The sequence below is a fragment of the Gopherus evgoodei genome, chromosome 6 (genome assembly GCF_007399415.2).
Source record: "Gopherus evgoodei ecotype Sinaloan lineage chromosome 6, rGopEvg1_v1.p, whole genome shotgun sequence".
Lineage (NCBI taxonomy): Eukaryota > Metazoa > Chordata > Testudines > Testudinidae > Gopherus > Gopherus evgoodei.
Window position 1 is genome coordinate 63,370,064 of NC_044327.1, and position 144,179 is coordinate 63,514,242.

Consider the following 144,179-nt stretch of genomic DNA (forward strand, 5'->3'; position numbering starts at 1 on the left):
CGCATGTGCTCCAGAAGAAGGGCAGTCAGATACCATGATACTCAGCCTAGTATGAAAGCCTGGATGGACAAGCAAATCAGCCTTGTGTTGTTCTGTATAAAAGATGTTTATGCTTCAGTTATTGGACTGGGATGAGCTCTCACTCAAGTACATAATTGTACAGGACTTCCCCTAATGGTTTCCACAAACTCTCTCAGACTTTTCTGGAATTAAATAATATTTTAATTCACAGCTTTTCTCCCCCACACAGAATATTCCTAGGAGGCTTTTTTTCCTAGGTTGCAAACTACTTCATGGGTTTGGCTTTGTGGATTGCAACACTGTGTTAGGGCCACTAAACTCACATGAGCACCACCAGCTGGGAGTGTTTGCCCCTGCACTCTCTCTGTGTTGCGGTGCCCCCGTCAGCAGCTAAACTTGTCAGGGGGGTCTTCAGGGGCTCAGCCCTCTGGCCAAGCCATGCATAGTCTATATCCCTGAACACACACACACACACACACACACACACACACACACAAACCCTTTCCGAGGTGAAAAGTCCAACAGGGCCTGTGACAGGGCCTCAGTAATGTCTTTAGGCACTGTCTCTGGGCTCAGTCTTCAGTCCCTTCTGGGCTAGTTTTCCATCTGTCCCTGCCCTTTTATAGAGCAGTGCCCCCAGGGCCTGCTCCATGGAGAAGGAGTCCTGCCACACACCTGGGCCTCTAAACACTACTTGTCCCCTTCTCAGGGCTTAGGCCACTCTGCCATGCGGAGGACCCAGGCTCACCCATTACTCAAAGTCCTGACCCAAGCACTCTATAAAGAGCAGCCACTAGTGCTTTGTGTAATAGTTGCTGCTGCTATTCCTCAGGCCACTTCCCATGCAGCCCCTCAGCTTCACCTTTACCTCAGGGTGGAAGATCTCATTTGAGCTCCAGCAGCCAACAAAGAACCTTTCTTGCCCCTCTGGTCCCAGACAGCAACTGCTCTGTCCATGTACTGCAGTTTCTGCACCTAGCTAGGAACAGCATCCTTGCTTCTCTGGCTCCAGCCAACAACTGAGCTGCTCTGTCCAGCAGCTCCTTTTATGAGAGCCTGATGGGCTCTGATTGGCTGTTCCCACCCACCCGCCAGCAGCCTCTCTAGGGAGCCTGGAAGACCCACCTCTACTGCTCCCTTTCCTGGGGCAGGGTGTGAAAGGGGCCACAAGACCTCTAATAGGGCCTCTGGGACTGGTACACCCCATCACAAAAACATTTTTCAATCTGGGTCACTACAACCGCATAGTTCATCCATCTTCTTTTCTCTACCTTTTCTTCTCTCATTTCTCAGTGGGTGCATTCTTTGCTCTTAAGGAATCTCAATCTGTGCCATAGATTTCTCTCCTTGATTTTACATACTGCTCTCCTTCCTGAACCGACACTGAAGAAGGAAAATATAATCAATGTGAGGTTGCTAATACTTGGTCATTAAGTAAATGCACTAAAAATATGAAACCTGATTTTTAGTGTGTTGAGCACCTGCAATCCCATGGATTTCAAATGACATTCTGGGTGTTTGTCACCTTTGAAAATCCAGTTCTTTGTGTTTGAGGACTTACAGCATGATCCTGCTCCTACTGACTTTAATGGAGCAAGATCCAGCCCTTGGTGCTTAGTATCATGTTGAACAGTATCATGTTACGTTGTGAGAATTCCTATTGAAATCATGAGCCAAATGTGTCTCTGATTTAACTTAACTGACTTCATTGGAATGTCACCAGGATGAATTTGGGCTATTATTCCAAATACAAGGAATACATACATCTCCAGATATCACCCATCAAAGTATTACAAAATGCTTGACAATGGGTCAGTCATAAGTTAAAAAGAAAAATGTCTTGAGATAATATTTGAAGAAGGAAGATGACTCTACAGCTTAGTATCTGGAAGGAGAGTGTTCCAGGTAACTGACAGGTCTAACATTGGTCCTTTCAGAAGAAAGAGGCCAGTACACCTGTGACTGGTCAGCTGACCTCCAATTAGGCCTAAAATGGCATCTGGGCCCTAGAAGGAAGGAGACTGGGGGAATCTAAGAGATTAAAAGTCAGTCAGAAAAAGGAGAAGGAGAGAACTGCCAGGGAGTGAGAGAGCAACACTTGAGAACACCCAGAGACAGGAGACTGCAGAAAGTCCCTGAAGGGAGCCATAGGTCGTTCCCAGGGGGAGGATTAAGGCAGGAGAGCAGCAAGAGGGATTTTTCTGGCTGACTTCCCCTAGCCAGAAAGCCAAAGAAGAGGGCTGCAGGCAGGGGAGCAGTGGAGGAGCTCACCCACTGTTGTCTCTTCGCTGGAGCCAGAGGGCTGGAGAAGGCTGACGGCCAGTGAGTGTGAAAAATGCCCCCCGATTAGGATGAGCTCCCACCAGAGAAACTGTGAGAGTTCCCACTTGGAAGAGCAGGGTCACACTCCAAGTGGAAGAGCTGGGATGGCTCTAAGACTGGAGTGAACCTAAGATCATCCCCATACTGAGTGTGAGACATGGTCTAGATCTGTGACTTGTATTGTGTACTGTTTGGACTATGTTTTTGTCAGAAACTGGCCCCAAGGAGGGTATTATTGAGTGAAGAGAAAATGTCCAAGTGTCCTTGGTGTGATTGAGAGGGGAAACTGAGGCAGATGTGTCTATTCTACCAGAGCCTGCCACTGTAGGGCACTCCGGGCAGGGTGCTCTATATTACAATAACATTATGCAAGTCTATGGGGAGTTCTGAAAATAAGACAGTTTTGAATTTGATAGAAGTGAACAGGAAACCAGTAAAGGTGACAAAGAATTAGGGTATTATGCGCTTATTCCAAGAAGAAGGAACATGGACTACCTGTATGAGTCTAGACCTCCTGATGTTTAGACAGGGAATTTAGGAAGACAATAAAAGAAGGAACTGCAGTAGGCAAGGCAGGAAATAATTAAAGTTCTGAAACAGAAAAGTCAAGGATATGGATGAATTCTGGCAATATTGAGGTAGGCAAACTTGTATATAGGAGATGGGAGAAGAAAGGGTCATTGCTAAATCTGGATTTCCTTTAAGACCTCTTGAACTGAGACCCAACTTAAGGAAAGTAATAGAGTGTCACATGGCACACAAAGGATGTTTTATCCAGGAGGAGGATCTCAGTCTTTGAAGCACTGAGTAGGAGGAAATTAAAAATAACCAGGATATATCCTTCATGTGGATAGTGTATGTGTTTACATAAGGATCATGCATCGTAGTTCATCTATATAAATATGTGAATATTTTCTCTTGAGAATGCATTCCTTCTCTGTCTCCTCCACAGCTGCTTCATAGGATCCATGCTGTTTATTCACTCACAGGGAAAAGGTTTCCCGGCCCAGAATAACAGATTACAAATCAGTTGTTGTGTGTTCTATCTAAACAATTCAACTAAGTCTATATAAAGCAGGACGTTCAAAAGAATTACAAGTTGAATTTTTGGTATGGGCACTCTTTCATTTCTTAATTTCATTCCACCACTCTGTGAAATTGGGACATTTCCAAAACCTATGATAAAATATTAGGCATGACCAAGACTGACCTGTGCAGGGGAAAAGTATTTTATTGTAATATTAGCCATAACTGAAATAATGAGGAGGTGGGATGCAGAAGGGTTTTGTCACTGTGATGTCCCGTCCTTTTGTGTGTTCAGGGATCTTTGTGCTCTCCTCTCCCACCTCCCTATTGCAAAACCTCACTTTTATATTAGTTTCAGTTCTGCAGCCAGAACAACCTTTCTTCACATATCAGGTCTTCTAAATCTTTTATCGTTTTAGTTGCTCTCCTCTGGACACTCCAATTTGTCTTAAAGCACGGTGCCCCAAACTGGACACAATACTCCAGCTGAAGCCTCATCAGGACCGAGTACAGCAGAACAATTACTGCTTCTCTCTTACATAACATTCTTGTTAATTCATCCCAGAATATTAGCCTCTTTTTTTGCCACTTCATCACATTGACTCACATTCGATCCACTACTGTCCCCAGATGCTTTTCAGCAGTAGTACTACTTAGCCAGCTATTTCCTAGTCTGTATTTGTGCATTTGATTTCTCCTTCCCTAGTACTTTGCATTTATCTTCATTAATTTCATTTTGATTTCAGACCAGTTCTCCAGTTTATCAAGGGCATTTTAAATTCTAATTCTGTCCTCCAAAATGCTTGCCGCTTCTCCCGGCTTGTTGTCATCCACTCCATCATCCAGGTCATTAATGAAAATATTGAATGGTACTGGCTCCAGGATAGACTCCTAGAAGACACCACTACATACATCCTCCCAGTCTGAAAGTGAACCAATGATAACTACTCTCTGAGTTGCAAAACTTGTTACAGAAAGAAACCATCTAAATACTGGAAATAGATTTAGTCCATTGTTCTTTTGACTGTTATGAGCAAACTCCATTTTCCAGTTTGCTCTCTTATTTTCAAGATTTGTTTACTTTGGTAGCAAATGAACTGTAATAAATGTCCTAGCACGGATACAATATTTGAAGGCATCAGCCTAGCCTAAGCATATGATGTAATATTTGATACGAAAACAGGAGTCTCTCCAAATCTATTAACATGATAAAAGATCTCAAAGGCAGGTAATTGTCATTACCTCCATTATATGAACAGGTTAATGGACTTTCCCACAGTCACATGGTAAATCAATAAAATATGCAAGGACAGAACCCAGATCTCAGGACTCCCACTTCGGTGCACTACATCGAAGTCCGGTATCTGCTTAAACTCATTAGGAAATATCTCCATTACAATTACAGCTGGGTGGAAACCAGTTAGGATATAGAAATGCCCTACTTATAACACAGATTGGTTTTGCCTGTGTAATAAGAATGGTAAAGCAATGGTATTATTTACCTTATGGATTGTACACAGATGGTCCTGAATTATGCCAAATGTTTTAAATCAGTTGAAACTAGGACACGGCCAACAAACATTTTCATTTGTACCCTGCTCAGGCTCAGAAGTAAGATATCTGTAAGAGATATCATCCTGTCAGGTGACACATAAAGACTAGACAGCTATAGTCATGCTGCATCACACAGAGGATTTTTTTAAAGGGAAAATGGAACTAACTGGTTGTAGCTGTATTCAGTGCTACGTGTTCTGGATAAACTATTACCATAATTTTGTCTTCCACTAAGAAAGCCACACAGCACAACATCCTTAAGATTCTGTCTGCAGACTTAAATCTATTTGTCATATCATATATATTGATGCAAACCACTTGTAAATTAAGAAGTCTGTCCAATTTAAATTACACTAACTGGCTGGGTTTTACTGGCCATTTAAAGCATTTTCTAAAATGTGCTCACTTTATCCAACATTTTGAAAGTGGTATCCTGGTAAAGGCAAATAAAGGGAGCCTTGTATCTCTGCTCACCAGGAACAAGTCCAATATCAAAACATAACTTTCTTCAAAACACCACGGCCACAGAGCCCCATGGCAGTGCTGGGTGTCTAGCCACGTAACTATGGAACCATTTTTGTGTAGTAGTTGACACATATGGGCCATCCATGCATTCTGAAACCCAGCATTCCAAGACAGTCTGCTGGAGCAGTCACAGAACAAATTCCCTCCCTTTTTCTACTGCAAGAGTAGTAGATGAAGTTCTGTAAATACTTCTTTACTGGATTGGATAATTGGTTGATAGTCTTAAAAACAATATAAAGTTTCCATACATTTTCCTCCTGTGTTCGGATAACCGGGGACCCTTCCCAAACTGCCACATCTAGTGAAAAACGCACCTCATAAAACAGTGGGTATGGATTATCTTCTTGCCCTGCTAAATGCCCCACTTCTGACAGGAATTATAAAACTGCTGGTTCGGGGCAGGAAGAAGGCCATTTCAATCAAAGGCTGTGATGTCTGTAAGTTCTTTTTAGAAAGAGCTCAGAAAGACAAGCTGATGCCGCTCAGCAAGTAATAGTCTGCTCAAAGTTCACTCTGGTCAAAAGATCCTTCTCACCAGAAACTTGTGAAAAGCACTATCCATGTTGAAAACGGAAGCCACAGAAGTGAGGTGGAGCCTGTTTGAGAAAGCAGATTTAATTCCTAGCATTTTCCTACTCCTAAGAAAGGCTGTGGCCTGAGGACTTTTCCAGAATTCTACAAATTTAACAGATTCTAAAGGGAAAAATCAAATTCCACATGGTTCTTCTGGGGAGCATAAATCACTGCTCTCAACCTTCAGGGCTAGGTTGCTAAAGGCACAGACTTTCATGCCAGGAAATTACCAGTACCTGTACAAAGTACTACCCTTCAGGTTGGCAACAGCTCACAGGCTATCCCCCCAAGTGTGAGCCGAATGGACACTGCTACCTAAAATCTTTGATTAGCTGTGCAGATACACCTGCAGTGGAGCATGCATAGGGACACTACTCAAAGGAAAAAACACTAACAGATGGTTGGGAATCATTAATGGGCAACAAGGGATGGATCACTTGATGATTGCCTGTTCTGTTCATTCTCTCTGGGGCACCTGACATTGGCCACTGTCGGAGGACAGGATAGTGGGCTAGATGAACTATTGATCTGACCCAGTCTGGCTTTTTTAAGGTCTTAGGAAAGCATAGTTTTCAGAGGTTAATTCATTTTGCTTTCAAATAATTCATGCACTGATAGAAACAAATAAAGAAGTGCATGTTCTATAAATGATTAAGCATATTAAGGGTTTTGTTTGTTTGCAGAAATCAGCTATAAACTGAACTGGGATGGAAGCCTGCTCTTGGGTTAGATTTCTTTGATAAAGTTATCTGCTACAGAAAATAGGATGGCAGGAAAAGCAAACTTTTCTTCATTGGAAAGCTTAGGAAGCTTGATCACAGAAAAAATTGAAGTTAATCAGTCGCAGAATCCTCTTTTTACATCACTGCAGCGCATGAACATGACTTCTTTGGGAGGCCTAATCATTACTTTCTTAGTGGCTTTGGTACTAGTGACAATAATTTTTTTCCTCACATTTACAGATGTATATATTAGTCATCTGAAGATATTGGCATTTTATTTATAAATGGTCATCCAAGTTAAAAAAAAAACTGCTCACATACTAGCACTGACAGGAGAAAGCTATCATGTATTAACAGATTTAGACTAGTTTAGACTTTTAATTTTGTATCCAAGATCAAGCTACTTCTTACACTTTTAAACAGGAGGAGAATATTTAACTTTTAATGTAACAATGTGACAAATGTCATTAGCTAAAGTGTGTAACAGAAAGGTACAAACCCTGAAAGGCAATTGAATATACAAAGATATCCAAATATGGAAAGATTCAAAGGAAAACAGAGTGAAATTATAGCAATTATAATATGATGCTAAAACTATATACTCATTGCAAAATAAAGCACTCCAAATTTGGAAAATGCCCAAATTAAGGTAGCCCATTCAATCTTAATTCAGCCCCCTTACAAGAACAAAGGGCCAAGTTTAGGCTTGAAATTAGAAGATTTCTAACCCTCAGAGGAGTGAAGTTCTGGAACAGCCTTCCCAGGGGAGCAGTGGTGGCAAAAAGCCTAACTGGTTTCAAGATGGAGTTTGATACGTTGATGAAGGGAATGTTATAATGAGATTGCCTTCAATGGCATGTGGTACCTCTGCGACTGCTAGTAGCTAATATCGCCAATGGCCGGAGACAGGACACTAGACTGAGAAGGCTCCGAGTTACTATAGTGAATTCTTTCCTAGGTGTCTGGCCAGTGGGTCTCACCAACATCCTCAGGGTCTAACTGGAAGGAATTTTCCACCAGGTCAGATTGGCAGAAACCCTGGGGATTTTTTGCCTTCTTCTGCAGCATGGGTCGGGTCACTTGCTGGTTTGAACTAGTGTAAATAGTGGATTCTCTAACTTGAAGTCTTTAAACTATGATTTGAGGATTTCAGTAACTCAGCCAGAGATTATGGGCCTATTCCAGGAATGGAGGAGTGAGATTCTGTGGCCTGCAATGTAGATCAGTGGTTCTCCACCAGGGATACATGTACCCCTGGGAGTACGCAGAGGCCTTCCAGGAGGTATATCAACTCATCTAGATATTTGCCTAATTTTACAACAGGCTACATATAAAGCATTACCGAAGTTAATACAAACTAAAATTTCATACAGTAACTTGTTTATACTGCTCTATATACTATATTATATTGTAACATAACATGCATATATGAACTATTAGACATTTGTTTTGTCATTTACTGATGTGTGCAAGCACGTTAATGAGGTATAGTTGTCATAGTGTGTATGCGGTTGTGATGTAAAAATGGATAGATTTTTTTAAAACGCGGAGCTGGAAGCAGTGATAATGGTGACACTGAAAACGGTAAGTAGTTGAAATGACTGGGGAAAAAAACACTGTCAGTTCTGTGAGGAATATATTACTTTTTTGAGTCACATCCACAAATAGCAATCCACCTCAAGATTTTTGTTTCCTTTGCAGAGAAACTATCAAATAATAGTATGAAGCCGTAGCGTTTGCAACGACATTTGAAGCCAAAACATCTTGTGCATGTGGGTAAGCTAGTAGAATTTTTTCAAATAAATCCTTCCGAGTTCCAGAATGCCAGCTTAAAATGGAAAAAAGCTTTACTATTTCTACAAAAGCACCTGAAGCTTCGTAAGCTGTCTCCTTTCTTATAGCAAAATCAAAGAAGCCGTACACAACTGTAGAAGATCTGATTCTGTCTGCTGCTGTGGTGCTTGCAGAAAACACACTTGATAAAAAAACAACCGATATTCTCCAGAAAGTACCCTTATCTAATGACATTGTGTTTCAGAACTGAAAAAAATGGCTGAGGATATTCTCTTTCAACTTGCAGAGAATCCCAATGGCAAAAACATGTGTCCTTCAGCTTGAGGAGTCCACAGAGATTAGTGGAGAAGCTCATCTGATTTCACGGTATCAAATGTAAGCAACCACTGATGTCAACAAGCACATACTGTTTTGCAAAAGTATAAAGGCAAACTCAACCAGAGGGGCCATTTTAAAACTAATTGACTTTTTTTTTTTCTGAACACCATTTGAGTTGGATTTTATGCAAATTCGTCTGCATTGACAGGGCTGCTGCAATGACTCGGAGAGTGAATGGACTTGTAGCTAGGATCAGGAAAGAAAATCCTTCCTTGCAGTGGGTGCACTGGATCATACCCTCTAGGCACTTGCTTCAAAAAACGAGTTCTGAGCACCATGAAGTTTTAGATTAGTCCATTAAAATGGTCGTCTTTATCAAGTCCAGGTGACTCAATGCTTGTCTGTTTCACATTCTTTGTGAAGAGATGGGATCAGAACATCAACAACTGTTGCTTCACATAAAGGTTTGCTGGCTTTCAAATGGGAAAGTACTTGACAGACTGTTTGAATTACACACAGAAGTTCATGTTTCTTCCTGATCATTCATTTCCCTCTTGCCTCTGTGTTTAACAATACTGTGTGGTTAGCTTAACTGGCCTCTCTCGTGGATATATTTAGATGAATGATCTAAATTTGTCTATACAAGGCTGTGGCACTAACATTCTAAATCGCTTTGACAAAGTGAATGTTTTTATCATGAAAACTGAATTCTGGGAGTCTACAAATGTGAAGACAAAGACTTTACCTGTTTTCCACTACTTTATGCCTGTCACTGCTGTCTGCACAGGAGAAACTGAGCAAAGCAAAATTAAAGAAATAATAGATGACCATTTAGCCCACTTGCCATCTTATTTCAAGTCATATTTCCCCAACATTCAACATAACTCAGCTCAGCTGGGTCAGAAACTCATTTATTTTGTCAGATGTTAGCAGCAGTAATCTCTCTGTCAGTCAGCAAGAAAATCTTCTTGAGCTGTCCTCAGACTGGTGTGCAAATGAAGAGGCGGCGAGACCCTCAAAAGTTTGGGGACCACTGGCTTACACAGTGGTCAGCAGGAGACATGAGTAGGGCCCTACCAGTTTCATGGTATGGTTTTTTTTAATTAGTCAATTTCATTTTTTCAGATCTTTACATCTGATATTTCAAGGTGTTGTAACTATGGCGATCCCAACACAAGAGTCAGTCAGGGGGCGGGGAGGAAGAAGGTCACAAGGCTATCGCAGGGGGACATATAGGGGTCGTGGGCTTGCTACTCTTACTTCTGCCCTGCTGCTGACAGGGGCTCTGCCTTCAGAGCTGGGCAGCCAGAGAGGGAGGCTGCTGACTGGGCACCCAGATCTAAAGCCAGAGCTATCGCCAGCAGCAGCAGTTTTACCATCTATTCTTCCCTAACCTCATCCTTAGAAATGGCTAAATCATTTTTGTTGAAATGTTCCAAAAAAATTCACACTGAACTAGAGATTTGAGGGAGGACACAGCACTGGGCAAGAGAAACTCAACTCTGCAAGCGTAAAGGCAAGGAGCATCCTCAGTAGTTACTACCATTGCAGGGACTGTCAAATGAAGATATCAGACTGCTTTCTACAGTTTGAATCTGGCCATTCTCTCCCTTGTGCTGACTGGTCTGCCCCCCTGATCAGTCTGTTCACCTCGGCCTCATGCCATGTGCTCCGCCTCCATTCTTCCCTCCCTTTTCAACACTGCCCTTATCTCCTTATGCTCTCCCTTCTGTTCCTTGCTGTCAGCTTTGCTAACCCACTCCCCTAACAAGACCCCACTGCAGAGGTCTTTTTTTTTTAAAAAAATTAAATTGTGCCAATAAAACACTATTTTCAAATCATCGCTCTGTTCAATCCATTTTCCCAACCCCATGTCTGTCTTATCTATTAAGACTTTAAGCTCTTTCGGCATGGACTGTGTTACTCTATTTGTACACTGCCTAGTGCAGGGGTTCTCAAACTGGGGGTCTGGACCCCTCAGGGGGTTGCAAGGTTATTATTGAGGGGCGGGTGTCACAAGCTATCAGCCTCCATCTCAAACCCCGCTTTGCCTCCAGCATTTATAATGCTGTTAAATATATTAAAAAGTGTTTTAAATTTACAAGGGGGAGGGTCATACTCAGAGCCTTGCTATGTGAAAGGGGTCACCAGTACAAAAGTTTGAGAACCACTGGCCTAGACAACATGGCCCTGCTCTCAGCTGGTCCTTAGGCACTTCCATAATACAATAAATAAAAATAAAAACATGGAATGTTGTCACCTCAATTGCTTAAATTCTGGCAATGTTAGAAGCAACTTAAAATAGAAACTTATAATGAAGAGCGTTAGGCAGCGTTAATTATGGGCATTGCTACTAACTTTGCCTATAATGTGGAGCAGAAACCTGTGTAGATGCAAGCACAGACAGTAATAATTTAGCAACGGAATATGATATGTACCATTACTGAAACACTCCCTGAATTATTTCTTATGTTCACAAAGGACAATAGAAGACATAAGCCAGAAGTGCCTGTGGTTCAATAGGAAAGGGTCAGTGAATATATATGCAAAAAAATAATTCAGTGACTCAGATGTACTATTGCTAGGATCCTTGATCCAGCATCCACCCCAGGTGGCCCGGCCAGACTGTCTCCAGCTGAATTAGGCTCAGCAACCCCCACATGCACCGAGGACATGAAGATACAAGTGTCTCCAAGATGGTGGAACCCTAGCCCTGAACTCATCCCTATCATAGGAAACCTAAAGCATTGGGTTGTACGCCACCTCCTCCACAAGCCCCCCAATGCCATTGCACACAAGAATGGCCCCCTTCCCGGTATCCGTCTGAATCCCTGGAAACAAAGGCTAGATTTTGGCCCTGAAACATAGCTCCTTTAAAAAAGCAGATTTGGTCAAGTTAACGTAAAGGAAATATAAAGATATTATTATGATGTTAGGGACAGAACAAACAATCAGTAAATATTCTCACTGGCCCTATGCTAAAAAATATACTGAACAAAACAAATGCAACACTTTAGTTATTGTCAGCAGAACCCTAAACCTTTGGCCCAATGCTTACCAGTAATAAGACAAAATATGTGGAATGCCTGTGACAGTGCACCTTCTCACAGTGGATATTTCCCCCATTCTTTGCAGTTTTCCCTTATATGCTTTATTCTAGACGCAGTCTTTCCAGTGCAACACAGAGCAGTACGTTTATTTCTGTGATCCATTAAGGAAGGCATCAGTGGACCCAGCCCAAAATCAAAGAGGCAGATTATTAGCTGATGTAAATTGACATAGTTCTAATGGCAACTCCCTTCTTCCATTGGAATACAACAATTTACACCCTCTGATAATCTGCCCCATAATTTGTTTTGGCTTTTTTTTTTTTCTGGCTACCCTATCACTTTGCAAATTCAACAGCATACCAATTTCCTGCCCATTACCACCCACAGGCCTTTAAAACATTACTGCTTTCCAAGGATCTCAAGCCAATTGAATATCTGTTTCAGATTATTATATCCCAGTTATATAAACTTGCATTTTTGTAGCTGAATCTCATTGTGTTATCTCCTAGTCATGTTTCTAACTTACTTTGTTTTATATCTGTCTACATATCTAATTCAACCCTTCTCTCCCCACATTTAACCTGCAAATTTAATTAACATGCTATTTTTCTGCTTCCAAACTATTAAAGTTGTTATATTTACAGCTCTTTGGAATTTCTTGGCAGAAGCATGCACACTACACTAGAAACATTGCATCTGGTCTTGGCAGACAATGATTCAGAATTAAATATGAAATTTCACAGATATGTACTTTTGATAGCAAATATGGACATCACACCATGCTCTTCAAGAGGTGAGTGAATAAAAGCTATTTGCAGGTAGACCTGAATTCAACTCAGACTGTGAACATATCACTATAACAGTTTAAGTACTATCATTTGTTACAATTTCCACAACTACTCTGTTTTCAAACAAGGGAGCTGTTGAATTGCTGATACACTTTATATTTTAACTCATGGAAATCAAACTAATATTTGAAACCTTGGTCCTTTCAAAAATTTAACATGAGGCTAGCTCATCAGTTCTTGAATCTAACAAACCAGTCTTTGGGTTAGGTATTTTTCCTTCCCCCACTTTCCTTAAACATTTTATCCCAGCTGCCAGGTCTTTTTAACCAGCTTCCTTCTCACCACACCATACCCTTCCATGCCAGCATGATATTCCCTTTTGGCTGCCCAGTTTACCTCTAGTTCTCCATGTTTCTCCCTTAAAGAGCAACCCCGTCCTAGACCCTTTGTTTCCAGCTGCCCACTAGTCCTATAACCTTCTTCTCTTCCCCTCTCACACGACTAAGACCCTCCCGGAAGCACAACCCACTATGCCACCATCCTTTATTATTCAGCACACGCAGGTCAACAGGAAAAGATTTTCAGAATTTAGAACACACACATACCACTTTTGAAAACATCTTTTTGTAACAGAAGTCTATACATATCTACCCATTTTTAATAGAGGCAAATTTCTTCTTCAAAACAATCTTGAATAATCTGTGTGAAGTTAGTTCATAGTTCCAGAACACTCACACAATATTTTAGTATAATTCTTGCAACATCTGGACATCAAAATAATACATTAATGCTAACGCAGTTTTTATACACATACTTTGCTCAACAGATAGGAAGCAAGTGATTTGAGTAGATTTCAGACAAAAACGTGTTTAGAAGTCCAGTTAATTATGACTTTATTTAAACAAAAACAAAAGACAGTTTAACGTTTTCATGCAACATACACACTTGGATCTTAATAATCATGACAAACAGCAGAAGTAGTTAAGGAATGCTGCACTAATCATAGGCCTTAGTGGATATACAAAAAGACTCAACATTATAGGTTATATAAAGTAAAGAATATCTTAAATACTTTTCCAAAATACTGCAGCAGCCAAGACAGTGTTATGCCTTACAAGGGCATAGGAATGTAATTTAGAAGTCACACAGGAACTACCCATTTCCTTTAAAATCATTGCGCAAGACAAAAGCAACATTCAACTTCACATACTGATTTTACACAGAATTTCTATGCAGTACCTTTTTATCCAAATAGCAAAAGTTAGAAATATCTTTGTTTGATAAACTTCAATTACATTTTTCCTTGATTTTACCTGTAGTAGCCATTTTATTTAAAAGAGGGCAGGTTTGGCACTTTTATACTGATGTCACCAATATTAATATTTCTTGGGATCTCTGGAAGATTCATATTCTTTACAGCTGACACAGCCCGGGCTGGGGCTCCTGCTAAACCAGCCTGTATACAGAAGTAAAGAAAAAAATACAACACAGGTGAAGCCTACAAGTGGTATAGACAGACAGCACTAACATTTAAATTGTTCCCATAGTTACAAGATTAGGAAGACCAGATGGTAGTTTGGGTTGGAATGAAATGGCTTATTTGGAAATACTAAACCAGAAGGAGAAAACAGTTCACATGAAGTCTAAAATATTACAGAAACATTCTGTGTCAATTTGATGAAAAGTATATGGGAGTAGGGAAGGACCAGAAGAAACCAAGCTAAGTAATATGTAGGTTGTAAAACCACCACACTGAGATATAGCTGAAGCTAACATACAGTCTTTAACTTGTACTGATCCTAAAGCCACTTACATGATACATAATCTCAAATCATTCATTCGAGACACCTGCAATTCCTAAGAATACTGGGACATTAACAGTCACAGCTTAATTTTATTGGCTTGCTTCAAGTCAAACATTACACAATTTTATTTTTTGTTAATTTCCTCTGCTCTAATCTTTAAACAGTTAAAACCACTCTTTAATATATCTGTAAAATAAAAACATGTTACAACTGATTTTATCCTAGTACTGCCATTTAGACAAAGTTGCTGCCATGCCTATGTACCAGGGGCTAGATCCCTAGCTGGTGTAAACTGACATAGTTCTGCAAACTTCTATGCAGCTACGCCAATTTACAGCGAACTAATGATCTAATCCCAAGTCTGTATGAGGTGTAAAACACCCATACAACTCTATTTTAAATATGTTTGTACCGTAGCTGTTTTTTTAATGATTTATTCTAGTATCTCTTTTTAAAAGTAATGACTTGAAGAATATATAATTTAGCATCAAAGGCACATATTTTTAGAACTGCATCACCACCAACAAAAATGTGTACATTCCTGTTCTACAACTGCACACAATCACAGTAATTACATGCATGCAATTCTGAAAAGCTGGGCTTAACATTTTCAATGGAATGCAAAACAAAGCATGAATCATTTGATTTTCTTCTGCCCACTTACTAAAGAAGCTGATTTTTTCCCCTTTAATGTTTAAGGGGAGAGGGGAGGAAATGCTCATGAGTTAAGTCTTTCTATGCCAAGCATTATTACCATGTAGATATTTTGCATGGCCAAATGACAAATTGTATCCCCTGAAAACAAGGATTTGTAGTAGAAATACTGACTAAATTTCCAACTCAGAGCTCTATGGGATACAGAGAACCTCTCCCCGTTATTAGTTTCTAAACACAGATGTTCCTAATTAAAAGCATAAATAATCACTTAAAAATAGAAACTAGAATCCAATCACCATTTTATTTACTAGTGTACAGAAAAGCTAAAACTTATTTTAAACACTGACACTTTTCCCCTTAATAAAACAACTCATTGCACATGTATGGTCAGATGTAGAATATGAAAACAAGACTTACTGTCTTGCTGAAACATATGTAGAATTACTTGTGTTAGTATTTCAGGTTTACAACACAAGAAAGAGACCCAAAAGCAGATAGACAAACTGCTGTCTGCACTCACTGATATTACTGTTTTTAAAAAGTCTGCAAAATGATTTTAAAAAGCAAAAGGTATTTGTAAAGATAGAAATTTAAATTTAATATTCTCTAAATTAAGAACATTAAAAATCTGTCTGCTGAGGCTTAACATACTGCTTAATACTTTAGCAATTTTTTTAAATTAAAGTTTACGCAAGCAAGTCTCAAAACTAATGATCTTAGACAGCAATATTCCTCTATAATATTTATACTTGGGGGACTTAAGTAATGCAACTAATATAAACAAATGGCAAGAAAAAATGTAAATGCTATTCCAATAAACAAAAGATTAAGCCTTCAGAGATGGAAAGTATCTAAGGTTTTATTATAAACTGGGTAAGGACCCTGAATTCTGAGTAAGCAACATGGCAAAAAAGAATGGTGGTCTTCTGGAGACATCTGACTCATACTTGCTCATAATGGCATTTTCTGTAATTAATTACTGCTCAAAATACAGTATCTACATATAATGTATAATGTTTTTAAAAGAAAGTTTGTAGTATTTACAGTAACTGGGCTAAGGTGCATGTGACCTCTGTGGCATCAGCTTGCAGTGAACAAAACCCACACAGACATGCAACAATTCATTAGATATCGCTAAGCAATATCCAGATTTAAAGATGGACTACAAAGTGGAACAGTATTTTTTTCTTTCTACTGCTCTTTTATAAGGACTAAAGCTGATCTAAGATTTTCCCCAGCCCTATACAATTTTGTTTTTATACAAAAGAGCCAGAAAAACATAAGATTAAATCCTCACTACTTCTCTGGACTTTTTATGCCCCATGGAAGAGTTAGTGCAGTGCAAATGGGCTCTTGAAGTTTCAGATCCAGCCAGAGGAGAAGCAGGGCTGAGGCAGACAGCTGTGAGTCTTTCTTCTGAGGACCCCTCACAAACACTGGCATAAGAGGCATTCCAGGGTTGAGAAGGGCATATCAGGGGTGGCACTGCAACACTAGAGATTCTAGGCAGTGCTGCAGCACACAAGCAGCCAGGCCATGCTGCTGTAACTTAAACAGTGCCCTACCCCCACCATGGCTGTCTGGAGAGCATGAAGTACCCCAGAACTGGGAAAGCTTGAAGCCTCTTCATGGGCTGAGATACAGTACAGAACTTCACCCAAAAAGAATATCAGAAGTACTGGATCCTGACTTCCCTCTTGTAGCTGGAAAACTGTCACCATCATCTCAACTCCATGAGAAAGGAAGTCAGGACCTGGTATTACTAATATAAAAACTCACAAGTAGAATTTAAAAAAAAACTTGAGGCTCACTGTATACATCATAAAAAAAAGAGCACTGCCAAGCACAGCACTACTTTTTTTGTGGTTCACCTTTAAAAAAACATAATGCAATAATATAATGCAACAAGAAATTGATTTTAAAACCTCCTTTTGGATTTGAGTCTTGAAACATCTGTATTAATACACAAATAACTGTTCAGAAAGTTTTACAAGATCCAAATAAATAAATAAATAAATGTAAATTTCCTCCTCTAACTTGATTTCTCTCTCTTTAAATACAATGTTTAATCACAGGAGAAAAATCCTTTGAGCAACTCCAAGAATAGGACAATGTAAACTGTTTTCCATACAGAAGATGTAAACACTGTTAAAGCAGCAACAAAAGCAATGAATTATACAATTTAAAACTTAAACAATGAGAGACCAGCAAAGTACTATAAATAATGCACGTGGTCCACATAGACAGACATGGGTGGCAATTTAAAACACAGATGTCTTTCTAGGTGACTAGGATGGAGATCCCGTACCCTAATTTAATGCAGATTAGGGTTCGGGCAAAAATTTACCCTAATTTAATGAAAGATAATTTTTCTTTGTTGAATGGACAAATAAAAACTTGAACATAACTGGTCATTATTTTTACCTACCTGTAGCTATCCTCTTTATACAGACTTATAGTCCCTGACTCCCACCCCAAGAAAAAGGAGACACAATTGAGAATTATTTAAAATACCATGACTGACACCCAAAAAATAAAATAATAAAAATAAAAACAAATAAAAACACAGTTTTAACTAAACTTCATCTCTGATAATTTTGGTTTAAAATCAAAGAATATCCTTGATAGAAGGACTATGGCATTTCAGATTCACTTGCAGGCAGAAAAGGGGCAAACAGTTTCCAGAGTGAAAGATAAGGATTCATCTTCATATACTGAAGAGTAGACATTCTCAAGCCACCATACCCTTTTCTCCTAAAGTCCTCCCCTTTATTAAATGGTTTTGTGATTTGACATATGTAGCATTTACATACTGCAATGCCCTTTTAGCACAACCATTCTCACAATTTTATAAGCACAAGACAAAGTCATACAGTACTTCTACGACGCACTGAACAGATTTTTAGATAAAGAGGTCTAAAAAATATCTGACTAAAGGTATTACAGTAACAAAAAAAGTAATACACAGTAAAAGTAGTTTGTTTGTATTAAGTTATATACTGAATGCATCAGCAGACTTATCAACGTTTAGTACGTCGAATAGTAAACTGGTGATCAATTCTGCTATTTTTCTGTAATTCCTGCTGCCAAGAGTAAATTTAATTTATAAAAGAAAAGAGGAAACACAAGAAATACTTCAAATTCAATTTGCACGTACCTGATGAGAAAGTAGTTACTGTAATATTGCACAGTATAGCTTTCAACTACTTTTATTATTCAATACTTTAGCAGAAAAGTTAGGGTGGCGAAGGAAAAATCATAACACTTAAAAAAACTAAGTGGCAAGCCTTGATCATGCAGTGAATTATGAAGGTTCACAGCAAGCAAAATGATCTAAGCAAGTGAAAATGAAATTTCTCAAGCATGTTCATGAAGTTTTAGAAGTACGGTATGAACTTGCATATAGAGCTGTTATTACAATGAACCAAACACCATATTTTCCCCCTAGCTGCTTTGTATTCTCCATTTCACTGTTAAAAAATGTTGTACACTAATCCTGAAACACCTGATATGTTAATGCTTTATTCACAGCCACTGCAAAATGTTTGTAAACCTGATCACATACTTAAAGGCTTGTGGCTTCAACATGAATTATCAACGCCACATAAGAAACTTTAAATAATATGACTGTTTTGCTTAAGATCAAAGCTAGCACATTCCGTTCAGTAGTACAAATAGAAAATGTTCTTCTGTTTATCAAATGAGAAATTTCAATTCACTTAAATACTAAATATGTTAGGTATAATTTGAGGTCATTATTTTGTTAATATGGTAGTTATGTCACAATATTCTTTCCTGATAATCCTGGGATAATGTGTTACATGAAGATAACCCTAGAAATGTTGATTATATTTACATTTTTAAAAAAAGATCTCAAGTATACTGGAACAGATTACTGGTGCTTTTGCAAGTTTAGGTAATATTCATGTATGCTTCTTACAAGACAAATGGATAAATATTTAGGCTGCCCTCTCAACAGCTCCACAAGAAGCTAGCTGTTAGTAAAAAGCAGGTACACAACTATGCAGCTTACTTGAAAATGAATTACTGAAAGCTGAAACCCTGCTAGAGAAACTGGTCTCTTCAACATGTATTGGAATGTACTTGGATATCTCTGCTGCTGGTGTTTTATACCAACTCCTCCTCCCAGAAGAAGTATGATTTCAAAGCAGCAAGGTTATGAATAGGATGAAAGGATGCAGTACAGAATATAAAGGAATGATCATGTTCTCTGCTCATGAGGTTAGATAAATGAACAGAATTAGAGAAAAAACAAAATGAAGTCTGAAGGTATATCAAAATGAGGCCAAACAGATAGAAGACTTAGACATACTCTTGGAAATTTCAAGCACTTGAATCACAAAGATAGTAATGGATGGGAATGATTTTTGGTTTGATTGTTTTTTTCTTTAAATTGCCAGACCCAAAAATAAAAAACAGAATGTTTGAATGCAACAGAAAAAAAAAGTAGCAATATGCCAAAAACTATTGAAAAATTAGCTCCTCTTTCTTACATAGTGAAATACGTCTTATTTTCAGTGACTTGAGGAGGCAGAAGTGAGGGTGGTTATTTGTTTGATTACTTCCTTCATATAATACAAGAAGTTTCAAATCAAGTAAAACATGTTCTTACCATATAAAATATTTTTACACTAAACCTTTAAAATGAAGAATAGTAAAACCTGACTTCAAATAAGCTATACTTGTTAAATCTGCTTTTTAAAATAGGAAGATATACTACTTGTATAGTCTATCCTTTATCCAATAAAAAGAGTCTCTTAAAAGAGAATAGCAAAATTATTTACAAACCAGTGGATTTCAAATTTCAGTTACAAAAGAAAAAAAGTAAGTGGAGCTGATCTTTTTTGAAGAATATTTCATTTCAAAGGTAGTCTACAACTAATGCACACTGACATTCAAATTACCGTGTTGTACTTAATGTTTCAAATAACCAGGATCAAAGGGGCAGTCAGCACATTCTGAACTGAAAATGTACACTTCCTTGTACATTTCAAAGTTCTTTTGTTCATATCTGTCTTGGATCACTGGCTGTTGCTCCATAAGACTCCCCGTGAAAATTCCAGGGTGTCTCCTGAAGAAGGAGCAAATGATCCACAACTACAATGGACATCAGCACTTGCAAAAGGAAAAAATATATACATTTGAAGTTAATTATGTGCCAACTGTCCTTTGACCCTGTTTGCTAGTGACATTCAGCACAATAACGTTAACCTTAAAAAGCCAATAACATCGGTAGGTCATCTTTACATTTCACCTCTACAATTTTAAAGTCTATGGATTATTCAGTATTTATTTGGGATCAAACTATTAAAACAAATATGCTTTGTTGTTTATCTACAACTTGTTCTAAAATTTCACTCCAATACAAGACCATAAGGGTTCTGATTTTTAGTTTGGAAGCTGCACCATTAGAGCTAACACTATGTTAAGGCTCTCATGGGCAGGATGTTCCTGACCACACACTTAGAGTTTAAGTTTTTCAACCATGTGACACTGCACTAGTAATGTCAGCTATTTGTGTGCTCAACTGTTATTCAGATTAATATTTTTTAATTTCAAAAATATCCATAATTTTTCTTATTTAAATGCTGACATAAAAAAACTGCAAAGTTAAATTCTACAATGTAGGAAGAAAAAACATTAAAATAAAGAACATATGAAGTAAATGACAAGCTAGTAAAATACACTATGGCCAATAAAAGATGAGGGAACTACAAGAAGAAACTAGCACAAAAAATAGGCTACAAGGACTGGCATGGGTATATTAACACACAATTTTTGAGTCTGGCCTAAATAATTTATTGCCTTTGACATCATTTTGCTTTCCCTTTTTGTTAAAAATACATTTTTTCTCAAAGTCAGCAATACCTGTGTCTACCTGTCCTGTCTGGGAGACTGAAAGATAAAGGTCTGTAAGAGAGAAGAATGGAAAGAGCTAGAAAAGATCAGGAGGTTTGGAAAAATGAGGTCTGACTTAAAAGTAAGACTAAATCCACACCCAGCTGAACACACCAAATAGAACACAAGTAGCCCAGTTTTAACTGTGGACCTCATAGCATCCCAATGATCTTCTCCCAAGCTTCCCTCCCTTAATCCCAAATCACAGTAATGTTTTTGATTCAGACAGATTGACCAAGAATCCATTCAGGGACCAACAATGCTGCTCCTTAGTCACATGTGTCAGTGATGAGGCACATGGGACACACTTCCCCTCCCTCCAGAAAGGGGCATATTGCCTCAGTATCATACTCATATTCTCATAGTCCAGGTGACAAAAGAGTAGAGCCAGAAATCAAACCTGGAACTCCATCACAACAACGCCATGAGCTACTATTCTGCCAAGGGCCCTGGCTAAGTAGCCTTTGGTTTGACAAAGGAATTTGTTATTCACATTTGTGAATGCAATAAACACATGTTTAATTCTTCATGATAAATTTCAACTGAAGTCCAATTAAAAAAATTGGAGCAGCTTAACTGTTCAAATGTTTATGGCATACAACAGTAAGGCAAACAAAGTCTACATATAATCATCTTGCATTTTGGTCTATTGAAACTGAATCCAAAATATATCACACCTATCCACCCACTTTATATTAAAATTTTAAGTGAAATGTAGGTAATATCCAAAGATGTAGGCTAAATATATTTAGTGAAATTTGCCATTTTAGCTGCAAAAGGAAAAGCAGCTTATTCTTCATACAATTACTTTCTGTATCCAAGCATTTCTAATAGACGGGAACCATACTAAAGTCAAGAGCTGTAAAGTGTTTGGAAGCTTTGGTAATCTTATGCGTATGAAGTACAGATCCTATTGAAAACAGCCTCTGGAGAGCTCTTGTTCATTTATTTCTAATATTATTTCAATCACAGTTATCAAAATGACAAGATCCACTGATTTCTAAAAATCTGCTACAAAAGAACTTCAATATATCATGTGGATACATATTTCAATTCAAGGTTTGTATCTTGTCAGTTCACCTTTGGGAAAAATGAGCTGAGACACAATAACTTTAGTCAAAAAGGACAAAGGAGAAGAAATAGTGATCTGGGAATTAATGAAGATTAGGTATACATGTAACAAATGACTAATGAATTAACTGAGTAAACATTCACCATGGACTCTAGAGTATCATAATATTACATTAACTGTCAGAGCTGAAAAAGGAACATTAACTATACTCAAAATCTGCATTAACGAAGAGCAGATTGAGAAGCTATCCACTCCATCCCAGTCACCAAGTATTTCAATTTACTACTACTATAAATTTACTTTCTATAATTCAGTGCTCTATACAACAGGCAAAATTGCTATGTGGCTGATATATGGACCCAAACTTCCTATAAGCCAAATTAATTACTTGTTTGTATTTTTCTATCAATTAGTTTTGTATTTCAGGCATCAGATTAAGAAAAAAGTAGTTAACTTGCAGATGAGGTAGTGGGAAACAATAATAAATAGGGCTCACTGTACTCAATTGACAGATTTGAGGTGAGTAATCAAAAGACTGTTCTCTAGCTGATTTAGCAACAGAATTGACAAATTAGTAAATCTATACCTTAACTAGTGTTTTTAGGCAGAGCTTAAAGAAGTTCTTCATACACCATTGCATAGTAATCTTAAGAAATTATGCCTCTTAAACCTTAGGTTACTGTCTTGCTGTACCCATCATAGAAAAATATGTAAACAAGTTACTCAGATAGATCTTACCTTATTTTATAAGGGGAAAAAAAAAAACGTACCTCCAAGATCAATACTTTGTCAGAAAGTTAAACAGGCATTTTGGGCATCTTATTAAATATTATAAATGTGTTCAGTCTGGGCATATACTGGCATAAACAGTACCACAGCGTCAAGTTGTGTGTTTATCAGTCAGTGCTGTGCTGCTTCCTGAAGTGACTAAGAAGTGGTGCAAAATGGAAAATCACAGTCAGACGGCTGCTATGCCAGATTATGAATTAGGAGTAACAGTATAAATGGCTGAACATAACAGTTTCAGAGCTCATTTCTCACTTAATTTGGTAGATGTAATAAAAATATTTGTTTAAATGGAAACTATTAAATTTGCAGTGTTTTCCCAATTTGAACAGCAGCAATGAGCTTCCAGAAAATGATAATTGGTCAGATGCAGGATTATCGCCTCCCAAACACGGATCAGCCAAGGAGGTTTAGCTAACAAATTGCTGGTTTACTGGTTTACACTGCAAGTGACACAATATAAAAAGATCATAACATTTGATGTCACAGTTATATTACTTCTAGCATTCTCCGCACTGCAAATTAAATTCAGCAGTACTAAACTAAGCCAATTAGATCTCAGGTTCTGCAGAATCCAACACTTGGCACTGAATTTATTTAAACTAGTTATATCCTGTCAGTGAACTGGTGATATCCATAAAGTATAAATTTGAGCACATCTGTCTACTCAAATTTATCTGGCCATTATACTACATTCTGTATGTACTTCTATTTGAAGGTACACTGAAGACCAAATCTTAGGGTTTTTCTGCATGAACAGTTACGACTGTGGCAAACTGAACAGTAGAATCTACCCTGCACTTGCCTACTGCAGTCTCACTGAGCAAGTGCAGCCTGCTGACATGCCTGAACAGTTCATTCATTACTGCCCTTTAATCTATATCAGGGGTCGGCAACCTTTCAGCAGTGGTGTGCTGAGTCTTCGTGTATACACTCTAATTTAAGGTTTCGCATATCAGTAATACATTTTAACATTTTTTAGAAGGTCTCTCTATAAATCTATAATGTATAACCAAACTACTGTTACATGTAAAGTAAACAAGCTTTTCAAAATGTTTCAGAAGCTTTATTTAAAATTAAATTAAAATGCAGATCTTCTCAGTTTAGTGTGATCCTTGCCCTTGCTTTTCCTTGCTGAGTTTTCCAGTGTTTGGCACATATTTGGATACTTTAAGCTGCACACAGGCTTCTGAGTGATCACTTGTTAACCGGCTGGAATCCCAGATCAGCAGCTGAGGTGAGTGGAGCTGGCGGCTGGTAGGTCTGAGCAGGGCTGGAGGCTTGGACACTGTCTGGCAGGGGGCCTGCGCTGGAACTCCAACCAGAAGCAAGGTGAGTGGGGCTGTGGCAGGGACCCCGGCTGGCAAGAGGCCAGCAGCCAGAACCCCAAAGTGACGGTGGGCTGAGCGGCTCAGCCCGCCCTAGCTCTGGGGTTTCAGCCACCAGCTCCTGCCAGTTGGGGTGTCAGCCCGCTGCCGACCTGGGGTTCCTTCACCCAGGCTAGCAGCAGTCGCTGCGTGGGACTGGCGGTGGGACCCCAGCTGGCAGAAGCCAGCGGCAGAAACCCCAGAGTGTTGGCGGGCTGAGCGGTTCCGCACGCAGAGTGTGCCATCAAAAAAAATCAGTTCACGTGCCACCTTTGGCACGCATGCCATAGGTTGCCAAACCCGATCTATATTCCTCTTTGAAATGGGACTAGCTCAAAGTGCTCTAACAAACTCTGCGCATCAGCAGGATGCACACAAATAGTGAGACTATGGCGGGGTGGTATGGAGTAGCTTCAGATCCCAGGTTCTGCAGTCTAATTGTTCATGTAGACAAGCTCTTGTCACTGCAAGTAATGGCAGAACTCCCATCTGTTAAATGGGACCAGGATTGGGCTTTAAATGCATAATCACCCTCCCACTCACACCCCAGTTTATCATTTTGTGTTGCAGTATTACTATGATACCAAATATTACCATTTATTTAACACTTTACAAACTTGTTAGGAGACAAGTATATATTTTTTTCCCTTAAATTCTACAGCCAGTATTGGCTTCCATCATGAAGGAAAAAAAACCACCAAGAGGCCAAGGGCTTGAGAGAAAGAAATTTAAAGGACTATCAATGCACACTGATACCAATTGCAGATGTGGCTTTGTTTGATAAAAGTAACAAAAGAATAATTAGCTACTATTCCATGCAATTATCACAAAAGATGAAATGTATCACATACTAAATGTGCATTGTAAATTCTTAGCACTATAAGCAAGCAGCTGTATATAGGATGGTACTGAAGGATAAACAGCAAAGGTTGCATATCATGCTGATATTATGATCATGCTTTAAGTTAAAGCTCATTATAGAGTCTCTCAGCCTTACCTCAGATTTCTCCAGTTTATTTTGTGCATCAATTTGAGTGACAATTTCATTCATGTTGGTCTCCAAAACCATTCCACCCATGACCATTTCAGACAGAATATTATGGACCTAAGAAAGATCACAAAAGATGATGTATTTTAAATCAGCAAAACACTGTCTGAGTGTCAAGGTTCAAACTACACTACTTACAGAAAATATATATTTCTGGGTAATTTCTAACCAGCCTTTTAAGAATTTTAGGGTCCAGAAAAAGTTGACATGAGTCCAAAGTCCACACAGCAAGCTTGTCAGCACTGCCTGTTCAATGATTACCACTGGAATAAGTGGGAACACTACTCTCCATTCCCTTTTTAGTCTTTTCTGCAGAGACTGCCAACAAGGGTGCCAATTAATACCAGGTACACTAATATTTTTTAAGATGAGAGCATTTATGGGATTAAAAACATTGCTCAGAAACATTCATAAGAGCAATTAGCACCTTGGACAGAAAGTTCTTTGGTATGAAATAAAAAATAAATCAGTTTAAGCCAAAAAAACCAGATAAATTTCATTCCATAACAAACCAGGCAGGATTAAGGGAAGTAGACTTGAGCTAGACAAGGAAGTTAATATCTGTTATTGGATCAACTTCTCTTTGTGAGAAAGACAAGATATAGAGCCACACAGAGCTCTTCTTCAGGTCTGGGAAACAAAAGAGAAAAATGCAAGGGTGGAACAGATTGTTTAGCATAAGTAGTTAGCACATACTGTAAAGGACCATTCAAGGTGAAGTGGCCCTTTAACATCTCTGCAGTCATAAAACAAAAAGAGGGGGGGTTAGTGGGTTACAGATTATTGCAGTAAATCATAATGCCAGCGTCTCTGTTCAATACATGATTTTTAGAGTCTAGCAAAATAATGAATTTAAACCCCCAGGCTTGACTTTTGATAGTGTTGTGCACACTTCCTTTGAAGATGAGGACTGATAGGTCAGACAGAGTGAGCGCTTTGTGAAAAGTGTCTGCACACAGGTGATAAGTTCTTTTTTATCTGTTATTTTCCTGTGTGAGTTTGCTCAAGCACGCAGTGATTGTCTGGTTTCACCCACATAATTGTTATTGGGGCATTCAATGGACTGGATGAGGCATATCATATGCTGTCATAAACACATGTAGGATCAGTAGAAGGTGTGTTGTGTGTCTGTGGATGGGGGGTGCCGATCATCGTAGCAGTGGAGATATGTCTGCAGGTTTTGTATCTGTTGTTCTGACAGGACCTGAAGCCACTTTGAATTGATGTGTCCCAGTCTGTGGGGAGCTTGCTTTTGATGATTGTGGAGAGGCCAGGGGGCTGTCTCAAGGTCAGAAGTGGGAGTTCAGGAAAGGCCTCCCTCAGGATGGGGTACCCATTGAGTAAGGGTTATAACTGTTAGATGATACCCAGCATGGGCTTCAGTGTGGGGTGGTAGGCGACAAGCAGGGGCATGTGGTCAGAGGGGGTCTTATCTCTGTATTGAAGCAGACTCCCTCAGGGCATTTGGGTGGTCCATTCCATGACATGATCCATGTTTTTGGTGGAGTGTCCCCGTCAGGCAAAGGAAGCCCTAAATGTGCCAAAATATACATCCTGGGGCACATCTCCTTGGAGCACAGTCTGTGGCATCACAGATTTCTTGGTGTGGCCACTGCATCCATGAAGGTAGGCATTGTGTTCTGTGGGATTTTTTGTATATGGTTGTCTACAGGGCTCTACTGCTGAAGTCAACTGTGGTGTCCAGGAAGTTGATGCTAGTGTGGGAGAGTTCCAGAGAGAGTTTAATGGATGAATGGTGGTTGTTGAAGTTGTGGCAGAAATTTATGAGGGAGTTTACATATCAGTGATGTATTTCACGTATATCATTGGTTTCATGGTGCATTGGTGCAGAATCTCTTCTTCAAGGAGGTCCATGAAGAGGTTGGCATATTGGGGAACCATCCTAGTACCTATGGCTGTTCCCATGGTTTGAAAAGACGGTTACTCACCTTTGTAACTGTTGTTCTTCGAGATGTGTTGCTCACATCCATTCGAGTTAGGTGTGCGCGCCGCGCGTGCACGTTCGTCGGAAACTTTTTTACCCTAGCAACTCCAGTGGGCCGGTAGGTCGCCCCCTAGAGTGGCGCCGCCATGGCACCTGATATATACCCCTGCCGGCCCACCCGCTTCTCAGTTCCTTCTTGCCGGCTACTCCGACAGTGGGGAAGGAGGGCGGGTGTGGAATGGATGTGAGCAACACATCTCGAAGAACAACAGGGCGGCATACCAGTCTCCAGGATCCAGGGATGGGATAATGGTCCCCAGGGATACCATGCGGAACTTCAACTTCACTAGATATTTGTTGAGCTCTCGCAGGTCGAGGATAGGCCTGAGGCCTCCCTTGGCCTTGGGGATCAGAAAGTAGCGGGAATAAAACCCCGTGCCCTTCTCGTTCTCCGGAACCGCCTCTATAGCTCCTTTGTTGAGGAGCGTCTGTACCTCCTGGCGGAGGAATTGCTCGTGAGAGGGGTCCCTGAAGAGGGACGAGGATGGGGGGCGGGAGGGAGGAAATGATACAAACTGCAGACGGTATCCCGTCTGCACCGTGCGTAAGACCCAGTGGTCGGATGTTATCCGGGACCACGCCTGGAGGAAAAACGAAAGGCGGTTGGAAAACGGGGGGGAAGGATCCATGGGGGATACTGGTATTACGCCCTCGGGCGCACCTTCAAAACAAAGGTTTGGGTCCAGGTGGGGCTTTAGAGGAGCTTTGGTTTTGCCCCCGTTGATTGCCCGACGGCCTGCGCCTGCCATTTCTGCTGCGGCGCCAATTAAGGTCCTGCCGCTGGCGGAACTGGGGGTATGGCTGACGCTGCTGCTGTTGCTGCGGTCGGAAGGGTATGCGTTGCGTCCCAGGCGTGTGCATACCAAGGGAGCGCATAATGACCCGACTGTCCTTAAGACTTTTCAGCCTGAGGTCTGTCTTCTCCAAGAACAGGCCCTGGCCTTCGAACGGTAGGTCCTGGATGGTGTATTGGAGCTCCGGTGGAAGGCCAGAAACCTGAAGCCAGGAGATGCGGCGCATCGTCACCCCCGAGGCGAGGGTACGGGCAGCCGAGTCTGCAGCGTCCAAGGAGGCCTGCAACGAGGTTCGTGCAACCTTCTTGCCCTCGTCAAGAATCGCCGCAAATTCTTGACGCGCCTCTTGTGGCAGCAGCTCTTTGAACTTATCCGCTGCCACCCAAGAGTTAAATGCGTAGCGGCTAAGAAGGGCTTGCTGATTGGAAACCCTGAGCTGAAGGGCCCCAGCCGAATAAACCTTGCGGCCGAGGAGGTCCATATGCCTTGCCTCCTTGGATTTGGGGGCTGGGACTTCCTGTCCGTGATGCTCCCTCTCGTTCACCGACTGTACCACCAGGGAACATGGTGTCGGGTGAATATGGAGGTACTCATAGCCCTTGGAGGGGGCCATGTACTTCCTTTCGACGCCCCGTGCAGTAGGGAGGATGGAGGCCGGCGATTGCCAGATCGTATTGGCGTTGGCCTGGATTGTCCGAATGAAGGGTAGGGCGACCCTGGTGGGAGCATCGGAGGAGAGGATGCTGACGACGGAGTCCTAGATCTCAGAGGCCTCCTCAGCTTGCAGGCTCAGATTCTGTGCTATGCGCCTGAGGAGGTCCTGATGTGCCCTGAGATCTAGCGGAGGAGGGCTATTAGAGGAAGTGCCAGCCACCGCCTCATCGGGAGAAGACGATGAGGAGACCCCTGGCAAGAGAGTGTCCAGCGGGGGGGTCCGCCGCAGCCCTCGCCTCTGGCTCAGGAGGGAGATCAGGGTCCTGTTGCTTTGACCCGTCCTCCCCGTCCGGGGAGGGAGGGGGGCGAGACAACGACGCCTCCGGTGCCCTGTGCTCTGCCGTTGCAGGCCTAGGAGGAAGCTGTTGGGGGCCCTGGGCTTGATGGTACGCCCAGGGTGTCCAGAACCCCCACTGCTGCGGACCCTGATCCTGTTGCAGAGGGTCTTGAAAAAGGGCCGCTTGTCTGTCAGTGCCCAGCGCGTATACACTGTCCGCCTGCGATGACACCGACGGCTGTCTGGAAGGCCATGGAGGGGCCGACCGCGGCTGGTAAGAGTCTCCGCGTCCTGGCGCCGAAGATGTTCTCGGTGCCGTGGACCGGTACCGGGAGTCATACCGGTGCCGGGATCGGGACCGGGATCTGTCTTGGACTCAGTGCCGGGATCGGGACCGGTACCGGCCGCTGCCTCGGTGCCGGGATCTGGACCGGGACCTGCCACCGACGCGGTGTCGGGAGGTCGACCGGGACCGGGACCTGCCACCAGCTCGGTGCTGGGAGGTCGACCGGTGCGCTGATCAACGGCGGGACTGGCTCCTAGAGTCCCGGTGCCGGTATCGGCGGCTGGAACCAGACCGTGACCGTCTGGAGGCCGATCGGTGCCGCGAGTACGACCGGTACCGCCGAGGGGAGCGGTGCCGGGACTGCGAGCGGCGGCGGGATCTTGAGCAACCATGGTGTCGGGACCTCGACAGCGAGCGTGAGTCCCGAGACGGCGCTGTCATCATAGATTTGCCCCTGGACGCTACCCGCACCGGAGGTACCGGGGGTGGAGGCTGAGTTGACTCAGTCAGGGCAATGAGGTCCCGTGCGGAGGCGAAGGTCTCTGGCGTCGATGGGACCAATAGCTCAACCCCAGATCTTATGGGGGAGCTCGGCGGGACCGGACTCGACGGACCCTCCGGGCCCAGAGTCGACGGTGCCGGTAGCGCCGCGGCAGATGTCGGTGACGGGCGCTCCACTCGAGTCTGCCTGGATGGAGTTGCAGACTTCGAGGGTCTTGCTTCTGCACCCGGTGCCGGGGAAGGTCGGTGCCGGGGAGTCTTTCCGGTGCCGGCGCGATCCGGTGCAGGTGTCGAGATGACGGCCTGCGAAGCTGCCGGGTCGAGTGCCGCTTCCATGAGGAGAGTCCTAAGTCTCTGGTCTCTCTCCTTCTTTGTTCTAGGCTTAAAAGCCTTGCAAATGCGGCACTTGTCCGACCTGTGCGATTCCCCCAGGCACTTCAGACACGCGGCGTGAGGGTCGCTGGTCGGCATCGGCTTCTTACAGGCCGCACATTGCTTGAAGCCCGGCGAACCAGGCATGAGCCCGGTGCCGGGTGCCGGGAAGGGCTACGGCCCAAACCGGCTAACAAATATCTACAATATTATTTACACTATTAACTATATAACTAACTACACTTAACTACTAACTATCAACCGTAGAACAAGGAGAGCTAGGGACGTGGAGGACAGCTATGCCGCGCTCCACAGTTCCAACGACCGACACGGCGGTAAGAAGGAACTGAGGAGCGGGTGGGCCGGCAGGGGTATATATGAGGTGCCATGGCGGCGCCACTCTAGGGGGCGACCTGCCGGCCCACTGGAGTTGCTAGAGTAAAAAAGTTTCCAACGAACGTGCACGCACGGCGCACACACCTAACTGGAATGGATGTGAGCAATCACTCGAAGAAGAAAAAAAAGTTGTTATATGTTGTATATAAAATTGTAATGAGTGAGGATGAAATGGATGAGTTTGGCAATGTATTTGGGGGTAGGTATGAGGATTGTCTTGTAAATATTTGAGGCAGAAAGCTATGCCATCATTGTGTATAGGTAAATGACATCCATGGTGGCAAAGATGGTGTTCTTACCATGGTTAATATTGCTGAGTTTGTGGAGGAAGTCAGTTGTATCCTGGAGAAATCTGGCCCTTTGTGGGGTGAGTGGTTTGAGGTCACTTTCTATGAGCCCTGATGTTCCATTAGTGCCTTAGCCAGATATGATGGATTTATCCCGGTTCCCTTGTTTGGGTGTCTTGGGAAGCATGTAGATCTCTTGAATGGGTTTGTGGGGAATGAGTTTGTACACTCTCTTCTGGTGTTGTCTGGGGAAGGTTATGATGATATCCTTAATCTCCTGGGTAAACTGTGGTGTGGGTTTCTTTGAGTTCTTTATCATAGGTTGTGCTGAAGAGAAGTCAGCTGGTCTTGTTAATATAGTTATCACAGTTGAGGTCTACAATGGCATCCCCTTTGTCTGATCATTATCTGGTGGTTAGATTTCAGGGACTGTATGGCTGTCCTCTTGGCAGTGGAGAGATTATGGTGGACCTGATGTTTGTTAAGGATTTTACAGTCAATTTTCTTCCTGAAGCATCCTTTTCTCTCTAATATCCTGGGACCGAAACAGCTACAACTACACCTGCAGACTTTAGATGTTCAGACTAATCCTAGAACATATCTGACTAAGATTGTTCTTGCCTTCTTAACCCCCCAAAATAGATTACTGGATTTAAGGTAACTTTTCTTCTTGAGAGACTGCCAAACCATTACTTTGCCACAAGAGTTGGTTTGCGTGATAATTAAATGGAAAACTGATCAAACTTCTTTAGAAATGAAAACTTATGGAAATAAATCAAAATGAAGTTCAGTGCCATTGCTGTATTCTGTTCACCTTTAAATCCATCTTATGGCATTTGTTTCCTGAAGTAATTCATTTATGTGAAACACGTAGTTAAGAGAACACTGTCTACTGCAGATGCTTTAACAACTTCTAGATCAAAAGTTACATTTCCCAACGTGACATCCTCCAAAAGGACTTATACAGAAAATTAATCTTTTGTGGTCTGCAATTGCTACAATGCTACATTTAATAATAATTTAATTTTTTAAAAAAATTATACGTATTTACAGTTAACATTGCTAATTCCCAAGAGTCTGAATTTTCAGATTGTCCCAGGTATTATAAATCAAATAATTTTGTGCCTCTCCAGTAAGCATTTTCAATTAAACAAATTGCTTTTTAAGGTACTGTTTGAAACACAGTTTAACTGGGTAACACACACCATCTAAGTAGTGTGGCCTACTCTCTTCATCAACTTATGGCAAAGATATTCTAACTACCTCTAAGTTCTTGTGAAAATTTGATTACATTCTCAGAAGTGGATAAGTAATATAACAGATGTAGGTTCAGTGAACTTGAACCATAAAAACTGTAACTACATGGGATGTTTAAAAAACGAGGGAAGACTCAGTGGGGGGAAAAACCTGACCTATTCATTGCTTTTCTTTGCAGCAATTTAGACAATTCACATGGTGAACACATTCCAGAATATGTATTTAAAACATTTACCATACATGTAGCTGCAACGATGTAGGAGGCAGTTTAAAAAAGAGTAAAATTGCCCACAAAATCATCTTGATAGTTCAAAAATAAAAGCAATTTTGAAGATGAAACTGTTGACAAAAAACATTTAAATCTCTGAGCCCTAAATTGTGGAATCTGCCCACTATTACTACATCAACAATTCTTTGAGTTATCCACATTCCTTCAGATGTATTCTGTGCTTATGTCTTTGTTTCAGGAAAAATACTTTCCATATGCGAACTAATCTTGGCCATATATTTAGTAATGTGCAGTATTTCAACCCCATAATAATTGTAGGACAATCAACATTGGATAACATTTGCAGAGAGTTAAAGAGTGTGATCTGAAAGCAATCTGGCACATCAAAGTATGCTTCTTTCATCATTTTGGCTATTTGTAACATTTCCCAGTTATGGTGACAGATCAAAGAAAGAAACAAATAGAGACAAAGTATCATGAGATAGCAAAGTGTGAGGAGCTTATGTACTGATCTAAGAAGAACCACCATAATTCCAGTTTTTTTTGCTACAACTTTGAAGGGATATTCTAAAGAACAGTATTGAAAAAGTTGCTACTCTGACAGTTTGTTAGTCTATTTCAATTGAAACATGGTAAATACAGTCAGAGAAGAATGAACAGCTCTCTTCCTTCACATGTGCTTCTGTTGCAGGGTTTTAAGAGTCAGACTATCAAATATTAAGGGGAATGATTAAAAAAATCCTCATTCCCCTGGAAAGGATGCGTGCATTGTACATATGCCTTATAACACAGGCAGCAGAATCAACCTGGAAAGAGTAAACTAAGGATGGAGCAAAAGAGTTGTTACTCCTCCAATATTGGCTTGTACCTAGGTTAATTCAACACCTTCCAAATTTAGAATTAAAAAGGGGGGAGGAATTATTTTGGCTTTAATATATTATTTAGATCATTCAAACTAATTAAAGCAGAAGGAAGAAATAGAACAGCTCCCCCTAAAGTAGTTTTATTCATTTAGACAAGGAAATCGCTTATTGCACTATATAAAGGCACAATTTCAGTAAGAGAAGCACATGACTAAAAAGGCTTATACCAGAAAATTAGATGTTTAACATTTTGCTGAAAATTTGCAAAAACTGATTTCTCTCTCTCTCTCACACACACGAAAATGGGACTCCTTTTCCCCCTTCCTTCTCCCCCAACATAATATGTCACTTTACTAAATAGGATCAATTGGGAATGAAAATTAATCTTTTTCAAGAACTCAATTTCATTCAGATGGAAAGGGTTTTTTGAATCAAGACACTGTTGGCCATTGCTCAAAAAGTGAAAATTTCTCAGTCACAAAAGTAGCTCTGAACAATGTTTTTGCACCAAAAAATAAGTGGTGGTCATTTTCATAAAGGCAAATAACATTATGGGGAAATCGTAGCATATTCATTACTAACGAAGGCCTCACTCAAAAAAATGCTACAGTTCCTAGAGCTATGGCTAAGACGACTGAGGAGGTACAGTGTGAGAATCAAGGAGAGCAATGTTGGATTTGGTTAGCCTTGGAGAAGGAGACAGCACATGATGACTGTGTTTTTATCTCAACAGTAGGCAGACCCCCTGCAGTATGTAAACTTCAATCATGCCTCATTAAACCAAGAAACGAAGGTTCTTCTGCCGAGTCGCGATCATAAAATATCTTGCAGACAAGCTTAAATTCCTTTCTCACCCTATCTCAAATCAGATATGCCAATTGTGGGAGGAAAGAGCTGTCCAAACAGGGATGTAGAAGGTCCTTAATTTTAAAAATATGTACAATAATTGGACGATAAAAGTTTAAAAACTGTAAGTTCTTCCAATTATAGCCGGAATAAACTAAAACATAGTTTATGCAAAAAAGCTATATTTTTACATTGTTTAATCAACATTTAACAAGCAAAAGTAGTTTATATATCAGATTTTTATGAAAGTCCATGAGACTTGATCACTACTTTTCTGGTTTCCATATGTATGTACACACAATATGGTGGGTGTAAATGGTAATCTGGTTCCTTTCTCTCAATGTGTAAGGAGTAAAACTATCAGACCAATCTTATACAATGAAGAAATAAATGATGGAGTATTTCTTTCATTCTTCACCCAGGAGCTTATGTTACCACTTTCCATTGCCACTTGTAGATTTGCATTATTGTATTTTCTCTTTACAAATATTACTGTCCCCATCTTGCCTGCCATATATCAGAGTCTGTTATTTTAAAAATCAAACTAAAAAAAAAGAACTCAGTCAGCACTAGTGTAAATGCCATATACAAATCCAGCTTTGGGAAAATATTTCCACTTTGCTCTGGCAGAATTCTTCTTTCAACCTAGCTACTATCTCTCGGAAAGGTGGATTAATTACATCATCAATGGAAAAACCCCTTCGTTGATGTAGGAAGGATCTATACTACAGTGGCAAAGCTGCAGCACTTGTAGTGTAGACATAGCCTAAGATTCATAAATTATGAATGGCTGAATAGACTTTATGTACATCTAGACAGCTCTGGATCCCATGTTACAGTTTAAAATGAGTCTCAAACTCATACACTGTAAGGTCAGAAAGGAGCACCTAATCATCTAATCTAACCACCTGGCACATTGTAGGCCACAGAACCTCATCCACCCAACTCCTATAATAGACCCTCACTTCTGGCTGAGTTACTGAAGTCTTCAAATCATGGGTTAAAGGCTTCAAGTTACAGAGAATTCACCATCTACACTAGTTTAAACCTGCAAGTGACCCATGCCTCATGCTGCAGAAGGTGGCGAAAAGACCCCAGGGTCTCTGCCAAAAATTCTTTCCCGACCCCAAATATGGCAATCAGTTAGATCCTGAGAACATGGGTAAGATCCACTAGCCAGACCTGGGAAAGAATTCTCTGTAGTGACTCAGAGCCCTCCCCATCTAGTGTTCCATCTCCAGCCATTGGGGATTTTGCTAATGGCAGTCTCGATGGGCCACATGCCATTGTAGGCAGTCCCATTGTACCATCCCCTCCATATGTTCATTAAGCTCAGTCTTGAAGTCAGTTAGGTTTTTTGCTCCCACTGCTCCTCTTAGAAGGCTGTTCCAGAACTTCACTCATCTGATGGTTAGAAACCTTCACCTAAATTTATTGATGGCCATTTATATCCATTTGTTCGTGTCTCCATATTGGTGCTTACCTTAAATAACTCCTCTCCCTCCCTGGTATTTATTACTCTGATCTATTTATAGAAAACAATCGTATCTCCCCATAGCCTTCTTTTTGTTAGGCTAAACAAGTCAAGTTCCTCAAGCCTGCTCTTATAAGGGAGGTTTTCCATTCCTCGAATAATTCTAGTAGCCCTTCTCTGTACCCTGTATCAGTTGGAATTCATCTTTCTTAAATACGGGAGACTAGAATTGCACCCACTATTCCAGATGAGATCACAGCATTGTATTGTATAATAGAAGTAATACTTCCATGTCTCCACTGGAAATACCTCGCCTGATGCATCCTAGGACTGCATTAGCCTTTTTCACAGCCACATCACACTGGTGGCTCATAGTCATCCTGTAATCAACCAGTACACACAGGACTTCCTTCTCCTCTGTTGCTTCCAACTGATAAGTCTCCAGCTGACAGCAAAAATTCTTGTTGTTAGTCCCTGAATGCATGACCTTGCACTTTGCACTGTGTGACAGACCTAGGCCAGTGGGGTACAGGAGTCTGGTAGAGGGCAAATATACTGGTCACTGGGTGAGTAGTTTTCTGTTCCCTGAGTGACCAGAGCAGGATCTGCACTAGAGTAGTCAGGAACTTGCTAGAACCAATTAAGGCAGACAGGCTGATTAGAACACCTGCAGCCAATCAAGGCAGGCTAATCAGGGCACCTGGGTTTTAAAAGGAGCTCCTCCAGTCAGATGGAGAGGAGCAAGATGAGAGAAAGTGTGTGTGAGGAGCTGGGAGCAAGACACAGAAGGAGCTGAGACTGAGAGGGTGTGCTGCTGGAGGACTAAGGAGTACGAGCGTTATCAGACACCAGGAGGAAGGTCCTGTGGTGAGGATAAAGAAGGTGTTTGGAGGAGGCCTTGGGGAAGTAGCCCAGGGAGGAGTAGCTGTCATATAGCTGTTACAAGAGGCACTATAGACAGCTGCAAATCCATAGGGCCCTGGGCTGGAACCTGAAGTAGAGGGCGGGCCTGGGTTCCCCCCAAACCTCCCAACTCCTGATCAGACACAGGAGGAGTTGATCCAGACTGTGGGGGAGATCACTGAGGTGAGCAAATCTGCCAATAAGCGCAGGACCCACCAAGCTAGAGGAGGAACTCTGTCACAACTGTTAAATTTCATCTCATCTCTATTCCTCCAGTTTACAAGGTCATCCAGATCTTATTCTATGATATTCTGGTCCTCCTCTGTATTGGCAATACTGCCTAACTCTGTATCATCTTCAAAAGTTATTAGCACATTCCCACTTTTTGTGCCAATGTCAGTAATAAAAATGTTAAATAAGATTGGTTCCAACACCGATCCCTGAGGAACTCCACTATTAACCCCCCTCCAGCCTGACAGTTCACCTTTCAGTATTACCACTGTAGTCTGCCCTTTAACACATTCTTCATTCACCTTTCAATTCTTATATTAATCCCTATCTTCTCCAATTTAACTAATAATTTCCCATGTGGAAATGTATGAAATGCCATGCAGAAATCAAGGTAGATTATATCTACTGCATTTCCTTCGTCTAAAAAAATCAGTTATAGTCTCAAAAGGAAGATATCAGGTTGGTCTAGTATGATCTGCCTTTTTGTAAAAGCATGTTGTCATTTTATTCCAATTACCATTAACCTCTGTCTTTAAATACTTTCTCTTTCAAAATTTGTTCCAAGGCCTTGCATACAAACTAACAGGCCTGTAGTTTCCTGGATCACTTTCCCCCCCCCTTTCTTAAAAATAGGAACTATACTAGCAATTCTCCAGTGATAGTCAATCTGTTTACAGATTTGTTAAAAATCCTTGCTATTGGACTTGTAATTTCATGTGCCAGTTCCTTTAATATGTCTTTATGGATCAGCTACAAACACACTAAAAAAAACCAAAAACTAAGAGTAGCTCAAATGAGACTATCATATTCCCGGTAACCTTGTTCATTGCAAATGATCACAATACAATCAAAGAAATTCAAAGATTAATGCTAGTATTTTCAAACCTGCAGACCTTAAATTAGGCTACTTAGTAGAAGTGACCTGATTTTTCACCTTTGGGGAGGGCAAGCGAAATCAGTCAACTTTTGCTTAACTATGGAATTAAGGGCCTAATTTTAGGCTGCAGGTTTGAAAATATTGGCCTAAGCCACTAGTGGATTCTGTCTAGATTGAGTTACTTTATTTGATGAAAAAACTGTTTTGTCATAAAGAGAAACCCACAAGGTTATAATAAAATATTTGTCTAGCACTTTTTGCAATCTCAATATTATCAGCATAAGCAAAAAATTTAATTTTAGGAGCCAAACCAACTTCTCTTTTGGGGATGGGGAAAGCACAATTAATTTATTACTGTGAAACTGTAATGAACTTTTCAGCAGTATGGTATCAGTTCAAACACCAATACAGATCTACTGAAATTTTCAGTGATCAGTGTCAACGGGTAAGCATTCTTCCTTTAAGAAGGATGCAGTCAGCTTGCAATCGTCTACTGAGCTTCAAAACATGAGTACACTTGCCCTTCTTCCACTTTCCGGTTTTTGATGCATCACTAATCACCTTTCCCTTTAATGTTTTTCTTGCTCTGTTGAGATGTGAAAAACTCTCACAAAGAGGGGGAAATGACTGCACACAAAGAGCAGATACATGCACAAAGTAAACACAATGAAAAAACTGAGAGGAATAACTATTTTCCTCCAATCTCTCTCAACTACAGTCATTTTAGATGTTACTTGTAGTCAGAAGCAGTGTCCTTGTACATGAGAGATTGCATTAGTAACCACATGTCCCTATACCAGACCAATAAGTCAATTATACCATCTAGGTGGGAGTTCTCACAAAACCTCCTATTTATACACGAAAAAAAGATGTTAATGTCTATTTGGGGTTCAGTAAAGAATCCATTCCACCCCCAGGTATGCTAACTCCATTTCTGAGTGATCTGTTCATAATAAAATACGTGAAAGGCAATTGCTGGATTTGGAATGCTAAAATCCAAAGCTAATGTCAATGCTGAGTAACATAACCTGGACTAAAATATTTCTTGGAACCATCAGCTTCCCTCATCAGAAGAGCAGTATTCTGGTGTCTCTGATTTTGCATTTATATATACAGTTACATTGCAGGCACCTCCTAAGTAAATGTACTAATGAATTTCATTTTTCATTCTTAAAGACATGTTCCAGCACACTTTTTGCACTTTAAAAATAACTTGGTAGAAACTGACAAGATTTCACCACCAACAAGGATAGGATTGTTATCCACTCTGTCAGATTCAGGACCAAATGTTTCTTGTCAAGAAAAATGTTTGGTTCAACTGATATTATAGTAGCTCACCACAGTACCTTGTCTACATGGAAAATTAAATCCAGTTCACAGACATTTTCAAAACATTTGTCTAGTGTTTCCACGAATACCTGTGGAAGAAAAAACAAAGCAAAAGGTCAAGGTTTAAGAGCAACTCAATCATTTCATTATTTATGAACTTCAAATGTGGCACATATAAGAAAATAGAGATCATGTAGATTTTACAAGGCCTAGTGTATCTGAAAAACATGTGTGATCAACACTGCTATTGGGATCCTGTAATGCTGGTAGGCCCCAGGAAAAAGAGTATGTGAAGTAAAACAGCTTTTAATACAGCTCTGCAATGTGGCCAAGGAATTACACACATACAAAAGTTAAAGAATATTCACACATTGAAAGAACACTCCAAGAACATCTATTCTGCAATTTTATGCAGTTGTGATCTGAACCATTTCTTCTAATTTTACTGGGATGCCAACTATCTAGTAAAAATGAATTTCAGCTGTTTATTTTTACCAATTATTTGTACTCCAGTAGCCCCTGAGGGCCACAGCCTGCTTCCACTTCTCTCCTCACAGAATCGTGCCATTTTCTTCCAAGAGAAAATTGCTAAAATGTGACATGACCCTCCCACTTCTCTTGCCTTCTCTTCCCCTCCTACAACTCTCTCCTCCTTCTTCCGTCACAGAGGCAGAAGTTTCTCATTTAATTTCCTGCTCCATCCCCTCCATTTGCCCCAGGGAGTGAGACCACATCTCATCATTTCAACTCCTCCCTTATTCTGCTCCTTAACCTCTTATGCTCCTCTGGTTCTTCCTCCCACCCCCATAATACAAGCATGACTTAGACTCTCCCCTCCTAAATAAAACCTACCCTTGACCCCCACCTGCTTCTTCAACTACTGCTCATTTTCCTTCTCCCTTTCACCTCTAAGGGTACGTCCACACTACCCGTCGGATCGGCGAGCAGCGATCGATCTATCGGGCATCGATTTATTGCATCTCATCTAGACGTGATAAATCGATCCCTGAAGGCACTCCCTGTCGACTCTGGAACTCTACTAGGGTGAGAGGCGGAAGCAGAGTCGACGGGGGAGCTGCAGCCATTGATCCCACGCCGTGAGGATGGGAGGTAAGTCGATCTAAAATATATTGACTTCAGCTATGCTATTCTCGTAGCTGAAGTTGCGCATCTTAGATCGATTCCCTCCCCCAGTGTAGACCAGGCCTAAGAGCACGAAACAAGCTGTCTACAACTATTGTCTGAAGTGCCTCTTCTCCAAATCCATCACAGACTGGTTTCAGCCTCAGCACTCCACTGAAATCACTCTTGCCAAATTCTCTAATGACTATGTCCTAATCTAAGCTAAGAACTTGTTCTCCATCCTCATCTGTGAGGGTTCCACAAGGCTCTGTCCTAGCTCCCCTTCTCTTCTCTCTTTGCATCTTATCTCTGGGTAAGTTCTTCTGCAAACACAAATTCAATTACCACATCTCTGCTGAGGACTCGTAGACCCACCTCTCTGCTCAAGACCTGTCTCCTTCTGTCCAAACTAAAAGCTCAGCTGGTCTCTCTGACATCTCTTTGTGGATGTCTAGCTGCCAGCTCAAGCTCAACACAGCTAAAGTGAATCTTAATCTTCCACCATACCTTTCCAGTTACCTTCTTCCTTAATCACTAAACACCACCATCATCCTGACAGTCACTTAGGCCCATAACCTGGGTGTCATCTTCAAAGTGAACCTCTCTTTATGTCTAAGTCTTGCAGATTCTTTCTGCATAACATCTTAAGATACAGACTTTCCTCTCCATCCACACAAATAAAATTCTCATCCAGGCTCTCATCATACCATGTTGCAATTACTGCAAGATCCTTTTGTCTGGCCTTGACAAATGTAATCTTGCCCCACTCATATCCATTCAATATGCTGCTGAATGGATCATTTTCCTAGCTTATTGATTTGACCAAGCTGCACCTCTCTTTACATCCATTCACTGGTTCCCTCCTCTTTATCGCATCAAGCATATGTTGCTTGTATTAACTTTCAAAGCCCTTCACAGTCTATCGTCTCTCATTCACTACTGAGCTGATGACACTCGTATCCAACTGGCCCATGCAAGCCTCAACTGAAATTTCTGAGGCTATGTCTTCACTACCCGCCGTATTGGCAGGTAGCAATTGATTGCTCGGGATGGCTATATCGCGTCTCATCTAGACGCGATATATCAATTCCCGAACACGCTTATATCGATTCCGGAACTCCACCAATCCCAATGGAGTTGCGGAGTTGACATGGGGAGCGGCGGACATCGATTCCGCGCCGTGAGGATGGTGAGTAATTCAATCTTAGATACTTCGACTTCAGCTACGTTATTCACGTAGATGAAGTTGCATATCTGAGATCGATTTGCCCCCGTAGTGTAGACCAGCCCTGAAGTTTTCAAACAAACATTGTGCTTTCTCCTATGCTGTTCCTCATGCTTGGGAAGTGCTTCCCATAAACATCTACAAGGCTGCCTGATTACCCATCTTTGCTTTGATGCCTATAAAAACGGTTAAGCCGCAAATGTGCTGAGACCACTCTCTATCATGCTGACCAACACTGTCTCATTGCTTCCATCTGTATATCTTGTTGCCTCTGTCTTAAACAGATATATACCCTGTATACCTGTTCCCTCCGTATACCATCTGCTGCCTCTGTCTTAAACTTAGAATGCATGCTCCATGGGCCAGGGATGCCTTTTTGTTGTGTATGTGTTTTGCACCTAGCAGAGTGAGGTTGTGGCTCATGACTAGGACTACAATAAATAAAACAATCTGCACATACAAAAAAAAATTAAAATTCAGGCATGTGACTTTAATGCTATCTATCTATATATATATATATATAAAGCCAAATTAGTTATTAACTGTTTGCTTTACATACAATACACAAGGTTTCATTTTTTATCATTGCAAGTCCTCCTCATTATTTGCAAAGGCCTGTTAATACTGTGCAAGGTTATTAACCATTTGCTTTACATACAATGCACAAGGTTTCATTTTTTATCACTGCAAGTCCTCCTTGTTATTTGCTAAGGACTGTTAATTACTGTGCAAGCCAGACATGCCTTTCTGATTTGGGATAGGAGATCACACCACATAAAATTTCAATTTTGAGCTTATTTGAGCCCAGCCCAATAAGGCAGTCTTCCGTGTCCATAACCAATTTTCCTACTCAACCAGAAAGCGGGTGGGTGGGTGTGTGTGTGTGGGGGGGGGTTTCATAAGTTCCAACCCTACCCCAATTGAAATCGATGGGAAATTTACCACTTCAACACAAATACTAAAGGCATGCATGAGATTTTCAAAAAGGTCTTTTACTCATAATATGTAACTATTAATTTCCATTTTAAAATCAAAACCAATTCTCTCTCTAGTGGACTTACAGAAGTATCATTATTTAATATCAGCACTGAATTTAAGCAAAAAATACTGGAACTAACTCCACAAAGAGGAGTTGAAGACCACGCTCCCCATGCACTGAGTGGGGAGTTAGGCACCTAAGAAAGGGATTCATAAAAGCCAAAAACTGAGCAGGGAGCTGCCTAAGCTAGCCAGTAGAAAATGGGGAACCAGGGCAGGGCTTAGGCCCCTCTCCTCAAAGGCAGTTAGGCTCCTAACTCCAGCTCAGAGAACCTCTCAACCATGAAACCTCCTGGTACAGTCAGGGGGTGAGGGATTGAATGACTCTGTAGCCAAGTGGTTAGGGCACGCCCCTAGGGCATGCAGAGTCAGGTTCAAGTACCTGCTCAGATAAATTATTATTTATGTAAGTGGAACAGCTTCAACAGGAGAGACAGAGATATACCATACTATATCCAATAGCCTGGTGAATAGGGCACTCACTTGGGATGTAAAAGTCCAGGGTTCAAGTCCCTTGCTCTAAATCAGGCAGAGTAGAGATTCAAACCACATCCCAAGTGAGTAGGGTGACCAACAGCAAATGTGAAAAATCAGGATGGGGGAGGGGGTAACAGGAGCCTATATAAGAAAAAAGACCCAACAATCGAGACATCTGGTCACCTAAAAGTGAACGGTTTCAGAGTAGCAGCCATGTTAGTCTGTATCCACAAAAAGAACAGGAGTACTTGTGGCACCTTAGAGATTAACAGATTTATTCGAGCATAAGCTTTCGTGGGCTACACCCCACTTCTTCGGATGCATAGAATGGAAATGAATGCTCTAACCACTATGTTACTGGGTATAATCGATGCACATGCAACTTCCAATTACCTAGTTCCCAGCTGTCTTTTATGCAGGGCCTGATCCAGTAAGCATGCTCAGAATAGGTCCCCCCGGTAAGACAGGTAGGGGAAGGCCTTGTCTGAGAATTCCATTAGGGCTTAGGCATGAGCTAGGATGCTAAGTAGCTCACGGCATTAGGACTGTGTATGCCCACCAGCGGAAACTGAGATGCCTAATGATTTTAGGCAACTACAGGGTTAGATGGTAGTGAGCAGGGGTTGAAGATCTCAGTGGTGCCTAAATGTTGGATTTAGGTGCCTATGCCTCTTGGTGGATCTAGACCTGTGTTCTTTCTTAAATGGATTCAATACAAGAGTTACTATGACAATTAACCCTTACAAAAAAAATCTTACATTTAATTAAATAGTAACCCCAACAAGGTGCCTCTTTTCTTCATGCTTAGAAAGTACTAATTTTCTTCATATAGTTAACTGTTAAGACACAAAATGTCTTCTAGAACAGGGCAAGTTTACAAATGATTAGCTCATATGTTCAACTATTTAACAATGTTTATAATGTGGCTCAGAGAAGCCAACTGACTGCCCAGGGGAAATTCTCTTAACTTCTGTGTGCCTCAAGGGGGTTGTATATATAAAGGGTAGTTTTGTCTAGCATTTAGCCACAAGGAGAAAATAAAAAAGAAGTGTATCCTCTATCTAGAAGAACAGTTAGCCTGGTGTTGTTTATGTTTAAAAGTTGGGAGTGAGGAAAAGCAGTTTTCCATAGCACAGACAACAAGATATTTCTAAAATTCTGACATTAAGACACTCATGTAGTGCCTTGAAAAATGTTCCTTTATACAAAATGACATTTGAAAATAAGGCACAAGAAGACAAGTGTCTTCAGTAGCAATTTTTATATTCACAGACAGAGGAATAGGAAAGGAGCAACAGAACAGTATTTCACTCTTAAATTATCCCAACAACTAGGATCTCTCCTCACAACAGCCTTAAATCCATAACTTCAGTGGCTACTCTTAAAAAAAAAGATTTAATTAATGCAAATATCAAGGTAGCTTAATTAGTTATGTAAGACAATACAGAAAAGTTTTGGAAGATAACCACTGAAGCACAAAAACCTCTGTCTACACAGCATGATCATTAAGCATTAAATACACTGGTAAATTAAGAGAAAACTATTACTTTTGCAGAGCCCCATAGCTGGAATTGTCACAAGATAAAGATTTCTATTAATAAATATTTGAAATGTTTCAGTCTTCTACTGGTGACAGCTGGGATTATGTGTGACACTGGTAGGGCAGAAACCCAGAATCAGACTGTAAACAGGTTTATAATCTTATGTCATACTGGTTTTAAAAAGTATTACTCTAGTATACAAGTTATAATAAGAGAGGTTAATTAAAATTAAATTTTATTTTAAAGTCTCAGAATAACTGCATCAGTGGATAAAGTAAGAGCCAACATGCTTACAACACAAAATTTATTTTAGAGTCCAACATGTGCACCGAGAGAGAAGCGCACAGATCTCAAACAAGGCAGTAATTGCTTCAGATGTAGTAGCACTTATGGGTCATAAGAACCTGGGGCTTCTTTCGCCTTAAAAGAAAAACTAGTTCAAATGCACTATAGGGATACCACTGCAGCTGAAACTAACTACAGGATATTAAATTAATCATGAAACTGACAGGAATTGCTGGCTATCAGGGCCGGCTTTAGGCCGATTCCCCCAATTCGGGCCCCGCGCCCTAAAGAAGAGCACCTACCTTAGGCGCCTTTTTAATTTTTACTCAGCTGGCAGCGCTCCGGGTCTTTGGCGGCACTTCAGCGGCGGATCCTTTGCTCACCCCATGTCTTCGGCGGCGGGTCCTTCAGTGCCGCAGAAGCCCCGGAGCACCACCAGGTGAGTCATCCCTGCCAGGGCCCTGTCGAAACTATCTGAATCAGGCCCCACACTTTCTAAAGCCAGCCCTGTTGGCTACCTACTGACTTTCACAAAGCAACTTCATAAAAAAAAGGTTGAGCAACAATGCAGAAACAATGTGAGTCACAGAACTGAGAATTAAAAATGAACTCTGGAGTCAAATAAATCTCAGGCCAAGACTTGGTGACTAGAAATATAGAAATAGTGTGTTTTCCATAACTACTTATGATTCAAAGTGAATTTCTAGCGCCCCCTTCTGCTTACTTTTAGAATTACATGAACTATTACAAAGCAACAAAGAGTCCCGTGGCACCTTATAGACTAACGGAAGTATTGGAGTATAAGCTTATGTGGGTGAATACCCACTTCGTCAGACGCGTGTGGTGGAAATTTCTAGAGACAGGTATAAATATGCAGGCAAGGATCAGTCTAGAGTTAACGAGGTTAGTTCAATTAGGGAGGATGAGACCCTCTTCTAGCAGTTGAGGTATGAACACCAAGGGAGGAGAAACTGCTTTTGTAGTTGGCTAGCCATTCACAGTCTTTGTTTAATCCTGAGCTGATGGTGTCAAATTTGCAAATGAACAGAAGTTCAGCAGTTCCCTGGACACACAATAGCAGATTTAAAGGTAGCCATCCTGCAGCAAAAAAACTTCAGGACCAGACTCCAAAGAGAAACTATAAGGTGCCATAGGACTCTGCCACTTTTTACAGATACAGACGAACACGGCTACCCCTCTGATACATGAACTATTACAATAAAGCTGTATTTTATTTTTTGTTTTAAATTTTACTCAAATATTAATAAAACTAAATACATACAATACTAAATATAGCATAAGCAATCAAAACATCAGCTTGTTCTTAGTGTTCAGGTAAGACAAATTAAGAGTCCATTGTCGCATCACGGCCCACTGTGCTCAGCAACATACCAACACAGTCCTTGCCCTGAAGAGCTTCCATTCTACACAGACAAAAAGTCAGAGAAAAAGGACACAATACACAAGCAGAAGACTGGGAACTGAGGGACAGAACGACTAAATGACTTGCCCAAGATCACAGGAAGTCCATGGCAGAGAAGGGAATTGAACCCAGATCTCTGAAGTCCAGTGTTTTAGCCACAAGACCATCCTTTCTCCTCTTGCATTAAATACTCACATTCTATTACAGTATTAACAGCTGAAAAAAACAGATAACTAATCAAATGAACCTAAAACACAGATACTATAAAACGATAAATTTATAAAAGAAATATTATGGAATGTCTACTTCAGAGCTAGAAAATCCTGTTTGTATTTGGTGTCAATAGACCTACTTTAGGTTTTCTTAACTCAGGTTTTGGTGTGTCATCAGATCTAGAGAGCACTAGCAAACCTCAAGAGAGATGAAGCCAGTCTGCCTGTGAAAGTGTTTTCATTGCAGTCCAAGCTGTAATGTCATCATTCAAACAGTTGGCTCAAGGTGATCTCTGATAGATGCATGGGACAATCATCCACACATTTAATACCTAGATGGTTTGACATTAGTAGTTACAGCAATAAATACATGCAGCACCACCACACATGGGGCTGACTTTGAATGAAACTTGGAAGCTCTAATAGTGCTTAGTATAACAATCTATCTTCCGAGTGGAGCTGGTCAGCATGAGCACATTACACTTAGGGTAACCAGATGTCCCGATTTTATAGGGACAGTCCCGAATTGGGGGGCCTTTTTTAAATAGGCACCTACTACCCCCCCACCCCCTGTCCCGATTATTCACACTTGCCCTCTGGTCACCCTAATTACACTTGTTCTACATAAACTACATTGACTTCCCCTCTGCTTCTGGGTGCAATCTGAAGTATCTGTTTTACTCTGTAAAACATTATATGGTTTAGGAGCTAGATGCTTTAGGGACCATATCATTCCCTGTGAACTATTAAAAACTACTCAAGTCAGCTGAGATGCTTTTGCTGACAGTCTTTTTGATCACAAGCTGCTTGGAACAGGGTCCATCTCTTCTTATGTTTGTGCCAGATGCTGCACAACAGGACTTGGGTACTGACATCTGTGCACCACTGCACCTGAAGTGCTACAAAAGTTAATAAATTCTTTTGAGAATTTCCAGTCACCAATACATAAGGAGGGAGGGGGAGAGGGAGGTGTCAGACTGTGGAAATCACTCCCTCTGGTGGCCAGCCAAAGCACAAATTTGTTAGTTTTCAGGCAAATCTGTCAAATGGACCTTAAGTACAGTTTTTTTTACGTTTTCAATTTCATCAACCAGAAGAAAGTTTTTTTGATTTCTGCCCAACTCTAACCTAAACTAAAAGGGCTGACCTCATACTAGAGCCGGTCAGGAATTTTTCAACTTAGGCATTTTCTAATGAAAATGTTATTTGCTGAAATCAGATCTGCTGCAGGATAGAGCTGGTTCTGATGAACATCCTGTGACAAAAAAAAGGTTTGAAAATTCTGAAATTGCTGACATGTCCCCTGAATTTCAGTTCAAAATTTAAGTTAATTTACAGTAAAGGAAAAAAAAATGTAAAGGAAAAAGGTAAGTGAAATGTTTTGAAGTTATCAAATGTTTCAACTGACACAATCTGAATTTTTCCCTGGATTTCTGGTTTGTGAAAATTTGAGACAGAATTTTTGTCCTAAATTGGGACAGGAAAATTTTCTGAAATTTCAAAAGTTCTTCCAGAACAGGAAAATCATTTCCCACTCAGCTCTACCTTGTATTTCACATGCCTGTTTGAATTAACATTAGGCTTTTTGGACCCCAGACTTGTTAAAAATTACAGTAATCTGTTGTCCCAAGACCTCAAAGTTTAGTGCCTCTAAAGATTGCAATACTTGCATGTTATTTACCTCGCTTTGCGTGGGTGCATCTATGGTCATAACAATTTGAGGTTAAGAAATTAAGAAATCCCTCTTTCAGACCAAACTGCATTATGCCTCCCATGAAACTGCTGATTGCACAAATGCATCTTGCAAAGCTCTGTACAGCTTTTAACCGCTGAGATCTCAACATTCTTTTTGGGTACTTCATGGGGAAGTGAGTCTTAGAAGTCATGAGTATATATAAGGGGTTGACATAACCTTATTCCCAGATTTGGACCTTAGCGTCCAAAATATGGGGGTTAGCATGAAAGCCTCCAAGCTTAGTTACCAGCTTGGACCTGGTACTTGCTGCCACCACCCAAAAAATTAGAGTGTTTTGGGACACTCTGGTCCCCCTGAAAAACCTTCCCTGGGGACCCCAAGACCCAAATCCCTTGAGTCTCACAACAAAGGGAAATAATCCTGTTTCCCTTCCCCCCTCCAGGTGCTCCTGGAGAGATACACAGACACAAGCTCTGTGAAACTACACAGGGTGATTCCCCCTCTCCGTTCCCAATCCTGGAACAAAAGTACTTTCCTATTCCCCAGAGGGAATGCAAAATCAGGCTAGCCAATTCAACACACACAGACCTCCCCTGATTTCTTCCTCCCACCAATTCCCTGGTGAGTACAGACTCAATTTCCCTGAAGTAAAGAAAAACTCCAACAGGTCTTAAAAGAAAGCTTTATATAAAAAGAAAGAAAAATACATACAAATGTGCTCTCTGTATTTAGATGATACAACACAGGGTCAATTGCTTAAAAGAATATTGAATAAACAGCCTTATTCAAAAAGAATACAAATCAAAGCACTCCAGCACTTATATTCATGCAAATACCAAAGAAAAGAAACCATAGAACTTACTATCTGATCTCTTTGTCCTTACACTTAGAAACAGAAGACTAGAAAATAGAACTACTTTTCCAAAGCTCAGAGGAAACAGGCAGACAGACAAAAGACTCAGACACACACTTCCCTCCACCCAAAGTTGAAAAAATCCGGTTTCCTGATTGGTTTTCTGGTCAGGTGTTTCAGGTGAAAGAGACATTAACCCTTAGCTATCTGTTTATGACACGCCCCCCAAATTGCAGACAGTGGGGAAGCTCACTGGCGGCAATTTCCTTCTAGAACTTGAAAATAAACAGATTAATACAACACATGCACCTTTACATATACTACTAAGTATATAACTAACAGACTTTTACATTTTAAGAACCCTTTTTAACTACTGGATTCTGGGAAACTCTCACGGGAGAGTGCATCAGCAACTTTGTTAGAAGCTCCTGTGATGTGTTGAATTTCAAAATCAAAATCTTGGAGAGCTAAACTCCAACGAAGAAGTTTCTTGTTGTTCCCCTTGGCAGTATGAAGCCACTTTAGTGCAGCATGGTCAGTTTGTAGTTGGAACCGCCGTCCCCAAACATATGGGCGTAGCTTTTCCAGGGCGTACACAATGGCATAGCATTCCTTTTCACTGACTGACCAGTGACTTTCCCTCTCAGACAGTTTCTTGCTGAGAAACACGACAGGATGGAAGTTGTGATCTGTTGCTTCCTGCATGAGCACTGCTCCTATACCACGCTCAGATGCATCTGTGGTTACTAGGAATGGTTTGTCAAAATCCGGGGCCCTGAGTACAGGGTCAGACATGAGCGTTGCCTTAAGCTGGGTAAAGGCTTTTTGACACTCATTAGTCCACTTAACGGCATTTGGCTGGGTCTTTTTGGTTAGGTCGGTCAATGGGGCAGCGATTTGGCTGTAGTGTGGTACAAATCGCCTGTAGTATCCGGCCAAGCCTAAGAAGGATTGGACCTGTTTCTTTGACCTTGGGACAGGCCACTTTTGGATAGCATCCACCTTGGCCTGTAGGGGGTTTATGGTTCCTCGACCCACCTGGTGCCCCAGGTAAGTCACTTTGTTTTGGCCTATTTGACACTTTTTGGCCTTAACAGTTAGTCCTGCCTGCCTGATGCGCTCAAAGACCTTTTCCAGGTGGAGTAGGTGTTCGGGCCAGGAGTCTGAAAAAATGGCCACATCATCGAGGTAGGCAACTGCAAATTCTCCCAGTCCAGCTAGTAGACCGTCTACCAGCCTCTGGAAGGTGGCGGGTGCATTTCGAAGGCCGAAAGGAAGGACATTGAATTCATACACCCCCGTATGGGTGACGAATGCTGACCTCTCCTTGGCAGGTTCATCTAGCGGTACTTGCCAGTACCCCTTGGTTAAGTCTATGGTAGAGATGAACTGGGCACGTCCCAACTTTTCCAATAGCTCATCAGTACGTGGCATTGGATAGTTGTCCGGACGAGTTACAGCATTTAGCTTACGGTAGTCCACGCAGAAGCGTATTTCCCCATCTGGTTTGGGTACCAGAACCACTGGAGATGCCCATGCACTGGTAGATGGGCGGATTATACCCATCTGTAGCATGTTCTGGATCTCCCGTTCTATAGCAGCTTGGGCATGAGGAGACACCCGGTAGGGTGGGGTTCTGATTGGGTGAGCATTACCTGTATCAATGGAGTGGTATGCCCGTTCAGTCCGTCCTGGGGTGGCTGAGAACAATGGGGCGAAGCTAGTGCACAGCTCCTTGATTTGTTGCCGCTGCAGACGTTCCAGGGTGGTTGAGAGGTTCACCTCTTCCACGCCACCGTCTTTTTTTCCGTCGTAGTAGACACCGTCAGGCCACTCAGCATCATCTCCCTGGACTGTAAACTGACAAACCTGTAAGTCTCTGGAATAGAAAGGCTTGAGAGAATTAACATGGTACACTTTAGGCTTTAGTGAGGAATTGGGAAATGCTATGAGGTAGTTTACAGCTCCCAGGCGCTCTTGGACCGTGAATGGCCCTTCCCATGATGCTTCCATCTTATGGGCCTGTTGCGCCTTCAAGACCATAACCTGGTCTCCTACCTTGAAGGAACGTTCTCTGGCATGTCTGTCATACCAGGCCTTTTGCTCTTCTTGAGCATCCTTTAGGTTCTCTCTAGCGAGGGCTAAAGAGTGTCGGAGGGTGCTTTGTAGGTTGCTTACAAAGTCCAGAATGTTAGTTCCTGGAGAAGGCGTAAACCCCTCCCATTGCTGCTTCACCAACTGTAATGGCCCCTTAACCTCGTGACCATACACAAGTTCAAATGGTGAAAACCCTAAACTGGGATGTGGTACAGCCCTGTAGGCAAACAGCAACTGCTGCAACACTAGGTCCCAATTATTGGAGAATTCGTTGATGAATTTTCTTATCATGGCCCCCAAAGTTCCATTGAACCTTTCCACCCGGCCATTGGTTTGATGGTGGTACGGGGTGGCAACCAAGTGATTCACCCCATGAGTTTCCCACAGTTTTTCCATGGTCCCTGCCAGGAAATTAGACCCTGAATCTGTAAGGATGTCGGAGGGCCAACCTACCCTGGCAAAGATGTCTGTTAGGGCCAGGCACACAGTGTTAGCCCTGGTGTTGCCTAGAGCTACTGCTTCTGGCCATCGGGTAGCAAAGTCCACTAAAGTCAGTACGTACTGTTTTCCTCTGGGCGTCTTTTTTGGAAAAGGGCCCAGAATATCCACAGCTACTCGCTGAAATGGGACCTCAATTATGGGGAGTGGCTGGAGAGGGGCCTTGACCTGGTCTTGAGGCTTACCCACTCTTTGGCATACCTCACAAGACCGGACATACTTGGCAACATCCTTGCCCATCCCCTCCCAGTGGAAGGACTTCCCCAACCGGTCCTTGGTTCGGTTCACCCCAGCATGTCCACTGGGATGATCATGGGCTAAGCTTAAGAGCTTCCCCCGGTACTTAGTTGGAACCACCAACTGTTTTTGCGGCTGCCATTCCTCCCGGTGTCCACCAGAAAGAATTTCCTTGTATAAAAGTCCTTGGTCTATAACAAACCGGGATCGATTAGAAGAGCTGAGAGGCGGTGGGGTGCTCCGTGCCGCCGCCCACGCTTTCTGAAGGCTGTCATCTGCTTCCTGCTCAGCCTGGAACTGTTCCCTTGAGGCTGGGGTCACCAGTTCTTCCTCAGACTGTGGACTTGGGCTTGGTCCCTCTGGAAGCGATGTAGGTGATGGGGTTGTTTCCGTTGCTGGTGAACCGCTCTCCGCTGGTGCACCTGAGGGTATTTCAGGCTCTGGCTGAGCCTTTTGGGTATGGCTGTCGTGTGCTTCTGCCAGTTCTGGCTCGCTGGCGCCCTCTGGCGTTGAGTTTGAAGATGTGGTTGCACTTGCTGGTGCTGGTTGCTGTTCCAGTTCCGGGCCTGGGACTGGAGATGCTGTGGCTGTTTCAGTGGTAGGCATGGAATCCGGGTCCACTACCTCTGTCTGGGTCTCTGGTAACACAGACGGGGCCTCTGTGGACGGCTCAGGAACAGGAATGGGTCTGGAAGCTTGCCTGGTTTGGCTACGGGTAACCATTCCCACTCTCTTGGCCCGCCTCACCTGGTTGGCCAAGTCTTCCCCCAGTAGCATGGGGATAGGATAATTGTCATAGACTGCAAAAGTCCACATTCCTGACCAGCCTTTGTACTGGACAGGCAGTTGAGCTGTAGGCAAGTCTACAGCTTGTGACATGAAGGGGTAAATTGTAACTTTGGCCTTTGGGTTGATGAATTTGGGGTCAACGAAGGATTGGTGGATAGCTGACACTTGTGCCCCCGTGTCTCTCCACGCAGTAACCTTCTTTCCGCCCACTCTCAAATTTTCCCTTCGCTCCAAGGGTATTTGAGAGGCATCTGGGCCTGGGGATCTTTGGGGTGATGGTGGTGTAATGAATTGCACTCGCATGGTGTTCTTGGGACAGTTGGCCTTGATATGTCCCAGTTCATTACACTTAAAGCATCTTCCATCTGATGGGTCACTGGGCCGAGGTGAGTTACTGGAGACTGGTGAGGTTGAAGAGTAGGGTATCTGTGGCTTTACTTGGGTGGTATGTAGGTTCTTTGGCTGTCCTCGGTTGTAGGGTTTATGGTCTGTGTGCCCCCTGGGGTAATCGTTCCCCTTGACAGTAGCTTTTTTGCTTTCTGCCAGTTCCATCCATTTGGCTCCAATCTCCCCCGCCTCAGCGATAGTTTTGGGATTTCTATCTTGTATGTACCGTGTGATGTCTTCAGGAACACCATCCAAGAACTGCTCCATTTGTATGAGGAGGTTCACTTCTTCCAAGGTTTGAATGTTGTTTCCTGTTAACCAGGCCTCATAGTTTTTTGCAATGTAGTAGGCGTGTTTGGGAAATGACACCTCTGGTTTCCACTTTTGGGTTCTGAAGCGCCGACGGGCATGATCTGGGGTTATCCCCATCCGGTATCTGGCCTTGGTTTGAAAAAGTTTATAGTCATTCATTTGCGGCTTGGGCATTTCAGCTGCCACCTCTGCTAAAGGTCCACTGAGGTGTGGCCTTAATTCTACCATGTACTGGTCTTTGGGGATGCTGTACCCAAGACAGGCTCTTTCAAAATTTTCCAGGAAGGCCTCCTCCCTGGGGACCCCAAGACCCAAATCCCTTGAGTCTCACAACAAAGGGAAATAATCCTGTTTCCCTTCCCCCCTCCAGGTGCTCCTGGAGAGATACACAGACACAAGCTCTGTGAAACTACACAGGGTGATTCCCCCTCTCCGTTCCCAATCCTGGAACAAAAGTACTTTCCTATTCCCCAGAGGGAATGCAAAATCAGGCTAGCCAATTCAACACACACAGACCTCCCCTGATTTCTTCCTCCCACCAATTCCCTGGTGAGTACAGACTCAATTTCCCTGAAGTAAAGAAAAACTCCAACAGGTCTTAAAAGAAAGCTTTATATAAAAAGAAAGAAAAATACATACAAATGTGCTCTCTGTATTTAGATGATACAACACAGGGTCAATTGCTTAAAAGAATATTGAATAAACAGCCTTATTCAAAAAGAATACAAATCAAAGCACTCCAGCACTTATATTCATGCAAATACCAAAGAAAAGAAACCATAGAACTTACTATCTGATCTCTTTGTCCTTACACTTAGAAACAGAAGACTAGAAAATAGAACTACTTTTCCAAAGCTCAGAGGAAACAGGCAGACAGACAAAAGACTCAGACACACACTTCCCTCCACCCAAAGTTGAAAAAATCCGGTTTCCTGATTGGTTTTCTGGTCAGGTGTTTCAGGTGAAAGAGACATTAACCCTTAGCTATCTGTTTATGACAGGGGTAAAATTTTCAGAAGTGCTAAGCTCACTGAAAGTCAAAAGGACTTGGCACCCAAGTTAGTTAGATTCTTTTGAAAGCCTGATGTGACTCTCCCTCACACTACCATGGCTTACTGTTTGCCATGGTAAGTTTATTTTACTTACTGTGGCTATAATATCGTAAACTCTACCGAGAGAAAAAAACTGAATCAAGGCCTTCATTTCCTCTTGTAACACTTGAAGGGAGATTTAAGAATAACTCACATTTAACCCTGTAGACTTTACATGACCAGTTATAATGATGCTAACAAACAGAACTCTCCCTTTTCTAGTTAATCACAAACACTGAAACAAAGCCTTTAAACCATTTGAATAGAGCCTTAAAAATGACTGTATACAAGAAATGTAAAACTCATAACATTAAAATGTCTACAGTATTAAGGTGAAAGGTTTCACTGGTATGTCCTGACATGAGAATCCTTTGAGGCAGAGACTAGAACCTGGAGAAACATGTACAGTATATCCTCTGAGTGAAAGTCAAAGATTAATAACCATGAAACACTCTGATCTGCTAAAGGTGACCTACAAAGCATTTATAAATATATTGTTTCCTTCACACAGTCCTAATTTATTTATGTTTCTAAGCATTAGAGCTTCCACAGGGAAGATGTCAGATTGTACTGGGAGATGAAATGGTGTTCACAAAAAAACCTCTATCACAAGAAGTAATTAAACCTATGAAGAAGTTTGAGAACAAAGATTTAATATTGATATTTTTATGATGGTTGCAGACCTACCTAAAGGTTTTAATATGCATAAAGCCATTGTCCTAAAGATACAAAAAGGAAACACAGGGTAGACAATGCCATTGGATAGTGGAATTATTGGGAGGTTGCTGAACATCATCGCTGTACATATTAGAGCTCAGCAAGAAAGAAATCAGTTGGAATTGCATAAGTGGCCCTGCAAAATGCAAGGGATCAGACCACATAACTCAAGTGGTCTTTTCTGATCATACTGTTTCTAATTAGGAATGAAGATGTATGTTTTGTAGATAAAGTGAATATGCAGAAATACATGAGAAGTTACATTAAATATTAATGCGCTGTTCTTCTCACTTTGTAAATATTTTACCACATTTGAGTAAGAAGATATGCTACAAAACAAAGCAATTCTACTCTATAGAGCAAACAGCTATGAAAAGATGATTCATTGTATATGATATCCAATAGCTTGCACAGTTCAGACACTACAAAATGCCTAAGTGAGCAAAGTGGAAACAAAAATCCAGGAAAACAGCCAGTTGAACTGAATGAATCTGTTACCAAAACTAGAACTCAATTCTCTGCAAAACTGCAACAAAATATGGCAGTTCATAATTTAGGCTCATTACCTGTCAAATGAACTGTTTTCTTACCTAAACATTAATTTGGGAAAAAAAGAAAAGAACTTTCTCTAGTAATGGTAGGAAACTGTACAACGTTTAACACAAGTATGCTGTACTTTATTTTCAAGCAATTCAGAAAAAGGTAAGCCTGAAAGTAGAAACACCAAGTATCTTTAAAAATATGGAATTTCCTTTATAAACAACACTTACTTGTATTAGGTCTAAAATGCCAAGTTCACTTTCTGAAGAATCCACACAGAAGACAAAGTACAATGTGGCATAGTGTCGGTAGATTAGTTTGTTATCAGATCCACCTATTAGTCTAAATGAAGAGAGAAGCCAGGTCAGTGTCAAGACAAGATGAGCAAAAACTCATTAACAGCAAATTATAAACTTTTCAGGATACCGTTTAAATTTAAATTATATCATGAAATAAGTATATGCTGAAAATATTTCAGCCACTAACAGTATAATAGAGAACCTCATAATTTAATGTAAAAGTGCTTTTGAAAAAAAACAAGCCAAACCAATATGACGCCTTAAGTCTGAATTGTAATTACTGTTAGTAAATATCCTCACAGACAGTAGTAAGCACATCCATATATGCACATACGCATCAGAACTATGGCAAACTGGAAGTGTGTCCTTATTGATCTAAGATGTGTGCAAGTTTCATTCCGTGACATTCTAGCAAGCACTGTGCAGAGAGTAAGGAATATTACTTAGAAGGGGGTCACATGCTTCAAGCATCTTTCCCAGTCCCACTCAGGGGAGCGATTGAGAGGAGTTGAAAAAATTGAAGTATGCATGCATTGAAGTTAGTGATTAGTACACATGGATTGCACTGCTATTCACTTAAATCAAAAGTATGGTCTTAGTGATAAACTGAATTAATACAACAGTTGTGCTACAGAATATTTGGCATTACAGAAAATATGAGTGCACTGTACCCAAATGGTTGTATTACAATATTATAAGAGATACAGAAATTTAAATTCCTTATACTTCTCCTTAATCATCAAGTTAGTGAACTACAAAAGGAAGAGTAATCTTAAGTGAATCAACAGTGATATGCTTCAGCCCATCCTCTGTAGCCTCTCCCGGAGAGAAACTTTTAACTGTAGATATCACAAGGCATGTATCTCTCTTCTTTAGGTGGCTAAAAATTCTATCTTAAGCAACAACATGGCTGAAGTATAAAATGAAAACATTTTGTGGCACACAGATATACAGGTATTAAGCTGATGATTCTACACATTGGGGAAAAAGCCATTAAAAACCACTCCTAAACTAGATTTACAGAAGAAATCACCAGAGTCTAATGGATCACAAATCTGCACAAAGCAATGATCCCTCTAATTTTCTATTCTTTATCTGTAAATTAAAACTATTATAGAATCTTTAGAACACCTGCACTTTCCACATAGCTTCACATTAATGCTTGAAAATACAAGTCCCCTGCTCTCAAATATCTAAACAAAAAATGTACAGAGTTTTCGTGATTTGCAAGCAAACTAAAACAAAAACAAATGCAAAGTAAAGGTTGATACTGTGTCCTTAAATTTATGACAATTAACTAGATATTGCAGTGAATGTGAAGTTGTTTCACTCTTATTGCTAGAACGCCCAAAATGTGCAAATTGCTCTGTAGAGATACAGGAAGACAATCCCTGCTGTGAAGAGCTATATCAAAAGGGGACTTGAGGAAGGGAAACAAAAGTTGAGCTTGTGCCACTCACCTCCAGGCTTTTGCCCTTTTTCTTTTTTTTTTTGGGGGGGGGGGGCAGGGGAAGAGGGCGCTTCTTTATGATATATAAAAAAACTGCCTGAAAGGGTGGGCTTTTACTCTGTGGGGGGGTTTTAAACATTAGAAATTCAGGTCTTGTCCAGCCTGGAAGACTATGCTAACTGAAGAACTACTGCAATGATACTTCCAAAAGTGAAGAGAGCAAAAGTGGAATAATTAAGAGGAGAAAGGATTGTTAGTCAAAATGTTACGCCTTATCTTGACTAGGAAAACAGCTCATGGTTGGTATCACGGCAGCTACCACAACTTTGACCATGATCGTGCTCCAAGTATAAACACAGCTTTTAAAATGTTAACTGGCTTTAGTCAACCCTAGGCTCTCCCCATAGAGGAATTCAGCCAGTTAACTTGTGTTAAGTGTCAAAAGTGGTTTACAAAGAGACCAAAATCATGACAGCTAAAACAATGTCAATCATGACCTCTTTTCCCAAAAATTGTGTTTTTGTTAATACCTATGTAATTTCAATTACTAAAATTTTGAATGAACTGGTCTTTTATTTCAGCACATCTGTTAACGTGTGAGAACTCACAACAAACATGCTTTAAGATCACCAGGGGTAAAAAAACCTGACATTTTTACCTTGAAAAAATTGTATCTTAAAAATCCAAACACCATTTCAGTGCTGACACCACTTGTCATCAAAAATATCTGCCTCCCTATCAGCCACCTCAATACACCAGAGGAAAACACTCCACAGTTTTAACCAAAGGTCAAAAATATGCTTTAAACACCAGGCTCAGAGGGCACAATTAAATTAGGAAAAACTGCCATATTTTGAAACACATTAGCTAAACACATACTGTAAAACAAGAATTTGTACCTAGTGTAGACAGGGCAAGTCATGTTTAAAAACCTGCTAGATGGGGGAAGCCTAGGGTTGACCATGGCCAGCAAATGCAACTTGCTGTCTACACTGTGCAAAAGACTCACTTTTAAAAATGTGTTTGCTAACACAGTTTTTAAAACAATCATTTTTCTTAGCCCAGACTTGCTCTACAGCACTGTTTTTCAAATCGTGGGTCACGACCCAATACTGGGTCACAGCATGTCAGGTACTGGATCACCTTGCTCTGGTCAGCACTGCAGACCGGGACATTAAAAGCCCCGTTGGCGGTGCTGCCCAGCTAAGGTAGGCTAGTGCCTACCTCTTCCGACACCACGCTGTATCCCAGAAGTGACTAGCAGCAGGTCCGGCTTCTAGGCAGGTGGGCCACGAGGCTCCGCACGCTGTCCCTACCCTGAGCACTATTCCCAATGGGAACTGGGGGGAAAGCGGTGCTTGTGGGCAAGAGCTGCACAAAACCACTTGAGCGCCTCCATCTAGGAGCTGGACCTACTGCTGGTCCCTTCCGGGGTGCAGCGCGGTCCACGGTGCCAGGACTGGCAGGAAGCCTGCCTTAGCACCCCAGCTGCGCCGCTGATCGGGAGCAGCCAGAGGCAAGTCTGTGCCCCAATCCCCAGCCCCGAGCCCCCCCAGACTTGAAGCCCTTCCTGCACCCCCAAACCCCTCATCCCCAGCCTCAACTCAGAGCCTGCAATCCCAGCCCAGAGCCCTGACCCACTCCTGCATCCCAACCCTCTGCCCCAGCCCTCAGGGGCCCCCAACCTAGAACCCCTTCTTGCACTCCAAACCCCTCATCCCCAACCCCCCCGAGCCTGCACCCCTAGCCCAGAGCCCTGACCCCCTCTCGCACCCCAACCCCCTCATCCCTGGCCACAGCCCAACCCCATACCCCAGCCCAGAGCCCCCTCCCACACCCTGAACCCTTCATTCCTGGATTCAACCCGCAGCCCTCAACCCCGCACCCCAACCCTCTGCTCCAGCCCTGAGCCCCTCCCACACCCCTCATCCCCAGCTCCATTGTGTCACGGGCATCAACAGTTTTCATCAGTTGGGTCCCCAGGAAAAAAAGTTTGAAAACCATTGCTCTACAGAACAGCAAACTTGGACTCTGCCAGAAAGCCACTGGAATCTTTAGGCCAGGAACCCTCTACCAAGGGCACACAGCATTCAAATATTAGGCGCTCAGGCCTAAGCACCCAGCAGAAGAGCTGCCACTGATTTCAAGTTTCGCAATGGTGTAGTGCAGGGGTGGCAAATCTGTGGCTCCGGAGCCACATGCGGCTCCTTGTACAGGCATCGACTCCAGGGCTGGAGCTACAGGCGCTAACTTTCCAATGCGCTCACTGCTCAATCCCTGGCTCTGCCACTGGTCCTGCCCCCACTCCACCCCTTCCTGCTCTCTTCCCTGAGCCTGCCGTGCCCTCACTCCCTCCCCCCAACCCCCCTGGCAGAGCCTCCTGCATGCCACAAAACAGCTGATCAGGAGGTGTGGGGAGGGAGGGAGAGGCGCTGATTGGTGGGGCTGCCGGTGCGTGGGAGGCACTGGGGGTGGAGGGGGCTGCTGACATATTACTGTGGCTCTTTGGCAATGCACATTGGTAAATTCTGACTCCTTCTCAGGCTCAGGTTAGCCACCTCGGTGTAGTGAAACAGTCTCTTAGGTTGACATCAAGGCTTTAGCCGGGCTTTGGGAATATAGTTAGGTGCCATCTAGGCTTCTATATATTTTTTTCTGTATTGTCTCTGGATCAGGGACAGGTGTGTTGCAACCATATCCCCTAATTCAGTTACAGCTGTACAATAGACAGGGCCCTAGAAGAAATATTTTGTTAAAGCTGGAGAACATTTTATAACAGAAGATAGTTATAGCTACTTAACTGTAACAGAGTATTTAGTACCAATATACAATGGAGACGGGTGTATGGCTTGTCTTATGGGTGCATTAGAAATATTTAGACAGAAATTTAACTAAATTACTGCTTTAAAACATGGTACTCTTGAAGCTTTTTGTGGCATCCTTTGCCGTTCATGAATACTAGAAATTTCTGTTAAATTTTAATACTTACAAGCCCCCTTCTAGGAAATTACAAACATTTTCATCACGTTTGGATACCAAATGGAAAGTTTCTCTGATAATTTGTTGCTGTGTATCTTCACTCTGTGAAAAAATATATATATATTTTACTATCAGACTAAAGTAGATTACTTAACAGTAATTTATATTTATAGCTTTTATAGTTTGCCTCTCTTTACTAACAGCACTACCAAGACAATCAGCTTTGTTGCCTTCTAATCAGGCACCACAAGTCCATACCATTCAGGATACGATCCAACACTCTCACAGATCTTGGGAGACAGGCCCCAAATCTGAAGCAAATACTCACCAGCAACCACACACCATACAACAAAAACACTAACTCAGGAACCTATCCTTGCAACAAAGCCCGTTGCCAACTCTGTCCACGTATCTATTCAGGACCTAATCACATCAGCCACACTATCAGAGGCTCGGTCACCTGCACATCTACGAATGTGATATATGCCATCATGTGCCAGCTATGTCCCTCTGCCATGTATATTGGCCAAACCAGACAATCTCTATGTAAAAGACTAAATGGACACAAATCAAACTAAATGGACACAAATGGACACAAATCAAGAATTATAACATTCAAACACCAGTCAGAGAACGCTTCAGTCTCCCTGGTCACTTGATTACAAATCTAAAGTTGCAATATTATAACAAAAAAACTTCAAAAACAGACTCCAACGAGAGAGTGCTGAATTGGAATTAATTTGCAAAACGGACACCATTAAATTAGGCTTGAATAAAGACTGGGAGTGAATGGGTCATTACACAAAGTAAAAGTATTTCCCCATGATAAAGAACCTGTTGTTCGACTGAACTGTGGGGTTTTGGCCTAATTCCAGTGACAGGTGTTGCTGTACTGATGCAAAACACTAGTGTAGACAAGGAAAGCTGGTTTTGCACAGTGCAGCTCACCCCAATTTCAAGCACAGGGTGAACTGCATTGGTGCACAGTGTGGCTACATTCTGAGCCAAAATTAAATAATATATTGTGAACATACTGTTAGGTAAACTAAAATAAACAAAAAAAGACTTATCACAGTGCCTAGGCTAGGGCATACTAAACAAGTTGTAGATATGTAGAAGGAAACTGTAAACAAAGCAGTGATCACACACACTCATTTATTCAAAGTAACAGTAACTACAGTACAACCTGAGTTATGAACACCAGAGATATGAACTGACCAGTCAACCACACACCTCATTTGGAACTGGAAATACACAATCAGGCAGCAGCAGAGACCAAAAAAATGCAAATACAGTACATTAGTGTTAAATGTAAACTACTTAAAAAATAGTGAAAGTAGCATTTTTCTTCTGCATACTAAAGTTTCAAAACTGTATTAAGTTGATGTTCAGTTGTAAACTTTTGAAAGAACAACCACAACATTTTGTTCAGAGTTATGAACAACCTCCATTCCCAACATGTTCGTAACTCTGAGATTCTACTGTACATTCTACTGTCACTAAACTATGGATCAAAGTAATCAGTGTTTTACAGTTGCTGCAAGATTATTGGAATTGTGAAGCTTTTAAATGCTCCCACAATTTTACTGCTCCTCAGGCAAAATAATCTTACGTAACAGGACGGGACAGCAACAAGTCCATGTCAGGTGAGGGCAACCCCACTGTCCTTCAGTTCTTTGGACAAATGCAGCTCACAAAAAGGCGGGCAACCACAAAGCCATCCCACTTTTCCCAGCACTGCTGCAGTTGTAGCAGGTCTACAAAACAGCAAGGAGACATATACACACGCATACACACACACACACAAATCAGTGATGAAATAAATCTTAGGATAGGAAAGAGAAAATAGAAGTGAACTGCTTCATTTTAGGAAGAGTTTCCTATATTCAAGTCACTTTCTGCTACCAATCCAAGTAACAATCACCATAAGATTGACAGATAAAAGAAAATAACAAAATCTCTTCCCTAAAATTTCTGAAATCTCCCATTTGAAATTGGGAAGAGGAAAAGGAAGATTCACACACACACAAAATGAAGTTAAAGTCTTACAGACATAGCCAGCCTGAAACTCTTCACAAACGTGTTAATTTTGAAATGGTAAATCAAGATAATCAGTTTGCTGAATGATAGATGCTAAGAAGAGGGAGTGGGTTTCTTGACCCATGTTATAGATTCTCCAGCTTCTCTGTCCCTGGGTAGGGGACAAATTTCTCTCACTCAGAGAGTGGTTTTCTGCCAGCAATGTACTCATTTATTAAACACCGGCAGTGCAACCCAATGAGCGATAGTCATCATTACTGCAAAGGTATGTCCTTGATAAAAACATAGTTTTAACTTATGAAGTTATATAATTCTGAACAATGCAACCTTTGTGTATTTGACTGACTAGCTATAGATGTCAAAAGTGAATTTTTTTCAATTGGTACTACTTTTAATATCTGTATTTATGTAATTTTGCTAAAGACAAGAATGTTCTTGTGTATTTCTCTACATCCAGTGGTAACTCCACAGTTAGGAAATACAGCACACAGCTTAAAAGATTATCCTTTAGTTTTATCCTGGGATAGCTTTTTTGTTTTGTTAATTCCCCGATCAAGCCTGTGGTAGTAATTCCTAACTCCAAGCACATATTTACACAGAATTTTGCACAAATTTTAGCTAGTAAGAAATTCACTTTCTCACAGATTAAAAAAATATTATGTGCATCTGCTGCTGTTCATTTATTTTTTTCCCTTTGTATGAGAAACATCACTTTTCTAATACTATAGGAGTTTACAGAAAAAAAATTTGCTGACTGACCTCTACCAAAGGCCTTAAGCCTTTTCTCACCTTCTCAATACTAGCATCTCTGTCACTAAGGAGACACACAATGCTGTACAAGAGATAAAGAAAGGAGCGTAAAAGAACTCTCCAAAGCATATTGTCAGAATTCTACATTTCTTCAGCTTTAAAATAAGTTTAAAATCAATTTTGTTTTGAAATTGAACTGTTTATGACAGAAGTAGTGCATGAATGATTTTTGGTCGGGATGGGAAAGAGAGGAGAGCTTGAAAGCTTCTGTTTTTTCTTGTAAAGTCATCTCTCCAAAAAACCCACTTAGTTTAGAATAATTATTTAACAGTACTGGACATAAGCTGGTCAGTATTATTTCATATACAGGCTGGTGCAATATTTTGGAATGGTGTGCAAAAAAGGAACAGCAGATGGCTGAGCTCTGTGTCTTTATAAATTTGGCCAGCTGTGAATCAACTAGGTTATAAGAGGTTAAAAAAGTACTTTGGGAAACGTAATTGATTTGAATATATTTTCTTGTATTTCAAAGAAGAACATAATGTCTCCACATCGCATCTCTAATTTTAAGACAGTATGGCATATCAGAAGAAAACAGTATAAACCACATTAACACCCATCATGATATTTAAATTAATTTTAATTTTTAAAAAGAATTATGATTCAAACACCTTAAACAGACAAAACTATTTTAAATGAGTATTTAAGACCATTGCTTTAATTTCTGAAATACTAGAAACCCATAGTTTCAATAAAAACCTTAACATGAAACCTATTATCAGTGTCCATCCTCTGTCTGTCCAAGATCCTCTTACCTAAGTTCCTGCTAAGTCCTCTTTCTCCGCCGCAGCCCCAGGGCAGTCTGCACCCCAAACTCCTCATCCCCAGGCTCCACCCCAGAGCCCACACCCTCAGCCAGAGCCCTCACCACTCCCCACCCCTGAGCTCCCTCCTACACTCCAAACCCCTCAGTCCTACCCCCACCACACATAATCTCCATATTAGTGCACACTACAAAATGCATTCAGCACATGGATGGAGGGTGACCAGATGTCCCGATTTTATAGGGACAGTCCCGATTTTTGGGTCTTTTTCTTATATAGGTTCCTATTACCCCCACCACATCCCAATTTTTCACATTTGCTGTCTGGTCAGCCTACATGGATGTAAAAAATTAGAAGGAACATTGCCTTTTACCCCAAATTATAAGAGATCCTAAATTACCAAATTTGGATATGAATTAGACCCCACCCCCCGAAAAAAATTGAAAGGTGGTCGGAATTGGGTATTCAGCTCAGGTCCAGGTTTGCATCCAATCAATGTCCTGGAAAATCATCCCAGTTTATCACATATTCAGTATCAATCAGTGTTGCTGGGAGCCTCAGTATTGGTCACAAATGACTTCGGCTAATTTACACTGCCATAATCAATTACTGTATTGTAGATACAGTTCTAAGCTCTGGACTACACTATGGGTATGTCAGCTAGGGCTGTGATTTGTATCATTATACTGATACTATTTTAAGCCCACTATGGATGCAGGTATAACAGTACAAAGGTGCCTAAAACTGGTATAATTTATTTCTCTTCCGAATATAGAATAAATCATACCTGTATCAGCACTTTTATACCGATTTAACTGCATCTACACTGGGGGTTACTGCTTTAATTATACGTGTACAGTCTAAGCAATAAGACTTCCTAGTGCAGACAAGCCCAGATCAGGGATGGGCTACCAACCCCAAAGAGACTCAGAGCACATCAATGCCTGCTGACACGAAGACTCTCCAACATCCAACCACCTACCAGTGAGAAGTCGCCACCCAGCCTGCATCAGCCACCCTGCACAAGAGCCGCCTGGACCCATAGCTCAGGCCGACAGGTGCTGGGAAGGGGGCAGAGTGACAAGGGATCACCTCTGAGCTGCGCTCCCACAGGCCTGCGGGCTAATAACTGCACCGTCCCCCAGAGCGGGGGCTACACCCTGACGGGGAAGGCAGCCCAAGGCACAGACCCACTGCCCTTCCCCACTCCTTGCTACTGCCCCCATCCCCACCCCGCCTCTCAACAGCCTCCTGAGGCCCAAGCCTGGCCGCACTCCTAGGGCGGGACCAGCTCAGAGAGAGACCCCCTTGGCCCTAGCCCCTGGGCCCCGCCCGCCCGCGCGCCCCGTACATAGCGCTGGTAGAACTTGGAGAGCCGGGGTTTGCCGTGGTTGTTGAAGATGAGGATCGCTTTGATCATGGTGAAGCGGCGGGAGGAGGCCGCTCCGGCCGGCCGGGTCACTGCGAGCTCTGCCCCTCCCCCTTCACACTAGCAGCAGCTCCCCCACTATTCGTCCCCAGAGCGGAAACAGAACGGTTCCCGCTACTCACGTGACACCGAGTCACCTGACAAGGTAGTGCGGCTCATCGCGTTTGTCAACATCCGCCAGGACTAGTGCCCTGCTGTCACGTGCTCTCAAAGGCCGCTGCCAGGAGTTAATATGGTTCACGTCACGTCCGCCCTTACTTGCCTGTAAGCAGTATGGCGGAAGTGGAGGAGCAGCTACCTCTCTCTCCTCAGGATGGTGGCCGAGGCGAGTGTGGAGAAGAGCCCTCAGATGGAGGAGCTGCGGTGGGGGTTGCCGAGGCGGTTCCCCCTTCAGCCGGCTCCCCGGTGACCGAGGAACCTGCTGAGGACACCAAGAAGAAAAGTAATAGAAAAAGGAATTATTGCCCTGGGGGCGGGGCGAGGACGGTCGATCGCTCTGATTGCCAGGCGCATTGGCCAATCGGAGGAAAGAGTGAGCTGCCTTCCTCTGCTAGCTTAACCAATTAGGAAAAGGCAGAGGATATCGGGTTGGGGGGAATGCTCCACGCGTTGGTATCTCCCGGCCGCGGGTGGGACGGCAGGACTGCGGCCAATAGCTTGTCCCGGCACGAAGGAGTGGGCGGGGCTGGGTCTGTAGCTGCTGAGCTGTGTGTGAGGCGGGCGGCTTATGCCTGGGGGCGGGGCTCCTGCCTCTGCCGCAGGTGCGCGGCGCCTCTTTTCCTTCACTCCCCCGCACCGCACCCTGCCTCTGCTCTCGCCCTAGTTGACGTCCTGCTGAAGGCTGTGGGGGACACGCCGATCATGAAGACCAAGAAGTGGAGCGTGGAGCGGACCCGCACCATCCAGGGGCTCGTTGACTTCATCAAAAAGTTCCTCAAGCTGGTGGCCTCGGAGCAGCTGGTACGTGACCTGACTTGTTTATTCCCAAGCCGGGGAAGGATGCGGTGGGTACTGGGGCTGCTTGGTGTCACGTAGACGTGCCGGGGTGAAAAAGGGGATAGCAGTGAGGTGATGAAGTGCGGGACGTGTGGAGCTGGCAAGGCTGCAATCAGCGATGGTATCATGTTGCCTGCTTCTTAATTGTGTAAGTTGCTTTGTATGATGATGAGGTAACTCTCCACAGGGAACCTGAGAACAAAAAGAGCTGCTTGTACTTGCTGACTATGGAGCCTGTACTGGCATAGCTATGATAGCATCACCCCAAAGGATAGACAGCCTGCGCTAGAGAAGGGTTTTTTCCATCAGTGTAGGAACGCCAGCTCCAAAAACAAAGTTAGCTACCTTACCAGAAGCATTTTTCCATTGACATAGCTGTGTCTACATTGGGGTGAGGTTAGCCTATCTATGCTAAGCACAAACTCTGCTGTCTAACAGGAAGTGAAATACACATATAATAAAACATAAGGAAAACACACTTCATTGTAGTGCATAAAGGAAAAATATCTAAAAAGCCTTATATTAAATAAAAGCTATTGCATTTCCTTATGCATTTGTATAGTGCCTAGCACACTGAGGTCCCAGGGCTCCTAGGCACTATGGCAGGGGTTGGCAACCTTTCAGAAGTGGTGTGCTGAGTCTTCATTTATTCACTCTAATATAAGGTTTCGCGTTCCAGTAATACATTTTAATGTTTTTAGAAGGTCTCTTTCTCTACGTCTATAATATATAACTAAACTATTGCTATCTGTAAAATAAATAAGATTTTTAAAATGTTTAAGGAGCTTCATTTAAAATGAAATTAAAATGCAGAGCCCTCCGGACCAGTGGCCAGGACCCAGGCAGTGTAAGTGCCTCGTGAAAATCAGTTCGCATGCCGCCTTCGGCACGTGTGCCATAGGTTACCACCTTCTACACTATGGTAATATAAATGATAAATAATAATATAGATAGATACATCTATGGTCTTACCATCAGGCTCAGACACTCTTGTTTCCCTGGAGGCCAGTTCCTGGTTTTCTTTTAATATACTTAGGGCTGGTCTACACAGGGGGAATTGACATAAGATACGCAACTTCAGCTATGAGAATAGGTTGACTTACTGCAGTGTCATAAAAATCATAGAATATCAGAGTTGGAAGGGACCCCAGGAGGTCATCAAGTCCAACCCCCTGCTCAAAGGACCAATCCCCAGACACATTTTTACCCCAGTTCCCTAAATGGCCCCCTCAAGGGTTGAGCTCACAACTCTGGGTTTAGCAGGCCAATGCTCAAACCACTGAGCTATCCCTCCCCTGCTTCACCACTATGGCACACAGTAGTCTTCTCAGAGAGGTGGAGTACTGAAGTCGACTGGAGAGCACTTTGCTGTCAATTTAACAGGCTTTCAGTAGAGAAGGAAGCAGGGGGCAAAGGGGCAGCTGCCCCAGGGCCTGGCAATTTAAAAGGGCCCAGGGCTCCTGGCCGCTGCCAGCCTGGCAGTGGCCAAAAGCCCTGGATCCTTTAGATCACTGCAAGAGCCCCGACGTGCGCAGGGTGGGCAGCACAGAAGGGCTGGCTGGAGGAGGCTTACCCCCCTCCACCACCTGCTACCCGAGGCCCTGAAAGTACCAGTAAGACTTGTATGTTCCTTTCACCTCTAGATAAAAGTTTCCATGGGTATGTTTGATGCAAGAAATTTTGCAGTAGACAGGAGGTCTTGGTGTTGGATATTCAAAGCAAAAGAGCGAGGACCAGACCATTGGCTTGATGGCAGTGTACGAGACAAGTGCTTGATTGCAGGTCCTAATTCGAATGGTGTAGCATGCTCAGACCTGGGGAAGTGAGGATGACTCACATTGTTCCAGCAAAGACCCCATTGGCCAGTTAAAGAACAGAATTGCTAGGTTCCATGCAGTACCTCTCTCCCTAAATGATAGTGGCTCTGTGCAGAACTCTGAAGGTGTAAAGAGAGGTAAATACTGTGAACGGAAGGTAACCTTCACTCCATCCCTGACAGGGGCATAGGGTCGAAGAAGTGCTCCTTGTAGATAGGAAGATAACTCACCAGGCAGATTTTTTCATCTTCTGTTTTCTTCCCTCACAGTTTATATATGTGAATCAGTCCTTCGCTCCTTCTCCAGACCAGGAAGTCGGGACACTCTATGAGGTGACTTTAGTTTTGAGTGTTGTTCTTTCTTAATATTTATTTAGTAGAAACTGTCTGTACCCTTGGCTGCCTTTTTAAATCTGCTATATGTCTGCCATGCCCAAAGTGGTGACATCATGAATTTGGATAACATTGCATGAATATATTAATAACGGGTGAGAGTTTCATTATGCGTTTGTCCAATAGTTATAGTTTAATTCATAAATGGACTGCTTCATTAGGTAATCTTGTTGCTTTTCTCTTTCTCCACTCCCTTTTCTTTCCCCTGTAGTGTTTTGGAAGTGATGGCAAACTTGTACTGCATTACTGCAAATCTCAAGCTTGGGGATGAATGGTAAGCAGCCACTGATGCCTAGGACTGGCCTTCAGAAGGGAAGAGGCCTTTGAAATCTTCAGAAACAATGCCCATGGACATGCTGAAGAGAACTGTACATTACTGCCTATGAATTTATTTTATTCTGTGCATTTATCTACAAAATGATGCAGATGACTTGCATAAAAGAGCTACATAGGCTACTCAGCCACGTAATTCTTTCTTCCTTGTGTCAGTTGTAGTATGGGGAAAAAAATTGCATGTGCCATCTGTAGAATAGAGCCATCTTTCCTGCTGCAGAGCTCCCTGGTTGCCACATATGAAAGGACATTATTTCATGGCTTGTGAACTGCATAACTCTCCATTGCTCTGAATACTGTATTGAGGATATAGCTTCCCATTGTTAGGAGGGATATTTATTGCACATGTGAAGGTGGATTCAATTTACTTCTGACATAATGTTCATCTCTATTATGTGCAGTTTAATCTCTTACCTGTTGTGAAGTCTTTATTTTGAATGTGTAGTGTCTCGCTTACACTTCACTTCAGGCAAGTATTTTATAGCATTTGTCTCATAAATAACATATATAAACATACTGTATACTCTCACACCTTAAGTTATGTGAGTATCTGATACAACTGCATTTCTTGAACTTTTTTTTAATAATTTTTTTTTAATTTTTTCCTTTAGCAGTAGCAGGACACATGCTTCTTACCTTTTTCCTAATTGTTTAATATTTTCACCAAAGCTGTAATATACGTGGGGAAAATGTCTCTGGCAACTCTCACCTACCAGCAACAGCAGAAAGAGAGTGATCCAGCTATTGACTCTTTCAGTTCCATGGAAATAAATGTTGGATGTTATGCCCCAGGTCCCCTGCTTCACCTGCTGTATCGTCACTGTTCCATCAAAAGAAATGGAACACCATTTTGGGACATTTTGACAACTGTCACAAAGTAATCACAGGAAATCTTCTCCTGAAGAGGACTTGCTATCACAGTAACGGGAAGAAGGATACTGAGTCTCCGTCCCACCCATGCACTGACATCTACCCTGTGTGGGAAAGGAGACTTGCCAAACAGCTCTGTTTAGGGGATGGGCAAAGGCTTAATCGGGTTCCTCTACCAAATCACTTCCCCTGTTAGTAACATGAAGGAATACTAAAGAATTATCTGCAGCCTGCTTATCTATTAATATGTAATTGTAAATTTGGCTGCTTGTTACCCAAGAGTGTGGCTACATCCTCTGCATGCATAATTTTTGTTCTATTTAAGATGTTTTAATAAACTCGATATTTCTTTTTTCATGTTGAAAGCTATATCAAAATTTTTTGATTTCAGCTAACCAAGTTGCAACCAACTCTAATTTATGCAAATGTGTTGAGTATTTAAGTGCCTGTCTGTATTTAGACAATCAAAATTCTGAAGGATTATGAATAGGTGTGTTCTAAATCTGTTTCCAAATGAATTATTTTAGTAATAATTACTATATTTTCAGAAAACTGATACACACAAGTTTATAATTCCTTGTTTATGAAATGGTGTCTTCCAGTAAATCTAAAAACTTTCTAAAATAGTTAAACGAGTGTCCCTTTGATTAAAATTCAAAACCAGAAAAATAGATACCTGTTATTCTTTCAGAGCCAATATTGGGTTGCTCTGAAGCAATTGTAACCTTGAACAGCCACTAGAGGGTACTTGACGATAAAAAGATTTTCACATTTTTCCATAGCTTTTGGAAGTGATTTTGTATTCCCATTTTGCCTGCTAAACACATGTGATTAGGTTGCACTCAAGCTTGTGGCTTCTACGTGGCAATGTGTTTGTCTAAGAGAGAAACCACAACCCTGGGTCTGTCTAATTAGTTTTAGACTGAGACTGTTCATCTCAGTTGTCTTAATTAATCAAACTACTGGTGTGGTGCATATGGACATTTGGAATAATGCGAGAAGCAGAAAAGGAAATAATAGAAATGAGAGGTGGAAGAGACTTAAGTCATCTTATCCATCCACCTACTACTGTGGGATTGTTCGTCTTGCTGCATTATCAGTTTTATCCTTTTGAGTTTGAAATGAAGCCAGGGATGGGGCTTCTCTTCCTTCCTCGGGGACTATTTTACAGTGGTAATAGACCTCATCGTTAGGTGTCTGTTTCCTTGCATTCAACGTATGTATTAATTTGCTTAGTTTTGTTCTATTTCAAACTTAGAATCATAGAATTAAAAGTACCCCCTGCCAAGATTCAATAGGGAGTAGACCTCTTATATAGATAAAATGTGCTTTTCCTCAGGATTTGGCAGGTTCATTTGACCACACTAAATCATTCCTGTTTCTTTGCATTTGCACTATTTATAGATTTAAAGACAGTTGTTCTTTTCCTCCCCTACTTGTTAGCTGAAAAGTATGTTTAGTTCTTTCAGTCTCTAACCTAGCGGGGTCTAGGGTACAGGCCAGGAGGCTTCTTGGTGATCCTGTTTTCAGCTGCTTCTAGCAGTGATCAAGTGGCCGGCTCTCCATTGACCACAATACAGCACTCTGAAGACCACCAGTGATCCATATGCCACCATTTAGGATAGCAACTCCTCCTTTAAAGGATGCCACCATTCAGGATAGCAACTCCTCCCTAAAAGGGGAAATTCTTTATCTGAGTCTGTCTGAAATTATGGATTATTGTATAAACTTTCTAAAGGTGAGTCACATAGCTTATTAAGGTGAGTGAATAAATGGCTAGCAGGTAGAAGAATTCGAGACAGAAGTGTGTGGTCTATGGAATCTGGCAAGGAATGAAGCCCCACAGTAAATATAGCTTTGACTAAATCAATTTAAGTATAATGTGTAATATCTCAATTTGCAGATGAGCCTAAAATGAAGGGTGTGGTTAAGAAACACAGGAGGTAACTGTTTGACAGGATAATTTTGATAGATCAGGCATCTAGTCGAGGTGAAATAAGTGTAAAATAATATCTCAGCTATGTATAGTTTAAATGACAGTTAATTAATGCAGTACAACTGAAGAAATACATAGCTAAATTGGAGGGAGTACAGTCTAGGGTAACAAATGGTAAAGGAAATAAGAATAGTTATAAAGTTTCTTTATCATAAAACGTGATGAGTGAGAGGTGACAAACTGGAATACTTTTAAATTAGATAGGGTTTATTATAAAATTAAATCATGAAGGTTGATGACTGGGACCATTGACACTAGGATGGGGTGGCAGACTTAAACTGTGGGGGAATTAAGGGAAGTCTTACACATCATGGCCCATTCCTAAAGCTCTTAATCACAAGGAGCTTGATTATGCACTTTTTCTTGCTATGGGTAATTTCCACCACTCAAGAGTGTTCACCAGTGTCGGTAAATAAAACTTTAAATCCATTTGGATTGTAGGATGAGTGGGGGAAAAAAGAAACTGTAATAGAAGTAGGGGAAAATATGCATATTTTCATTTTTTATTTAAATACATTTCATAAACTATATTAGCTAGAACTGTATCTGTGGTGACAGCCTCTCAAAATCCAAGTTCATTTAATGCATGGAAAATACAATAGTCATGTGACTGCCTGAGCAATTTATGGGCATCATGGCATTACTGTGCAGTTTCGTGTATCTGGACCCAAGAAGTATTAGGTTGTATGCTGAAATTACTTCTAGTCTCAAATTTTGGCTAAAAATATCAGAAAAACTGGCAAAATAATTTGGAAACTGATACGAATATTTAATGTTAACCTACATGTTTTTAAATCTACAGAACTAATAAACTTCATTCAAGAGTTTAAAAAAAAATTGGCTGAAGAACTGTCTGAGTAATTAATGTTAATTCTTGAGGAAATCTTGTAACATTGGGGAAGTTCTAGAAACTGGAAAAAAGCTAATGTGCCAATGTCATGCCAAAGTTTAAAAAGAAAAGGCTACATAGTAACTATGGGCCAATTATCTTGATATCAATCCAATGTAAAAACATGGAAAGTCTGATACGGGATGCAATCAGTAAATAAATAAATAAAGAATGGTAGCGTAATTGATCCAATCAAGATGGTTTTATGTCAAGTACGTCTTTAGATTAGAAGCTTAATTGATAGAGGTAACTATTGATATAGTAACTATACTGACATGTTACACACAGATTTGTGTAAATCAAATGACTATCTCATATATTCTGATATTAATAAATACCACTCTACTAAATCCATATATCTATTAATGGATTAAAAACTTACCTTTTAATATTTATCAGATATTAATTGTAAATAAGGAGGCATCTAAGGGGGTGTTTCTAGCGGGATGCATCCAGGAATGCTTTCTTGGTCTAATGCTATTTAATATTTCATTTAGTAATCAGCAAGAACATACAAAATCATTGCTGGTAAAATTTAAGTGACACAAATTGGTAAAGTGGTAAATAATTCTACAGAACAATCTGGATTGTTTGGTAAACTGGGTTCACTTGAACCTTGAACAACGTGGTGTTTTTGTTTGCTGTTTTTTACACGGCTAAAGGGGAGCCAGAGGTATGTAAGGTCATACATACCATTATAAACAAAGAATGTAGGTCTCACTTGTAGGATGGGGAATTGTATTTTGGAAAGCAGTAATTCAAAAAAAATACTTGGGGCCACTGTAAATAATCAACTGAACAGAATTTATCAATGTGATATGGTGGCTAATAGTGCGATCCTTTTATGTGTATGTAGAGGCGTATAGAGCAGAAGTAAGGAAGAGGAGATATTACCACTGTGTATAGCATTAGTGAAACAGTTACTGGAATAATGTTTTCAGTTCTGGTGTAAACACTTTTTAAAAATACAAATTGGACAAAGTTCAGGAAAGAGCTCTATGTGAATGGTCTGGAAAACCTGCCTCACAGTGAGAAGAAAGTCTTTTTATTCAAGAGAAGGCTAAGTGGTGACTTCATTGTGGTCTATGAGGGAAAGGTTCTGACAGAAGGCTCTTCAATCCAGGCTACTATCAGGCAAAAGTATAACCAGATCCAATGGCTGCAAGTTGAAAGTAGATAAACTCAGACTAAAAATAAGGTGTAAAGCTTTAGCCATGAGCGTAATTAGTCACTGGAACAACTTATCTAGGAATGTGGTGGATTCTCCGTCACTTGAAGTTTTTGAGTCAAGATTGGATGTTTTTCTAAATGACACTCCAGCTCAATTAGGAGTTGTAGGCTTGATCTAGAATTATAGAGTAAATTATAGAATGAAATGTATGATGCAGGAAGTCAGACAAGATGATCGTAATAGTTCCTTCTGATCGTAGAATCTATGAAAAGTTGGAAAAATCAAATTTGACTTCCACTGTTTCCTAGTCAACTTGTTTGTTGCTTTAAACTGTAGTTCTGACTATGGAAGTTTACTTGGTTTACAGCAGCAGAATAATATAATAATGATCTTGCCTTGCTGTGACAGTCTCTGTACCATTTTTCCCCCTTGTCACTGTCAAGGTATGAACCCTCACTCTGAACCTTAGCGTCCAAAAGATGTGGTACCTGCATAAACCCCCTAAGCTTAATTACTAGCTTAGAAATGATAGAGCTGCAACCACCTAAAACTATAGTGTTTTGGGGCACTTTCTGGCCCCCAAACTCTTCCCTGGGGACCCCAAACCTAAGCCCCTTGGATCTCAAAACAAAGGGAAATAAACCATTCCCCTCCTTTCTTCCTCCCAGATTCTCCCCTCCCTGGGTAACATTTGGAGATCCCTGTGATTCAACTCCTTAAATCTTAAAACAGAGAGGAAATTCACCTTACCCCCCCTTCTTTCCCCCTCCCAGACTCTCCCTGAGAGAGAGACAGTAATCCTAAAACAGAGAGAAATTAGGCTTTTCCTCCCCCCTTCTCTTCTTTCTCCCACCAATTTCCTGGTGAGTGCAGACTCCTGCCCCTTGGGTCTCACATGAGAATAAAAAAAAAATCAGGTTCTTAAAAAGAAAAACTTTTAATAAAAGAAAAAAAGTAAAAATTGTCTCTGTAAAATCAAGATGGAAAATGTTACAGGGTCTTTCATCTTATAGACTCTAGAGAGAATCCTTCCCCCAGCACAAGTACACATTGCAGCAAACAGAAATACAATTCTTCCAGCAAAAATACACATTTGCAAATAAAGAAAACAATCAAAAGACTAAACTGCCTTTCTAATTGGTACTTACTAAATTGAACAGGAGAGGCTGTTTCAGAAAATTGGAGAAATCTGCTTACGTCTGGCCCCTCTCAGAACCCAGAGAGAACGAAGAAAAACCCAAGCACAAACAAAGGCTTCCCTCCACCGAGATTTGAAAGTATCTTGTCTCCTGACTGGTCCTCTGGTCAGGTGTTCCAGGTTTACTGCTAGTTAACCCTTTACAGGTAAAAGAGACATTAACCCTTAACCATCTGTTTATGACAGTCACTTCTTACAGAAATAGTATTTGATATAACTGAAATACTGCACTATCTGAACAGATGGTAATGTTGATGTAAATGTCTAAACTACTTCATTTGGTTTAGTATATTCTGAATGTGTTCTTAAAGGTGTAAAGTATTTTTATATTTCCTCTCATTATTTCCAAATTAACAGAAATGCTACATTTCACTCTGTGCCTAGCAACTGCTTCCTCCCTGTGCAGACTCCAGGGACCTAACCTGTTCCTTACAGTTTCTAAATAATTTCAGTTTCCCGCTAATGAAGTCTAGATCCTCTTTGTCAGCTTCTTGATGCTACTGGAACTCCAATCGTCTGATTGCCCCTTACATCTTAAAAAGAAGCAGTGACAAAAGCAGTACCTACCCACTCTCTCAGACTAGGTGAAGGAGTAATTTCCTGTCAACCCTTTAAAGCTCTGTGAACAGCCCTATACATCCTCTACCAGCTCCTGTATCCTAAGAAAATCAGTATGGCCACCTGCTTTTTATCAAAGTATATGAATGAATATTCCATAAGTATTTTCTTATATAAGAAAAAACTAAACAGTACAAGTTAATTTAAATTAAATATAAACTAATAATTTAAATGAATAGCAAATGAGGTAATCAGAGGTACTGAATGAAACTGGAGTTGCCTCAATTACAACGTTCTTAATAGGGAGGTGTAGAATCAACTGGTGTATAAGTATTAATGTCAGCTCAGTGCCAACTTGAGCAAAGATCTTCTCAACCCTGTTTAAAGTGTGGTTCTAGAAAAACGACCCCAGAAAATGGGGAATGCTCCTTGTCCATGGATCATTGATGAGGATGGCTAGCAAAGTTATCAGCCTTGCATAACACAGCATGAGCTGCAAGTTAGTGATAATCTTTGTATGTTTTTCCATATGCAAAGAACAAAGATATACTTTAAGCATAAGTGACTTGTATACTAATCAAAGACCACCAAGCAGGAACAGAAGTCAAGTACCCATGAGAGAGCACAATATGCTTGTATGTCTCCTCTGCCAGAACAGGAGATGGCTGCCTGTCCATAAATAGTCTTTAGGTAGTTAAAGGTACAGTACATATAATATAAAGTAATATTATTTCCATAGCTAAATTTACCATGATCCTGGGGCAATCTCCATATAAATCAATGAAGCAGATGAGTTTGACCTACTCGATTCAGATAGAAGTGAGTTAACATTAGCTTACCTGTTTGATATGCTCTTATGGAATACCCATTCACAACTGTCAACTTAATCTAATTAAACTTTATAATGTTATTGCTAAATATCTGTATCAAAAGATGGTGTTCTGCAGCATAAAAATATCAAAACAATAGACCAAAGTTGCAACTCCTACATCAAAATGAAAAATCAATATGGGAAGTTAAAATGGGGAGAAAAGTCTGACACTCTCTCTAGGCTTGGTATCAGAGCTAATAATCCCTGCCTTCTCTGGGAAGTGGAATGCACAAGAGGAAGCTGATTTCTAAAACAGCAAAATTGCAAAGCAGAGAAGAGGGGCTCCAAGTAGAAGACCACACAATAACTATTCTAAAGAAGGCTTAAGGAGATTTGATTTTCTCATTGTTTAACTGTTGAAAATTGATAGCGCGGAATATCTTATTTAAAAATGTGTTTTCTCACAATGTTCATTAAACAAAAAAAATAAGTGAAAACCTAAGGTTTACCACATACTTCCAGCAGATTAATATATCCCCAGACTGAGCACAAACTGATGGCTATGGATAGTCCTGAGGAGGGGTTGGAGCTGAAAATCACAACTCTCCAATTAATAGTACTTGCTTCACTCAGCAGTGCATATATCAATGTGAATGTATGTTTCAGTGAGCAATACATGACTTAGTGAAGCATGTACATCACGCACTATGTGATGTATATGTTTCATAGTGTGATTGTTTCCTTATTTGACTGATGTATGCTTGTGATGTTTGTTATATATTTCTGAATAGTAGAGTTTTAATTATGCTTGCAACAGTTCCTGACGTGCTTCATTAGCTTCTGGTTCTCACCGAATAGATAAGGGGTAGGCAACCTATGGCACATGTGCCGAAGGCTGCACACGAGCTGATTTTCAGTGGCACTCACACTGCCCAGGTCCTGGCCACCAGTCTGGGGGACTCCGCATTTTAATTTAATTTTAAATGAAGCTTCTTAAACATTTTAAAAACCTTCTTTACTTTACATACAACAATAGTTTAGTTATATATTATAGACTTATAGAAAGAGACCTTCTAAAAACATTAAAGTGTATTACTGGTTCACAAAATCTTAAATTAGAGTGAATAAATGAAGACTTGGCACACCACTTCTGAAAGGTTGCAAACCCCTGGAATAGATCATACATTATGTAAATAGTGACATCCACAGGCATTTAGAGCAGACCCTTATGTGAGATAAAAGGCACAGACTTTCAATTTCAATCAAAACACTTTCAATTTTATTAGTACAGCCCTTATTTGGACCCATTAAGGGTCCAAAACATTACAGCAACATTGTAAGATATAGTGCTTTGGAGCGTGACTGGAGAATGCCATCTACTTATAAGGGAATATTCTTTGTAGCATATAATTTACATACGTTCATTTTTATTATCTGCTTGATAAAATGTTTTATGCTATATATACCTGTTTGCTTATTTACAGTGAATTCCGTGGTATTCTCAAAATCTTTGAGGCACATTACTTTAAACTGATAAGAACGCACATATTGCGCTTGACTGGGCAGAAGGATCTATGCCTTTTTTGTAAATATATAGAATCTTGAGTGAATTTATAGAGACTTGATATTATTGGTAAATAATGATCAGTAGAGGTGTTGCCTTAAAGGGGTGGGGGAAGTAAATCTTAGAATAAATCAGGTGTGGTAAAGGGAAGTGTGTGGTGTATAATGAAGAGGAGACAGATAAGTAAGGTGAAAGCAAACAGATGTGTTTTAGGAATAAGAATACAATTAATAGGGAAAGAGGAAAACCACAAACACAAATCAGTATTACGACCAATTAAAATAGTGACACTGACTTCCAATGGGGCATAAAGCCCAAACCTAGATAAATTCCTCCCTTGGCCAAGTACCCTATAACAGAAATTGTTTTCTTCCTGCTTAATCTAGGTGCTGAATTGTGTGCAGTAGTTTAGGTCCTGAGCACCACCATCGGGCTAGTGGAAAGCTGTCAAGGAACTCTGAGGAGTCCAACGGATGGATGGTGATCTCCATGGAAGAGAAGCCCTCCAGAGATGGAACAGCAGGATAAGGTAAGTGTTGAAGGTCTTCTCCAGAGACTTCCTCTTCTTTGGGAGAGGTGTCACTCTCGTCAATATGGTCAGAACCACAATGAGACCTGTACCGCAGTGTGCACAGGCTGCCATTTAGATGCACAGCCCTGCATCCACACAGGTCAGTCTTTTATAGATGTTAAAGTGGGAAAATTTGGACTTTTCCAAATAGAAATGCCAAGCAAGTCTGAGGTGATAGAACCTTCAGGGATTTGGGTGGAAAAACAGCTGGGATGACCTGAGCCCAAAGGCAGGAAAATCCAATCCTGACCAGTTGGGGCTAGTTTAGAGTCAGTGCCCCGAGAGTATGTCTACAATACGAAATTAGGTTGATTTTATGGAATCAATTTTAATACGGTCAATTGTGTGGAGTGCATCCTCACTACCATGGCTAGCATCGACTCACAGAGTGGTGCACTGTGGAAAGCTATCCCACAGTTCCTGCAGTCTCTGCTGCCCATTGGAATTAAGGGTTAAGAACCCAATACCTGATGGGGCAAAAACATTGTCACGGGTGGTTTTGGGTACATGTCATCCCTCTCCCCCCCTCCCTCCCACCCTCCCTCTGTGAAAGCAATTACAGATAATCATTTCACACCTTTTTTCCTGGGTTACCCATGCAGACGCCATAGCATGGCAAGCATGAAGCCCATTCAACTCAACGCTGCATTGTAAACACCTGGCACATTTTCCTGCAGTATGTACAGCAGAACCTGGCTAAGAGACAGCAGTGCAAGGATGATTGTGATGAGGACATGGACATAGACATTCTTGAAAGCACAGGCTGTGGCAATTGGGACATCATGACAGAATTGGAGCTGGTTAATACAGTAGAACACCGATTCTGGGCCCGGCAAACAAGCACAGATTGGTGGGATCACAGAGTGTTGCAGGTATGGGATGATTCACGGGGGCTGTGAAACTTTCTCATGCATAAGGCCACTTTTCTGGAACTCTGAGTTGCTTTCCCTGTCCCTGAAGCGCAGGAATACCAAGATGAGAGCTGCCCTGACAGTTGAGAAGCGAGTGGCGATAGCACTGTGGAAACTCGGAACGCCTCAGTGCTACCGGTCAGTCGGGAATCAATTTGGAGCGGGCAAATCCATTGTTGGGACTGCTGTGATTCAAGTAGCCAAAGCAATCATGGACGTTCTGCTATCAAGGGTAGTGACTCTGAGAAATGTGCAGGTCATACTGGATGGCTTTGCTGCAGTGGGGTTCCCTAACTGTGGTGGGGCGATAGATGGAACGCATATCCCTATCTTGGCACCAGAACACTTTGCCAACCAGTACATCAACCGCAAGGGATACTTCTCAATAGTGCTGCAAGCATTGTTGGATCACAAGGGACGTTTCACCGACATCAAAATGGAATGGCCGGGAAAGGTGCATGACGCTCGCATCTTTAGGAACTCTGGGCTCTTTGAGCAGCTGCAAGAAGGGATTTATTTCCCAGACGAGAAAATTACCATTGGCAATATTGAAATGCCAATAGTTATCCTTAGAGACCCAGCCTACACCTTGCTCCCATAGCTCATGAAGCCATACACAGGCAGTCTGGACAGTAGTAAGGAGCCATTAAACTATAGGCTGAGCAAGTGCAGAATGGTGGTAGAATGTGCCTTTGGACATTTAAAAGCTCTCTGGAACTGTTTGCTGACTAGGTTAGACCTCAGCGCAACCAATATTCCCATTGTTATTTCTGCTTGCTGTGTGCTCCATAATATCTGTGAGAGTAAGGGGGAGACATTTATGGCGGGGTGGGAGGTTGAGGCAAATCTTCTGGCTGCCAATTTTGAACAGCCAGACACCAGGGCGATTAGAAGAGCACAACTAGGCATGCTCTGCATCAGAGAGGCTTTGAAAACCAGTTTCATGACTGGCTAGGCTATGGTGTGACACTTGTGTGTGTTTCTCCTTGATGCAAACCCGTCCCCTTTGTTGATTTTAACTCTCTGTAAGCCAACCACCATCCCCCTTTCGATCACAGCTGGTAAAGGAAATAAAGTCACTATTGTTTTGAAACCATGCATTCTTTCTTTATTAATTTAAAAAAGAGGGAGATAATTGATAAGGTATCCCAGGTGGGGTGCAGGAGGAAGGAAGAGGGAAGGACACGGCCCCATTGCTTATTGCAGCCACACTACAAATCAGAACTGTTTGAATGACAGCCTTCTGTTGCTTGGGCCATCCTCTGGAGTGCAGTGGCTGGGTGACCAGAGCCTCCCCTTCCTCCCCGCAGTATTCTTGGACGTCTGAGTGAGGAAGATATGGAACTTGGGGAGGAGGACAAGTGGTTGTACAGTGGCTGCAGTGTGCATCTGTGCTCTTGTTGGCTTTCCTGCAGCTCCACCAAATGCCTCATCATGTCCATTTGCTCCCTCTTTAGCCTCAGCATTGCATCCTGCCTCTTCTCATCATGCTCACTTAATGCTTTCCTGGCCTCTGCCACTGAATGCCTCCATGCATTCAGCTGTGCCCTATTGGTGCGGGAGGACTGCATGAGCTCGGAAAACATGTTATCGCAAATGCGTTTCAACATCCCCAATGGTTATTTTCTGGTCTGGGAAGTAAATCTCTTGCTGCAGCTGTTTAAACAGATTGGTGTTCCTGAAGACACGAGCGTCATGAACCCTTCCCGGCGAACCCACGTTGATGTTGGTGAAATGACCCTTGTGATTCACAGTGCTTGCAGCACCATTGAAAAGTATCCCTTGCAGTTTATGTACTGGCTGTCCTGGTGCTCCGGTGCCAAGATAGGGATATGGGTTCAATCTATTGCCCCACTACAGTTAGGGAACCCCATTGCAGCAAAGTCATCCAATATGACCTGCACATGTCACTACCTTTGGTAGCAGCAGCTCAGTGATTGCTTTGGCTACTTGAATCACATCAGCCCCTACAGTAGATTTGCCCACTCTAAACTGATTCCCGATTCACCGGTAGCTGTCTGGCATTTCAAGCTTCCACAGGGCTATCACCACTCGCTTCTCAACTGTGAAGGCTGCTCTCATTTTGGTGTCTTTGTGCTTCAGGGCAGAGGACAGCAAGTCACAAAGTTCTATGAAAGTGGCCCTACGCATACCAAAGTTTCGCAGCCACTGGGAATTGTCCCACGCCTGCAACACTCTGTGGTCCCACCAGTTTCCTGGGCCCAGAATCAGCGTTCCACGACATGAACCTGCACCATTAACACCATGATCTACAAAGCACCAGGGCCTGCGGTTTGAGAGAATTCTGTGTCCATGTCCTCATCACTCTTGTCGTCGCACTGCTGCCTTCTCCTCACCTTGTTTTGCAGGTTCTGGTTCAACATCAACTGCACTATAATGCGCGAGGTGTTTACAATGTTCATGGCTGCTGCGTTGAACTGAGCAGGCTACATGCTTGCCGTGGTATGGTGTCTGCACAGATAACTCAGGAAAAAAGGCGTGAAACTGTTGTCTGCTGTTGCTTTCACAGAGGGAGGGAGAGGGGGCCTGACGACATGTACGCAGAACCACCCACAACGTTTTTTGCCTCATCAGACATTGGGATCACCCAGAATTCCAGGGGGGGGAGACTGTGGGAACTATGGAATAGCTATGGGATAGCTACCCACAGTGCAACGCTCCAGAAGTTGACACTAGCCTCAGTACTATGGACGCACACCGCCGAATTAATGTGCTTAATGTGGCCGCATGCACTCGACTTTATACAATCTGTTCCAAAATTTATTTCTGTAAAATTGAAGTAATCCCATAGTGTAGACATACCCCTAGTAATATCTCCAGATAAACCACTTTCCTATTGACTTCAGTGAGGTTTTTTCACAGGAAAACTGGGAATACAGCTGGAGCCATCTTTTAAGCTTTGCTCTTGTGGTTCTTATGATGCCAACAAAAGAGACAAGGTGGATGAGTTAATAGCTTTTGGTGGGCCAACTTCTGTCAGAGATAGAAGCTTTTAGACTACACCGAACTCTTCAGGTATGAAACCTTCTCTCTTCCTCTCACCAACAGCAGTTCTCCCAATAAAAGGTATTACCTCACCCATCTTGTCTCTTTAATAGTCTGTGACCAACAGGGCTACAACAACACTGCACAAGACCTTTTATAACTGTATCTGTGTGCAGTGGCCATCACCATTACTAAAATCATCACCATTCTGCCTGTGAAATAGCATGGGACTATCATACTAATGTTAATTCTTTGCAAAGACAAATCTGTAAAAAATTTGTGTCCACTCTTTATAAAGCTTCCTGTGCAAATACATAAATGAAGCATTATTTATATTTATAGAGCTTTCAATGTTTCTATTTGAAATGGGAAGGGTGGGTGTATTTCTATTCTGCTAGATTAATTTTAGGTATTTCTCCAGAATAAATTGAGGGGAGGAGGGATGAGGGGGAGATTGAGGGAATTGTGTGTGGCTGGAGCTAAACTCTCTCTCTCTCTCTCTCTCCCTCTGGTGAAATTACTAGCCATACATACACAATGGAACAGTTTCAACAGAGGAGACAGAGACATCCACTCTGGAATACCAAACAGCCCAGTGGTTAGGGCACTCACATGGGAGACCTGGGTTCAAGTCCTTGCCCCCTATCAGGCAGAGTGGGGATTCCAACTCCATATCCCACATTAGGCATAAGGGGGCCATCCCACCTCCTCCAGCAAATGTAGGCTTATTCAGAGCATGTCTACTGGATTTAGTCCCAAGGCAAGAGAGTCAGGGGAACCTAGTTTGTGAATCTCACCAAGGTTTAGCCATGAGCTCGGTAGTGAGCTGCTGGACATCATCAGGACTTAGGTGACTATGTATGTGCCCAGCCACTGAAATTTAAGCACTTCTGGGATATTAAAGTGAAAACATAGTTGGCACCTAACCCTGTAGGCTCCTAAAGTCCCTTGGGATCCGAGGGTTGGCTGTGTAAATGCCAATGTTGGACTTAATGGGCACTTAGGTGCAGGGGTGCTGGAACAATTTTTATAGTGGAAGTGCTGTTAGCCATCGAACCGAACTGTAAATCCTGCATATGATGGAAATCATTTCACGCCAGGGGTTACAGCAGCAGCCCCAGCACCACTAGTTCCAGCACCTATGCTTAGGTGCCTAAGTCCCCCTTCTGAATCTAGACTCCAAAGCACAGTTTTCACCAAGGTGTGAATTCTGTGTTAGGCTGTGGCCCTAAAATAAAGAGTGGCATACCTGGGTCCTGGTTATAGAATGCCAGTCACCTTGGCTAGATGCTAATGAGAGCAGTCCCATTTAACTAACTGGTACTGCTCAGAAGCAAAATGTTGTGCAGGAGCATGGCCTTAATGTGCTCTGGTACTGTAAACTCTTTGAATTAAATATCCTTATCATGTCTTTTTATCTATGTTTTATAAAAAATATATACATTTTAGGGCTTTTTTAAAAAAATCGATTTCATGTCAGCCTTTAAATTTCTTCATTACAGCTTTCCTGCTTGGAGGCTTTTTGAAGTCTACCTCCTTGCTGTGGCCATAGCATAAACAGAAAGGTGAAAGGTGCATTGCATCTCAGTCTTGTTCATAAATGATGACCCTGTCCCCAGGGTGACTGCATGTACTGCTCTTTGTCAAAAGAGAAGAGAAGCCACACGGAGAGGCCTCGCACAAGTGGAAGAGAGGCACTCAAGATGATGTTACTCTTAGTTTCTCCCCTTTTTTCAGCAGCAGCCACCTGTTCTCTCCTACCTCAACCCTCTCTTGCACACCTGCCAATATTTAAAATATAGGAATAGGTTGGGGAAGAAATATTTTTACTTCACTAAACTACATGCAAGTAGGCAGGATTATTTCTGGAGGGACAGAATGAGGAAAATTATAAATTATAGGGTCTGCCCTTCCTAAATGGGTGCAATTGGTTCAAATTAGGGCTGTCAATTAATTGCAGTTAACTCGCATGCTTAACTAAAAAAAAATAATCACGTTTAAAAAAATTGTTGATGCTTTTTCACCTCCAGCTGGCTAGGAAACCTTATCCCTTCCTCTTGGACAAGGATGGGGGCACAGTGTGATCCCTGCTCTGCAGAGGTGATGCAGCCAGGACAGGGCTAAGTAACTGCTATCATCTTGGGAAGAGAAGTCCCCTTTTAAGGGACAGATGGAGAGGCTGAACTGGGTTGATGATATGCTGTGGGGAGAAAGAGGGTCATTCTGAAGCTGTGTTGTGTGAGGAGGGGGGATACTTCAGTACTGCATGAGGTGCAGCGGTGCAAACCTCTGAAATAGATAGTATGGTGAGAGATACTTTACTCCTACACGAAGCAGACAGATTAGATGGATTAGAGTGGGGGCAATTCATGACTTATTTTTTAATGTCCCTGCTTTTTCTCTTGAGCATGCAAAGCTGGAACTTTCTAGCTGCTACAGAGTCTGACACTTAAAGAAGAGATTCAAATGCACTTTAAAAATGTCTGGGAATGGGGCAAAACATTAGAATGAAGAAATGCCACCTTCCCACACTAAAGGAGGGGGGACTTTAAGAAGCCATACCTGAACTCTTTGTTAGGCGTGGGGGAGGAGGTTCTTTCTGTCAGCACAACCTAGGATCCCATAGCCCACTAACCAGTTTTGTAAACTTCGCTCCAACCCTCCTTGGGTAGTTGGTACATTCCCACTGTAACTTCAGGAGCATAAATAGAGGCAGCAGCAAGCTGCGGGAAAAATTGTTTGCTAGGCAGGGGAAGGTGAATCTGTTTGTTTGTCCAAGCACAAGCAGTTTTGCTGCTTGCAGCCGGTCGTGGGGAAGGTGTATCATGGAGCAGCTGGTGCAAACAGAAGTGTGGAAAGCGCAGACTTTACAGGAACTGATCCAGATCCTGCATCGCTTATTTTCTGGTGATAAAGTCAGTGTAGAAGAAGTGCAAGCCTTAATGGAATCCTATGAGAGCAACGCTGTGGAGTGGATGAAATATGCCCAATTTGACCAATACAGGTAAAGTCAGCACTTCTTATCTCAGTGCAAAGGGTGGTAACTCAAAAAGGAGCCTGTCTAAATAGTAAATGAACAGCGCAACAAGCAAGGCATATAAACAAGCTGGTGGGAAATGGGGGGACGTGGGTGGTGCTATTTTTGTGGGGGGGGGTTAATAAGGTGAAATCAAAGGAGATCAGAGGAATGGAACGTAAAGTCTAAGTATGACCAGCATGCACGAATTAGAAGTAGTTCACGTGTGCATGCATTACATGGCGCTATGAAAGCATTTTCTCCAAATATCTTTTAGAATCGGTTTGAGGAGTTAGAGGAGTCGTCTTTGCTATCATCTGGTGTTCTAATAGTTGGAATCTAGATAACGAGCCATCTGGGTGAAGGAGGAACTGGCATCTCGGTATAAACTTAATTGTAATAGATTGTAAAATAAAGAACATGGTTGGGATATACAACAATGATGAAGAGTCGCTGTAAGGGCTGGATAACATGACTGTAGCCTCGCCAGTGCATATACTGTTGCGATCATTTTAGTTGGGTATAGCTGTGGGTAAGAATCTATGTGACTTTTATTATTTATTGTATTGCCTGCTAAAGCTAGTACACTCCGTGTTTTTCCTACACCATTCCCTTCAGTTCTAAGTGTTCTCCAGATGCGTGGTTTTCATGTGAATAGCAAAGATGTTTTAGGAGGTGACGGATGGGAGGAGGCGCTTCCCCAAGCGTGGAACTTTTGCAAATTCAGAATGAAGCCAGTCTCCTGGAAACAGCTCAGAAACTAAGAACCCAGAGAAAATATCTTGGCATGTTTCCCAGGCTGATCAGCAGTAGAAGACTAATTCAGCTTAGCTTGGTACTTTCGCTGCACATCATCACGCTACACAAAGCTGGTATTCATGCCTGGTGCGCGCTGCGCTGTGGGCCGGGGACAGCGGCTACTATCTCGTGTTCGGTAACGGTGTACGCAGCGCCAGTCATTTACGGTTGACTGCTACGGTGAATCAGTAGGAAACGGTCCCCAAAGTTACAGGGGCGGTTTGGCGGAGCTGGGAAGAGGTCAGGAAGCCTTGGTTGTGCATCGAGTTGTTTGAAATAAAGTCTACTAAGCACCACTCCTCGGCTTCGGTTTTTATTTTGCAAAAACTCGTCTTCTCCCTCCGCCCCAGCACAAAACCAACGGTTCGCTACAGTAAAAATCCCTTCTCAACACTATTCTGCTCCCTCCAGCTGCATTTCCCGTGCACTCCTCCTCTCCCGCCCTGCACGGGTTTGGGACGGCGTTTTCCAAACCATTCTCCTCTTTCTCTGATCCCGCCTCGTGTTCCCTCTCTCCACTTCCTTTGCATGCCTCCTTTAGACCCCGCACACGGTGCGCTGGGTGGGAACTCCCTTGCAATCCCCCCGGTCTCTTCCCTGCACGCGGTGCCCTCTCGGAGTGCTGCGATGCGCACGCCACCCTCCGCCTTTCCCTCTACTCCTACTGCTCTGCGGGCTGCTAATCCCTACGCAACCCTCCTCTGCAAACCGGGCTGTGGGGGCGGGGGGCGCAGGCCGGGCGCTATTCCCTTCTCCCCCGCCGCACTAGCGGCTTTGCAGGTTCCGGAGCTGCCCCGCACAGGCTTGTTCAGAGGTAGGGCAAGGGACGGGGCTCCAGCGGCCAATCAGAGCTGCCCCACAGCTACGCCCCGAGACGCTGGCCGAATCACAGCCGGCCTAAGTCACTAAGCTACGTGGCTGCCTGGGCTTGCTATCTAGCCTTGGACAAGGGGCGCTGAGGAAGCTGGAGGGGGACGGGGGCAGGGGCAGTCTCTGGCCCATGGGCTCCTGGGCATCACTTGCAGGGACCTGGCGCAGATTGTTTGCCCTGTGCAGCGGCTCTCCAATCGCTGGCCCTAAGAAATGGGGGGAGGGTTGAGAGCGGAGCTTGTTAAGCATTAGCCTGGGCTCTCCTTGTGTAGAAGAGTAGGAAGTCAGGGAGCAGACCTGAGTGCAGGGGCAGTATCCTAATGCAGGAGCTTGGATTGATTCCCCCCCACCCCCAATTTTCTCCCATCCTGATTAATTACCAAGATAATCGACAAACATTAGAGCTATGCTTGTGTATGAACATCTGTTTAGGGTGCCCAGACATCCTGTCTTGGGCAGGGACATTCCATTTTTTAAGCCTTGTTCTGGCTGTCCTGACTTTTCTGGCAAAAGCAATTTAGGGATTTGTCCCAACTGGTGATCAGTTGGCAAGAGCAGGCAGAACAAATGCCAGTCTTGTCAAAGAGTGGGGTATAGGGGGTGCGTGGCAACGCCAGTCTCGTGGGGGTGGGAGAGAGAGGCAGAGCTCTGCTGTGGCTAGGGCTTGAGCGACCCCAGCCCCAGGTGAGGGGCAGGCAGGTCTCGAGTGAACAATGACTCCAGCTGAGAGGTGGGGGAGGCAGGGCTCAGGCAATCAGCTGGGGCCAGCCCCACATGGGGGAGGGCAAGCGTGGGGCCTTGGGCTACCCCCATGCGGTGTCCCATTTTACCTTTGGGAAATATGGTACCCCTAGTTTATAGGATTTTCTGCAGTGTTCATCAGTGCTCCTCCCCCTCCAGACATTCATGAAGTTGTTCTCATGCCACCCCTGCAAGGTAGGGCAAATATTATCCACAGTTTGCAGGTCAGGAACTGAGTTACAGGCTCAGCTACACTAGCACTCAGCCCGGCATCCTTGCAGCTCCACTAGTGGAAGGGCAAGTGTAGACAGAGTATAGGGGTTTCTACAACTGTGTCAGCTGGCACCCATACATCATTTATACTAATCACTATTACCATTGGAAGGACATGTACTAGGGCTCGACAGTGGGAAAAGAGTGATGAAAATTCCCAAGATAAACCTATCCTGAGTGTGTAGCCAGCCGCCCCTGCTGTGCAGAAATGATAGATTGTGACATGTTTGATCAACAAAACTTGTATTGTGACATCATATAGAAGAGAACTTTTATATTAAAATTAAAAATAGACAAGAAGCTTAAGATGGAATGAAATGAAATGCAGAAACGTAACTTTATGATTCAGGGAAGGCAAAATATGTGTGATGAACTGAAAATAATTTCTTACCACCATGCTATTTTGACAGAATACAACCAAGGGATATTTTATGGGGAAAATTGCAAATTAGGCGAAACAACCAGCCAGTTAACACAAATAGAAAAACTATTTCTGCATGCCAGGTGAGAATCTCCCACCAGTTACTAGTGGCTGCGACAGAGGAACACTTTTTGTTAGGGACTCTCATACTGCTTAAGGCCCAGAGCCTGCAAAGGTACAAGCATATGCTTCACTTTTCACACTGTCAGTAATCAATGAGGCTACTCATGTGAGCTTGCAGGATTGGGCCTTCAGTTAGGAATTCAATCATGAAATCACCTGTATTGTTTAGGGACAGGAGGCCCTCGAGCCCTGAGAATGGAACATACCCTTGATTTACCACCATGAATAATATATATGTAAAAAGCAAGACCTTTCTGCTTTTCTTTTTGCTTGATTTAGAATAGGAAACTTTTTTAGTATCTTCTGCTCTTCAGAGCTTTGTTTTGGGTGTAGCTCTTTGACAGAAATTACTGTGTTGGTATAGGGTTTCAGATGTACAAAAAAATTAAAAGTACGAAAAAACAGAATAGTCCAGAAAAGCAACAGTTTTACCATATGTGGTAACTCCTATAATTAAAAATCTTTGCCTAATGCAAAAGAATGCAGTCACCAAAAGGAAAGCCAAGAATATTTGAAAAAGTATACATTTATTTTCTTTGTTGCAGTACTCTATTTCTAATTAGAAAGCCTGCTGTTGAAGTGATCTCATTCAGCAACTATTTTGATTAGATTCTCTCTTCTGCTTCAGTTTCAGATACATATGTCCAAACCTCAGAACTGGATTTAATTCAAAAGCTTTCCTGATGCTATCAAGTGTGTGTTGTATGTCTGTTTTTTTTTCCAACCTGAAAAAGTGGCAAAAACCACTTAAAAATTCCATTTCACTTTCTCTGCATATAATTTGCTTTCCAAAGCAAAGGGACCTTGTAATATAGGCTGCCACTCACCATGTTTATATTCCCTGCTGTTGTTTCTTTATGTGCACACACACATATTTTTAAAAACCACAGATGTTCTCAATTTCAGGTACACAAGAAATCTTGTGGATAAAGGAAATGGAAAGTTCAACTTGATGATCTTATGCTGGGGTGAAGGACATGGCAGGTTTGTATCCAAAAGATTTGATACTTACAGATAGAAATAAAGCTACAGTATTTTTTATTTGGTCTGTGTAATATTGTTCGTCATTTTCCTGTAATAAGAGACAAACCATTTTCCTCACAAGCACTAAAGGGTAGAGGATGGCTAACTGATTACTACTTATTTTGTTTGTACTTATAATCAGGATGACTATGCCAAAGGGGTAATTCTGAAAATTGTGTATCTCATAATTTTAGGGCATTTCTGCAGTTTTCAGTCTTCCACCAAATCTAAGCTTCTGTTTTGTCCATTGAACTTTTTTAACCTTACAGTTACAGAGCTGGATCTTCCAGTCTTTAGTAAAACTCCAGTTGCTTTATTGGAGTTCTGCCTAATCAGTACTGCAGGATCAGACTCATGTATTAGAGCAAGGATCGGCAACCTTTCAGAAGTGGTGTGCCGAGTCTTTATTCATTCACTCTAATTTAAGGTTTCACGTGCCAGTAGTACATTTTAACGTTTTTAGAAGGTCTCTTTCTATAAGTCTATAATATATAACTAAACTATTACTGTATGTAAAGTAAATAAGGTTTTAAAAGTGTTTAGGAAGCTTCATTTTAAAATGCAGAGCCTCCCAGACTGGTGGCCAGGACCCGGGCAGTGTGAGTGACACTGAAAATCAGCTCATGTGCCACTAGTTGCCTACCCCTGTATTAGAGGCTATAAAAGCTTTTGCTTCTATTACACCAATATAGTTTAAATTCTGGTCTGTGTGGCCAGCCTGAGAAAATGAGATTGGATTAGGCAGCTTGGAGTGTGGGAAGGAATGGACTCTCCCCACCCCACCCTACTGTATAACAAGGCCACTTTGTGGTTGCTATCACAATGATAAAGGGAAAACAACTGCTGTGACTAGTCTACGTGGGATGTATGGGGGCATCGACTGGTGGATCTGCATAGTCAGAGTGCCACTGAAGCCCCCTGCAGAACTTTCTTCTGTGGTATGCAGGAATTTCAGACTTCCTATATATATTCTGTAGCCTGCCTCTTCTGCAGAGCTGAACCATGCCGTACTGTTGCTTATTGGGTGGTGTATATGTACCAGCGGACATGGGGACAGGATCTGTCTTTCTCTCTCAACTTTTCTGGCTAATCAAAAAAAGTTATAGCCTGTAATTTTTTGTCACATAATCACTGCCCCTGCACATAAGCAGAAAAACTATAATTGTTTGCTTTAGATGTGAAAATGAATTAACATTGTCAGGTCTAGTTTGGGATGGTGCCATGCTTCCCCAAACAGATGTAAGAGGGCAGTCTAGATCTGCAGCGCACCAGCCATTTAGTATAGGGTCTTTTCTGAGCAGAGACTAAAATTATTGTCAAATAGTATACTGGTTTATGATTTGAACAAGCATCTGCTGGTGATTAAAATGATGCTACAACTTGTTTTTACTCCCTGTGTAAGCAGGATAAAATAGTTAACGATTAATTGGAAGAGAAACTATTGAGGGAGTGACTACGTGGCATTCATGAACTTGCCCACTTAAAACCCCCCCTGCTTTTTGCAAGTCAACAGCAATACAACTTCTGTTTGGATTGGAATATCATTTGTTATGTATAAACACTTAAGTCCGTAATATTCTAGATTGAAGCTTGATTAGCCTTGTACCTTAGGGTCAAAAAATCCGCTTGCCACAAGTTTTCCCTTGGGTTCTAAAGCCATCAACTTCTGCAGCAGTGAAGCTTTAGTTTCTTTTTAACTATATTTCTAGCCCTTATGGCTGCAAATATAGCAATTCAAATGTATTCCTGAGTAGGTAGCCAGCCTGCACCAGTGCTCCTGTTGCTGCTCACCGCTTTGCCAAGCAACAGCAAAGTGAAATGAACAGCTCTGTCTGATCATTTTAGTTGTTGCTATTAAATCCAGTGGGAAACAGTGAAACTACCTTTTTCCTGTGTACCTCACATCCATCACAGCAGCAAAGAAGCTCTAAAAATGGAGAAGTAGAAGAAAGCTCCCTCTTCCAGATGGTGGGGTGGAGTTTCAAGTTTATTTCTAGCCTATAACTGATAGGAAAGATAGAACCCCCGAGCAAAGTTCCATGGAAGTGCCCTCTTGTTTCTCAACAGCCAGGGTGTGTTACCTGGACTTTTCTTTTGTGTTTACTTCTGGCTAGTATGATTAATCCTTCAGCTAGTAGTTATCTGCTAAATTTTCCAACACCTGTATTCGTTGTTAAATTATTGTAAGTGCTTTCTAATACATCAGCCTTTATTGAGTATCTTTCAGTCACAGTGTATGTTTCTTTGAGATTTGTTGGTGTTCTGATAATGTGACAAATGTGCAATAACATTCATGTCCTGTACATACTGTTATACCTCTACAATACACTACAGAGTCTGTTACTTGTGAGGGAATTCTTTGCCACTGCGTACGCGGAGAATTCATGTCCCCCGCAGATTTTTTTTTCTCCGCAGAAAATACATTCTGCTGGAGAGGCGCTGCAATCACGCCTTTTGCCCATCCAGGCTGCTGTGGTGCCAGAACAGAGGGCAGCCGGCTCGCAGCCAGCTGCGGATAGGAAGGATGAGGGACAGCTTTCCTCACAGCGCCCTGCCCACAGGGCCAGGTGAGGAGGTCCAGGATATGGGGGGCGGGGATAGAGCAGGGCACAGGGGGCTTCTGGGGAGGTCACATAGAATAGGGTTCAGAAGGGCTAGTGGGGGGACAGACTGGGGCAGGGGCTGAATTGGGCTCTTTGAGGATGGGGAGCAGAGGGGATGGCTGAATGAGGGTGCTGGGCTCTATGTGGATGGGGATTATAGGTGGCTGAGTGGGAGTGAAGGGGCATATGGGGATTGGGGGCAGGTGTCGGGACACATGGGGACAGAAGATGATGTGCCTGACTGAATGGGAGAAGCTAGGGGTCATCCAGGGTCTGCATGGGGGGGGCTCCCCACCTCCCTAACCATCCCTCCCCCCCAAAAAAGTCAACCTTGTTCCATACTTCTCCCACCCAGACCCAGCAACCCTCCAGGTTCACTCCTAGGCTCCTTCCCAGCAATTACTTCTCTGTTCCTCAGCTCTGTGACCCCCGATTCCCCCCAAGCCTTTGCACTGCTTCTGAGGGGGGTGGGGAATATGTTTCTGTATTGTAATTTACATGAATTATGACTCAATGTTCTGTATTAATATGCCTAAGAAGGAATCTATTTGTCAAAAAACATTTCTGGAATCTTTTTTTTTTTGTCTGTATTTTTACAGAATAGTTGCTTACAGGTATTTTGAAATAAATTACCAAAATACTTAAAACTGGCATGACTATATTGTGTTATTTTGACAAATAAAATATGCATATTTTTAAAATATTGTGCATATATTTTTTAATTTTTTGGCGCATAATTCCCCCTGGAGTAGTCTGTTATATTTGTAGTAGGTAGTACTAAATGTATGCATCACACTGAGTTCAGCTATTCTGTGTTTCTGTAGCAGTATTCATGATCACACTGACTCACATTGCTTTATGAAGATCCTTCAGGGGAATCTAAAAGAGACTCTGTTTGAGTGGCCTGGGAAAAAAGGAACTGGAGCGATGACTAAGAAATCAGAACGAGTTTTGGAGGAAAATCAGTGTGCCTATATCAACGGTAAGCTTTTTTTTAATGTCTTGTATATGACCATTCCATTGCTACCCACCAAAGATTATAACTCTTAACTGAAAAGTTCACTCTTTAATAAACTGATCTAGCTAGGTTCTTGTATTGCATCTAACCCTGTTGTATATGTGAAGTTAAAATATAAAGCGATAGGCAAATTGCATGTATGAAAATCCAAAACTCATACATGTCTTTGGTTGGATTTATGAAGAAAATATCTCTTGGGTGTGTAAGGTCCTTTTGAGCTACAATGGAAAGCCTAAGAACAGTACTATAGAGATTTCCACACAATCAGTAAGTCTAAAAGCCAGCAATATAATGGATAATGATTGAAATGTACGTTGCTCTGGTCTTTTAGAATCCTATATTTACACTTTTTAGGGTGCACAGTAGCTCGTACCTATCTTGACTTCGGGTAGGGAGTGGAGGGATCTGTTTTGTTGTTCCCTATGTACAAAAGTATACTAAAGCCCAGTCCTGCAGTGCTCAGCGCAACTCCTCATGTGAAGTAGTGCACAATACTGTATGAAAGCGGTGGACTTCTTGACTACTTCTGACTCTCATTACCATGTGTGTAACTGCTTCTATACAATTCTCTGTATGCACCATATGCTGTTTTCTATATTTACTTCTGTTGTGATAAGCTTGCAAATAAAACAAAAGGCTTGAACAGTTTACTTGACCCCTGTACAGCTAGTCTTTTGGCTAACCAGCCAGAGGCCAGTGCCTTTGAAAACTTCCTGAAAGCTTTTTCTTCTGATTATTTTCCATACTTGCTCTCAACCCAGAGGTGGATTTTCATTAACCCAAACTTTCTGAAGTGGAAGGAGAGAGAAATCTGTTCAAGTGCTCAAGGTTTTTGTTGGGGGCTAAGGGGTGTTTGTTTTATAATACAAACAATGCATTGGGAAGTAAAAGGTTTTTTTTTACTGATTCAGAAAACATTTGCACTTTGTGTGTGTATGCTCCAAACACAAATTGTTTGGGCTGTTGTTTGTTTTCAAAGCAATCTTTTAAAAAGCCTCAAACTAGACCTCTGAGAGACCTATATGCCTAGCTCCTCTGCTGTGTTTCCTGGCTGGATATTTCAACTTAAAAGTAACAGAAAACAAAATGCTGTGCATTCAGAATTTGTTGCTTTAACTCTTTAAACAAAACCCTAAGGTATTTTTGTTTCTATCTGGATATCTGTGCATTCAAATAAATGGTGCTGATGCAGAAAATATATCCCGTATAACATGGCAGTTCTTTTTTGTGCTAGTTGCGTATTACTTGGTGTTTGCACTTTGCTTATAAGACAACCTACAGGATTGATTTTAATCTCTCAGTATATTAATATAAATTTAGAGATTTTCCCCCTCATTAAATGAAATAGTGTAAATGGAATGTACGGGTGTATATTTTAAATGTTCCAAAGTTGGAATGCACAGTGCTTCCCACAGTAACAATATCTGGGCTACATTGTACAATTAAGGGCTGGGTATTATGTAAGATATTACATACGCATAAAGGGCTGAGTTGCATTTGCTCTGGGAATCATAAACTTGAATTCTTGAACTCTTGGGCAGTTTTTAAAATTCTTCCTTAATGTTCAATCAACATGAGTTTTGGTAGATTTAATGTTCACACTTTGGGTATTTTATAGAACTCTGTTTCTGCCCTCTAGTTCTCTAAAAGTGCTGTTAACTTATTAATAGTCACACTGGGGGCAGTGGCTTATTTTATTACCTGTTCAATTATCTTTGCTGTTTCAATGAAGGTTGGATGTTTGCCACACTCTGGTAATTTGTCACTTTACCCTTTCCCATTTGTCTGGGCTTTTATTTAATTGGAAGATGGACAACTGTAAAAGAAAGCAACTGTCTCCTTGCCCGTGAATTTACACTTGAAATTCAAGTAGTTCAGTCTTAACATGGTGGTTGTCCTCGTTATCAGGCTGAAAACTAGCAATGCAAAACCCTGTTTTCCTCTGAAATCTCTTGTTTATTCTTTAGAAAAACAAATCTTCTATTCAACATCTTCAGAACACCAGGAAAGAAAGTATCATTTGGGGATGGCAGCTGGTAATAAATTACCAACAATGTGCTCTTCCTAAAGCTTCTGTAGATTTCTGTTAAGCTTTATACCATAGTAGATAACAAAAAATTCTGTATATGGAAAGCTAGAGAGCAAGGCATTCTGAACTCCCAGTGGGTTTGGGGATCTGTCCTAGAGAGTAAACCCTAAATTCAAATTAAAAATTCATCCTGAAAGCATGAGTATGTCTAGCTGTCTTGTTGGTTTAGAGATGGTTCTTCTCCAGGCACGTATCAGATTTCATTAGACCTGTCTGTTAATGTAGCCTTTCCTCTCATGTCCTGGCTTGTCTAGACTCCATTGGCCTGCACCGTGTGGAGAACACAAGCCACACAGAGACTGCTGTTAGTCTGCACTTGTACAGCCCTCCCTTTGACAGCTGTAACACCTTTGATCAAAGAACTGGACACAAGCATAAAGTCAAAATGACATTCTATAGTCAGTTTGGAGAAAGGACTCCAGGTGTAAGTACAAGCTAATGAATACCCTTTATGTTCAACTATCTTGTGTCCTCATGTGAACAGAGCAGAGAGCTAACTTGCTGTGTTGCTGCCCATTGTTGCAAACCTGCCCTTGGCTCTGTTGGTGGATTGCCCAGCACAAGCACAGTTCTTGTTATGGACTGTCTGGTCATTTTTAGGATAGAGATGAAACACGTTTCAAAGGGCAGCTCAGTTTTGGTGTCAACCTTAAGTTTCCCTTTACGCACAGTTTTTAAAATGCTGCTGTGCACTTACACTGCAGTGCTTTCTCTGCCTCTTCAAAGCATGGTACAAATATTATTCTCACAGCATCTGTAGGAGGCAGGCAAGCAGAGCTTTGGAGCAGAGTGCGGAGCAGCTCCGGAGCAGTGGAGCTGCAGGTTTTTGCCTGGAGCTGGAGCAGAGCCAGAGTACAGCTCCAAAGCCCTGCAGGCAAGGATTATCTTCATTTCACAGATGAGGCTGTGTCATTTGTCCAAACTGCAATTGGATTTAGGTATTCCTGGCTCTACTCATCCATCTGCCCCCTGCTCTGCAGTAAGAAAAGGTCCAATCTTATGAAATACAGAGGAGGCATCAGCTCCCCTTGATAACAAAAGGAGCTGAGAGTACTGTTGGGCTAAGCAGTTTCACATTTCAAGTCCAAATTGTTTTCTCCCTGTAACTTGTTGGCAACAAAAACTAATACAGTGTCATGACATTTTAAAAAACAAATTTTGAAATGCAGACTCCCTGAGCAAGGTTGGTCTTCTTAATGGCACAGCACCAACACTGTGTTCATCTCTGTCTGGAGCTCTCAGTACCAGGACTGGGAGTGGTGGTTGATGGGCTTCCCTTTGGAACTTTTCAGTGTGTCTAAACCTGGCCACAATTTAGGATCTTTATAGGAGGAAAGCTGTTTAACGGTGAAGAAATGGGGCAGATCTTCAGGACCTTGTTTGGGATAGCCCATGACAGGGTTGGGGGAGATTCAACTAAGGCTTTATGTATAATGGGCAAAATCCCTCCAGTCCACCACGCACAATGCAAATAGCTGTGTTTCTTTGCAGCTTTTCACATTAAAGCACCCAAACTTTAAACTTTACATATTTGAAAGTCCTCCAGACAACTAAACTCTTTCTAGTCCTTATCATCCAGAAGAAATAAAATAAACATTGAATAGCACAGTCACATGAGAATAAGAATTCAAGATTTTTGCTGCTTGTGTTTTCTCTTTCTTAAATTTTTTTTACCAGGAAGTCTTGGTTGGTTTGTGTGTGTAAGATAACAAGTGAAATATTTGGAAACTAGCTATTTGAACTTCAAATATTTTACTGCTTTGTTCTGTAACAACTGGCAACTTTTGTACCTCTGAGAAGTTTTATCTGATTTTTTGAGTGGGAAAATCTTAGTCATTGAGTGTTTCCACTTAGTTCCAGTAACTGCAACTGGTGAACCAGGTTTGGCCATACAACTGTCTCAAATGACTGCATGCTCCAAAAAACTTTTGGCTTCAGTGAGGGTTTCTGGAAAGCTCATTGAAAATGGACACAGTCTTTTGCTCTTTACTAGGTCTCAAAGGAACATGGGGAGTCAGGAAAGTGTGAGATGGGAGGAGAGGTTAAAAATACAAAGGAGAATGACTAGTGAAAAGTGTTTGTATGTTTTCTTAGGAACAAGAAAATCTAACTGAAAATCTAAATATTATAAACATGCAACACTTTCTGTTAGCTTTCCTTTTCATTCAAACTAAGCAAAACTTAAAAGTAAACTCCTGATGTACTTTTCAATAAATTGTCACTAAATGTTTAGCTAGGGTTTAATTGAGGAATCTGGCTGTGCTGGAGGATTTTTAAAGCTAATTGGTCAATTATTCAGTAATTCTGTGTGCACCTGCACCCAGTTGTACATGCCAAACACTGTAAGCCTGTTTTTTCAGTGTTAATCAGTTAACTTAGCAGGGACTTTCCCCCAGAAAGTAGCCTGCTATGTGCTTAGTTAAAGAAAACTATATGGATCTAGAGTGCACTTCGTGAGTGCTACTGTGTATTTATACTACAGCATTAATATAGAGAAGTTGCATGCCAAGAAAAATCCCGTAAGTTTGATCCTGCCCTCTGATAGGTGGAGTACATCATCATGATTTTTGCTAGTAGGCATTCATGTGCAAGTGGAATTAGATGATTCTCACCCCCATCCCCACCAAACTGGGGGGTCTAATTTTGCTGACAGGATCAAGCTTGATTCAATTGGTCTCGTGTGGTTAGGGCATGAGTCAGGGGTTCATGAGACCAGAGTTAAATTCCCTGCTCCGCCATGCACATGCCCAAGGTCACACTAAATCATATGGACTTTCTCTGCCTCACTTCCCTAGCTGTAAAATGGGGATAAGAGCACTTCCCTCACTCACAAAGGTGTTGTGAGAATAAATAATTAAAGATTGAGGCACCTAGCTATTATGGTAATGGGGGCCATATATGTACCCTAAGCAGATGGGGCATCATAATCTAGTCTTAAGTATTTTCTTTTAAAAGAATCTCTCCTCTTTCTTTTAGGCAACAGCAGTGTCACAAGAGAACAACTGAGAAGCACCCAAATGAATGTGTTAAGGCCTGCTAAATGTTTGACCAGGGATAGAAGAATTGTATAGCTGATGCTAGCTATAGCTGAATAACCAATACATAGAAATACAGTAGGGAGGCTTCCTGGCAATATATAGTTATGTTGAATGAATACTGATTATGGGACTCTAAGGTGACTAGTGCTATAAGCTGCTGCAGGGGTTAGATACCTTTACATAGGCTGTTGTAAAGTCAGAATCAAGTACCATGTTTTTCTGATTCTAGCCTCTTTTAAATTCCACTTTTGAATCTGGAATATCAGTAGTAGGCTTTTAAAACACTCTTTGACACTATTTATAGGTCTTTTTATATGGTATATGTGCTCAGTGTATTTAGTAATGTAAACTTTGTAGCCTCAAGTCACCATTTGAAATGTATTGGATACTAGTAACAGCAGTTGTCATTTTTTTTTGTTTTTTTTAATTAAGCCTTTTATGTTTTAATGCTCTGGAACATTTTGGTAATTATGCATTTTTTATTTTATTTTATAAAAATCTTATTTGTCAGATCTGTTTTTAAACAGGAGCAATAATGCACTTCATGTACAATGATGTTTGAAAAGTTAACTGAGTTGGGGAAAGGTCTAGGTTTTTAACCAGACTAATTATGTTTAATATGGCTAATATCCAGTTTCCAGAGTCCTGTTGTGTAGCTACTGAATGCCTTTAGGGTAACCTAAATAAAACTGGATTTGAGCACAAATTTCAAAAGTTTACAGCCTCTTTCCCAGTAAATAAAATATGTGATGCTCATTACTGTGATTTAATTCCATCCTCAGTAGATCTCATGAATATCTCTTAAATCTTACCTAGGTGATACCATTATTAGAAAGACTTTAAAAAGACAAAAGCATTTAAAACTTACTGTGAAATCTTGACCCCATTAAAGTCAATGGGATTTTTTTGATAGATTTCAGTGGCTCCAAGATTTCATCCTTAACCCTGAGTTACAATACACAGAAGTTTTTGTAAAACATAATTATAATAAAAACAGAAATGCACCAAAAATCAGTGAGGTCTGTTTTTTTTTCTTCCTCCATAAAAGACTGTCTTTATTTATCTGACCTAACATGTGCATGAGAAGATGAGATACACTAAGTGAAAATAAACATTTCCTTAGTTTCCTTGTAAAAACAAAAGTAGAAAATGAGGCTGTATAAAGATTCCACTGCACTCTTCACTCTCTTCTTAAGTGACTATGTTCCACTGGACAGTAATATAAAATTTTAACAGTACCTTTTTCTAATGAGTTTTACATCTTACTCCTTATTGGAAGTAAACACTACAGAGATTTTTAGAATCTCAGTAACAGCCATTTACCATGTGCTCTGTGATAGGCCTAAAAACTGCTTTCTGTCTTGGGCTCTTTTTCAAGTTTCCAGGAGAAAAAAAAAAAAAAGGTCTGATGGGAGAGACTTTGGGAAGGATTTTAAAAAGGAGTTAAGAGTTAGGCACTAAATTCCCATTGATTTATGAAGGGAATTGTTGCCTAATTTCCACAGGTGCTTATGAAAGTCCTAACCAAATATTACACCAGGTGAATTCAACACCTGGGTAAATCTTTTCTTAGGGGTGTAAGTGAGTGAATCTTAGGTTTCCAATGGAATAAACAAACCAGAGGTAATTGCAAGATGTTAGCAAAGGGGGATCAGGGAGTCCAGTGAGAATGTCTACATAGGGAATCCTCTTTTAGAAACCCATCAGGAAGTTAAAGGAACACATTGAGTCTAAAATTGGATGGGAAAGGAGCAGCAGATTCTACAGGGAAAAGGCACTTCAAATGCTGAGTTTTACTGATACTTTTCTGGGCTCCAATAGATTCCAAAGTGTATCCTGTCCTGATATATTACTGCTGAAATCCCCAAAAGTCTCTGCAACCTGAATGGTGGTCCTGAGCTAGGACTGAAGTCACATGGTGGCAGCACTTTCTGCCTCTTCATAAATGAAATGAGCTGCGTCACCTCCTCTCCTCTCCAACAGGAGTGTTCACACTCATCTACAAAAACATAGAAAAGTCTTTGGAGTGGGCGCTAACAGTGGATCTTCACCTATGTGGCTCCACTGTCCATACTTCCTCTCCCAGAGAAAGAGGGGGTATTGCAGTCATGGAAATAAATGCAGCTCAGAAGCTGCAGATACAGGGAGGATTTGTTTGTGTGCAGAGTAAATGGAGGTCAAAGATTATTTTCACCCTGGCCCAGTGGAGTAACCTCTGTGCAGAGCCAGCTCATTTGTGCTTTTTTAAAAAGACTGACTTCTTCATGTCTACCTGCTTGCCCTTTTGCTGTCATCTCTTCTCTCCATCTTTCCTAGGCCATGTTTAGTATACAGGAGAAGTTGCCCCGGTTTAACTACATTTTTTAAATCAATCTAGTTAAGCCAAGGCAAACCTACTATGTAAATACATTTGAATCAGTTAAACCCTTGCCTAAATTGGTTTAGCTTAATTTTGACAATTTACTAATGCAAGTAAGACTTACCTGAGCAAGGTTTAAATTGGTTTCATTGCATTTAGTAAGGGGTTTAAAAATCAATTTATTTAAACTGGTGCAAATTCTCCACTACACATAAGGCTCTAGTGGTACATAGGGCACTAGCCTGAGAGTCCAAAGAACAGAATTCTGCCACTAACTCATTGTAGAACCTTGAGCAAGTGACTTAATCGCTCAGTACCTCAGTTTCAGCAGCTGTAAAATGGGGTTAATAATACCTTGCGAAGCACTGTGAAACCTGTGGGTGAAAAGCACTGTGAAACCTATGGGTGAAATGCACTACACGGTGCAAAGTATTATGATGTCCCTTTGTTCCCAATAACTTGGCATCTTGCTGTTTGTTTTCTTCTCAGTGGCTTTGTGCCTTCATTTTTATATTTGCTGAAGATCAGTAAAACGGTGAATCACAAAATAAAAGGAAAAATAGTGTGATTTTTTTTTTTGTGGACAAAAGTCCAACAACTTTGGCCTCCACGAGAAGAAGAAATGCCAACACTGTAACTTTCCACCAGTTGTTGTAATCTCTGCACTGTTTAACTTGTTCATTTGCTTTTTCTGTTTTCAATTTCTAAATCACAACATGTGCCAGATGAAACTGTGCCCTCCACCAACAAGACTTGGGTTTTTTTCACTGCTTTTGCCGTAGGCCAGAGAAACAACAGAACAGCAATGCCAAGATCTGTATTATCTGCAATTTGTTTTTTGTTATTAAAAAAGCCTGTTCCTGAGCTACAAGGATACAAAAGGTACATGTTGTTCATGAGCTTATTCTTAAATTGTTTTTACACACCCCTCCCAAGCCTGGGAGAAAGTTGTTTGTAACCTTCCCAAGCTTAAAGCAGGCAGATATGCCTGCAGTTGCTCCGATACTTCTGTTGTTTTAAAGCATTCATTTTGTCTTGTTCTGCTCTTAGGGTGTGCTGTAATATTCTTCTGCTTTCTTTCTCACTTGTGAAAGCCTTTGCAATCCTTGCCTGGCACATAGTCTATACTGCCCCCTATTAAATGGCTCTGTACATGAGAAAGGTCCAGCCTTACCACTGTGGAGACTGATAACCTCTTTAGCCACCGAACAAGGACAACTGGAGCAGCAGATTCCCCACACTGGCTTGCCAATGTTTCATCAGTGCTGACCACCTCTAGGGTCGGTCTCTATGCCTGTTCAATACTTGGGCTTTCTGCTGAGATTGCAAATAAAGTTGACAACAGTCCTGACATTGTGGATACTATCCACTAAGAACTTGGCTGAGACCAGCAACTTGTTGTACAGCCATTAGACAGCAGAGATTTTTTGCCACTACCAATTCAAAACGAGATGTGAACCGGTGCCCCGATGGCAAAAAGCTGTTTCCCATCATTACTAATTTTCTGAGCCATCTGTGGTCCTCAGTCTGTCTCTGCTTCTCCTTATTTACTGTACTACCTCTTCCTAGAGGTAGACCCTGGGAAAGTGAGGTGTATTAGGAAACATGTTTTACTCACACATCTTATTTAACATGTCGTTAAGAACTTACTGTAGAGAAAGATATGTTTAAAAAGCTAGCTGGTTTACCCTAGGGTTAAGGTTACACATTAATAACGTTTTACTTAAAATGTAAGCTAACGCAGCATTTGCTAACAGGAATAATTTTTCCCATTGTAGAAAAGACACTTTTTCTACATACACCTATCCCAACTTGTTCCCTGCAGGATTACCAAATTGTAATTGCTCTAGCCCTGAGAAACAACATCAGAATGGAATTTTGGCATTTTATTTTCCTCCAGTGATTCTCCTTGTGTTTCAGTAAGATGCATGGGAGAGTACATGACATTCCCATGAGCATAACATGTTCTTTGAGTGGGAAGAAGGTTTCTCTCTGCTATGAAAACAAGCCGCATCTTGCTGAGCTGCCCCTGCTCAACTTCCAGGTTCAGCCCCTGAGTAGTGCAATTTTTTAATCTCACTTTGAGTGCCACATGTTGGCCTATTAACTCATGTTTTTCAGGAAGCCCTCAGAGCAGAAGTCAGAAAATTAAACCTTCCCTTCACTCCCCAAACACGTGCCCCAACAAAAACCGCATATTTGCAGTCAGCAATTCAGCCAATTAAATATGCCAAGGAAGTGGTTTTCTGACACTATGTCTTTCTGCAGCCAAGGACATGGCTTTATACTTAACTGAAGGCTTGTCAATACTGGAATGTTAGCTTAGTTTGGATTTAGTTTGCCTTAAAGGTGTCTTGTGTCCACCACACACACCTTTTTAAAAAAGTGAATTATTTGGTGTTGTAGGTCAGTGGAGTATGCAGAAGTCTTCCAGGGGCTGCTCAACTCATCTATCTCAGTGTTTCTCAACCTGGGGGTTGCAGCCCCCAGGAGGGTCACAGGATGGGTTTAGGATTGCAAGTACAAGGCTGGTTTTGGGGGTGGCAAGCAGGACAATTGCATGGGGCCCCACACCACTGGGGACCCTGTGAAGCCAAGTTACATGCTTCAGCCCTGCTGCCTGGGGCTCGAGCTTCAGAGAAGGCTCACAAGTGAAAAACAGATTCAAATATCACACTGAAATGTAAGTACAATATTTATATTCCAATTGATTTATTTTATAATTATATTGTAAAAATGAGAAAGTAAGCAGTTTTTCAGTAATAGTGTGCTGTGGCACTTTAGTATTTTTATATCTGATTTTGTAAGCAACTAGTTTTTAAGTGAGGTGAAATTTGGGGTATGCAAGATAAATCAGACTCCTGAAAGGGGTACAGTAGTCTGGAAAAGTAGAGAGCCACTGTCTTAGATCACAGTAGTCCTCCTTGGGACAGGAGTAACTCCACTTCACAGTGAGTTTGTTCCTTTAAGGTTCATGTAGCCCAATTCCTAACTACTTTGCTGCTGACAGGCCTCCAACTACTATCCCACACTGCATTGCTTCACACCTTCATCTAGTCGAGATGTGCACTGCTTCATAGTTGGCTTAAACTGTTTTAGAATCTGTGTGCTGCTCAACAGCTCTAGGGTCATCATAATTAGCTGTCACGTCTCCATTTATAATGCTGGCAGGCAGCCAGGCATGCCTCATTTTTGATACCAGATAAGAGGGAGTTCACATACCCATGATAGCAGCCATGCCCCTTATGTGTCCTCATAGACCCTTTCAGAGATCCTGGATCTGATTATCTTCTTTGGAAAGCTACATTTTCAGTCCCAGCAGATATCTGCAAGACACTGTTAGAGTAAATGAAGGTGAAGGGCCATTCCCGGAGCTGATCCCAGGTTTACAAATAAAAAGATGAAGCTCAGTTTGAAGACATGTGACTAAACCATGTTTTAACCATCTGCGCTGCAAGGCTACTTAGTATTGAGGAAACAGTGGGGTTGTATTTGGATTTTTTGGAACTGGTTATTTTTGTAGTGTAGGCAAGAACGAGTGCTGAGGAATCTGGGTTTGCTGGCATTAAGAGTCAGACCATTCTTGATGGGAAAATGCCATTTGAAAGTGACCTCTTTTTGAGGGTGGTGCACAAAGCCAGTTTGGAGTACATTTAAAAACGAGGCAGCAGGAAGACTCTGGAGGGTGGTGAAGCATTGGAATGGGTTACTTAGGCAGGTAGTGGAATCTCCATCCTTAGAGGTTTTTAAGGCCCAGCTTGACAAAGCCCTGGCTGGGATGATTTAGTTGGTGTTGGTCCTGCTTTGAGCAGGGAGTTGGATTAGATGACCTCCTGAGGTCTCTTCCAATCCTGATATTCTATGATTCTGTGAGCTCCTAGGTTCCAGTTCCTCAGCTGATGTAAATTGGTGTCATTCCAATGCTGTCAATTGAGCTAGTGCCATTTTACACCAGCTGAAGATTTGGCCCTTAGTTTAAACCTCAGATTATGGTAAATCTAGTCTTCACTTAACTTGTCACAACTAGCCGCTTACACTGTTGTGGCAAGGGAAGTCTATTTACTGTTTAAGAGAAACTTCAAAGTCTTGCATTCTCTACATTCCATCAATAAGAAGCATTAGAATCACTGAGGATGGCGTGAGTGTGAGAGAAACCGTGACCACACCGCTATGAAAATGAAAACAAATTTTGCAGTCCTCCAGCCTTTACCACCCCACATCCTCTTCATTTCCAGCTTTTTCATATCATTGCTTCAGCCTTTGATGGATTTAAGTATGCCATTGTCATCACATTAGAGATCTGATTAAGGATGCACTTTCATTTGAATCTATTTTCAGATTTTTATAATCTACTGGAAAAATTAAACCTTGGGTTTAACTCTGATTCTGGACCCCATGCTGGAAAATCAGTTTAACTGGTTACCTGGAGGTTCTCACTAGGGAAGGGGAATTCCCAGGTGTCCTAGAGCTGATATAGCAACCAACATTCTCTCCTAAACTCTAGTATATAGGGTGTTCCTGAGACAAAGGAAGCATGCATGGGCATGTCTGTGTTATGGCAATGCCCAGATGCTGCAAGGCCTTCTGGGACTATGGGTAGCCAGTCTTTGGGTTGCTGTAACTCATGGCAAGGGCCAAATCATTCCTGGCCTGTCCCAAGAGCTAATGACCACAAAGGTGGTATAAAGTTACCTTTCTCTTACCTCTGGGTCCTGTGCCAAGTATAGCGTGGTCAAATGGAGATCTGGTCCTATAGGGTTTTGGGTTTTTTTGCTTTGTTTGTTTGTTGGCCAGATTAGATCACGTAGTGAGTAAACAGAAAAACTTCCACTTGGGTAGCCTTTTAACCTGAGGAATTGTATTTTTTTCATGCATTAAGATAATTTTTATATCCACCCATGTGAGTGTGGGTAATGAAACATTCATTCTAAAATTTCAGGATTTTCTTAGCTCAGGGATAACTTATTAGGAAGAAATAGTTGAGAAAATAATTTGCGGGTTTTTTAAAACTCTCTGTTGTAACTATGACAAGAATATACATGTATATAATGCTTTCCTTTTGTTTCCAATTACATATCTAGATCTACACAAGGGTGGCACAAGAACTGTATAATAATATCCAAGGGGCACAAAGCCATACAGCAGGGGTTAGTCTGTTATTTATTTTGAAACAATTGATTGTGGTTTCCCTATTTCCCTTCACGCTAGCCTGTGGTGTTCTTGCCAAAACATGAGTACTTTTAAGGTTTACTCTGATCAGATTAAACCATGCCACTCCTAGAAAAGAAGTTTTAAATAGTTAGGACTCAGCAAATGGGTTCATAACAGTATTTTCTTGAATGATTCAAGGACCTGATCCAACGTCTATTGAAGTAAAAGGAAGTTTTCCCACTGACCCCAAAGGGTGTTAGATCAGGTTCTGAGGGTGGGATCCATGAAGGGCCTTAAGCGTTGCAATGCTGAGCATTAAAGCGCCTAACTTTTAAGCACCTAGAAAATCACAGGGACAGCACTGCGATCCACAAAGTTGATTTAGGTGCTGAGGCTCCCTGTACAATGAATGGGGAGAGATAGGCACCCAAGAATGAGACCCGCAAAAGCCACCAAGCTAGGTAGGGAGCTGCCTAAACTAGCCAATGGGAGATGGTAACCAGAGAAGTGTGTGCTAAGCACCACCCGTCCCTCAGAGATAGGTGCCTAAATCTGGACTGCGAGGAAGTGCCTATCTCCTTTTAATAGTCCATGAATGGGAACCTGTTGTCTAGAGTTAGGCACTTAACTCATTCCCAAGGAAACTACTTAAGTGCCACTCACTCCAAAAAAATGGCCAGAGGAGGAGGTGCCAACCCTATAACATTTAGCCCAGACTTTAGAGCACTGACCTGAGATGTGGCAGAGCCAAGTTCAATCTGCCTGCCCCCCCTCCACCTGCGATGGGGGGAAAGGATTTGAGCAGGGAGCTCCCATCTCTTAGGAGAGTGCACCAACCATGGAGCTTTGGGATAGTCAGTGTGGGGCTCCCTCAGTCTCTCCTGTTCGAGCTGTTCCATGGTGGGTGAATAATGAGAGCCATTGGAGCAAGGGACTGGAGCTGGGATCTCTCATCCTCCTGGATTTGTGCTCCAGTTTGCCCACAGGTAATGAGGGAATGTATTTCTTCCCTACCTCATAGGGATACATTCATTTAATGCAGGGGTCGGCAAACTATGGCTCGGGGGCCACATTCGGCCCACCAGCCAACTTAATCTGGTCCTCAAGCTCCTGCTGGGGAGCAGAGTCTGGGGCTTGCCCTGCCCCTGTGCTCCAGCTGGGGAGCAGGGTTGGAAGCTGCTCTGCACACATGTGCTATGGCTTCGCATGGCTCCCGGAAACAGCAGCATGTCCCCTCTCTGGCTCCTATGTTTAGGGGCAGCCAGGGGGCTCCTCACACTGCCCCTGCCCCAAGCGCCGAGTGGGGACATGCCCCAGCCCTGATTCCCCTCCCACCCACTGAACCCCTCGATTCCAGGCCAGAGCACCCTCTTACACCCCAAACCCCTCATCCCCAGCCCCACCCCAGAGCCTGCACCCCCAGCCAGAGCCCTCACCCACCCCCGGATCCCAACCCCATGCCCCAGCCTGGAGCCCCCTCCCACACCCTGAACATCTAATTTCTGGCCCCAGCCAAAGCCTTCATCACCACCCGCGAGGCCCCAACCCCCTACCCCAGCCCTGATCTCTCTCCCACCCTCCAAACCCCTTGGTCCCAGCCTGCAGCACCCTCCTACACCCCAGATCTTTCATCCCCAGCCCCACACCAGAGCCCACACCTCCAGCCAGAGACCTCACACCCCTCACACACCCCAACCCTCTGCCCCAGCCTGGAGCCCCCTCCTGCACCCTGAACTCCTAATGTCTGGTCCCATCCCAGAGCCCACTCCCCCAGCCAGAGTCCTCACCCCCTCCTGAACCCCAACCCCAATTTTGTGAGCATTCATGGCCTGCCATACAATTTCTCTACCCAGATGTGGCCCTCGTGCCAAAAAGTTTGCCCACCCTGACTTAATGTCTATGAAGCACTTTCAGATTTTTGGGCAGAAGTGTTATAGAAGCTCCTAGTATTATGGAGGCACCTAGTTGCAACTCCGTAGTTAGGGCTGTGTTCTAAAATGGGATATAATTTCCAATTTTTTCTCTAAAATAGGTTGCTAATGAGTGTTAAATTTTGCACCCTGTTTGTTTTTATGCCTTTTGAATTTTCTGCATAGTTTTTGCTTGGTTTCTCTTCAAACATTTTAATAGGAAAAATGAAGCCCTCTAGTTATAAAGATCATTAATAATAAGCATAATAAATAAATATTGACTTGAACCTAAAAAAAGAGTCCTACAAAAACTGGAAAGTAGGTCAAATTACAAAGGATGAATCTAAACAAATAACATAAGCTTGTAGGGACAAATTTAGAAAGGCCAAGGCGCAAAATGAGCTAAGGACACAAGGATTAACAAGAAAACATTTTACAAATACATTAGAAGCAAGTGGAAGACCAAGGACAGGGGCAGACCCTTTACTTGGTGAGGAAGGAAACGCAATAACAGAAAATGTGGAAATGTCAGACATGCCAAATGATATTTTGTTTCAGTTTTCACCAAAAAGGTTAGCAGTGATCAGATGACTAATAGTGGGATAGGATCTGTGGCTAAAATATGGAAGGAACAAGTTAAGAATTATTTAGACAAGTTACATGTCTTCAAGTGGGCAGGGCCTGATGAAATACATTCTAGAATACTTACGGAACCGACTGAAGAGAGCTCTGAGCCATTAGCGATTATCTCAGAGAACTCATGGAGAATGGGAGCGATCCCAGAGAGCTGGAAAAGGGCAAATATAGTACCTATTTATTAAAAGGGTAATAAGGATAATCCAGGGAATAATAGATCACTCAGTTTAACTTCGGTACTTGGAAAGGTAATGCAGCAAATAATCAAGCAATCATTTTGTAAGAACCTAGAACAGGAGTCGGCAACCTTTCAGAAGTGGTGTGCCGAGTCTTTATTCATTCACTCTAATTTAAGGTTTTGCGTGCCAGTAATACATTTTAACGTTTTTAGAAGGTCTCTTTCTATAAGTCTATAATATATAACTAAACTATTGTTGTATGTAAAGTAAATAAGGTTTTCAAAATGTTTAGGAAGCTTCATTTAAAATTAAATTAAAATGCAGAGCCCCCCAGACTGGTGGCCAGGACCCGGGCAGTTTAAGTGCCACCGAAAATCAGCTTGCATGCCGCCTTTGGCACATGTGCCATAGGTTGCCTACCCCTTACCTAGAAGAAAAGAAGGTGATAAACAGTGAAGAACAAATCATGTCAAACCAACCTAATATCTTCCTTTGACAGGGCAACAAGCCTTATGGATAGGGAAAAAGTAGTAGATGTGATATATCTTTACTTTAGTAAGTCTTTTGATACTGTCTCACATGACCTCATAAGCAAACAAGGAAATATAATCTAGACAAGCCTACTATAAGGTGGGTATGCAACTGGTTAGAGAACCATACTCAGAGTAGTTATCAATGGTTCACAGTCAGGCTGGAAGGATTTATTGAGTGGGATCCCATGGGAATCTGTCCTTGATCAGGTTCTTCTTAAATTATTTGGATAATGGAATAGAGAGCACACTTATAATGTCTGTGAATGATAGCAGGCTGGGAAGGATTGCAAGTGCTTTGGAGGATAAGGATTAAAATTCAAAATGATCTTGACAAACTGGAGAAATGGTCTAGAATAAATAGGACAAAATTCGTAAGGACAAACGCAAAGTACTCCACTTAGGATTGAATAATCAACTGCACAGACACAAAATGGGAAATGACTGCCTAGAAAAGAGTAATGCAGAAAAGGATCTGGGGAGTCATAGTGTATCTCATGCTAAATATGAGTCAACAATGTAAAATTATTGCAAAAAAAGCAAACATCATTCTGGTATGTATTAGCAGGAATGTTGTAAGCAAGACACAAGAAGTAATTTTTCTACTCTACTCAGCACTGATAAGGCCTCAACGGGAGTACTGTGTCCAGTTCTGGGCACCAGACTTCAGGAAATACACGTCTACCCCAATATAATGCTGCCCTTGGGAGCCAAAATATCTTACTGCATTATAGGTGAAACCGTGTTATATCGAACTTGCTTTGATCTACCAGAGTGCTCAGCCCCACCCTCCAGGAGCACTGCTTTACTGCGTCATATTCGAATTCATGTTATATCAGATCGCGTTATATCAGGGTAGAGGTGTATGTGGACAAATTGGAGAAAGTACAGAGGAGAGCAACAAAAATGATTAAAGGTCTAGAAAACATGACCTGTGAGGAAAGATTGAAATAAATGGGTTTGTTTCATCTGGAGAAGAGAAGAGTGAGGTAGCAGTGGTAGCAGTCTTCAAGTATGTAAAAGGTTGTATAAAGAGGAGGGTGATAAATAGTTCTCCTTATTCACAGAGGACAGGACCAGAGGTAAAGGTCTTAAACTGCAGCAAGGGAGATTTAGTTTAGACATTAGGAAACAACTTCCTAACTGTCAGGGTAGTTAAGCAATGGAACAAATTACCAAGGGAGATTGTGGAATCTCCATCATTGGAGATTTTTAAGAACAGGTTAGACAAACACCTGGCAGGGATGGTCTAGAACAGGGGTAGGCAACCTATGGCATGCGTGCCGAAGGCAGCACACGAGCTGATTTTCAGTGGCACTCAAACTGCCCAAGTCCTGGCCATCAGTCCAGGGGGCTCTGCATTTTAATTTAATTTTAAATGAAGCTTTAAACATTTTAAAAACCTTATTTACTTTACATACAACAATAGTTTAGTTATATATTATAGACTTATAGAAAGAGACCTTCTAAAAACATTAAAATGTATTACTGGCACTCGAAGCCTTAAATTAGAGCAAATAAATGAAGACTCGGCACACCACGTCTGAAAGGTTGCCGACCCATGGTCTAGAAAGATAATACTTAGTCCTGCCTCAGTGCAGGGGACTGGACTAGAAAACCTATCAAGATCCCTTCCACTCCTACATTTCTATTATTCTATTCTGTGATTGATCCTATGGTAGTCATCAGACCTCATCTAGATAAAGCCCCATTGTGCTATGCACTATATGAATTATATAGCAAATTATAATCCCTGCTCCAAAGAGTTTACAGTCTAAAATACTGGATTTAGATTTAATGAGTTGGATACAGTATTTGGTCTGTATTGGATGAGATTAAAATCAGTAAAATCTCCACTGTATTAAAAAGTAAAGAATGGTGGTTACACCCCAAATTCTCCATTTGCAATTTTTACATTTCTAAGTGGTTTGTAACCAGGCAATAAAATCAAAGATCTCCCACATTCACTGCGAGCTCATCTGCATGAACAAGGTATGTTGGAGGATGCTAGTTAATCATATTCACTGGCATTTTTTTAACAGATAAACCTTAATGAGCCACCAGTTAAACTCCTAATATCAGGGGGAAATACCACATCTTTTCTATCTGGGTGGTCCAAGAGCATTTAACTCTATTGTCGACTGATAAGAGTAACGATACTTTGCATTTACACAGCACCTTTGTTGTAGAATCTCAGGTCTTCTCACAAACGTTAATGAATTCAGCCTCACACATCCCTGTGAGGTAAGTAAATCTGCATTTCTGATGAGCAAACTGAGGCATAAAAACGTTAAGTGGCTTGCTTCAGGTCCCAGAGAAAGTCTTTGGTGGACCTTAGAATAGGACACAGCCCTCCTGACTCCAAACCCTCTTCCTTAATCACAAGTTATCAAAAGTCAGAGGCTTGTGATATTTACTGCTTGGAGACCCTAACCCTGAGCTGGAGCCAGTGTTCTCTCTGTGCAGTCTGATGCCCAGGATGGATAGATCATATTTCAGAAGTAACATGATGACTAAATTGAGAATCATCTAGTATATAAGAAGGTTCATAATGAAGATGAGGTTCTTCCTGAGGAGTACTGTGATAACAGCAAAAAGGAAGCAAGCAGTGGAGTGTGAGTAGGACAGGAGCCTCATAGATAAGATAATGGGGACATTCAGAAAAGATCCCGAGACAAATACTTGTGCGTCAACCAACAGAAATTTGACCATGAAGGGGTCCAACTTTTGGATTCTAACAGAACTGACTCCTTAGTAATTGTGGCTCACAGCTAGATAGAATTATGAGTTACTAGCCAGTGTTTTTATAGTAGTGTTCTCTACTACTGAAAGTTCGGAGATCGGCCTTCTAGTCCTATCTCTATGATTTGCTCTATGACTTGTTTGAACAAGTTTCTTAACCTCTCTCTGGTATCAGAGGGGTAGCCGTGTTAGTCTGGATCTGTAAAAAGTGACAAAGAGTCCTGTGGCACCTTATAGACTAACAGACGTATTGGAGCATAAGCTTTTGTGGGTGAATACCCACTTCGTCAGACTTCTCTCTGTTTTTCCTATATATAAAATGTGGACAATAAAGGTTACTGCTTCGGCAGCAACTTTGTTGACTGGCAGTGTTAATCCATTGTACAACCCTTTGTCCACTTATGGCACTAGATAAACAATAATCCAGTTTGTGAGGATTCCAAAAGGGAGTGAGGGTGTTTTGTAAGATTATCTGACATCTCTCAAGGAGTGCTGAACATCTGTCACTGCAATCAAATCTGATCGTGCTCCTACTGAAATCACTGTGAGTTTTGCCATTAACGTCACTGGGAGTAGCACTGGATTCAGCAGAAGATGACCCTTTTCTCTCCATTGACAATTGAGCAGCTTGTACAATATCCCTTGCACCTGTATAGCACCCATTGGGCTGGCAGGGATACAGTAACTCTTCTTCATTTAGTGTTCGTTCATCATTATCCATTAACTTTAATGCGCAGCACAGAGACAAAATGTTCTTCCAGAAGGTGATAGGTCAATACCCTCTGTCCTAGCCACAATCCCAGGCACATGGGTGATTTTGTTATGCTCCTGATTTTAAATTCTCAGTGTCCATCTCCATAGGATGAGCGTTGCTTCACGACTACTTTGTCTTCATGGGGCAACATTTTTGGTCATCATGCAGGAATCTGTTACCTGCTTCCCACAAACTCAAGCCTGTATCTGAAGTATCTGAAAGTTGGAGTGTATTTCAATGGAGTTTAATGTGCACCTATTTATAGCTTTCAAATGCCTGCAGGTAGAAAAGAGCTAGCACATTGCCATGTGCTATGCAAGATGCTTGAGTGAAAGATTAACCAGCATCTCAAAATCATTTTGTGACAGAGGCTGAGAACAACGCAGAGGAAAACTGTCTGTTCCTGAGGTGGGAGTAGGAGGTGAGTGCCTGCACCATAAGGAACCCTAACACCAGTTTACAGTTCTGTTTATGTGTTGGGGGAAACTGACTTCCTGTCTTCAGCCAGTCTTGGTACTGTGATTTGGCTATGGCTTGTGTATATACAGAGGAGGACTGAGATTAAAAAGGGCAAGAAATTGCACTGTAGAATGATGGGTTTATTAAATCGACAATCCCTCTCTTGGACTCATTTTGAAGGCTAGGTCCCTTCCTTACTACAGTGAGGATCCTCAAGAAAGACACCATAGCTGAGTAGAGCAAGTGGAGAGAGAGCCTACAGGGATTATTATATATTATTATTCAACGTGCAAGATGTGCAATCCCAGAAATGATAGAAATAAGCAGTTATTTTAAAGCTAGAGGCCAGATCCTGATGTCCTCAGTAAGATAAAAAAATCCCCATTGCCCTCCAGGGGAGTTGTTCCTAAAAAACCCAGGTCAACCCCTAGCACTGTAAATTGAAGCTTATCTGCTTCCCAACTTGCCAAGTAAAGTGCCCCAGTGCTGTGCCAAGTATCTGACACATCACATATACCAAGGTGATCTTGAGGGAACACAAAGGGAATGGAACCTTTCCATATAAACACCAACATCATTAACAGCTAAAGTCCATACAAACTCCACTTGGCTTCTGAGAAAGGCCAGCTGCAGTGTGTGGTACAATAGCTGGATGAAGTTTCTAATGCCTCTAGCTCATACTTTGAGTCTTCCTGGTGCCAGGTCTGAGAGCTCTTCCTTTAGCAGGCAAATATTTTAATTCATAATATCATAAAAAGTAGTGCACACATTAAATACAAATATTATAGCTTCACCTTGGAGGATAGAAACATTTTAAAAATTCATCTATAAATTTCAATATAACTGGTGCAATAAATAAGTAAAATATATATTTAGAATATTAAACTCATTTTCTTTGTCTTCATTTTCCACTTTTCCAACAGATTAGTTTGAGAGTGGAAATATTTTCTGAAGAGTGTATTTAAGTCACTATATTCAGAAAGTGAATTGTGATTTCCTAATCACTGTATTTGCACAAGAATCAGATTTTAAGAGTTGTATTCAGCCAATTGGGAAGCAGTTTGGATTTTCAACGCTCACAAACAAGTTCACAATTCAAGAACTGTTCTCAAAAATTGTGCATACCATTTTGAACAACAAATACAGTGGCAGTGGTGAAAGTTACGATCTGTTTGTAGACAATTTATCAGCAGCAATTAAAGATGAATTGGTTGAATATATTAAGCAATATGAATTATTTTCTAATCTAAAGGAGCTATGTTTAAATAATAATTCTAGCTTCACTGGCTCTGTAAAGTCAGACGGGAGTGTAACTACAGCTATATCGTGTTTTGCATGCAGGACAAGGTATTATGTAATGACTTGGCCAGTGTGTATACCATTGCCCTATAATGGGACAGAATTAGAATTAATCAACTGTGTGTCATAGACTGTATTGCTAAAAGAAAATAATGTTTAGCTCACATGGTAGCAGTTTGTGCTTTTGGAGTAGAAGGATCGGAGTTCTCCTAATGTCATTATAAAGTTCCAAAAGGCCAGAATATGCAATATAATGAAAACTTAGGTCCTAGATGTGACATCCTACAATATTATCTACCAAAAAGGGAAACAGGGTTGCTGTTATGTACAAATAAGCAACACTTTATTTAACACTCAAATAGCATATACCTGGTATAAACGAAGAGAATTAGCAGCTGAGTTGATGCTAGATTCCTGCTCAGGCCAGCCATCTGACCCTGAACTAAAACAAAGCTAACTTTCAGCTTTGCAAGCTGGAGGGCAGTAAACCTACCAGAACTTTTGCATGAAAGGATTAGGACAGGTCTCATCCTCTGTTGACAAAGAAATATTTGCTTGTATACCAAAGTTTGAGGAGAGTGGTGATCCCTCTTTTTATTACACAAGCACAGATGGTATATCCAGTCTTGCTGTAAATTCCCTGTGATAAGGCACCTGGTGAAAAAATTAGCTTGTGGTTGTTGGTTTTTGTTTGTCCCTCTACTTCATAGATGTGATTAAGCAATCAGTGACCTGAACTAATCTATTCCTCGTTTTATTCCTTACCGTTTAAACTCACGCAGGTGATGAGAAAAAGTAACAGCCCAAACAAATGCTAATTTGAAAAACAACCAAACTTTTGTATTACTACTATTATTAGCATTACAATAGTGCTTAGAAGTTCCAGCTGAGATGGAGTTCCCATTATGCTAGGCATTGTGTAGACATGTAGTGAGAGACCATTCCTGCCCCAAAGAACTTACAGCCTATGCAGACAAGACAGGCAAAGGGTAGGAGAAAGGATGTATTATGATCCTGTTTTGCAGGTGAGGAAGTGAGGCACAGAGAGATTAAATGACTTGCTTAAAGCTACACAGTGAGACTGAGGCAGATCAAGGAATTAAACACAGATCTTCTGTGTTCCAGTCCAGGGCTGCAACTGCAAGACCATCCTGTCTCTCCATTTTGATGCTATGGAACAAAATTTTCACATAATGCATTGTGAAAAGGTAGTAAGATGTAAATGTGACCGACTGGCAATTTCCTGCCATATGCTGAATGAAATTTACTGAATTAAGTTAAACCTTATTGAATTAGATTTAACATCTTTGGGGTTCATTGTATTGAAAATGAAGTTGTGTGTGTGTTACTGTGGAATTGTAAGTAGAACAATAAGGGCTGATAAGGCAAATTCACTCAGATAGTAACACCTCCAGAGAAGCCACCCCTTGGAGAGGTGTGCAAATACTACCTCAGATTGCATGCTCCAGGGACCAACAGACAATGAAAAGATTTTTTGTTAAGTAGCTAGTTTTAAACTGGCTCAGGGCCTTCTTCCTGATCCAGCAACAGACAGGACGCCTTATCCCTGCAGGACACCAATCCATAGGGTAGGGTTGGAAGAACTGGGCCTGCCAAGACCATGTAGGAATGTGTGTTCGTTCTGAGCTGAAGCTGTGGTAAACCTGTACCCACAGAGAATCCCCCTGGGGTGGGGGTTTGAAGGACTTCTCCTGCCAGTTGGAGTGAACTCTGGCAAGTTTATTAGCATGCATGTGGGTTCTTTTATTGTTTTTAATATGTTTCTCTGTAATGCTTTTTACCTTAAGATTAAAGTAGGCTTTCTTAGAAGAGCTATGTGGTAACTTATAACTGCAGCAATTACTGTTAATTGTCTCTACAGAGCAGGGCCGACTCCAGAGTTTTTGCCACCCCAAATAGCGGAAAAAAAAAGCCGTGATCGTTATCAGCAGCAGCTCTACCACGCTGCTTTCTTCTTCAGCGGCAATTCAACGGCTGGCCCTTCCCTCCGAGAGTGGCTGAAGGACCTGCCGCCGAATTGCCGACGAAGAGCCCAACGTGCTGCCCCTTCCTCTTTGCCACCCCAAGCACCTGCTTGCTGATCTGGTGCCTGGAACCAGCCCTGCTACAGAGAAAGCAAGCAGATGTCCCTGGGCAACATATCTGTGCTGGGGAATAACACAGTGAAGGCAGGGAACTGTGCAGCTTGGAGATACCCCAGTAAGAAGGGACAGAGACCAGTGTCTGCACCCAAGAGAGGTGAGGACCTGGGGAGCCAGAAGCCTGAGCATCCTTGGAGGGCCACTGAGAGAAAATACAGGAGCAGTTGCCCTGAACTGTGACAGTAAATACATACAAAAATGAACTGAAATGTTTAAGATCAGCAACTTGGCCATCTATGCTCAAATCCTGACTTGGTCTTTCAAGCATGTGGGAAAAAAGTTGGCCAGGAAGGCAAACGTGGGATGCAATTTTCCATCAAACTCTTCTGGTGATGATGCTGAAATAGAACACAGAATTCTTAGGGGTGGCAGCTGGGAAGAAGGGGAAATTATGTTATCTGAAAAGTGAGGCAGTTTGACATGGACAACACAGATAAATACTAAACCAGGAACCCCAACTGCCACTTTCACAGAAGCAATTTTAGAGCAGAACTGCCCTTTGTGGACTCAGTCCAGAGTCCATTGTTGTCAATGGGAAACTTCGCATTGGCTTTAGGTCAGATGGTGAAGGTTTATTGGCACACTTGCTCATCTGTCTGGAATCGCTGCTTGACTGCAGTCATTGTAGGGTGGGATGTGCTAGAGTTTCAAGCACTCAGATCAGTATGACAAAGCCTATACACAATCCAAACAGAATGCGGATGCATGTGCAATGCTATTATGTAACACACGTTTTTATGAATCTTAAGTGCCTCTAGTTACTGAGTCTTGCAGTGTCCATTTGGAATGCTTCTCCTCTTAAGCATTCTGGAACAATCAGGGGGTTAGGAAATGGACAGAAATTCAAAAAACTTGGAGGTATTCTCTGTTAACCCTTTATGTGGTTTCATTGTAATCCTTGTGGGGGTCTTATTTGTACATGCCTCACTAAGGTGATGATTGTGTGGCCTGAGGCAGAATTCTTACTCTTTTGGTAGGATCAGTCTCCCAGTTATGACTGAAACATTTGTACTAGTTCTCATTTATGAGCTTTGTTCTGTGGCTTAGGTCTATGTGAAGCCAGGGGTAGAAGAGGGACTGAGAGACTGGCATATACACACATCTGTTTCTTTTATTGGAAACTATTTGCAGATTGATTTTCTTCTATCACCTTATTCCTAAAACCAATTCCAGAAAATTACTACATTATATTTACTACTAGACTGAAATGCTATGTGGATCAAATATTCTGTATATCAATATTATTGTAGTGGGAGGAGACACCTGCCATCTGCTTATTCTGTAATATTGATACTGTGAGCCCCCGAACCAAGGCATCTCTCTCTGACCTCCACAGTCTTCTGCTGTTTAATGAAGTGCCACAGGGTAAATTAATGCGGAGTAAAATACTGCATTAAATAAGCAATAGTGAATATGTAGGAGCCATAATTCTTGTGATAGCAGATATATAAATGGTTCTGTACCAGAGCTTATCTACTTAGGAGGCTGAGAACTGGATCCTGTATCCAGGGTGTGAAACTCCAAGGGAAAAGCTCCCAGGAAGAACACAACTGTTGACTGGGATATTGGGATTAGGGGACTGCATATCTTCCTCTTTCCACTGTCTCTGTATTCTGTCTCGGTGCTGCTGCCAACTCTTTCAGGTGTATTTAACATGCATACGTTGCGCTGAATATTAAATTATTTAAGTGTCTGTCTTGGTTGCTTGCCAGAGAGAAAGACAATATGTAAGATCCCTACCTCCAGTGTATTTTTCTTCCACATTGTGGAATAAGTTATGATCATTTCTCCATTATTCTTTGTATAGCCATTTTTAAAAAAAGTCCATATATGACATTCCCAGCCACTGAAATATCTTGCCTCGCACTAGCAAGTGCCAGCGTCTTCATCTATCTGGAGGGCAAGGAACAGAATGAATCTTTTGTGCCATGTAGATCTACAGGACATTTTAAAAGAGAGAGAGATATGGGTGTTCCAAATAACAGAACAGGGCAAAAATGGTTTGTTGTGTTTTATACTAGTCTTACTGGTGGTTGCTTAGTAGAGATGTGTCTTCAATGGTTAAAAATACTGAAACCAAATGATTGTTAAAATATATGCCTAATCCTGAGTTTTTTAAAATCAATCCTTATGCAAACAAAGCTGTCAGTAATTTCAATGGGAGATCAGAATTATTATAAATCTCATTACCCAAAAGACCTATTCCTTTACCTTCGCTTTCCGACAGTAATATATTTTATAACTCCTGAACAGCAAAACCAAACAATGCTCTCTGCCACTGAGCGGGAGGAGGCAGAGTGAATCCCTCAGGAACTAACTTCCTCTTGTGATGAGAACAGTAGAAATACCTAAAGTGAATATAGACTCTTGGACTGGGTCCTATAATAATAGACAATGAAAGACCAAATAGAAAATGAACTTCACTCCCACCTGACTCCCTATAACTTACTACCCTTCCATATTTTCTGGAAGTAATAGATATTCAGAAATTAGGAATGAGAGTTTAGTTTCACCCAAGAGCTCCTTAAGGGCAAGGCTACAATTCTGCAAGCATTCAGAGTATAGGAGCAAAGGCATTGTTCATAGATACATACTGACATGAATGGTGCTTTTATGAATATTTCATACTTTCTAGATTCCAAGGCCAGAGGAGACCATTGTGATCATCTAGTCTGACTGCCTGTATAACCCAGGCCAGAGAACTTCCCCAAAATAATTTCCAGAGAAAATCTTTCAGAAAAACATCCAATCTTGTTTTAAAATTTGTCAGTGATGGAGAATCCATCTTGGTAAATTGTTCCAATGGTTAATTACCTTCATTGTCTGAATTTATGTAGCTTCAACTTCCAGCCATTGGATCGTCTTATACCTTTCTCCGCTGGATTGAAGAGTCCATTATTAAATATATGTTTTCCGTGTAGATACTTATAGACTGTGATCAAGTCACCTCTTAACGTTCTCTTTGGTAAGGTAAATAGATTGAGCTCTTTGAGTTTACCACTATTTCTGTCATGCCTTGGCCTGGAGTAACTTTCCAGCAGAATGCCCCATTTCTGCAAGTCACTTAAGATACAGTATATCTAACTTTAAGCAGCTGAAGAATTGGGACTACTTATGCTTAAAGTTAGGTACATGCTTGAGTACCTTGCTGAATTGGGACCTAAAATACTAAACATTATGGGCCCTAGCATATCAGTTTCTAAGAAGGAATTCTATTTGTGTAATCTGGCTGTAAATGGCCTATTGCTAAAATAGACCTTGTGCTCGTTCCTTGCTTTGAACTCTGCTTCTGATTCCTGGCCAGACCCCAGACTCTGAGGCTTGGCTAGATTTCTGATTCCTGACTGTAGCTCTGACCTTAGGCCTGGTTCCTGGTTTCTGACTGGCTCTGCCTCCTAGCTTGACTCCTGGCTCTGATTTCTGCTACAGCCACCAGGACCTATTCCTGCTCCAGCTCCTACCCCCTAAGCCTGACCACCTACATCTCAACATGACAATAACTTTCTGTGCATTGCCAACCTTTTATGACCTGGTCCAGCAGCATTCTTCCAATAGCAGTGCACAACTCCAGCAGAACAGGCCTGGCAGTTGGCCTACTCACACCACACTAGTTAGCTACTTCCAGATAGCAATGGCCATCCATTTCTCAATTCTGAGAGGAATTATCATGTTGGAGTTCTGCCACTGCAGTTCTGGAGGAGCGTTGAACAGATTTCTATGAAAGGAGCCTTAATTATCCTCAAGTTCTCATTGCTTGTCATCTCAGGCCTGAATCACTATCCTGTTTCGTGAGTCAGTGCTAGTTGGCCAAGCCCAGAAGTGTTGCTCCACCAAGTGAAGCTGTTCCAGGATAATGTCCTGCTGAAGTAATTACTTGAGTTCATCCACATCCTCCTCTACCTGCATTGCTGCAGAATCACTGTGACTGTCTCTGAAAATCATCCAAAGCCAAAGACATCCAAAGCTGCATGACCACCAATAAACGTGGAGCAACATGTTCATATTAATGATGTTCAGGATCATGGTACTCAGCAGAGTTCTCTCCATTCTTACTGACAGCAATTTGAAAGTGGCACTGGTTCACAAAAAAAAAAAACCAGATGAATTATGGGATCCCAGAAGAGAAATCCTGGGAATTGTTTAGTTTTGACCCCAAATCCCAGAATTACATTAAGTTCTGGTAGGCATTCCACAATTCACCATGAGAAAAATCTCAGAGTGCTCAGAGCCTAGGGGCAGAATATTGCACCATGAGATATCTCTCCAGAATGCTGTGTGATTATTTGGGGAAAGTGCAGAGCTGTGCGGATGCAATGATTCACAAGGGAAGTAGCTTAAACTGGCATAAACAAAGCATTGGGATGCACCCTTTCATTAGTTATAATGTAAAAACATATTCTGAAAAAACTTTCTAGTGTAGATAAAGCCCTGGAACCAAAAGCATTGCCTACTAAGTAATATTGACATAATTACATGGCTGGCTGGGCACAAGACAATTCCTATGGTATCTAAGTCTCAAAAATATTTTTTTTAAATATAATAGCACCCAAGACAATCAGAGAGAGAGAAAACAGTAATCCACCTCCCACAGGACTTTTCATTAAACAATATTCACTTCTTTCACTTTATTTCGTTTGCATAGTGTCTTTGTATTGAATGTTTTCTTTGTGCACAAAGACATCACCTTACATATGGTAGAAAATTTTGAAATCAGTCCATTATTCAAACAGATGTAAAATTGCTAAAAGACTTGGAATACCCAGAGTCAGCATATGCAGAGAAATAGGAAATCTAGTATCTGTGGCAGTGGAGCTTCTACCTTTATTATAGGAAGGTAGGTAAATGGGGCTAGCAGTCTGCTGTAGTTACATGATTGGCATTACTCCACCAAAGTCAATGAAGCAATGGAAATGTACATCAGCTGAGGATTTGTCCCATCTATTTGTAGACGGGCTGTGAGCCCAGGTTCTCATCCCCTCCCCCTTAAGGTAGTAGAGGGAAGGGAATTCTTTCCCCCCTTCCCCCCTCCATATTGTTGCTGTTATAGGCTCCCCAGCAATCTGGTGAACTACATCAAAAGAGCTTTAAACCTCCCATGCTCTCAGGCGCTGAAAGAGTCCAGTAGCTCAGGATAGCTTTGACACCATAGACAAATCTGTCTGGAGTGGCAAACCCCAGGGACTTCTAAAATGCTTGATTTTTTTGTTTGTTTCATTATAAATTGCTCAAAACTTACAAAACCTGACATTCAAGTTGAAAACCTGGCAGATGGCAAACTTAGGCCAAGAGTGCAGGCGCACCGATTTATCAGATCAAACAGGCTCAGACAGTAATTCAGTTATCCTCACTATCCAGGACAGAGCAGATAAGCAGTTGTATATGTTACAACATGTGTGCGACTTTGAAGTGGTCTTGACAGTTCTTCCCTGCTTTAGAGCCTTCCTTTGTTAAGTGTCATCCTTGCATTCCAAAGGGATGTTTTTGCGGTAAAATAACAAGCATATTGTATCTTCCACCAGCTACTACATTGACATGCAATTAGTGCTTGCCCGTGTGTAGCTGTTTCTTTGTATTTTTTAAAGTATAAAAAAAAAAGGGCCCAATCCTCCACTGGAGTAAAAAGGTTCCATTGACTCAATGGTGCTCCTCTGATTTAGACCAGCTGAGGATCTGGCCACTAAAAGCTTATTGGGAGAGGACACAGCACTGATGTAACAGCAGTTTACAAGAGGTAACTCCTACTACTTAGACTGAAAGTCCCTGGGACCACACACTCCCATGGACTATGGAATAAATTCCATGGATGACAGAAGAGGTAAGAAATGGAATTGCTGGCATTACAACTAACACAATTCAGTGGTTAGGCTTGTTCGATGATAACACTTTCTGGAGTAACAAGGCTGATCTAAAACTATTTTCCCTCAGATAGTACAGAAGGTGATAGGATTTCTCAGAGAGTGGTCGGAGGTGGCACTGACAGGATGGAGTAATAGTCTGAATTATATTGCACATTCCATGGTTTAAACAGTAATTGATTTTGCAATACCTGCATCATAGGTTTAGGAGTGTTTGCCTGGAACATTTAATTTGTAAAGAGGTCAATATTTAAAGAGATTTGTGATAGCAAATACATCCTGCAGGGTTACTTGAAAGTTAATATGTCACATTATCTAATAATGATCTACAGCTGAAGTTGTCACTGGGCATATTGTCATGTCTGCTAAAACAAGAAGTTATAGTGAGGTTTAGTGCCCTCAGTGAGAGACTACTTAAAAGCTTCTCAGGAAACTACTGTGCATCTTATAATAAAAGTTTAGCAGAGCTTAAAGAAATATCTCTATTTGTGAAATTGCAAATGATCCGCTTTGAACCATAATAGAGGCACAAAATGGTGCAACTAGGACAAAATCGGGTGGGCTATGTTCACTACCATCAATGTGTAGTGACCAACATGCCCCTCTGTTCAGCTCCATCCTAACAGGCAGTATGGGGGAATTGGTATTCGCAGCAGAGGATATGGGGCTATGGAATGTGCAACTGTTCTGTGGCTCCTGTAGGACTCAGCATAAAGATCTGCCTGTAGTAATGCTACTTTGAAGCAGCAACATCTTTGATGCCATGTTAACACCACTGAAAGACTCACATGGCAACAGGGGGTGGTGGGACAGTCAACTTCTGCACAGCAACTGTGCAAAGCGTGCTGCCTGGATTTGGGAACAGGAAGGAAATGGAACCAGATTATGATCTCATTTACACTGATGTAAATCCATTGAAATCACTAGAGTTACTCTAAATGTACATCAGTATAGTACATTAGAAAGGATCTACAAAATCATTTGAATGTTGATGGCCCAAGAGCTGCAGTTTGTCTTCTGCTAATCCTGAAGATTCTAGGCAGCCAGCCCTTCCCCAGACCACACTGCTGCCAGATCCTTATTCCTGCAGACCCTGCCTCCCAGGAGGGGTGGTGCTGCAGACCAAAAAGTGCCCCATAGCAGCACACCTTTTGAGGTGGGTATTTGCCTTCTGTGCACATTTCTGACCGAAGGGGAAGCTATAATGCTAAATTGTTAGTGAATAGATGAAAGATGCTTGAAGAATTCCCACAATTTTATGAGTCTTGAAGATATTTTGTTTTTATAATCCCCTTTTTATAAATGGGGTTTATTTGATTAGATAGATGACTTCTGGTTTTATGTAATATTTGCAGCAGATTTCGGTCACTCCAGTACTGCAAATACAAGGAAGATTAGCCTGGTGAATTAGAAAAGTAATTCAGGAGTCTAAAAATATTTTAGTTGAGATCCCTAGGGTTCCCCACTGCAGTCTCCACTAAAATGACGTTTCAGCAGATCCCCGAATTTTACAGTAGAAATCTTTAAATGATTAAGATTAATTATTGAAATTAAAGATGGATCAAATTGGTTTTAAACCTCAAATACCTCTGACTGTGAGGAATGGCTGCAGTAAATCTGACATGTTCCTTTTCTAAAAAAAAATCCCACAGAAAATATGAAAATATGTCAAAGGTAACAAATTATCCTGGCACTTTAACGAGCCTTTGTGAATTTGCAACCCTTTCAGCCATTTTCAGATGTGGAGGTAGTTTCTGCTGTGATTCTTTTATAAATATCATGTTTTTGTGGATGATTCATTTGTTGCTAATAATCTACAGATTCCAATGCACAGAGAGAGAAAGAGGACTTGCTGTGACTTTCTAGAATATCATGATGATGCTATTGCAAACGCTCACTGTGCTACTCAAATCTTCTTCTTACTGGATCTTGCTACCACAGGATATTGTGAAAGCAATAGGCAGACAAAGATTTGGCACCTAATCAACCATCTATAAACCTGCTAATATATATCTTAATGCCTTATAGCAACAGGAATTTGAGGATTTCAGTGTCTAAAAGGTCACCTTCCAGGCAAGGTCAGAGAAGGATAAAAAGGCCAAAGGAAGGATCAGATTGAAGAGCGAGGTTTGGAATAAATCAAAGGTCTGACGGTTTTCAAGTTAATGATTTTTTGAAATTCAAGAAGACCAACCATTACATATCAGCATAACTAAACAGCATGAAACATTTAGCTTACTGATGGAATAATGGTGCTTGTATATTGTCAAATGCTGTAGGAAGATAACAGAAAAGAGAAAATTTGAGTATAAGCATTCAGCAGCACCTCATTTTATAGGCTTTTCAGTAGTTTAAAGAAAGGACCAAATCTTATTTTAATGAAACTCCTTAGATTTCAATGAGGTTGGAGGAGTATTATTGAGAACAAAAATTGATCCACTGTATCGAGTCTTATGCCACAAAGACCTATTTATTGTTGAAGCATTTCTTAAAAGCACTTGGAAAAAACGATTTCTGTTCTCTTCTTGCAGATCCTTTTTTCCTCTTCTCTAAGGATTGCCATTGTCCACCTCGTTACAGAGTTCTGTGTGCTGTGTTGCTATACAAATACATGTTGTTTGGATTGTCTTTGCAGAGATTTATAGTTCAGTGCAGTGGGATAGCTGGGGATCTATAATTATTCTGCTTTATGCTGTTAAGTCTATATAACTTTTGTCCCTCAGTGTGACTACTCATGTGCTTAAGTACATTGTTAGATCAATCCCATAGTGCATATTACAATGGGGCCCCAAGCTGTATGAAGCCTGTAGTCATTACCTCCATATGTATTATAAATGTTATACTTGATATAAAGGAAACAGTAGAAAATATTAATCCTGTGGATTTTTCAGGCTGTTCTATTCTTTAGAAAGGCTTCCTGTCATTCCCTTCCTTCCTACACCCTCTTCCCTTTTTGTCACTTCTGCCCCGTATCCGCATTTTCTTTCCCCAATTTCTGCTGACACTCTTCCTAGACTTGACTTCATTCTGCACAATATTTTGGGCTAAAGTTTCTATTTTATAGTAAAAGTGAGAATTCTGGCTGCTGAAACCTTCTTTCTTTCTTTCTTTCTTTCTTTCTTTCTTTCTTTCTTTCTTTCTTTCTTTGTGTTGGGATGGCTAATAAACAGTGGTAACTAATGTAATAGGAGAGAACCCTCCTGGGACTGACATAAATTTAACTAATGTATCAAGAAGAAACAGCAGCAGCATTAAGGGGAAGTATTTAATCCCTCTATTCCCCTGTGAACTTCAAAAACAATAAAAGGCACATACACTAAAATCAACTATTTGCAAAAGGCAAGTCTACACTACAAAATTATGTCAACATAAGTTACATTGACATACAGCCGCCACAGTAATTACATTGCTTTTGCATGTCCTCACTATGCTCCTTGTGTCAGCAGTGCATGTCCTCACTAGTAGCGCATACATCAATGCAGAGAGAGCAGTGCAATGTGGGTAGCTATCCAGCTGTGCAACTTGCTACCATTTAGTTCTGGGTGTTTTGGGAAGGGTTTGCAAAGCCTCTTGTGGGCAAACGTGTCACGCAGGGGTGACTGAGAACATGGTTTCAATATCCCATGATGTAGTTTTCTCTATCCCATAATTTTATCTACATCCCATAATGTTTTGCTCCTCTTTTTAAGAGCCCCGCAAACCTGCACACCTGTCATCTCTGTGAGAAGCATGGATCCTGCACAGTTCTGCACTATTGTGATGAGCATTGTGAATGCAACACGCTTGATCCTTTATTTGCAGAGCCACCAGAGGAGCTGTAGGGAACAAGACAATTCCTTGGAGGCTAGCTTGCTGTGGCACATAGAAAGAAACAATTCAAAGTTATTGTTGGCATTCACAGAGCAGCTGCAGATGGTGAAGTGCCAGTTCTGAGACCGAGAAACAAGCACTGAGTGGTGGGATCGCACTGCTATGCAGATCTGGAATGGTGAGCAGGGGCTGCAGAACTTTTGAATGTGCAAGGCCACATTCCTGCAAGTGTGTGCAGAGCTTGCCCCAGTCCTTTGGCACAGCAAGACCAAAATGAGAGCTGCACCGACAGTGGAGAAGTGAGTGGAGATCACTCTGTGGAAGCTTGCAACACCAGATTGCTACTGGTCAGTCAGGAATCAGTTTGTAGTTGGGAAATCCACTGTGGCAGTTGTTGTTATGCAAGTGTGCATGACCATTAATCACATCCTGCTATGAAGGACTGTGACTCTTGGCAATATGCAGGACATAGTGGATGGTTTTGCAACAATGAGGTTCCTGAACTGCGGGGGAGTGATAGATAACACACATATCCAGGAGCGGCGCCAGGGTTTTTGACGCCCTAGGCGGATGGCCATTTCGCCGCCCCCCGCGGCCCCGGTGGACCTACCGCAGTAATGCCGGCGGACGATCCACTGCTGGAAAGGCTCCGGTGGAGCTGCCGCAGTGATGCCGGTGGGCAGTCCACTGGTCTAAAGGCTCCGGTGGACCTGCCGCAGACATGCCTGCGGCAGGTCCACTGCAGCCTTTAGACCAGCTCACCATCCGCCGAAATGACTGCGGCAGCTCCACTGGAGCCTTTCCAGCAGCGGACCGTCCGCCAGCATCACTGCGGTAAGTCCACCGGACCCGCGTGCCGCGCCCCGGCAAAATAGCGCCCCCCAAAAGTTCTGGCCCCCTAGGCCATTGCCTAGGTGGCCTAAATGGTAGCGCCAGCCCTGCACATATCCCTCTTTTGGCACCAGACCACCTTGCCACAGAGTACATCAACCGAAAGGGCTACTTTTCTATGGTTCTACAAGCGCTGGTGGATCACTAGGAATGCTTCATGGACATGAATGTGGACTAGTCAGGAAAGGTGGATGACACTCATATCTTTAAGAATACAAGTCCGGTCAGAAAGCTACAAATAGAGACTTTCTTTCCCAACTGGTGAATTGCCACTGGAAAGTTGAAATGCCAACAGTGATCTGGGGGACCGAGCCTATTTTGCTCTCCTGGCTCTTGAAGCCGTATGCCAGCCACCATGGGTTGCATGTAATGGAGTCCAGGGGAGGCTAAGCCTCCCCAAACCTCCGCTAATGCTCCCCACCCCAGGGCCAGGCCACAGCAGGGCTCAGAGCTCCTCTGGACACAGCCAGCACTCAGGGTGGGCCGGGGCTCAGGGAGCTCAGGTGGGCCAGGGTTCAGGGTGGCTCAGCCAGCTGAGCCAAGGCCAACACAGGGCAGCTTGCGCAGGCCAGAGCACGGGGCAGCTCTGGCAGGTGGGTTGGCTCACAGAGCAGCTTGGCGCATGGGGCGGCTCGGGTGGGCAGGCCAGGCTTCAGGGCTGCTCAGCTGGGCTGGCTGGGGATTCTCCAGCTGCGATGTAAGATGGGGCAGGGAAGGTGGGGCCTCAGGCAGAAGGGGTAGGGCAGGGGTCTAGCCTCCTTGAATAGGGCTTCACACACTGCCCATGCCAGCCACCTTGGCAGCATTGAGGAAAGATTCAGCTACTGTCTCAGCAGGTGCAGAATGACAGCTGAATGCACTTTGGGTAGATTGAAGGGATGCTGGCATTGTTTACTCATGAGACTGGATCTTAGCAGAAAAAATCCCAATGTTTATCCTGCATAGTATCTGTGAAGCAAAAGGGGTAAAAGTTGCAGCTGAGCTGGAGGTAGAATGGCTGTTTGCTGAGTTTGAACAGCCAGTCACTAGGGCTGTTAGAAGAGCTCAGAGCAGAACTATCTGGCTCAGGCAGGCTTTGAAAGAGCAATTTAACAGCGTGCCATAGTAATGTGTTGTGGTGGACTGTGCTCTACTTGGCTCTGGTGTTTTGGGGCTGTTAGGAATTGTGTGGTGCTTTTAGGGTGACCAGATGTCCCAAATTTATAGGGGCAGTCCCAATATTTGGGGCTTTTTCTTATATAAGTGCCTATTACCCACACCCCTGTCCTGATTTTTCACCCTTGCTATCTGGTCACTCTACATGCTGGGGTGTCCATCTATGCATATAACACTTCCAGTGCACCCAGGCCTGCCGACAGCAATTCTGGGCCCCAGGGCAGAACAGTCAATGGGCCCCGCTTGTGCCCAGCGAGCTGCCAGGTGCGCTGCTGGACGCGCTCTTCTGGCACAGCCAGGACTTCCACATGCCCATCTGGCTGACTCTGCCACTGCCGGTACCACCCCGCGTACACCTAGGAGCTTAGGTGCTGACTTCCAGATTTCCCAGGGGATGATTGACACCCTGCTCTGTCCTAGGCCCCTTACCCCAAAACCCCACTCCCACCCCACCTCTTCCCACCCTTGTTCTGCCCCCTCCCCTGAGAGCACCCCATATACAGCTGGTGCTTTCCTATAGTTGGTGGGGCATGATCTAAAGGGCAGGTCATGTGTCCCTTCCCCCACATGCCCAGCCCAGGGCCACTGTGCCATGTTCTCTGAGGGGGGGGAGGCTTTGTCCTTCTACTGCACCTGCCCCCATCCTGGCATGTTCTGCTGCTCTCCCTGGCAGGCAGGAGCCCAGGTGGGGAGCAGGAGAGAGCCACTTCTATTCCTGGCTACCTGAGAGAGCCTTGCTAGGGAGATGACTTCCGCTCCCTGCCTGGGCTCAGCACCAGTTGTATATGGGTGCCCTGGGGATAAGCCAGTAGTTGAATCTTTCCTCAATGCTGCCAATGTGGCTGGCATGGCGGCGCGTGAACCCATTTGAGGAGGTGAACCCCCTGCCCTGCCCTTTCTGCCTGAGACCCCACCTGCCCTACCCCACTTCCCCCTCTCTCACCTGCCAGGGCCAAGCCCCAAACCGCGGCCGAAGAATCCCCAGCCAGCCTGGCTGAGAATCTTCTAGCCCTGACCTTCCCGCAAGAGCTGCCCTGAGACCTGGCCTGCCCAAGCCGCCCTGAGTTGGCCTTGGCCCACCTGTCTGAGCCGTCTTGAGCGCTGGCCTGCACGAGTCCTGGCCTGGACTGCTGCGCAGGACTGCAGAGCAGTGTCTCAGTGGTTGGAAGGGGCTGGTCCCATCCCTTCCACTCCCAGTATCTTGGCCATGCATCGCCCAGGCCCACCCCTGCCCTGCCTCTTACCACTTCCACCTCTTCTCACACACACCCAGCACCTCCAGCTCTCTGCCAAACAGCTGATGGTGGTGAGCAGGAAGCACTGGGGGAGGTGGGGACAAGCTGATTGGTGGGGCCTGCCACTGGCAGGAGGTTTGGGGGAGGAGGAGCCTGCCGGTGGGTGCTCAGCACCTACTTGGCACCTATGCCTAGAGCCCTGCAGTCTGCCCAGACGATTTTAAAGGGCCCGGGGCTCCCAACCTCCACGACCGCTACCACGTCAGTTGCAGCAGTCAGGGGCCCTGGGCCATTTTAAATCACCCTGGCCCCTGGGCAATTGCCCTCTTTCCCCCCCTCCCCCCCCGTCAGTGGGCCTGAATGCACCTATTAATTTTGCGGTGCTTGCTGTACATTTGTGATTATAACATCGTGTTCGTCACTGATTCTATGCATTGTGTCACACTGTACAGCCACACGTAAATGGGTGCTTTCAGAACCACTAGGCACTCTGCAGAATATGTTGTGAACTAATAAAAATTAATTATTTTCCAAATAGTATAATTTTATTCAGTAACAAAATCAGTGCAAAAATAAATCTGTGAAATTTAAAAGCAAACACATTAAAATAATAAATTAGTGGGAAAGAACTTAATAAAGGGAAAGGAAATGAATGTTCATTTTAGCTATACATACAGTTACTGTGGCTCTCTCAGGTCAATGTATGTGAAGCTGTGGTTGTCCCCAATGTCTCCCATTAGGTAGGGGTAGGAATGCCATGTGGAATGTTGAGGTTGGATGTTGGGAGGTGCTACAGTGGAGTTTTCCATGGACCGCAAAGGGAGGTGAGCACGTAATTATTGAACCTGCAGGTCCACAAGAGGCTGCAGTATTGGAGTTTGCTGCCAGAGAAGCCCAGGTATGTTCTGGTGCAACTCCCTCTTCTTTACCTGCTGTGGCTCTTGAGTCTTTCTCCTGTCTGTTATTTCCTTCTCCAGGCTGCAATGTTCACCCTCCAGGGCCTGTGCTCACAGTCTGATGCAGCACTGGCTTGTAGGATCTCATTGAACATGTCATCCCAAGTCCTCTTCTTTCTCCTCCTTATCTGACTCAGGCATTCTACAGGAGTGGAGGGGAAACCCTTGCAGGCCATACGGCAGAAGTTGCAGATAAAGCACCCAGAGGTACCATTGTCAGTATAGTCACAATGGAAAGCCAAAGTTAAGATTCAGAGCTCCATTCCTTTGCACCCCTAAAGCTTTTAACAAGATATTCTTACTGACATTTGTGTTTGTGCACGGTGCCACTCACAGCATCAGCCCTGGTGAGTCGGAGACACCAGGGTGAGAGAGATGAGGAGAGAATTGCTCAGTTGCATGACTCTGTGAGAAAGGGCAATGACACTGAACAGTGGCACCATTTTCCACAGGTGGTGGTGATTTTAGCTGATCTCTCACTCCTGAGGGTAGCAAAGGCAAAGAGAGAATAGCTGCTGCTGTCATCCTGAAGCTATGTACTGCAATGGCGCCTGCAGAAGTTATCTCCAAGTGGTGTGGGAAAGTGTCCTGCTGTGGAGGAAGAAATAAGGCTGCCATCCCTAGAAACCTTCAGGAGAGGGTTGCAGAGTATCTCCATGAAAGTGTCATTGAGATCTCTCAGGAGGATTCATTGGACATCCCTGTGTGCACAAAGAAAGTGATCTGCTGCCCCTCCCCCCGCATACTTCTACAGAGGAATCAAAAGCAGATAACAATGCTCTCTCTGTTTGTCGTACTGCTACCTCTTTTAGTAAGTAAATTAATGAAAAGTCAGTAGGTGTGTCCTGTTACATTGGGGTTGCCATCAGTGCATCTTTGTAATGGGAAATACAATTACACATGTAAGCAGTGTCAGGATAAGCTCTACTCTGACATCTGGTGGAAAGAATTTCAGAGAGTATATTTGCATAGGCACGCCTACCCTATCCCAGACTGCTGAGTGGTGGGACTGCTTGGTGACAAATGACTCACCCTCAGTTGGGTGGTACTTGCTAGACAAGGGACATGGGTTCCAAAATCCAGAGAACTGAGAGTGGCTGGGGACAGGTATTTGTGCCTGGTGGTGTAGTCTCCTTGTGGAGCCAGAAGCACCAGTTGTACCCCCCTCCTCTCTCCACTGTGGAATGTCAGAGTTGATTTTTTTAATTCCCTCAAGAATCTAGATACAGGTTACTGAGCTGAAATCAATTTGGCTAATGGTGCACTAGCACTGGGGCTCCCCTACTATGAGCTGAAAATCACTAATGAGCTGAAATTATTGAGCTGAGAGCACTGAGTACTGTGCTAACTAGGGGGGAGCCCAAAGCTATACTGTGGAACAGAGCAGCTGGTGGAGTGGAGCAGTTTGTGTGGATGGCTGGAGCGGATCACGGGACAGCTGGTGGAGCAGAGCGGCTGGCAGAGCGGAGTAGCTGTGAGACGGGTGGAGCGGCCCACAGAGTGCACTGAGCTGAGCAGTTCGCAGGGACAACTGGAGCAGCCCACAGTACAGCTGGTGGAGCAGAGCAGCTGGTGGAGCGGAGCAGTTTGTAAGGACGGCTGGAGGAGCAGAGTGGAGCGGCCGGTAAAGCGGAGCAGTTCGTGGAGAAGGTGGGAGCAGAACCCACGGAGAGGCAGGGCAGTTGGCCCTGGACCACGTAAGGTGCCCCCTTCTACCCAGGCTGGAGGGAGGGACCTCTGCAGATAAACTCTCGAACTTTGGGGGCTGCACTGACCCAGGACAGAGACTTTTGGGACTATGGGTGATTTGTGGGCTTGCTGGACTCAAGAGCCCAGGAAAGAGGACACAGCCCAATTTCCTGGGGTAGGTCTTTGCTCACGGTTGGGTCTATGAACTCTAGTTGAGGTGTTTTTCCCAATTTAGTGTTTGTTGTTTATCTCATGTATTAAACCTTTTCTGCTACACCGAGACTCTGTGCTTGCGAGAGGGGAAGCATTGCCTCTTTGAGGCGCCTAGGGGTGTGTGTAAGATTTTCCCAGGTCACTGGGTGGGGGCTCGAGCTGGTTTGGCATTGGGTTATTGAAACAGAACCCCTGGATACTGAACCCGGCCCTTGTTGCTGCCAACTCAGAGGGGCAGAAGGGTTACACACACTTACCCAGAGTTCCTTCCTTGGCATTGGACTCACTGGTGCTCAACTGCTGGGACTGACTGAACTACAGTGGAGTCTCAAACAGATCCTGGCTCGCAACATAGCTGTACTTCCCCAGTCGCATGTCCCCCATCCTCCACCTCTTCCTTCTCTACCTCCTTGTCCTTGCTGTTTGCACCAAAGGCCTGTGACTCTGGCTCCCCAGAAATATCCACGGTGGTCTATGGGATGGTAGTGGGGTCTCTGCCAAGGATGGCATGCAGCTCTTTGTAAAAGTGCAAGGTCTGCAGCATGGCACCCAATTGGTTGTTGGCCTGCTTGGCTTCTGATATGTCTGACACATTTCCTTTGCTTTCATTCGGCACTGTTGCTGGTCCCTGTCATAGCCATTCTCCTGTATCTCCCATGCAATCTGCTTGTAGATGTCTGTGTTTCTATGACTGCTCTGTAGCATAGCTTTTTCTCCTCATAGGCCCAGGAGATCCAATATCTTCTGTCTACTCCAAGCTGAAACACATCTGGAATGTGTAGCTGACCTGGTCAGCTGGGCAGTTGCACACAACAGGAGAGAACTGCTAGGTGTGCTTGTCAAGCTGGACAATCAGAAAAAGGCATTTCAAACATTTGTTGGGCTTTAAAGGGGAGAGAGGCCTGCTGGTCTCCAGGATCCTTGGAAATGGAGCTCACAGTTGTGACCAGAGCAATCACTGTTTGGGCATTATGGGCATAGGTGTGCATACGGGGGTGTGCTGGATGTGCCCAGGCACACCCTAATGCAGGGGTGGGCAATCTCATCCCACGTGAGCTCCTGGCCAGGAAGGCTCCCCCCAGCCCCGCCTACCCCCATCCCCCGGGGCTAGGAGCAGTGTGGTAAGGGGGCAGTGCTGTGAGCTCCGGTGGGCTGAGTGGCAGTTAGCTCAGGTCTTGCTGGAGCCACGCCGCTGCAGTGCTGTCCAGGGCCGCTCCTGGATGCAGAGCGCTGAGGCTCCGGGAGGCGGGGGTAAGTCGCATGGTAAGGGGGCCGGGGCCAGTGGGGTTGGATAAGGAGCAGGGAGTCCCAGGGACAGTCAGGGGACAGGGAGTGGGGGGATGGGTTGGATGGGTCAGAGCGGTCAGGGGATGGGGAATGGGAGGTTAGATTGTGGGAGTTCCAGGGGTCTGTCAGGAAGCAGGGGGAGGGGTGGATAGGGGTTGGGGCAGTCAGGGGACAAGGAGCGGGGTGGATTTGTGGGGGGTGGGGTCCCGGGGTGGTGATTGGGAGGCGTCTCGGGGGGCTGGTCAGGGGACAAGGGGCAGGATGGATCAGGGATTCTGAGGGGGGCAGTCGGGGGGCAGGAAGTGGGTGGGGATCAGAAGGGGGCAGGACCAGGCTGTTTTGGGAGGCACAGCCTTCCCTACCTTGCCCTTCATACAATTTTGGAACCTTGATGTAGCCCTTGAGCCAAAAAGTTTGCCCACGCCTGCCCTAATGTCTCCAAAAAAAAAGTGGCTTTGCGTTTTAATTTAATCTCATGATATGCTCTATATAGAAAGCCCACATTCGCTCGCAGCATGTGTCCCCACTACTGTGGCACCGCATTACTATTGGTCCTCCCCTCCCCTCCCCTCCCCTCCGACCACTATTCTAGAAAATTCTTTGACCTATATAAGCGGCCGCATCAGGCATGCCCAGCGCAGTGTCTATAGTGTTTGTAATCTTTGTCATGTGTACTCTACTGAAATAGCATAACAAGCCCATGACTTTCCTTTTTAATTCAATTGTATGATACCCCTTTTTAATTTTAAAATATGGATCAGTTCATTGTTAAGATAAGAAAAGGAGCAGACAAGCTGTTTATGTGAAAGAGCCTTTTCTAAACTAGCACATGTAAAAACCAAACTAAGTACAATATCCCAACAGCGCCTCGCCTTTGTACATTGAACAAGAATTGGCTTTGTCAGTTAATTACAATGATGTGACTGAGGAATTTAAGTCCATAACATGTGGTGAGTGATGTCTCATTCTCTAGGACAGGAAGATGAAGAAACCTTAATCTGTTTTTGTCTATTTGGGTTAGTTCATTATCTGGTTAAAGATAAAGATTATGAAAATTGATTGTATCTTTGTATACTCCTGGTTATCACCACTGCAAAAATTTGGTATTTTGTGTCTCATTTTTTAAGTAAAGTTTAGTTGTTAATTTAAAAAAAATTAAGTTTAGTTATGTTTTAATTTCTTTAGTTTGTTTGATTAATAAAAATAATGCCCTTTATGATTGAGTATTCAATAAATGTTCGCCTTAAAAAAAATTCCCTGGGTGCCCACCCTAATGAAATGTTCTGTGCATGCCTATGATTGTGGGACAGCTGCTGCAGGACTGTTAGGTCAACGTAAGTAATGCTGTGTCTACACTTGCACTGTGTTGACTTCAGTACATCATGGCTCAACGCTGCTTGGGGAGTTGTGTTACTGCTTCACTGTAACAGGGCACTTACACTGGAAGAAGATAAATTTAAGTTAGACACAAACACAACTAAGCTGATGCAAACTGGCTTACATCAACCTAATTTTGTAGAGCAGACCAGCCTGAGATGTGAGTTGCTAGAACCAAAACTTTTAATTAAGAGAACAATCCACGCTTCTGCATTTGGAATTCAGGTCTGACTGGAAACACACAGTACTGATAAACCTCTGTGTTGTTTAATCAGCACCGCTGTATGCTTGGAGTTCTAGAGGACAATGTTAGCTTGGCAACAAGTTGGGTTATCAGTGAAAGGTGAACTTGAATGTAGATCTCTGGTTGTTTATCTTCCAGATTATCCCTTTATGTAAATTGAGTTGTGTACATCCACTATATTAGGGGCTAGTTGAGGGTAGGGTGGTGGTAGGTAGCTCTAGCATAAAATAAATGCCAAGCCTATGGCGTATCATGATTTTTCTGTTCTTGTGTACTGCAGAGCATGGAGAACTTAAAGGGGACCTGCTTATCCCCTTTTTTGCTTTTTTATGCTGTATAAAGGTGACCTAAAAATATTAGGGCTTTGGGATGGGGATGCAGTGGGTTTTTTTTTAACTTCAAAAAGAGCAAGAATATAAAATTTGATCTTCTGTGGTTTTGTTGGATGAGCAATCAGAAGGATAAGGGATGGGTACAGTGAGTTCTTACTTCCTTAATTGAAGTGCTGAGGATGGTGAATCTTTAAAAAGCCTTTTATTAAAAATATTAATTAATGATTAAAGATAAACAGTTGTTAGAAAAAAAAACACCAGGGTGTTAAACAATCTGTCTAAAGATTCCATCCCCCCTCTATAACTCAACTTGTACTCTCTTGGTCCTCGCAGTGTCACCATTTCACTAGTTCTCCAGTCATAGAGTCTTCCAGCCTAGGATCTGAATTGCTGTGGTAAAATAAAACAAAGAAAAAAAACCCCCAAAGCAGAATTTAAAATAACGTTTGGTGCTTCTATATATGTAACGAAGAAGCAAAAAATGATTGAAACTGTATTTTCTTTTTCCCTTGCAGGTCACCTTTAAGAAAACTGGACAGTCTCAATCTTGCTCAGTCTCAAGCTTATCAGAACTGAATTTTCCTGATAAGCTTCATTCCATTTTGTATTAGACCAGACTATGTGGGAATGGTATCAGTATAACAATACATGGATGAAAGATAAAAAGGTAAATATTATACTGTTTGTGATGTGTGAAAGGAATATCCATTTATAGCTTATCTCATTGTTGGACCAAATCTCCTGAAAGGAACTGCATTTATTCTTCACTAATAATATAAAGCAGAGTAAATCGTCTTATCGATAAGAACATTTTTAAGGACTTTTTCTTTGATCTTAAGTATCTGGCACAGATACGGCTGTGTGGTTAACTTTTCCTTTGTATACAGAGATAAAGTAAAAGTTTGAGTCAAGGCTCTTAACTAACATGTGTTTCAATGTCATGCATCAGCCTGTTACTCAAATACTATTAACATAGCTTTATTATTGCAGTAAATGGCTGAGGTCATTACTGACGTATCTGCTGCATATATGGAATGAAATCTCACTCACACACACCCGCATCGCGAAGTCAATATCATTGGCTTTAAGGAGGTCAGCATTTCTCCTATAGGATACTGAATAAATGTAAGATAAAGAGATTGAGTATGTTTTCAGTGCTAGTGCTTTTCCTTAATCTAAATAAATAACATTTTTACTGCTTTCCTTGAAGAAGCAAAAAAAATAAAAGTAAGGACTTGTTATGTTGGGGGGTGTCGGTGACTGCCAGCAAGTGTATCTTTGATTTATGGGCAATCACAGAACTGGCTGAAGTTGATATGTATGCTAGCCACCCTTCATTCTGGCTAAATGGAAGTAGCAAATTAAGCTCCTTTATGAAGTAAGAAAACTAAAACAATAGAAGTCACCACCCAAACTACATAGAAAACCTAAACAAGAACTAGCTCAGGGAGACCAAGAGAGGATTCCAGGGGAACTGACTGATAACACAGGGGCTGGGATGTTATAGTTGTGTGTGTCAGAAGCAGCAAGCAAGCAGAGAATCAAGAGAAAGCAGCCAAAAAAGCCAAGAGAAAGCCAGAGAAGTTCTGGTGGTGTGGCCTTAAGAGGAAGTGAAAAGATAGAGCTTCCTTTGGGCAGAATGCTGGCAGGAAAAGCAGGCTTGGAATTGTGAGAAAGGAAACTTCCTCCTGTTGTTTGTTCCTACTGTGTTCCAGGAAATAGGACTTTGTGTACATTCATTGTAAATAAATAGATTGCATCAGAGAAATACCCGACTCATATAATCAATTTTTCCTCCCAACAGAAACAATCCCGAAAGGCCCCGAATAGCAACTAACTGTGCAGGCTAAAAAGTGCAACAAAAGAAGAAGAACTGGTTTGTAGATCTTTGGTAGATATGTAAAAATAATTGCAACATACAACTTAATAGGGCAGAAGAGTGTGATTGCACTCAGTTACGTACAGGATTGCGGCCTGAATTATCTATCTTTCCTGATGGGAAACATCTGAAATGTAAATGTTAGCCATATATTCTAAATTTAGAACTAAACCAAAGCCAGAATTGTGAGTTAGTTGAACCCTGGCTGGCAGTCTCTTCAGAGAGACCAAAGGCCATCTTACCACCTCGATCTGGTTCCCCTCCAGGAGAAGACTGAGACCGAGTAGTGTGGAAAAGCTAACAGGCATTGCCCAAATGTAAGCTCTTCTGTAGATAGAAGACCTCAGTTTCTAAAACCCTAAATTAAGCACCCCTTGCAAGCTCTAAAATTTCACTTTTAAAATGCTTTGGAGTGAAAGGCTCCCAAGTGATAGCAAAATATTTTTCTGATGAATGTTTTACAATGTCAGACCATGGGCTCATCCTCGGTGTTTGCAGACCAATCATATTTTGAAGCTCTAGACCTACACATGTGTTAACTGTTTTCCATATGTATTAGATCCCCAAAATATATACTTTGTCGTCAGGGCCGGCTTTAGGCCTATTCCACCAATTCCCCCAAATCGGGCCCCGCTCCTAGTGAGAATCCCTTCTCGCCTTTTTAATTTTTACTCATCGGGCGGTTGCTCTGGGTCTTCAGCGGCACTTCAGCGGCAGGTCCTTCGCTCGCTCCAGGTCTTCGGCAGCACTTTGGCAGTGGGTCCTTTGCTTGCTCTAGGTCTTCGGCGGCGGGTCCTTCAGTGCCGTCGAAGACCTGGAGCGAGTGAAGGACCCGCTGCCGAAGTGCCACCAAAGACTCCGAGCACCGCCCAGTGAGTACAAGCCCAATGTGTTTTTTTATATGTGTTTTGGTTTTTTTTTAGTCATCCCTGCCAGGGCCCGTTGAGACTGTTCGAATTGGGTCCCGCACTTCCTAAAGCCGGCCCTGTTTGTCATAACATGGCAGCCTAATAGCCTCCTTTTAAACTCAGATCTCAGAGGGGAAAAAATCACTGGTTTGTTTGCATCATATATTTGAAGAACTGGAACAAATGAACTCCTGCGTTTCAGAACTTATTGAAACAGAAAAAGATGGAGATCTCTATTACTCTCATGCCCCCGCCCCCGAACTGATTTTATATTCTGCAAAATAACTTTTGCCCTTACTGATACCCCACATGGTTAGCTGATTTGCCTGTTAAGTTTTTCAAAGGAGAAGATAACTTCATTTCAGAGCCACAAGAAATCATTTCACAATGCTTTGTAAGATGCAGTTTTCAAATGGGTGAGAAGAAGTTATGGTCACCAGACACATTCTGTATCACTGCACCAGACATCTGCTGCAGCACAGGTGGCAAGTATGGTGATGTTGAATGTGTTCATACTGTTTAAAACTTTATTTTTTAGATAAAATAGTACACAATCATGTAATAATACTGTACTGCGAGGCATACCCACTAGGGAGCAGAATACAGTCAGCCTTAACTTTGATATTTCCTGACTTTAACATGCTTTACTTTGCCACCTTAACATTTTTAATATGGTTTTCTTGTGTAGAATTTATATCTGAGAAATGAGAGAAAATTACCCAGGGCCAGCTCTTCAACTAGTGTGAATCAGCATAGTTGCACTGGTTTCCATGGAGTTCCACTTATTTACACCAGCTGAGCTGCTAGCTCATAACAATTTAGTTTCTGTAATTTCATCAGTAAACTTTACACATAACGAACTTAAATCACAACAAACAAAGCTATGAAAAGGGGGAAATGTGGGAGGGGAGAGGAAAAGAACCAACAAGAGAAAGCGGATGATATCAAATGGCTTTGAATACTACCCTAAGAAGGACAGTAGCTAGACGTATTCAGATTTCATTTAGAGGTAAGTATTAAACATTCTAAGCAAAAAGTTATTTTCAATTACAATAAAATCACAAAGATGAAAGGTTGTGACTGAAGGCAGAAATTGGCCCTCCTGATGTCTATCTGAAAAAAAAATAGAAGTAAAGAATATGAAGATGTAAGCAGAGTCAGGATGACCTCTACCCTAAAATCTCGTGGTGAATTGTGGTGAGTTGTGGAAAAAAACTTCAGGGGCTGATCTTGTTTGCATAGGCACACCCACCCCGCCTAGCATGAGCCCAAATGGTCACTTTGGCTGCTGTGGGATCCCCAGTTTCTCTGTTATTGGGGCAGGAAGAATAAAGTGTTGTTACCCTGATTATGTGAATCAAGGACAATGAAACTGTTTTATGACAGAAGGACTTGCCATCAACTAAGTAACACTTGCTAGACAAGAGACATTGATTCCAAAAACCAATAAATTGAGAGAGGCTGGGCATGGGTATTTGTACCTGTTGGTATGGACACATTTTGAGGGCCTGAAATACCAGTTGCACTTCCTCTCCCTCTCCCTGCCCCATGGAATATTAAAGCTAATTTTAATTCCCTTAGGAGTCTAGTTACAGGCTGCTGAGCTGAATTCAGTTTGGGCTAATGGTGTACCAACACTGAGGCTCCCCTGCTACAAGCTTAAATCACTAAAGAGCTAAAACTACTAAGAGCTGAAATCACTGAGGGTCAGGAGGGCTGAAGATATGTTGCTGAGCAGCTGGTGGAGCAGAGCCATTTGCGGGATGACTGGAGCGGGACAGCTGGTGGAGCAGAGTGGCTGGCGGAGCAGAGCAGTTCGTGGAACGGCTGGAGTGGCTCATAGGATGGCTGGTGGAGCAAAGCGGCTGGTGGAATGGCTCGTGGTGAAGGCTGCAGCAGATTCTCATGCAGATTCTCATGCAGTCGGCCTCGGACCACGTTAGGTGCCCCTTAACACTGCTGCATGCCCCCTCTGCAGATAAACTTTTGAACTCTGGGGCTGCACTAACCAGGGTCAGAGACTTTTGGGTTGTTGGACTTTGGGGTGATTTGGGGGTTGCTGGGCTCAAGAGACTTTTGAGGTGTTAGACTTTTGGGACTTTGGGTGATTTTTTGGGTTGCTGGACTTAAGACCCTAACAGGAAAAGGACACTGTCAAACTTACTTGGAGGGGTGGGTCTTTTGCTCATGATTTGTGTTATGAATCCTGTTTGTGGTATTTCCCCAACGTAATGCCGCTTTGTTTCCCTCCTTTGTTAAAAGGATTTTGCTACACTCAGACTCTGTGCTTATGAGAGGGGAAGTATTGCCTTTTAGAGGCAGCCGGGGGTGGTATGTAATTGTACCAGGTCACTGGGTGGGGGCTCGAGCCAGTTTTGCATAGTGTTATTGAACAGAACCTCTAGATACTGAACCTGGCCCTTGTTGCTGCCAACTGAGATGGGCAGAAGGGTTACAAGCATATACCATACTTTGAAGAATAGATTGATGCATAATAGGGTTTGGATAAACAGAAGTTCAACTGGGTAATGTCTTGTTGTCAAGAGGACCTGCTCCAAATGTCTACAACAAGGGAATTAATAATTATTTCTAGAAGGTAAAATGGAATGTGTTTATTTTGCTATTAACATCCCTTATATTCTTGGATAAATTGCTCAGGACTAAGGATTATTTCTCCACTCACTGTACACAAACAGTAGAGTATAATTTGAGCACAGTAATATTAGGCTTCTTCCCTCTCCAGTTGACTGTTCCACAGTATTATGAATAGTCACAAGAAAACAAAAATGAAAATACAAATGTATTTTTAAATCTTAAATAAACAGGCTAAGAATGAAGAGCAGCGGGAGATAATAAACAGTAGTGGAATTATATAACTATTTTACATAAGGAAAAATATTTACATACAGGAAGAAACATTTTTCAACTTATTTTATTAAGATGTTTACTCCTCCAGGTATAAACCTACTTTTATAAAAAGTATCATCAGCAGACTCAGAGCATTATCATCATTACTCATACAAAACCTAATGCTGCTTCAAGAATGCTGAATGAAACCATATACTCAGTGTCCAGTAAAGGCAGGGCTGTAGCAACAAAGAATGTGGCCCCCTCCGAACATATGTCTGGGGCCCCTTACAATGCAGAAACTGGAATGCGGTATTTATTTTATACAATATACAGGGTTCATATTATGTATACATAGGCCTACAGTGTACATGTATTCCGTATTTACGCAAAGTGCTTCTTTCGAGCCTTGTTCTCCGCAAATTGGTTAATCAATGCGTCATAGTCCAGAGATCTGGCAATCTTGTTTTTGATTGAGATAACTGCAAGCACAGAAAGCCTGTCATCTGTCATGGTTGAGCGCAGGATATTCTTGATCAGTTTCATTCTGCTGAAGCTCCTTTCAGCACCAGCGACAGTAACTGGTGTGGTCAGAAGAATTCTGATGCAAATGCAAAGATTTGGATATATCTCCTGAAGACTGTTCTTGTATATGTACGTTAAAAAATTGTTTGCCGTGACAAGTCCTCTCTCTTTCTCGATTGCATAAATAAAACAATTCAATTCCATTATGAGTTCGTTAGCATCAATGTCTCCCATTTTTCTTTCAAAATTTTTGCTGTGATTCTCCAGTTCATTTTCTCTGTGACACTGCTTCAGGCTGTTAGCGTTGTACAGAAATCCAAACAACTTATACCACTCCACAAGTTGGTCAAATCACGACGAAACAGAAGATATGGCCTGATCAGTGAGAACAAGAAAGAACAGCAATTTGAATTTTTCTTCAGCAGAAAGGCGACTCGAATCATCAGCATATTCGTAATCAAACATTCTCTTCTTACGTCGCACCCTGGTTTCTGGAAATACCTGCTCAATACCCATATGCTCTGCTATTTCACGTGCATTTGTGACCACAGAGTTATATCCTGTATTTCGATAGTCTTCCAAAAACTTCATTGTAGCACTGACTTCTGCCTGCAGTACGTCAGTTGACACATTTGGTGACTGAATTAATTTACTGGTTTTATTGACGTGAAATAGTATATCATACCACGTGTACACAGTCAGAACAAAAGGCCACGTAGTAACATGGTCTAAAAGTGCACCGGCTTCTGTTGCTGTATTGCCATCTTTCTTTTTGAGCGCATATTCTCGCAAAGATGACAAAGCATTGCACAATTCTTCAAGGTGATAACGCAATGGCTTCACGGCATCAATTCTCAACTCCCAACGAGTGTCTGATAACCCTTGAACAGATATTGGCATATGTTCTTGAAGTATATCCCAACGTGAAGGTGAAGAAGAAAAGTTAATGTATATTCTGTTAATCAGAGCGAAAAGGTCAACGGCATATTTCGATGACTTTGCCGCATCTGAGATCACAAGATTCCAAGTGTGAGCTCCACATGGTACATACGAGGCACGGTCATTTATTTCTGGCATGCGGGCTTGAACTCCTTTATTCTTTCCTCTCATATTTGTGCCGTTATCATAAGCTTGGCCTCTCATGTCAGCAATGTCTATTCCTAAGTTGTTTGCCTTTTCAAGAAATGCTTCCAATAAGCCCTCGCCAGTTGTATCATGAACATTAAGAAAACCAACAAACGCTTCACGAATATTGACACCATCTTCACCGTTGCATTCAACAAAGCGTAACACCACAGACATCTGTTCTTCATGTGACACGTCAGGAGTACAGTCCAAAATAACTGAATAATATTTTGCTTTTTTAAGCTGCACTATGTTGGCCTCTTGAATGTTACTGGCAACAAGTTGAATCAGCTCGTTTTGAATCTGTGGACTGAGGTGCTGAACATGTGTCTCTGCCTTCTTAATCCTCTGTAAAAGTTCGCTGAGGACAGTATCATACTTTGCAAGCAATTCAAACAGTCCCAAAAAGTTGTCATTCGAAGGATCGCCGAGCTTTTCATTACTTCCTCGAAATGCCAAGTTTCTTTCGGACAAGAAAATAACGACATCAGCCATGCATTTGACAACATTTCTCCAGAAATCTCTTTCTTTCAGAAAAGCCTGCAATTCGAGTTGGTCAATAGATGTACGGTTTACTATGCCTGACTGAAAGTCAAACCATTTCACCATACAGTCTTGATGACCTTTGCCTGTTTCATGCTGCTGAAGTCTTTTTGACAGTGCTTCCCAAGCAGATGTTCCACGACGTAGCGGTATGTAGCCAGTGCCAAATAATTTACAACAAAAACAAAAAATGGCATCTTCCTGAACTGAGTACATTAACCATGAACGTCTTATTTTCTCACCGTTTGCCATGGTTCGATAGAAATGAGTTCTTGTGAACCTCCGTCTTTCCTCATTAAATGGAAATTCGTAACTTTCATTCTGCTGCGGTGGGCCACGTGCAACAATGTCACACACTTGCCTGTCCGATATTATAGACGGCCAATCTCCTGGATCATCAGTCAGTGGTTCAGATTCAGATACTTCTTTCCCGGCAGCAGCTGGAATATCTGTCACAGTTTGTTTGGTAGAACAACTGGCTTCACCTTCGACCTCACTTGAAGCACTTCTGGATACTTCTGGATACGATTCGTCGCTGCTAGTGCTGTCCGTTTCATGTGCCTGTACCTGTACGTTGGATTTCAGCGCAAAATACTTTGAGAACTTTGGAATTTTCTCAAGTTCCTTCTCGGCATCTTTTGCTGCCTTTCGTTTACTAGCTCCGCTCTTATACATTCTCTTAGACATCACAAAGCACACTTCTGCGCTGGAAACGATAAAAAACTAAACAAC

General features: G+C 42.3%; 3 protein-coding genes across 5 annotated transcripts; 2 read left to right on the plus strand and 1 right to left on the minus strand.

The window, feature by feature from the left end:
• Positions 1–13,569: 13,569 nt before the first annotated feature.
• On the minus strand, positions 13,570–65,429 carry AP3S1 (adaptor related protein complex 3 subunit sigma 1). Of its 2 annotated transcripts, XM_030565948.1 has the most exons (7): positions 65,222–65,429; positions 60,267–60,358; positions 55,759–55,870; positions 39,006–39,077; positions 25,297–25,404; positions 21,045–21,086; positions 14,083–14,149 (listed from the first exon to the last, which is right to left on the minus strand). In XM_030565948.1, exons 1-6 carry the CDS (start codon positions 65,288–65,290, stop codon positions 21,051–21,053), a joined length of 489 nt encoding a protein of 162 aa, XP_030421808.1. In that variant the 5' UTR covers positions 65,291–65,429; the 3' UTR covers positions 14,083–14,149; positions 21,045–21,050. The 2 variants fall into 2 exon arrangements, with proteins under 2 accessions (XP_030421807.1, XP_030421808.1); XM_030565947.1 differs by lacking the exon at positions 21,045–21,086 and having other exon boundaries at positions 13,570–14,149; positions 65,222–65,428.
• A 132-nt stretch (positions 65,430–65,561) lies between these two features.
• Positions 65,562–72,779, plus strand: ATG12 (autophagy related 12). 2 transcript variants are annotated; one of them, XM_030565951.1, is made up of 4 exons: positions 65,562–65,741; positions 66,123–66,259; positions 68,382–68,444; positions 68,716–72,779. In XM_030565951.1, the coding sequence occupies exons 1-4, from the start codon at positions 65,573–65,575 to the stop codon at positions 68,773–68,775; spliced, it is 429 nt and encodes a 142-aa protein (XP_030421811.1). In that variant the 5' UTR covers positions 65,562–65,572; the 3' UTR covers positions 68,776–72,779. The 2 variants fall into 2 exon arrangements, with proteins under 2 accessions (XP_030421811.1, XP_030421809.1); XM_030565949.1 differs by lacking the exon at positions 65,562–65,741 and having other exon boundaries at positions 65,751–66,259; positions 68,716–68,778.
• A 12,200-nt stretch (positions 72,780–84,979) lies between these two features.
• CDO1 (cysteine dioxygenase type 1) lies at positions 84,980–99,409 on the plus strand. The gene is made up of 5 exons (XM_030567792.1): positions 84,980–85,386; positions 89,531–89,608; positions 93,075–93,232; positions 95,612–95,781; positions 98,334–99,409. Exons 1-5 carry the CDS (start codon positions 85,208–85,210, stop codon positions 98,361–98,363), a joined length of 615 nt encoding a protein of 204 aa, XP_030423652.1. The 5' UTR covers positions 84,980–85,207; the 3' UTR covers positions 98,364–99,409.
• Positions 99,410–144,179: the final 44,770 nt, after the last annotated feature.

Coding starts and splice junctions, on each gene's coding strand:
- AP3S1 (XM_030565947.1), bottom strand. CDS start 65,290: ATGATCAAAGCGATCCTCATCTTCAACAACCACGGCAAACCCCGGCTC. Junction 60,359..65,221: donor CCAAGTTCTACCAGCGCTAT/GTACGGGGCGCG, acceptor ATTTTTTCACAG/AGTGAAGATACACAGCAACA. Junction 55,871..60,266: donor AATTTCCTAGAAGGGGGCTT/GTAAGTATTAAA, acceptor CTCTTCATTTAG/ACTAATAGGTGGATCTGATA.
- ATG12 (XM_030565949.1), top strand. CDS start 65,897: ATGCTCCACGCGTTGGTATCTCCCGGCCGCGGGTGGGACGGCAGGACT. Junction 66,260..68,381: donor TGGTGGCCTCGGAGCAGCTG/GTACGTGACCTG, acceptor CTTCCCTCACAG/TTTATATATGTGAATCAGTC. Junction 68,445..68,715: donor AAGTCGGGACACTCTATGAG/GTGACTTTAGTT, acceptor TTTCCCCTGTAG/TGTTTTGGAAGTGATGGCAA.
- CDO1 (XM_030567792.1), top strand. CDS start 85,208: ATGGAGCAGCTGGTGCAAACAGAAGTGTGGAAAGCGCAGACTTTACAG. Junction 89,609..93,074: donor TGGGGTGAAGGACATGGCAG/GTTTGTATCCAA, acceptor GTGTTTCTGTAG/CAGTATTCATGATCACACTG. Junction 95,782..98,333: donor TTGGAGAAAGGACTCCAGGT/GTAAGTACAAGC, acceptor TCTTTCTTTTAG/GCAACAGCAGTGTCACAAGA.